The sequence below is a fragment of the Electrophorus electricus genome, chromosome 2 (genome assembly GCF_041902795.1).
Source record: "Electrophorus electricus isolate QZ-2024a chromosome 2, ASM4190279v1, whole genome shotgun sequence".
In the NCBI taxonomy this organism is placed as follows: Eukaryota; Metazoa; Chordata; class Actinopteri; order Gymnotiformes; family Gymnotidae; genus Electrophorus; species Electrophorus electricus.
In genome coordinates, this window is record NC_137498.1 from 2,352,501 (window position 1) to 2,485,000 (window position 132,500).

The window sequence follows — 132,500 nt, forward strand, 5'->3', positions numbered from 1 at the left end:
TAGTGTCTGTGTTTGTGGCCTGTTTACTTCCATACTTTATTTGTGCTACAGTAAGTAATGCTATTGAATCACAGTCATTTCCTAATTTTGTGATCCTTTTATATCTCAATTCTACTATTAATCCATTGAGTTATGCTTTGTTTTACCCATGGTTTAGAAGGTGTATTAAAATAATTTTTACTCTTCAGATGCTCAGACCTGAATCTGCATTGATAAATGTGCATTAATGAATTAAATGGCATTAAGGGTCTTTAGAAGCACTTGCAGAACCTGTTTTCAGCAGATCAGGAGTGACTTTCCCAAAAGTGTCATCACACTTAAGTTTTAATATTATTCATTAAAACATGAGCACTTATGAATGCCTTTTATACATAATGCATAAACTGTATAGATAACTGTATATTTATACATAAATTTTAATTTAGCAAGCCAGCCAACCCAGTTGTTAATCATTAAACTGAGGAAGAATCCATGAGACTATCATGTGATATGTGATGGTGCAGAAAGTTTAAGATTCAGCTGAAAATAACAAGTTCATCAAGATCAAAATGTTTAAAAAGTCTCATCACTCCTTGTATTCAATAAGTGTAGTCAATAATATAATATCATAACATAGGTTTATCCTCTATGAACAGTTTTAGGAATGTTTGCGCTGCAGGTACTGATAGTGTTCTAACAAAGTCAAGCTTAAGTTTATTTATTTAGTTGTAGAAATGTGTGGGTCCAAATCCCTAATCAGCAAGCCAAGGGCAACAGAGGCAAAAAGAAAAGTCGAGAGGCAGGGATAAGGAAGAAACCTTGGGAGGACCAAGATTTAAGAGGGAACCCATCCTCCATTTGGTGGCCCAGTTAGTAACCAGTCCATTCTTTATTACATTATATTTAGTCTGAGTAGCCAATTCAGTGTACATGTGGAGCCTCCGTTACTCTAGTGGGTCTAGGGTGGGTGAGCTGTTTACTCCAGTGGGTGTAGGGTGGGTAGGCTGTTTCTGAGATGGTGGCATGGATGTGTCAGCTGGCAGAATATTTTCGACGTTTTGTTACCGATGCGCATGATTAGTCCACTGTTGGCATTATCTATTGCAGTAGCATGCAAATATAACACAAAGATAGAGGTTAGATACATTTCACACATAAGTCAAGTTTATGTCTAGTAAACATACTACAGACCAGGTTAGCTTCACAGCATATGTTGCTATAGAAACTAACCTACACTAACTCTGACTTTGGTTTTTAGAACAGAAAACCAAAGGTTTACACAAAGGCAGAGATAACAAACGCAGGGATTCGTTTCTAATCCCACTTTCTGGAATATGTCCCAAATCCCAAAATGTGAGTACATATTTACAGGTAAAGTTTAGGGGCAGAACTGGAAGTATATGAGTAGTGTACCATTCTCGGCAGAGCGGTGACACTGACATAGTAGTGGCATGTTAGTAACTTGTGTGCTGGTACCAGGCACAGCGGTGTTTCTGGAGGTTTACATGTCAGTGTTATCTTTGGGCCAAGTGGTCTGCTATCAAACAATATCCTACCTACTGGGGTCCTACGGTAAGACAGCGACTGTTGGATGAAAAGGACAATGCTAGCTAGCAAAGCTTATGGAGAGCAACAGATGGCCTCACAGGCTCTAACTAGACAGCTACAAGGTCTTTCAAATAAATGTATTTTCTAACAAAGCAGCATGTGACAGCATTTATATATAATGCTGGTAGGTCTTGGTCAGTTTTGCCCTCACTGGTGTTCTTCCAGGTCTGGGTCAGTATTGCCCTCACTGGTGAGTTGGTAGGGCTGGGTCCATATTGTCTTCACTGGTGAGCTGGTAGGTCTGGGTCAGTATTGTCCTCACTGGTAGGTCTGGGTCAGTTTTGCCCTCACTGGTGTCCTTCCAGGTCTGGGTCAGTATTGCCCTCACTGCTGAGCTGGTAGGTCTGGATCAGTTTTGCCCTCACTGGTGTCCTTCCAGGTCTGGGTCAGTATTGCCCTCACTGCTGAGCTGGTAGGTCTGGGTCAGTATTGCCCTCACTGGTGTTCTTCCAGGTCTGGGTCAGTATTGCCCTCACTGGTGAGTTGGTAGGTCTGGGTCCATATTGTATTCACTGGTGAGCTGGTAGGTCTGGGTCAGTATTGTCCTCACTGGTGAACTGGTAGGTCTGCGTCAGTATTGCCCTCCCTGGTGAGCTGGTAGGTCTGGTTTAGTATTGCCCTCACTGGTGAGTTGGTAGGTCTGGGTCCATATTGTATTCACTGGTGAGCTGGTAGGTCTGGGTCAGTATTGTCCTCACTGATGAGCTGGTAGGTCTGGGTCAGGATTACCTTGACTGGTGAACTGGTAGGTCTGGGTCAGTATTGCCCTCACTGGTGAGCTGGTAGGTCTGGGTCAGTATTGCCCTCACTGGTGTTCTTCCAGGTCTGTGTTAGTATTTCCCTCACTGGTGAGCTGGTAGGTCTGGGTCAGTATTGCCCTCACTGGTGTTCTTCCAGGTCTGGGTCAGTAGTGATTAACATGCGTTACCTACTTTTGCAGAATCTTTTGCACTTTCTTTCCTCCATTCACCTCTGTGAAAACTTCTAATCTTGTTTTGATTATAATGTTTTCTTCATCGGCACCAAATAATATTACCAAACCTGTTTCTGACTGATGGTCACTGATGAGGTTTATTCATTTTAAGCTATGTATGATTTATTTCATTGGGCATGTAATACCAGAAAGGTCCAGGTGAGGGTGCTGTTGTCATGAGCGATGGGTCATCAGTGAGCTGTGTGATCATCTCTTAGTAAAAAGTGCTTTTCATTGGAGATTTTGTGACATTCAGAAACCATATCATAAAAACATTCAGAAGCAGCATTTAGCAGCAGATTACATATGTGATTTTGGGTCCTATGAATCAAATCTTTTTAAACTTTATTATCATAAACTGTAAATCTACAAAGTAGGTGGGCAAAATAAATGAAACATCACAAAAAAATATTTTGAAGTCACAAAATCTTAAATGCAGAGGCAGTTATTTAGGTGGGTCACTGTAGAGAGCTAGCAGTATTTATGAGTTTTAAAACAAGTTTAACCAGCAGTCTATTCATATATGTGTTTACACAGCAACACAAGGCATAACAGTTATTTCAGGTCTGCTTAGTTGCAACTGGTACCAGTTTACAGAGAAAACCCTATTTATCCCTTATACTCCAAGATAATAAAGCTATAAATAAATTCGTAAACAGTCTCAAGAGATGTTCTCATGACACCAGAAGAGGTCAAACATATACCATGTCCTCCACCCTCCAGATGCAAACATCACCAACATTGGGAGGATGTGGGAAGGCCAGCGTTACACTGCTGACTGCAGATGGGGCTCTCTACACAGTCAGGACAGGGACAATTCATAAACACCGTTCACGGTGCAGCCGTGCTGGAACTGCATACTGCATTAGAAGTAGCTACATTTGACAAATTCACCTCCAGTAACCATAAAGTTAGTTAATAATTAGCATCAAAAGGTTAACTAGCATCACGGTTATGTCACAGGCACAAAGAAAGCCACTGGTGTTTTCAGGTGTCAAAGTAGTATGAAATCACATACCTGAACGTTGGTAGCATGTGGGAACTTTGGGTTTCTGAAGGAAGGCCCTGGTGTTAAAGGGAGATAGTGAGGGCTTGAAACAAGCTTCCAAAGATGATCAGCATTATTTTTAAACATGTCACAAATTCGTTTTGGTTTACGCCATATAAATGTAATCTATTACATTTACTTTGGTGTTAGCGTTGTCTGTAAGAGTACATGTGGAAGGGCCAGTAATGATGTTTAGGAAGTTACTAGTAGTAGTGTTTCATTACTCTTAACAAGCCCTGACTAACTTCCCCACAGCATTTAAAGACACTGAATCTGTCATACAAGGAGGCCCTTGTAGTAAAACAAAAGGAAGGGTATTCTCATTATTTTGAATTTGTTTCTCACAAAGACAAAATCATTACTTTGAAGCAACTTCCTACTGCTGCAAAGAGTTTTATTGCACTATATATATTTCTCTTCCATACGTAGAGGCAGGCCTTCACCGTGCTCAGGAGCAAAGACATGTTCTGTGGCAGTTTATTTACAGGACGATCCTTACCTTAAATGTCCTGGGACGGCACCCTTCAGACCTGTGTCCCTAACATCATTCTGCAGCATGCAGTGTTTGGATCAGCAGGGGTTTACCAGGCCCTGTGCTGAGCTGCTTTCTTGCTCTGGATGCCATTTTCCACAATCTCAGCCCACCACACCTGCTCTGTCACTCCCTCAGCTGCTAAAGAGCAGAAGTAAAGGGCAAATCGACAGTGGTAACACAGACCGATAGGCAGAGGCCAGTGGAACCAGTCATGTATCCATCCAATGGTATTCTGATAGGTGGCCATCCAAGATAGAGGAGCCCATCACAGTGGTGGAACAGTGTTTTAGCCTGCAGCTGCTCTCAAGCAAAACCATCTACTCTTTAAATGTTTAGAAATGATTGCAGAGAGCACCTTGGAGTGAAGATGGATTTCCTCAGCAGCACATTAAAACCCAGGAAGTGCTGGCCCAATAGCCCAGAAGTGCTGGCCCAAGAGCCGGGACACAGGAAGGTGCATTAAGCACTACAAGCATAAGGGGCCGGCCACCATGTGTCTCCAGGGGGAGTGTCACAGTCTTTTTTTTTTACCACGAAGGAGGTGAAGGTGCTGATCGTGACCCTCCACAACCTCTTTCACCAGCAGGAAGGAGGCGACGTCGGCCTCTGAGGAAGCATAAAGGTAAACATAAACACACAACACAGTCCCTTAAAAAAAAAAAAACCGCATGATACCTCAAAATGGATCTCTTCAATGTTGTATTAACCCTGCTTCTTTTACTTTTCCTTTACTGTGATGACGAGCGAGGCTATGCTAAGCAAGTAATGCACTGAGGAGGACAGCTTCCCTACTCGAACCACAATGGTTTTTACTCTCTGAATTGTCCTTTGTCTTTTGAGACAATTACATCACATGTATCAGGTGGGTGTGAGCAGGTTCTACTTCATATAAAGGTCAGAGCCTTATGCTCAGTCCCATAGTTCCTTCCTGTGAAGCTCAACTGTTACAATTGAAATTGCTGCATATCAGGAATCTGGCTCATTTATTTGAGGACATTTTAATGTTGGATTCAAGAATCTGATGGAGGTTAACCAAAGCGATCGCTGCCTGCAGTTTTCCTGTCCACAGAGATCTGTGTCTCCTTTCTATGTGTTGCTTTATTTGTGTGTAGCAGCTGTAGTTCTGCTAACAGTATGCGGGAATCTACTCATCATCATCTCTGTGTGTCACTTCAAGCAGCTCCACACACCAACTAACATGCTCATCCTCTCTCTGGCTGTGTCCGACTTTCTGGTTGGACTGTTTGTAATGCCGTTCCATTTAAGTCGGATGATTGAATCCTGCTGGATTTTTGGAATATCTGTCTGTCTGTTTTATTATTTGATCTCCTTTTTTGTCACAAGCATATCAATATATAATGTTGCTCTTATAGCTGTTGATCGCTATTTTGCCATCTCTAACCCTTTTCTCTACATAGAAAAAGTATCTGTAAGTAAAATGTGCATTGTGATTTTGTCTATGTGGATTTTCTTAATGTCTTATAACTCTACACTGCTTTACTTTAATGGAACTTCGACTGGTCTCATAATGTGTCCTGAGCAGTGCCTCTTTGTCTTACATGAGGTTTGCTCTCTGATTGATCTTGTACTTGTTTTTGTTGTTCCCTGTTCTGCTATAATCTTATTTTATGCTTTGGTTTTTGTCATTGCCAGGAAACACGCCACTGCTATTAGAGAGATTAATGTTCAGAGTAAAGGCTCGAAGAGCATGGCAGACTCAATGAAAACTGAGAGAAAAGCAGCAAAAGTTCTCAGCATTTTAGTGGCTGTGTTTCTGGCCTGTTTATTTCCATACTTTGTTTGTGCTACAGTAAGTAATGCTATTGAATCACAGTCATTTCCTAATTTTGTGATCCTTTTATATCTTAATTCTACTATTAATCCAATGATTTATGCTTTGTTTTACCCATGGTTTAGAAAGTGTATTAAAATTATTTTTACTCTTCAAATATTCAAAACAGGTTCTGCATTGATCAATGTCCACCAATAAATTAAATGGCATTAAGTGTCTTTAGAAGAACTTGCAGAACCTCTTTTGAGTAGCTCAGGACTGTAATGCATGCTGTTGCCATTGACTTTAGTGAGTTTTCCAGTCTCACCATAGCTGCCCTGTATATAGGCTAATGTATAATTTTCTGATGGTTTACAAAGTTACTTAGCGTTTTATCAGTGGACCTTCACAGTACAACAGCAGGTAAAATACATCAAACTGGAACTATACCCCCCCCCCCCCCCCCAATAAGATAAAAATATTGGATATTTTAATGATATATTGACCACCAAATTGGAAATTTCCCCAGTTTTCATTTCAGAAATCTGTTCACCTTAGTGTAGAGCTAATGATTAAAATCTTAAAAGGGCTACTATGGATTATTAATGTAAAGTAGTCATGTGCATATTACTTTTACACACACACAAAAAAAAAATAATAATAATAATAATTTCTAAAGTTAACAGAATTTTTAGTATACGTAACCATCTCAGTATTTAAATGTCCACCTCACAAATGAGGCACAAATGTCAGCAGTTTTGTTTGACTTATTTTGATCATGACATGACCTTTTTTTGGCAACTTAAGTGAGTCATCCTATAATCCATGAACTCATGGTGATGATTCATCTCTGACCATGACAACATCTCCAAGGACCAGATTTTTCTAAAACTGGAACAGAATGGGCAAGACACAGAGCAGGAACAGGACCCAGACGAGACACAAGAACAGACAGGCCAGAAATGGGAGGTGAATACAGGACACGACAAGGAGCAGGCGAGACCGAAGACACAGAAACTGGGGGAAACAGATGCAGATAGAACAGCACAAGAACCAGGAACATCCGTGGGAACAGACAAGGAACCAGAGCAAGAGGAGTAGACAACAGAACAAGAAACAGGAACAGAACCCACAACAGAAACAGACCGAGGACAGCAAAAGGTCTGGGCGGGAGGACGAGGAGACACAACAAATGACAAACAATGAGGGACGAGTGGAGGCTGGAGGCACAAAAGGATGAGGAAATGCAACACAGACCAGGCCAGGGACAGAAACAAAAAACACACAGGCACTGGAACAGAATCATGGATGGGCACAGGGAACTAGAACTAGGAACTAGAACGGGCACAGAGACAGGCACAGAGACAGACAACAGGGGCAAAAACAAAACCAGGCACAGGAGAAGGCAAAAAGAACAGAAGCAAGCAAGCAACAAAGGAGGCACAGGAGGTCCACGGTGAACAGGAGACACAGGCTAGGTGGGACGGGCAGGAACCACGGGCTGGAGGCCCCAGGAGACAAAGGCCGGGGCAGGACAGGCGGGAATCCAGGGGTGGAGGCAGCAGGAGACACAGGCCAGGGCAGGGCAGGCAGGGAACATGAAGTCTGGAGGCAGGTCTGTGGACACAGGGGAGACCAGCAATGAATACAGGGTGTCCAGAAGTGTGGTAGAAGCATTTCAGTGGTGGATCCTTGAGGTCCAGGGGCACGGCTGTGGTATTTAGCAGGAGGTTCAGGGTCCTTGTTAGTCTGCTCATTCTGTAACAGTGAGCAGTAAGGAGACGGATGCATATGTGGAGAAGAGCGAGATTTATTAGGGGCAAATCCAGACTCAGGGTACCTGTAACAGGCCTGGGTCAATTTACCAATATGGAGTTTGAGAAGACAAACTAAACAAAAGCATGCCAAGATGAATAGGGGATGCAGGCTATAACAAAGAAGCTGGGAAATGCAAACAACTAGAAATAACAAACAAGGTTTGAAACAGTTCACATTCTCCTATTCCATAGTTATTCCATAGTTACGTTCTGCCGGTGATAAATTATGGGAGAAATAAGACACTGGGTGTAATTTGGACTTATCGTATCAGTGTGAAAGTAAAGCTCCTGCCCTGATGTTAGAAGCATCAACTTCCACAAAAAATGGAAAGGAAGCATCAGGATGTGAAAGTATGGGAGCCATGGTTAAAACTGCAGTTTCCTGAATGCTTGATCAGCTTCCTGATTCCAGAGTAGCCTGGTCAGTGCACCTTTCAGGAGGGCTGTGAGACGAGTCGCAATGCTGCTAAAATTCCATATGAAGCGTCAGTAAAAGTTTGCAAATCCCAGGAAGCCCTGGAATTTAACGGTAACAGGAATGGGCCACTGGACGATGACTTCACTCTTCTCATCATCCATAGTGATTCCACCGAGGCTGATCACGTATCCTAGAAAAGTAGTTTCTCTCCCTTTACATATAACCCATTATCCAGAAGAGTCTTCAATACCACTCGTACATGTTGCACGTGGATTTCAATGTCGGGGGAATAGATGAGGATGTCTTCAATATAAGCAATAACGAATTTTCCAGTGTATTCACTAAGGATATCATTGATGAAGGCCTGAAAGACAGATGGCATCACACTGAGACCGTATGGCATGACTTTGTACTCATAGTGACCTCTGGTGGTAATAAAGGTGGTTTTCCATTCATCACCTTTCTTTATCTTTATCAAATTATAAGCCCTACAGAGGTCTAATTTAGTGAAGATCTTAGCTTCCCATACTTGTTCTAGAGCAATGGGAATAAGAGGTAGCAGGTATGCATACTTCTTGGATATTTGAGATTTTGGTAATCAATACAGGGGCGAAGATGTCTGTGGATGGCTGAATAAAGCCTTGGATCAGTGTGTGTGATATATATATATATATACACACACACACACTTCCATGTTCCTCTCTTCTTGGGAGAGAGGATAAATACAAGCGTTAGGGAATACGGCTCCCTCCGGGAGCTCAATGGAACAGTCATAAGGATGATGGGGAGATAACTGGCTAGCTTTCCTCTTACTAAAGACCATAGAGAGATCTTGGTATTCAAGAGGGAGGGAAAAGGCTTGGTTGTCAGCAGGAATCTCTATAGTGGTGGAACATAACTGAACAACAGGTAATGTCAAACAATTCCTAAGACATTGAGATGACCACTGAGTGATTTCCTTTTGGGGCCATGATATGCTTGGGTTATGTTGTTCTAACCAAGGTAGACCTAAAATGTCTGGAAATGAGGCTTCCATGACAAGAAATGAGATGAATTCTGAATGGGGTGCACTTGTGGTGAGTTTTACAGGTGTAGTGCAGCATGATATGGAACCAGCTCCTACTGGTGATCCATCCAGAGCAGCCAAGCGAAGAATCTTGTGTATGGTTCTACTGGGATGTCCAATTCCTGTACAAGACGGGCATGTATGAAGTTTCCCTTGGCTCCTGAATCAACTAATTCTGTAAACATAGAGGATGGTGTATGAGGCCCAAGATAGACAGTTAACAAAAACGACTTAGTGATCATCCTTCTCGGGGGCAGGAGCAGTACCTCATTTTGTGATGTGGGTTGCATGCTTCTTCTGTGGCTTAGAGATGAGGCTTGATTGGGTCCAAGACGACAGTCCCAGAGAACATATCCTGAGGATTCGCAGTAAAGACAGTGACCCTCCTGGAATCGGCGCCTCCTCTCCTCTTCGGTTAAGCATGAGGAATTGCATTGCATAGGTTCCACTGTATGCTCTCGCCTAAGCTCTGGATATAACTGGATGAGGGACAGGTAAAGCGAGAATTATTAGCTCTACATGGTTTTCGTTCTTGAATAAAATTATCCAGACAGATAGAGCTATAAGCTTATTCAAATCTAACTTATCAGCTCGGCAAGCAAGTTCATGTAAGACCTTATTCCATCCACTACCTGCAGCGACAGTACGGAACTCTCGCACATAATCAGCCACAGAACAATTGCCTTGACGCAACTTGGTTAGCATCTCCCCGCAGGCTCTTCCTATATGAGGGTGATCAAACACTGCCTTGGATTGAGTGATAAAATCATAAGATGATTTCATACATTATCCCAGATGGCAGTTACCCAATCTACAGCTTTGTCAGATAGACGAGAGGTAATGAATGAAATCTTAGCTTGATTGGAACAGGGTGGAAGGCTATTGCAGTATAAAGAACATTGTAACAGGAAACCACAACACTTGTCTGGGGAGCTATCATATTTTTCGAGTTTACTCACGGGGAAGGTCAGTTGAATACTGATCGCAGTGGTACTAGGTGCCGGCGTGGGAATGAACTGAGAAGGAGTAGTCATCATTTGCAGCCGGGAGGTGAGTTCTCTGAGACATTGTCCTAGTTCCGACATTGGTGTTTGTTGGTCCGCTTGTTTGGCGATTGTATTCATTGACCGTATGAAACCCTCAAGCACCTGTTGGTGTTGGTTGATTAGCTGACCCTGGTTGGTCAAAGCTTCCTCCAAGGAATCCAAATCTGCCATCTGTATGGAGGCAAAGTATTCTGTAACAGGCCAGGCAAAAATCAGACGCTTGCAGATAAAAGACAGGGCTTATATTGTAGTTCCACATAGTGGAAAAAGGTCTAAACAAAGTGGGCAAGGTTGGGAGTAGCTTGAACAGTGGGAAAACAGTCCATATCAAAACCGGAAAGACAATCAAAAAATCTAGGCAGAAGAATCCAAAAGGGGCAGGCAAAAATCAGAAACGAGAAACAGTAAATCCAAGGTACAATACACAGTAGTAGAATCAGAGAAATTAATGCTCTGTAGGCAATACTTTGCACATGATGAACTTTCAGATAAGTTTATATACATGTTTCTAAATGACACACAGGTGAATTCAATATTCGGGTGATGATGATCTGATATGACTTTCTTGACTGGTTGAGTCCTGGGTTGGGTGATGAACAGCCTGCTGGGTATTGTAGTGTGCTAAGGAATTGGGCGATATGACACCTATAGTTCAAGTTCAAGTTCAAGTTTGGTTTATTCATCACATACATAGTCATACACAGTATAACTCGCAGTGAAATGGTGGAGAGTGCTCTGTCCAAACTGAGGAAAAGAAAACAGGGGTGCATAGAGAAATATAGATATTCTATATATGTGAAATATATATATGCAAAGAGAAATATATATATATTCTATGTATGTACAAAATATATTAACAATGTATGTACAATATATGTATATTATGATTATATACACAATGTACAATGTATATGGTTGTGTATATATGTACACAATCTACAGAATGTACAGATCCATTTCGTATAATAACATATCTACAGTTGTTGTGTTACAAGGTAATTGAATATAAATATATATATACAGATATACAGTTATGTTACATGGTGGTGGTGGTCCCCACAGTTTATCAGTTTCCCTGATTCAGGGCCCGAATGGCCTGTGGGAAGAAGCTCCTCTTCAGTCTCTCTGTCTTGGTCTTCAGGGAGCGAAAGCCCCTCCCTGACCTCAACAGAGAGAAGAGTCTATTGTTGGGATGGGTGGGGTCCTTCACAATCCTCCTGGCCTTGGTCTGGCACCGCTTGTAGTAGATGGTCTGCAGGTCAGGAAGTTCCGTGTGAGTGATGCGCTCTGCTGAACACACTACCCTTTGGAGTGCTTGTCTGTCCTGCTTGGTGCTATGACCATTTATTTACCATTTAGTGAATCAAACCTAAAAATTATGTAGGAAGAAAATAATATTCACATTATCAGACAGCACCTTTCCATGGTGATGAAGTAGGCCTTGTTACAGTGGTGATAATCACAATTTTCAGAAAATCTGGAAAGGGTGGAGCACATCTTAAAACCTTTGGGTTAGCTCAATGTAAGTTAGCACGGTGTCTCCAAAAATGTGTCTACTTCAACTATGTTGATAGCAATAAAGCCTTTTAAACCCTTCAGACTTAGTGACCCACATGATTCACATGTTAGTAAACCCCAAACGACACTTTTAATTTAAAAAAATGCACATATATGAGTAAACACAGAAATTAGCCAACATAACAATCAGTAATAAATGGTCAATACAATTAATACAAACATGAACCAGTATGTATAACTATGTCCAGTTTAGCAAGTGGATGTTCACAAATGTCTGTTACAAATCGCCCAATCATTGGTGCGCATTTGTATACAGTTATGTTACATGGTGGTGGTGGTCCCCACAGTTTATCAGTTTCCCTGATTCAGGGCCCGAATAGCCTGTGGGAAGAAGCTCCTCTTCAGTCTCTCTGTCTTGGTCTTCAGGGAGCGAAAGCGCCTCCCTGACCTCAACAGAGAGAAGAGTCTGTTGTTGGGATGGATGTTCACAAATGTCTGTTACAAATCGCTCAATCATTGGTGTGCATTTGTAGAATGCCGGATGAAGTGTTTGAGACACACGGAGCTCGTTGGTCCGATTCTCATGAGTCCCTGACACATATAGAGATGAGACCGCAGTTTTCACAAGGAGCAGCTACCCGGGTCTCCTCTCAGTTTCTCACACAACAAAAGTGCAATGATTTTTGTTAAGACTTTGATCCTCCTTGTCTATCCACATGAGCAGTAGCATGGAGAATTCAGTCCTCTTCACTGAGAAGCAGCCAGTTCAGTGGTATAGCCTGGAGCTGTAGTTCTTCAACCGAATATGGCTAACTCTCGTCACAGAACTGAAACAAACAGACAATGCCTACAGCAGAGAGAATATACTTTTACACTAACAAGCCTATCGGGCTACGGCCCCGAAGCCGACACCAAATTGCAAAGCCGGAGGACCAAGCAACCCGACACGGGCCAGCGTGAGCAGGACAGAGGGGGAGAAGGACAGGGACCAGGATGACAACAGACACAGGAATGGACACAGTGACAGGCACAGGCACAGACTCAAAGGGGGACAGAGCAACTGGGACGGACACAGTGATGGAGACGGACACAGTGATGGGGACGGACACAGTGATGGGGACGGACACAGTGATGGGGACGGACACAGTGATGGAAACGGACACAGTGATGGAGACGGACACAGTGATGGGGACGGACACAGTGATGGAGACGGGCACAGTGATGGAGACGGACACAGTGATGGGGACAGACATAGTGACAGGAACGGGTACAAAATTACATAAAGGACAGGTAAAGAGTCCCGGCAAGCCGGCAGGAGCCCCAATCTGTCCCCCAGTCGTTGGCAGGGCTTGAGTCCTACCCGACTGTGGGAGCTCGCCCCTCGCCGATTTGGGGGGCAGTGACTTCCGCGCACCCATTTCAGGAGGCACACCAGTTACTTTGCCATTCTCTGGGGTGGGCACTGGTGTCGCCTCACCTTTTCCTCTATGAGGCTTAGGTACACGTACACGAGTTGCAGGGTTGTATACCCTGGTACAGGGAGTCTCCTCCTCCTGGGTGCAGCCTTGGGCAGTGTCGTACGTGCAGGACGCTCATCGATCCTGGAGATAACAGAATGAATGTCACTGTCCACGAGAGAATCCCCATGGAGGGCCTCCTCCACTTCCATCGGTGGATCCTCCCCATAATCAGGCCCCAAGTCCAATCGCAGACTGACATCGCTGTACTCCCCTCTCTCTCCATACTCAGCATAGCTCTCAGAATAGTCCAAGTAGGGGTCATAGGACCCAGCAGATTCCACTTCCGAGTGCCAGTTATCATAGTCCAGCTGGTCTCTGTAGGACTCAGCAGAGGGCCATACATAGGGCCCCGCCAAAATCCTCCAGTGGGTTCTTCCCCCATTGTGGGCCCATGGAGCGAGGCCAGGATGAGTGAAGGTCTCTCCGGAGTCTGACTCAGAGGACTGGAACTCATTATACCAGTCCCGGTAGCCAGACGTGGTTCCGGATGACTCCTACGCTTCCGCACCTGGGCCACACTCACCTGGACCACACTCATCTGGACCACGCTCACCTGGACCACGCTCACCTGGACCACTCTCACCTAGACCACTCTCCCCTATTGTGGGAGTCAGGAGGGTGTCCAAGAACATGGGGAGCTTCCCTGCAAGGGCTGTAGGAGGGCGTTTACTTTCCCTTCCTCTTTTTATCTTTCCCAGGCATCCTTCATCGGTCGGTGTTTCTGTAAGGAGTGGAGGCTAAGCAGGATGCGGGGACGAGGCACTTTGAACAAACACGTTTATTCACACAGAAATAAGTACTACGTAACAATAAAGCTAATGTAACATCAAACACCAACAACAGACAACAGATCCATAAGGGTTCATATACATATGTAAATGACAGGCAATTACAAACAGGTGTGACACATGGGGGACGTGGCCACACAGATGAATACACACACACAAACACGGGGAGACACTTCGGAGGAGGGGCCTTACTGTGACAAACCTTCCCAAACATCCCAGTCTAGTCCCTCTTCCTAATCATGGATAGGTCAGCAAAAAGGTCGCTTAATCCTAGCAGCCATCTGGTTGCTCACCTTGCTGAGAGACAGGCCATGCCAGCAAGAAAACTGGCATGAAACTCGAAAAGAGTTCTGGGAAGTAGAGTATTTAACACTCAGTACAGCAATAATAAACAAATACAGAATAAACAATTTGTCTACACACACACATATATATATATATATATATATATATATATATATATATATATATATATATATATATATGGAAACAAGCCATGACCCTACCTTAGACGGTAAAAAAAACCAGCAAGATGTACTACTCAACTGGTCTGCCTAACCATAACCCTAACTAACCCTAACCATAACTAACCTTAATCCTAACCTAACCCTACTCAACTGGTCTGCCTATATGAGCTGAATCACACATGTGAAAATGCCATTATGGTGTTCTCTTACATCTATTGCACGTGATTTAACTATTATTCAGCTGAGGGACATGAGCTGAATCAGATGCTTGAAAAAATTAAAAGTGAATAATTCACTGAGGAGGACAGCCTCCCTGCTCGACCACAATTTGGTTTTTACTCTAAATTGTCTTGCCTTTTGAGACAATTATATCATATGTACCAGGTGGGTGTGAGCAGGTTCTACTTCATATAAATGTCAGAGCCTTATGTTCAATCCCACAGTTCCTTCCTGTGAAGCTCAACTGTTACAATTGAAATTGCTGCATATCAGGAATCGACTCATTTATTTGAGGGAACTTTAATGTTGGATTCAAGAATCTGATGGAGGTTAACCAAAGCGATCGCTGCCTGCAGTTTTCCTGTCCACAGAGATCTGAGTCTCCTTTCTATGGGTTGCTTTATTTGTGTGTAGCAGCTGTAGTTCTGCTAACAGTATGTGGGAATCTACTCATCATCATCTTTGTGTGTCACTTCAAGCAGCTCCAAACACCAACTAACATGTTCATCCTCCCTCTGGCTGTGTCGGACTGTCTGGTCGGAGTTTTTGTGATGCCTGTCCAATTAAGTTGGATGATTGAATCCTGCTGGATTTTTGGAACAACTGTCTGTCTCTTTTATATGTTCATATCCTTTTATGTCACAATCATATCAATATATAATTTTGCTCTTATTGCTGTTGATCGGTATATTGCCATCTCTAACCCTTTTCTATACATTGAAAAAGTATCTGTAAGTAATATTTGTGTTGTGATTTTGGCTATGTGGTTTTTATCATTGTCCTATAACTCTACACTGCTTTACTTTAATGGAACTTCGACTGGTCTCATAATGTGTCCTGAGCAGTGCCTCTTTGTCTTACATGAGGTTTGCTCTCTGATTGATCTTGTATTTGTTTTTGTTGTTCCATTTTCTGCTATAATCTTATTTTATGCTTTGGTTTTTATTATTGCCCGGAAACACGCCACTGCTATTAGAGAGATTAATGTTCAGAGTAAAGACTCGAAGAGCATTTCAGACTCAATGAAATCTGAGAGAAAAGCAGCAAAAGTTCTCAGCATTTTAGTGTCTGTGTTTGTGGCCTGTTTACTTCCATACTTTATTTGTGCTACAGTAAGTAATGCTATTGAATCACAGTCATTTCCTAATTTTGTGATCCTTTTATATCTCAATTCTACTATTAATCCATTGAGTTATGCTTTGTTTTACCCATGGTTTAGAAGGTGTATTAAAATAATTTTTACTCTTCAGATGCTCAGACCTGAATCTGCATTGATAAATGTGCATTAATGAATTAAATGGCATTAAGGGTCTTTAGAAGCACTTGCAGAACCTGTTTTCAGCAGATCAGGAGTGACTTTCCCAAAAGTGTCATCACACTTAAGTTTTAATATTATTCATTAAAACATGAGCACTTATGAATGCCTTTTATACATAATGCATAAACTGTATAGATAACTGTATATTTATACATAAATTGTAATTTAGCAAGCCAGCCAACCCAGTTGTTAATCATTAAACTGAGGAAGAATCCATGAGACTATCATGTGATATGTGATGGTGCAGAAAGTTTAAGATTCAGCTGAAAATAACAAGTTCATCAAGATCAAAATGTTTAAAAAGTCTCATCACTCCTTGTATTCAATAAGTGTAGTCAATAATATAATATCATAACATAGGTTTATCCTCTATTAACAGTTTTAGGAATGTTTGCGCTGCAGGTACTGATAGTGTTCTAACAAAGTCAAGCTTAAGTTTATTTATTTAGTTGTAGAAATGTGTGGGTCCAAATCCCTAATCAGCAAGCCAAGGGCAACAGAGGCAAAAAGAAAAGTCGAGAGGCAGGGATAAGGAAGAAACCTTGGGAGGACCAAGATTTAAGAGGGAACCCATCCTCCATTTGGTGGCCCAGTTAGTAACCAGTCCATTCTTTATTACATTATATTTAGTCTGAGTAGCCAATTCAGTGTACATGTGGAGCCTCCGTTACTCTAGTGGGTCTAGGGTGGGTGAGCTGTTTACTCCAGTGGGTGTAGGGTGGGTAGGCTGTTTCTGAGATGGTGGCATGGATGTGTCAGCTGGCAGAATATTTTCCACGTTTTGTTACCGATGCGCATGATTAGTCCACTGTTGGCATTATCTATTGCAGTAGCATGCAAATATAACACAAAGATAGAGGTTAGATACATTTCACACATAAGTCAAGTTTATGTCTAGTAAACATACTACAGACCAGGTTAGCTTCACAGCATATGTTGCTATAGAAACTAACCTACACTAACTCTGACTTTGGTTTTTAGAACAGAAAACCAAAGGTTTACACAAAGGCAGAGATAACAAACGCAGGGATTCGTTTCTAATCCCACTTTCTGGAATATGTCCCAAATCCCAAAATGTGAGTACATATTTACAGGTAAAGTTTAGGGGCAGAACTGGAAGTATATGAGTAGTGTACCATTCTCGGCAGAGCGGTGACACTGACATAGTAGTGGCATGTTAGTAACTTGTGTGCTGGTACCAGGCACAGCAGTGTTTCTGGAGGTTTACATGTCAGTGTTATCTTTGGGCCAAGTGGTCTGCTATCAAACAATATCCTACCTACTGGGGTCCTACGGTAAGACAGCGACTGTTGGATGAAAAGGACAATGCTAGCTAGCAAAGCTTATGGAGAGCAACAGATGGCCTCACAGGCTCTAACTAGACAGCTACAAGGTCTTTCAAATAAATGTATTTTCTAACAAAGCAGCATGTGACAGCATTTATATATAATGCTGGTAGGTCTTGGTCAGTTTTGCCCTCACTGGTGTTCTTCCAGGTCTGGGTCAGTATTGCCCTCACTGGTGAGTTGGTAGGGCTGGGTCCATATTGTCTTCACTGGTGAGCTGGTAGGTCTGGGTCAGTATTGTCCTCACTGGTAGGTCTGGGTCAGTTTTGCCCTCACTGGTGTCCTTCCAGGTCTGGGTCAGTATTGCCCTCACTGCTGAGCTGGTAGGTCTGGATCAGTTTTGCCCTCACTGGTGTCCTTCCAGGTCTGGGTCAGTATTGCCCTCACTGCTGAGCTGGTAGGTCTGGGTTAGTATTGCCCTCACTGGTGTTCTTCCAGGTCTGGGTCAGTATTGCCCTCACTGGTGAGTTGGTAGGTCTGGGTCCATATTGTATTCACTGGTGAGCTGGTAGGTCTGGGTCAGTATTGTCCTCACTGGTGAACTGGTAGGTCTGCGTCAGTATTGCCCTCCCTGGTGAGCTGGTAGGTCTGGTTTAGTATTGCCCTCACTGGTGAGTTGGTAGGTCTGGGTCCATATTGTATTCACTGGTGAGCTGGTAGGTCTGGGTCAGTATTGTCCTCACTGATGAGCTGGTAGGTCTGGGTCAGGATTACCTTGACTGGTGAACTGGTAGGTCTGGGTCAGTATTGCCCTCACTGGTGAGCTGGTAGGTCTGGGTCAGTATTGCCCTCACTGGTGTTCTTCCAGGTCTGTGTTAGTATTTCCCTCACTGGTGAGCTGGTAGGTCTGGGTCAGTATTGCCCTCACTGGTGTTCTTCCAGGTCTGGGTCAGTAGTGATTAACATGCGTTACCTACTTTTGCAGAATCTTTTGCACTTTCTTTCCTCCATTCACCTCTGTGAAAACTTCTAATCTTGTTTTGATTATAATGTTTTCTTCATCGGCACCAAATAATATTACCAAACCTGTTTCTGACTGATGGTCACTGATGAGGTTTATTCATTTTAAGCTATGTATGATTTATTTCATTGGGCATGTAATACCAGAAAGGTCCAGGTGAGGGTGCTGTTGTCATGAGCGATGGGTCATCAGTGAGCTGTGTGATCATCTCTTAGTAAAAAGTGCTTTTCATTGGAGATTTTGTGACATTCAGAAACCATATCATAAAAACATTCAGAAGCAGCATTTAGCAGCAGATTACATATGTGATTTTGGGTCCTATGAATCAAATCTTTTTAAACTTTATTATCATAAACTGTAAATCTACAAAGTAGGTGGGCAAAATAAATGAAACATCACAAAAAAATATTTTGAAGTCACAAAATCTTAAATGCAGAGGCAGTTATTTAGGTGGGTCACTGTAGAGAGCTAGCAGTATTTATGAGTTTTAAAACAAGTTTAACCAGCAGTCTATTCATATATGTGTTTACACAGCAACACAAGGCATAACAGTTATTTCAGGTCTGCTTAGTTGCAACTGGTACCAGTTTACAGAGAAAACCCTATTTATCCCTTATACTCCAAGATAATAAAGCTATAAATAAATTCGTAAACAGTCTCAAGAGATGTTCTCATGACACCAGAAGAGGTCAAACATATACCATGTCCTCCACCCTCCAGATGCAAACATCACCAACATTGGGAGGATGTGGGAAGGCCAGCGTTACACTGCTGACTGCAGATGGGGCTCTCTACACAGTCAGGACAGGGACAATTCATAAACACCGTTCACGGTGCAGCCGTGCTGGAACTGCATACTGCATTAGAAGTAGCTACATTTGACAAATGCACCTCCAGTAACCATAAAGTTAGTTAATAATTAGCATCAAAAGGTTAACTAGCATCACGGTTATGTCACAGGCACAAAGAAAGCCACTGGTGTTTTCAGGTGTCAAAGTAGTATGAAATCACATACCTGAACGTTGGTAGCATGTGGGAACTTTGGGTTTCTGAAGGAAGGCCCTGGTGTTAAAGGGAGATAGTGAGGGCTTGAAACAAGCTTCCAAAGATGATCAGCATTATTTTTAAACATGTCACAAATTCGTTTTGGTTTACGCCATATAAATGTAATCTATTACATTTACTTTGGTGTTAGCGTTGTCTGTAAGAGTACATGTGGAAGGGCCAGTAATGATGTTTAGGAAGTTACTAGTAGTAGTGTTTCATTACTCTTAACAAGCCCTGACTAACTTCCCCACAGCATTTAAAGACACTGAATCTGTCATACAAGGAGGCCCTTGTAGTAAAACAAAAGGAAGGGTATTCTCATTATTTTGAATTTGTTTCTCACAAAGACAAAATCATTACTTTGAAGCAACTTCCTACTGCTGCAAAGAGTTTTATTGCACTATATATATTTCTCTTCCATACGTAGAGGCAGGCCTTCACCGTGCTCAGGAGCAAAGACATGTTCTGTGGCAGTTTATTTACAGGACGATCCTTACCTTAAATGTCCTGGGACGGCACCCTTCAGACCTGTGTCCCTAACATCATTCTGCAGCATGCAGTGTTTGGATCAGCAGGGGTTTACCAGGCCCTGTGCTGAGCTGCTTTCTTGCTCTGGATGCCATTTTCCACAATCTCAGCCCACCACACCTGCTCTGTCACTCCCTCAGCTGCTAAAGAGCAGAAGTAAAGGGCAAATCGACAGTGGTAACACAGACCGATAGGCAGAGGCCAGTGGAACCAGTCATGTATCCATCCAATGGTATTCTGATAGGTGGCCATCCAAGATAGAGGAGCCCATCACAGTGGTGGAACAGTGTTTTAGCCTGCAGCTGCTCTCAAGCAAAACCATCTACTCTTTAAATGTTTAGAAATGATTGCAGAGAGCACCTTGGAGTGAAGATGGATTTCCTCAGCAGCACATTAAAACCCAGGAAGTGCTGGCCCAATAGCCCAGAAGTGCTGGCCCAAGAGCCGGGACACAGGAAGGTGCATTAAGCACTACAAGCATAAGGGGCCGGCCACCATGTGTCTCCAGGGGGAGTGTCACAGTCTTTTTTTTTTACCACGAAGGAGGTGAAGGTGCTGATCGTGACCCTCCACAACCTCTTTCACCAGCAGGAAGGAGGCGACGTCGGCCTCTGAGGAAGCAGAAAGGTAAACATAAACACACAACACAGTCCCTTAAAAAAAAAAAAACCGCATGATACCTCAAAATGGATCTCTTCAATGTTGTATTAACCCTGCTTCTTTTACTTTTCCTTTACTGTGATGACGAGCGAGGCTTCTTACTCTCTTAATTGTCCTTTGTCTTTTGAGACAATTACATCACGTGTATCAGGTGGGTGTGAGCAGGTTCTACTTCATATAAAGGTCAGAGCCTTATGCTCAGTCCCACAGTTCCTTCCTGTGAAGCTCAACTGTTACAATTGAAATTGCTGCATATCAGGAATCTGACTCATTTATTTGAGGGAACTTTAATGTTGGATTCAAGAATCTGATGGAGGTTAACCAAAGCGATCACTGCCTGCAGTTTTCCTGTCCACAGAGATCCGTGTCTCCTTTCTATGTGTTGCTTTATTTGTGTGTAGCAGCTGTAGTTCTGCTAACAGTATGCGGGAATCTACTCATCATCATCTCTGTGTGTCACTTTAAGCAGCTCCACACACCAACTAACATGCTCATCCTCTCTCTGGCTATGTCCGACTTTCTGGTTGGACTATTTGTAATGCCGTTCCGTTTAAGTCGGATGATTGAATCCTGCTGGATTTTTGGAATATCTGTCTGTCTGTTTTATTACTTGATCTGCTTTTATGCCACAAGCATATCAATATATAATGTTGCTTTTATCGCCATTGATCGCTATTTTGCCATCTCTAACCCTTTTCTCTACATAGAAAAAGTATCTGTAAGTAAAATGTGCATTGTGATTTTGTCTATGTGGATTTTCTTAATGTCCTATAACTCTGTACTGCTTTACTTTAATGGAAACTCCAGCGGTCTCATAATGTGTCCTGAGCAGTGCCTCATTGCCTTATATGAGATTTGCTCTCTGGTTGATCTTGTATTTGTTTTTGTTGTTCCGTTTTCTGCTATAATCTTATTTTATGCTTTGGTTTTTGTTATTGCCAGGAAACACGCCACTGCTATTAGAGAGATTAATGTTCAGAGTAAAGGCTCGAAGAGCATGTCAGACTCAATGAAATCTGAGAGAAAAGCAGCAAAGGTTCTTGGCATTTTAGTGTCTGTGTTTGTAGCCTGTTTACTTCCATACTTTGTTTATGCTACAATGAGTAATGCTGTAGAATCACAGTCATTTCATAATTTTGTAATCCTTTTATATCTCAATTCTACTTTTAATCCATTGATTTATGCTTTGTTTTACCCATGGTTTAGAAGGTGTATTAAAATAATTTTTACTCTTCAGATATTGAGACCTGAATCCGCATTGATAAATGTGCATTAATGAATTAAATGGCATTATGTGTCTTTAGAAGCACTTGCAGAACCTGTTTTCAGCAGATCAGGAGTGACTTTCCCAAAAGTGTCATCACACTTAAGTTTTAATATTATTCATTAAAACATGAGCACTTATGAATGCCTTTTATACATAATGCATAAACTGTATAGATAACTGTATATTTATACATAAATTGTAATTTAGCAAGCCAGCCAACCCAGTTGTTAATCATTAAACTAAGGAGGAATCCATGGGACTATCATGTGATATGTGATGGTGCAGAAAGTTTAAGATTCAGCTGAAAATAACAAGTTCATCAAGATCAAAATGTTTAAAAAGTCTAATCACTCCTTGTATTCAATAAGTGTAGTCAATAATATAATATCATAACATGGGTTTATCCTCTATGAACAGTTTTAGGAATGTTTGCACTGCAGGTACTGATAGTGTTCTAACAAGGTCAAGCTTAAGTTTATTTATTTAGTTGTAGAAATGTGTGGGTCCAAATCCCTAATCAGCAAGCCAAGGGCAACAGAGGCAAAAAGAAAACTCGAGAGGCAGGGATAAGGAAGAAACCTTGGGAGGACCAAGATTTAAGAGGGAACCCATCCTCCATTTGGTGGCCCAGTTAGTAACCAGTCCATTCTTTATTACATTATATTTAGTCTGAGTAGCCAATTCAGTGTACATGTGGAGCCTCCATTACTCTAGTGGGTCTAGGGTGGGTGAGCTGTTTACTCCAGTGGGTGTAGGGTGGGTAGGCTGTTTCTGAGATGGTGGCATGGATGTGTCAGCTGGCAGAATATTTTCCACGTTTTGTTACCGATGCGCATGACTAGTCCACTGTTGGCATTATCTATTGCAGTAGCATGCAAATATAACACAAAGATAGAGGTTAGATACATTTCACACATAAGTCAAGTTTATGTCTAGTAAACATACTACAGACCAGGTTAGCTTCACAGCATATGTTGCTATAGAAACTAACCTACACTAACTCTGACTTTGGTTTTTAGAACAGAAAACCAAAGGTTTACACAAAGGCAGAGATAACAAACGCAGGGATTCGTTTCTAATCCCACTTTCTGGAATATGTCCCAAATCCCAAAATGTGAGTACATATTTACAGGTAAAGTTTAGGGGCAGAACTGGAAGTATATGAGTAGTGTACCATTCTCGGCAGAGCGGTGACACTGACATAGTAGTGGCATGTTAGTAACTTGTGTGCTGGTACCAGGCACAGCAGTGTTTCTGGAGGTTTACATGTCAGTGTTATCTTTGGGCCAAGTGGTCTGCTATCAAACAATATCCTACCTACTGGGGTCCTACGGTAAGACAGCGACTGTTGGATGAAAAGGACAATGCTAGCTAGCAAAGCTTATGGAGAGCAACAGATGGCCTCACAGGCTCTAACTAGACAGCTACAAGGTCTTTCAAATAAATGTATTTTCTAACAAAGCAGCATGTGACAGCATTTATATATAATGCTGGTAGGTCTTGGTCAGTTTTGCCCTCACTGGTGTTCTTCCAGGTCTGGGTCAGTATTGCCCTCACTGGTGAGTTGGTAGGGCTGGGTCCATATTGTCTTCACTGGTGAGCTGGTAGGTCTGGGTCAGTATTGTCCTCACTGGTGAGCTGGTAGGTCTGGGTCAGTTTTGCCCTCACTGGTGTCCTTCCAGGTCTGGGTCAGTATTGCCCTCACTGCTGAGCTGGTAGGTCTGGGTCAGTTTTGCCCTCACTGGTGTCCTTCCAGGTCTGGGTCAGTATTGCCCTCACTGCTGAGCTGGTAGGTCTGGGTCAGTATTGCCCTCACTGGTGAGTTGGTAGGTCTGGGTCCATATTGTATTCACTGGTGAGCTGGTAGGTCTGGGTCAGTATTGTCCTCACTGGTGAACTGGTAGGTCTGCGTCAGTATTGCCCTCCCTGGTGAGCTGGTAGGTCTGGTTTAGTATTGCCCTCACTGGTGAGCTGGTAGGTCTGGGTCAGTATTGCCCTCACTGGTGAGCTGGAAGGTCTGGGTCAGTAAAGCCCTCACTGGTGTTCTTCCAGGTCTGGGTCAGTATTACCTTGACTGGTGAACTGGTAGGTCTGCGTCAGTATTGCCCTCCCTGGTGAGCTGGTAGGTCTGGTTTAGTATTGCCCTCACTGGTGAGTTGGTAGGTCTGGGTCCATATTGTATTCACTGGTGAGCTGGTAGGTCTGGGTCAGTATTGTCCTCACTGATGAGCTGGTAGGTCTGGGTCAGGATTACCTTGACTGGTGAACTGGTAGGTCTGCGTCAGTATTGCCCTCCCTGGTGAGCTGGTAGGTCTGGTTTAGTATTGCCCTCACTGGTGAGCTGGTAGGTCTGGGTCAGTATTGCCCTCACTGGTGTTCTTCCAGGTCTGTGTTAGTATTTCCCTCACTGGTGAGCTGGTAGGTCTGGGTCAGTATTGCCCTCACTGGTGTTCTTCCAGGTCTGTGTTAGTATTTCCCTCACTGGTGAGCTGGTAGGTCTGGGTCAGTATTGCCCTCACTGGTGTTCTTCCAGGTCTGGGTCAGTAGTGATTAACATGTGTTACCTACTTTTGCAGAATCTTTTGCACTTTCTTTCCTCCATTCACCTCTGTGAAAACTTCTAATCTTGTTTTGATTATAATGTTTTCTTCATCGGCACCAAATAATATTACCAAACCTGTTTCTGACTGATGGTCACTGATGAGGTTTATTCATTTTAAGCTATGTATGATTTATTTCATTGGGCATGTAATACCAGAAAGGTCCAGGTGAGGGTGCTGTTGTCATGAGCGATGGGTCATCAGTGAGCTGTGTGATCATCTCTTAGTAAAAAGTGCTTTTCATTAGAGATTTTGTGACATTCAGAAAACATAGCATAAATTATTCAGAAGCAGCATTTAGCAGCAGATTACATATGTGATTTTGGGTCCTATGAATCAGATCTTTTTAAACTTTATTATCATAAACTGTAAATCTACAAAGAAGGTGGGAAAAATAAATGAAACACAGGGAAGTGCAAACAGATTGCTCAGCTGGCAAACGTCTTATTAAAGTTTCAAGTCCTGACTATGTCCGTATCAACAGAGTTGTAGCACAATACAGCATCTCGCAGCGACATCAGTCTGATTACACACCCAAGTGAGGGAGATCTTCATTTTGACACATTGAACAATGTCAGCCTGTTTTAAAACAAACAAACAAACAAACAAACAAACAATCTTTAAGCCATTTTTTAAAATCTTGTTTTTTTTTAATCTTGTTTTTGTAATTATGTAGATAACAGTCCGCTGCAAAGCCTCATGTCCCAGAAACACTAGTTTGCGTAAACTCTATATTTTCAAAAATCATATTTTTGTGGGGTTTTTATATATATATATATATATATATATATATATATATATATATATATATATATATATATATATATATATATATATATATATATATAAATAAGTGTAGTATATAGTAAAAATAGCTGACTTTTTTTGCATTAGATTGACTAATAGTTTCTATATTCGTTTCTTTTGTTTGTTTTTCATTCTGTTTATACCACAATTTTCGCGCTGGCTTTTATTTTGACGGAACACTCAGCGTTTCCCAGCAACTGTGGCTCACGTCGTAGAGCAAGTCATCCAGGCGCGGACTGTAGCGTGGTCGGCACGCTGGAGGCGTAGCTTCCATGGAGCCTCCCCTACGGCTTCGAGTCAACTTTTGATCAAGGTTTGAAGTTCGCAAACGGGAAGTTTTCCTCACAAGTTTCGTGTAAATATCGCCTGTTTTTGTCAACGACTTTCAAAATTCTGTGACACAACAAACGTCCGCGCGACCTGGCACTTTTAGTTTGTATATAACTAGTCGGCTAACTAACGTTACAATTGTAGTTTTTGGACGATTTGATCAGACTCAAATTTAGTCAACGTTAAAACTGTTAAATATAATGAAAGATAGCTGTACTATGTTTCTGTATTCCGATTTATCTGAGTTAGCTGTATCTAACCATGCCGGTAAGACCTAACTATCTAGCTTCCATCGTTCGTTAAAAGGTGATGTACTTGTGTTCAATGAATTTCTAGACATAGCCAGCTAGACGTTTGAGGTAAACTATCTAGCCGATCTAACAAACCTAAGTAAGTTCAAGAAATCGTGGTGTTCTGTAGTTTGCCATGCTTTACTTGTAATTTTAATACTACTGTTACAAGACGTGGTTATTGCGAGCACTGCGAGATTAAATTAGTGGCACTGAAAATTTGAGTTGACTCCTTCACTAGACGGAAGTCTGTTAGTGCACCAGCAAAGACACACAGTGATTATGGATGAGAAGGACGTGAGCGATCAGTATCACGTGTTTGGTCATCCAAAGACCCCCAAGCCGATTGACAGCGACGTACGCGTCGAGCCTAACGCGCCGCTGCAGCCAGAAAACCCCGTGAGCACTCACTTGTATAAGAGGAGATGGCTCGTGGTGATGCTTTTCAGTTCTTATTCGCTCTGCAACTCCTATCAGTGGATCCAGTATGGGATCATCAACAACATTTTCATGCGATTCTACAACGTGACCTCGTTCACGGTAGACTGGTTGTCCATGGTGTACATGCTGATGTACATTCCGCTCATCTTCCCCGTGACGTGGCTGCTGGACAAGAAAGGGCTGCGCGTGATTGCGCTCGCGGCGACGGCTTTGAACTGCGCGGGCACGTGGATCAAGGTGGCCAGCGTGAGACCGGACCTGTTCCCCGTGACGTTCTTGGGGCAGGCCACGAGCTCGGTGGCGCAGGTGTTCATCCTCGGAATGCCCTCGCGCATCGCGTCGGTTTGGTTCGGGACAAAGGAAGTGTCCACCGCGTGCGCCATCGGCGTGTTTGGAAATCAGGTGGGTTGAAAATATTGGTTTTGAAAACCCTTCATTCAGGATGCAGTTGGATGGCTGGGGTTGGTGGTTTCATATGAAAAACAATTAAACGGTATTCAACATTCATGCAGTTATGGTTTTCACAAACTTTACATTATATAAAAGCTTAAGTTCCTGAAGAAAGCTCTGATGGCCTGCAATTGTGGTAACAGCCATTACTGCCCCGTGATGAAAACCCAAAAGTTAACTTCAGAAAGCCAGTATTTACACCGAAATCTGGTAGGAGCTGTTTTGCCATGTCGGTGAAATTCTCACTGATCTGTCTACCTTAGTTATTTGTGGCATTTGTGCCTGAAAGAATGACGGGACGAAGTCATCTGAAAAGGTCATCCCATAAGCCTCTTGAGGTCACACATTCTGGCAGCAGCTCTCAGGAATTGTGAACTCTAGGACAATCTGACATCATGTATATGTTTTGCGTCTAGACATAATTTACACTGGGGACTGGGTACATGTCTTCACTTTGTGTGCAAAAGAGACTCCAGTCAGTTTCAACGTTAAATGGCAGTTTCACATTTTCTTACACTGAGAGTGAGAGTCACACAATTTGATATCGACAGAACTTGGTGTAACACTGGTAACTCTCCACACGCTTTTCTTTTTTTTTCCCACATTTTGTCAATAACTCCTGAACAAAATCCTTCTTTGTCTGAATTTGTTGCGTAAAGACACAATTTGGCCTTTTAAACAGTTCAGCTCTGTCCACTTTGATTTTGATCTGATTTTATTTTATTTGTTTGTTCAAAAAGCTGCACATTTATCTTTGCACACACATGCATGCATGTAACAACTGGTTAGTATTACCTAACCATACACTGTAGGGTAAATGCTTTCTTGGGTTTCTAAATGTTATTGTGAAAGCTCTGTTAATCTGTGCCATACACTTAAGTTGCATTCTAATGCTTTAACCCAAAAGGACATGGTATATGATTGCTCTTGTCTCTAGACTCTCCAGCCTTTAAAGACATTACAGTAACTTATCACTCTTCTTGGCTGTTGGAGACATATGCTTCACTTTATTGAGTCAATATGTAATTTTTTTTTTTTTTCTCATAGAGAAGAGGTGCAATTATGGAGCATCCAATTGTATTGGTGCTTATACAGGCAGCCATATAATTAAACACACCACATTAGGATAATAACATCAGTGTGCTGTTTAGCTTAATTGGTTTTCATGTCATCACTGCTTTGAGCAGTAGGCACAAGTGCAGGTGGACATTGTTTCTTTGGAGTAGGACTACAAGAGTTCCTTGTAATATTTGTTGGTGGAGATGCACCCCTCAAGATGGTGATGCTATTGTGAGGGATCCAGAAGGTTAAACAGGTACTGCTAGATGAGGGTGATGGTTGGACGTGGCCTTCATAAGGATTTGTGTATTTACACCCCAGGATCTCTCTCATTATACCAATGCTATGATGCACATCTAAACAGCAGCCAATGGGAGCACAGCATTGATAGCATAAAATACATGCCTCTTCTTGAAAGGCTTTTGATGCTTTTAATGATCAGTATTGATAATGTGCAGAAAAAGGACTAAATGTGAAATGTAAACAAAGTGTGTACGTGCATACATGCGTGCATACATCTGTGTGTGTGTATGCTTGAGGTACTGGTCTTCAATCCCATCTGAGCAAGTGCATCATACTATACCTTCCAAAATGTCGGCATGCTTTGAAGTTAACCTGTTTTCATACACGGCTTACCACACGCACCTTTTCTGAAACTTCAAAATTCTTAACGAATATTGTTGTAAATGTGTTAATAACACAGAAATATATTTTAATACTATAATAATATTAATGTATTTGATTACATATTCAATAATGTTTGTCCCTTATCCATTGGTGGTGTGGCATCGAAAGAGCAAATATATTGGCATCTGCCAGAATTAGTAAATGGTTAATTTGTGTAAAATGGAATATGAGTTTCTTGAGCGTAGCTAAGCAATATGTTCTGTAAAGACGAGTGTTGTCCAGCTTAGCTGGAGAGCTGAAATGGAGAGAGTGGGTTTCGGTTAGGGTTAAGGTTAAGGTTAGGGATAGAGTTTTCCCATAAAGCTGTGGCTTATGGCCCCAACATCCTGCCTCCAGACCGCATGATTTTAAGGATATGGACCACTACATCCAGTTTGGTTTGGTTTGTTTGTGTAAACCCGACTGGTTGTACCTACTTCGGCATTCCTGCAGACTGTCTAAGGGTTAATTGCACTCGGCACAGTTCAGTGTTGGAGCGTATTGCAGTGGACAGAACTAAAAAGAACCCAAAGACAAGCTGGCTTGACCAGGGAAGACATACTCCCTGATCGTGTTCGATTCAGTCCTTTTCAGAACATTTCTTTCTTGTTTATTTTGTGGAAATCATATACCTGCGGAAGGCAAAACTGAGAGATTTTCCAAGTCCCACCGTCTTTTCCTTAGAGGTCTCAAGTGATAGAGTTTGCGCTGATATATATCCAAGCGACCATAAGGGCCTGATCAGGAGCGGTGTACCTCAGCCCAGCTTCCGCTCCCTGGGCCCCAAAGCAGGGGTGCTGCTGAGCTGTGTAGGCTCCACTAGATCATGCTGCTCGGCCAGTGGTGTGCTCATGTGGTGGCAGTACAACATTGTAGGAAACATCTTGGCACGGTTCTACGGCAGTGGTGTGCTGGTCGTTGACTGGCTAGCCATGATGCACTTGCTCACTATTATGCAACTGCCCTCAGTCCGTGACTGCAACTCCTGTTTTCCCTGGCACAACCTCAGCAGAGCCTCATCACCAGTTTACTAGTGTCACCTGTGTCCTTTCTGTGCTATGCTATATATTCTCTCCGGTTCTGTTCATTCCCTGCGAAGTATTATCGCTGTTCTATAGCGTGTACTTAGCAATCCCCTGGTGTGTATATCTGGCTGTTACCCTCGCCTGTTTCGCGTTTGCAACTGTTGATTATTCCGTTATAAATAAAAATCGGCTACCCGCAAGCGTCTGGCCTGTTCTAAGATGTCACACTCACCTGCATTGTGCTCGTGTTGCCGAGGGTGTGTCTGGACATCTGAGGTCTGCGCGAGTCTCTTCTCATTGGTGGCACATTCAGCAGCATCGGTGCGTGCATTGAGCTCAGAGGGGTCTGGGCTGGACCTGTTCACTGTCACTATGTTCGGTCAGTATGTCTGTTCAGGTTTTTGTGTTTATAGTACTGTACCTTCTGGCGTTGCTGGGGTCCGGAGAAAAGGAAGCCTCCACCACCTGCTCCAGTGGCATACTGGGGAAAACAGGTGTGTACACTGGACACCTCAGTGAGTAGGACAGAAGGTTCTGGACCATCATCTCAAGGTGCCTCAGGTGTTGACTGCAGTTACCATCGTCGTATCCAAGTTGTTTTTCAGGCATCCTGTTTATTAGGTTTTCAGTATGTTTGTTTATTATGATCATTATGATCAATAGATGTCAAAAGTTCATTTGACCAGTTTACCAGAAAAGCCTGTGAGACATTTCTAAATGCAGCTGTGCGGTTTTCTGTTTCCTGTTGTAATTAACGGGTACAGAACTAAAAGTGGACAGAACTAAAAAGAACCCAAAGACAAGCTGGCTTGACCAGGGAAGACATACTCCCTGATGTGAGAATGTGAGACATTTCTAAATGCAGCTGTGTGGTTTTCTGTTTCCTGTTGTAATTAACGAGTGCGAGAAATATCCGGCGAAGCATTTGTTTGCTGCTGTATCATGATTAACCCTTCCCTCACAGAGTGTACCCCCAGCACCTGCTGCGCTGCTGCACTGTCCAGGAGACAAAGCAGCGTTCACTTCCTTATCCGCGTTCCTGTTTATAAGTCAAACGACACATCACTTTATTGATTTACACCTGATGCTGAGATCTTATCCATGTTAATAACTCAGTTGGAGTATCTATTTAGTGATTACATCTGACCCCTCGCACCCCCACCACCCAGCTTGGGATTGCCATTGGTTTTCTGGTCCCACCAATCCTGGTTCCAAATGTGGAAGACATGGACGAGCTGGCCAATCACATCAGAGTTATGTTCTACATCACGGCGGGCGTGTCCACGGTCCTCTTCATCCTGGTGATCACTGGTAAGGAGCAGTCACGTCTAAGCATGTGTAAAGTGGGTGGGGTCATGGTTCAGGGCTTTGGGTCATATTCGTATCATTTCACTTTTAATGCTAGACTGTCTTTACCTGGCTGCCTGACTAACACACAGGCCTCCACACATGCTGAGTAACTGTGTCTCTCTATACTAGTCATGTACATTGTAACAGATCTGAAGTTGAAAGATGTGGCTCAAATGGTTAATTGTTGTTGTTTAATAAAGAGAGACTTTTTGTCTTGTTTCACCTCCTCATAAAGTGCAGGCGAGTTTACCTTTACAGTGAGCCTGGATGGGTAGATCGAGTGTAAGATGCTAGCTGAACATGTGGACAGCACTAATATGGGGAGCAGAGAATGTTAAATGACACGGGAGTAAACGTATCAGACCCGCTTTTAGAAATGTGTGTAAGGGGTCATGGCTGAGATTAGGCACTCCTCTTGTTCTATCCTCTGTCTCTCTATCTCTCTGTCTATAATTCTGTTCCTCTCTGTTTGTCTGACAGTCAGCTGTTCCTCTCTCTTCCTACCTAACCCCAGTTGTTGGAGAGCGCTGATAAGTGCACTTTACATACGTTACATTTCTGCAGATCCGACAGCAGCAGACACCACACGGGCCTTGCGAAACTGCTGAGTCTCATCTCCAGGCAGAGGCGCATGCCCACAGAGCTGTTGTATCCATAAACAGTGGTGTAATTGCCTTTGCTGCCTCAGGACAATCTGGGATTTGGAAGGCATTCCACATTTCACTGCGAGTTATACTGTGTATGACTATGTATGTGACGAATAAACCGAACTTGAACATCAGAGGACAGCGTATGCACCCAGTCTCCTAACGAAGCATACCGAACACATCTGTGCTCAGGCAAAGACGAACCTCGGCGATTATTTCCCGAATAGCAAGCTGCCTTCAACGTTCGCTAAGCACCTACCCGAGCACTAATTCTGCACTTTAAGGAATATAATATAGCAGTAAACCTCAACAGACATATTCTACAGCAGGCAGGCTAACTTAAAATGATTTAAAGTTGATATTTGTCAGGTGCTTGGTTTAGATAGTTATATACTTAGAACCTCTCTTAGACTTTCACATACACAGTTCTCGATTCATGAAACGATATCTGGTTATATTGTTAATTACTAACAGCAATTTATAACACAGCTATTATACTAACAGCTTTTATTTAATGTAGCTCTAGATACAATTTTGAAGTGACTTTGACATCTCGTGGCCTAGCTTTAGTTACCTGCAGTCTTACATCGATGATATACTCAGTACAGGTTTAATTTTATATAAACATGTTTTACAATTAGGCAAAAATGTTTGACTTGGCAGAAACTTTTCCATATGAGGCAAATATGTATTTATTTGAACTAGAACTCATATAAAGAGCGTGTGTAGATGGAAACTGTCCCGGAGAGACAAATGGCTACTCACTGTTCACGGAGAATGTGTAAAGATGTATAGAGGTGAATCATTACAACATTCATGGAGAAAGTGTGAGGACATACAGAAATGAATCGCAACTCTCAACAGTCAGCAGTCCAGTTGTTATGATCAGTCCCTTCCATCTTCCGTGTTTTCTTCAGTTTTCTTCAGTTTAGTTCTGTTCCATAGTTTCGTTTTGTCCTCACAGTGATTGCGTACACCTGTCCCTCGTTTCTAGTTCATGTATTTAAACCCTGTCGTGTGCCTTGGTCGTGGCTGTTCATTGTTTGAATGTTTGAATTATTGAATTTGTGAATGTGTTTCATTATGGTTGTTTCTTTGTACTCTGTGTCTTTGTGTTCATCTTAGCCTTCGAGCTTCCGCGTTTGCCTTCGTGTGTGCGTGTTTGTTTTGTTAAGTCATGTATCCTCATACACTTCGTGTCGGCTCTATGACTCTGGATTGCCTAAGACTCCAATTTTGGATTTGCCCATAATAAATCTCGCTCCTCTCCGCACATGCGTCCGCCTCTTTACCGCTCACCGTTACACCAGTGATCTCCGGTGGGCCTAAATTGTGGGATATTAATTAAGAATTCTGTTCTGTGCCCAATCTCACTATAAAAAAAAAGATTTAAAAACACACCTGGTATTAATATATGTCCCATGGAAATGTGTAGTAGGTCTGTCTATTTGTATGATTTTGTTTGGTTAAGAAATGTAAGAATTTAAGTAAAATGAAAGAAACCTTGTACTCTCTACTGACTCCTGTCTTTGTAAAAGCTTTAGTTTCATTAAGTCCTTAGACCCCAGCTTCTTTTAAGGATGTGTGTTCCACACAGGTAGCAGAGATACTTCTCTAGGTCACTGGTGTTTGTAGTATATTCATTCAGCTATCTTCTAAACTGCTCAGTCCAGCTCACGGCCTATCCCAGCAGCACAAGGCACAAGATGGGAACCAACCGTGGACAGGGCATGCTACCCACCATGGTGTGAACCGATTAGGTGCCTGTGCATTGGGGGGGTTTGTACACGGATTGCCACGCGTATGTAGCAGGTGCACATTTTGGAAGGTGTCAGACCAAGTCAGAGAATCTTATCCTTCATGTGGTGTGTGATTAGTGATCATGCCTGACCCTTTGACACGGGTTTGAGTATAGAGAGGGGAACGTTTGACTGTGGAAGGTTGCGACTATGCAGGACTGGACTTTAGGACCCAAGCTTGGGCTTTTGTGTGTTCGTGTTTTTGATTTTTGGTGACCTATGGAAAGGTTTAGTGCTTTGGCAAGCCACGCTGTGGCCCACAGGTTTGGGCTTAAAAGGGCATTTGTTTAGATTGGGTGTGAGTGCTGTAGACTGAGGGTTTGTCTGTGTCTGTCTCTCTCTCTCTCTCTCCCCCCCTCCCTCCTCCCAGTATTCCAGGAACAGCCAGATATCCCCCCGACCCAGGCTCAAGCTGCTGCTCGTCTGATCCCGGCGGAGAGCTCCTCCTACATGAAATCCATCCTTTGCCTCCTGCGTAACAGAGCCTTCGTCCTCCTCATCCTCAGTTACGGTGCGTCCCTGGTGCCTAGCCACAAGGGTTCTGACCCTTACCACAGGCTTCAGAGTGATGAACATAGATCCCTGCTGTAATTCAGTAATCTTCTAACCTCGCCTAAATCTTAAAGAATGCGGTTAAGGGGTGTGTTCTTTTTAAAATACACAGCATTCCTCGTTAGTTGTGATGTCCTTCAAAAATAGCCCTGAAGTTTTAGCCCTGTTTTTTTAATTATTAGTATTATTATTATTGGTGTTATTATTATTATTGGTGTTATTATTACTCCTACTACTACTACTACCTGGAATGGTACTCAAAGGTTGTTATTACTCCTTGTGTATTTTATTGCTGATCAGGGGAAGGAATGTGTTTTGAGAGAGTCCTGTAGTTCCTGCACCCTGTAGGTCACGTTTAGTGACACAGCTGCAGCTGCACACATCTCGCAGAATAACTTTTGTGCATTACTTAAGATCCCCGTTGAGTCCCGTTCTGTCAGCCCTGGTCTCTGATTGGCTCCTTCTCGTGTCTGTTGTGCACTCAGGGTTGAATGTTGGCTCTTTCTACGCTGTCAGTACACTCCTCAACAGGATGATCATTATGTGCTACCCAGTAAGTCCCACCCCCATCGTCCGCTCCCCACGCTGCATTCAAGTCAATCATTTACAGTTGCTTTATTTAAAAAAAAAATTAACTTCCAGTATTTTCTACAAACAGACCTACGGTATAACATGAACAGGTATAGCAGGCCATAATCAGTGAAAGGATAATCATGTGTCACCTTTTAAACTTGACACACATGTGTATCTGGCTACGGCCTTGAGGTTTTGGCAGGCAGGAATGTTTTGCTAGTTATTTTTCTTGGGCAAGTCTCCTCTACACACAGCTGCACACTCGCAGTCTCACACTGTCATTTGTTTGGGGTCATTCTGAACCACACATATGTGTGAAAACCTGTTGCCGTTCAAAGAAATGCGCTGTTTTAAATGTAAAATATGCCATTTGTGTGAAGTGTGTAAGTGCATAGATTTGAGGGGGGGAGGTTGTTATTCTGCTGCCAGCAAGAACAGTGCATGGTGCCTGGTCCCTAGTTCTGTTTCTTACTGTTTATGAGCAGCTGATGAGATTAAATTAGATTAGACTAAACCAGACTACATACTGAGAAAGCTCAGAAGGTCTTCAAAAGTGTTGGTAATATGTATGCCTGTTTGGGTGATTTTCCTGTCCCAGCTACAAACGGGGGAAAGGTAGTAGTATAGAACGCCAGCCGCTGGACTCAGGTGTACTGTCAAATGCCAGCCGCTGGCTCAGGTGTACTGTCAAATGCCAGCCGCTGGGCTCAGGTGTACTGTCAAATGCCAGCCGCTGGGCTCAGGTGTACTGTCAAATGCCAGCCGCTGGGCTCAGGCGTACTTGGACTAGGTGAAGGACTTAAAATTGGGTTTTCAAAATTGAGTAAGTTCACTTTTAGAGAATTAGAGTAAATTAACTTAAAAAAAAAAATAACAACCTAGGGTTGGGTGTATGGGTTAGGGTTAGAGGTTGGCTTTAGGGGTTAGGGTAAGGGTGGATTATGCCGGTATTTTAGTGGGGGCAAGGTGTGTTTTGGACGTGAAGGAAACACGTGTGTTTGTAGGGTCAAGAGGTGGCTGCTGGGAGAATCGGCCTCACCATCGTTATCGCCGGAATGGTTGGCTCACTCATCTGTGGAGTCTGGCTGGACAGATCCAAAACATACAAGTAAACTGTGAAACACACTGCAGCATTGTGTGTGTGTGTGTGTGTGTGTGTGTGTCTGTGCTTGCACATATGTGATTATCTGCGACTGTGTGCTTGTGTGCCCATGTCTCCATGTGGCTTGACTCTGTTTTATTTGTTGGCTAAATATAAATTTGTGTTTTCTTTCTTCTTATGCCAGTCTTGCTTTTCTAGGCACAGTGTGTGCGATGATTAAAACATCAAAGTGAAAATGCCACGTTTGCCATTTCATTTTCCGCCTGTTTCCTAGTTTCCTGTCGGAATAAAAACGGAAATGACTGCTACATTTGCATTTTTGTTTTCCACAAAAGCATGATTCATTTGTGTAGTATATAAAAATATGGCAAAGAGTTTTTTGTCGTTTCAATTTTCTTCATCATCATGGGCATGTCATGGCCATAACTGAGATGAAACTGCTGGTCAGGGAAAAATAAAAAAAAGTCTGCAGCGTAGCTTTGCCAACTCTCCATAAAATGCATCACAAGTATGAATCAAAACACAATGCTTGTTTTGTCTTTTCCTTAACAGAGCAGTAGGTAGCATTTCTGATCAAATTCAAACGAAAAACAAGTGGCTAAATGAGTAGCAGACTGATGGCTAACGATTCAGTTTTCCCCATGGACATGCCTGCGATTTCAAAAAGGTCAGTGAGGATGAGGGAGACGATCGGCGCTGGTTCCATGTGCTGTCGGTTTACCTGTCCCATCATGCTTTGCTGTTTTGTGTACCTACAGGTAAATTATGTTAATATACAGTCGGTGGGGTTTATACCACATAACATTACACTTACGATTAGTAAGATGGCCATCAACCCCCCACACATCGCCTGGACATAACGCCACCGGACGAGGCTGTGAATCAAATGTCGCCTTTGTTCGCTTGGCGAGGTTTGGCTCTGGCTGCTTGGCATGTTGTAAGCACTGCATTTTGATTTGGGTTTGGTGCACTTCCTGAAGAAAGAACAAAGATAAACAGATTTTTTGTTCATTTGTCAGATTTTTCATGTCAGTTAAAGCCATGAAATCCCCATAATGGTGATGAAAATGAAATGGCAAAAACCTGTTTTCATTTCCATTTTTATATTTGTTGCAAATTACATGCTTGTAGGGAAAATTAAACTAACTGCAAATGTAGCTATTTCAATTTCCATTCTAGCAGGGTATTTGCATGGATATATGGAAAAAGAAATGGCAAATGCAGCAAATTTGCATTTTCATTTTATTGTTCTTTTATCTTTTTTGGCTGAATTTGCCTTGCATACACAATGTACTTTTTGTGGGGAAATGTACTGTTTTGACCTTTTGCCTGAAGCCTGAATTTGTATCCTTTTGAATAGCTATCTTTCTTAGAAAGAATAACTAAATCATAAACAGGTTCTTGGAAGAGATTAGCCGTTGTTGTAGAGCGGGTTACAAATCCGCAAAGAGTTCTCGGCTTTCTCCCCCTACGATATCTAGCGTGAAGTAACGTCTCACCCTTCCCATGTCGCACATACACATCTCCTCCCAGACAAACGACATTGTTGGTGTATGTGATGTCCCTGGCGGGCATGCTGATATATGCCTTCACCCTGGACCGCGTCCATTTGTGGCTGGTTTTCATCACTGCTGGGACACTTGGGTAAAGCAGTCACAGCTTCCTCGTGTTGATGGATGGTGTTGTAATGCGTTTTTGTTTTGTATAAGTGTGTATATGGAAATGCCTGAGTGGGCACAGCTCAGATCACTGAATCTTTCAAACATCTCTACCTAGTCTTTAGGGAACCACTCTGGTTTCCTGAAAGGAAATATTTATTAGTGTTAATTTACTAATGGTGGTTATTTATTAATGATATGTATTTATTAATATGGTTCCTAGGTTTTTCATGACTGGTTATCTGCCTCTGGGATTTGAGTTTGCAGTGGAACTCACCTATCCAGAATCTGAAGGAACATCCTCTGGCCTGCTAAACTGCTCTGCTCAGGTATGTGCTCAGTCTTGTGCATGTGTATGTGTGTGCGCAACGTGTGTGTGTGTGTTTGGGGGGGGTGGGGGGGTTACAGTGGTCCTTTGGCTTAGTCCCATTTCCTAGGCCTCAAAATTGACCTTTAACCTGGTCTTTATTTCAATCTGAGCAAGATACTTGTCATTCTGCAGATGTACCTCTTGACCAATCAGGTATGCTTAGAATGTGTCATTTTCCTTATTTGTGTGTATAGCATGGGGTATCTAGATGTGCCACCCTTCAGTCAAGCTCCATCCCTAACTTAACACATCTTATACACTTAATCAAAGCCTTGGGTCTAGCCTTAAAAGCTGTGATGGGTGCCGGTAATTATAGTTCTGTCATTACATTTTACGTTTATGGCATTTGGCTGACGCTTTTATGCAAAGCAACCTACAATTATTACTGAGTACAACTTGAGCAATTGAAGGTTAAGGGGCTTGCCCAGTGGCCCAACAGTGGCTGCTTGGCAGTGGTGGGACTTGAACCTTCCTACTACAATTATGAAGGAAGTCAGCATGATTTAAACTATCTGCATCTTCATCTGGGGATCTGCGAAGAGTAGTGGTGTCTTTTATAGGAGACCGAGAGCACCATGTGCTGGTCACAGACCAACTGGCCATGCAAGAACATAAGTCTGTTTGTTAATTTATTTATTAGCATGGGAATGAAGACTCGCTTGTTCATGTGCATGGCGTCTCATTTACAGGTGTTTGGGATCATCTTCACCATCTGCCAGGGGAAGATCATTGATGATTTCGGCACACTGGCTGGAAACCTTTTTCTCTGTGCCTTCCTCCTCCTCGGGACGATTATAACGGGTACAACTTTCCTCTTAGCCCAGCCACCTGCCGTCTGTCCGTGTGTCTGTCTGTCTGTATTAAACACTGTTACTGCTTACCAGTAAACAGGAAGCAAGTTCCTCTTTTTTTTTTTTTTTTTTTTGTAATTACTAATCAGTTTCAGTTGTCTGTGTTTTTATTAAGTGAAAGTCTCCTTCTCTGATCTGACTGATGCAGTGACCTCTCTTAATTTCAGCACTTATCAAATCTGATTTACGCAGGCAGAGGGCTAACCAGTTAGCCAACACAGCTGTGAGTATTGAGCACATTTTAAAATGAGTAAAGCTATGAAGTAATTTGAGTCCATTTGACTGTACACTGATGATTGAAAAACACTGAGAGAGAGAGAGAGAGAGAGAGAGAGAGAGAGAGAGAGAGAGAGAGAGAGAGAGAGCAGTTTGTCCTAGGATTCAGTGATGGCATGGTGTTTGTGTATGCGTGTGATGCCCAAGTGTGTCCGTATTTACAGCTCTGCAGCTCCCTCTGCTGTCTGTATGTGTCCTGTGCAGCTCTTCTTACTGTGTGCTGTGGGTGCCCTCTTAACTCTCTCTCTTGTCTATGTAAATCTCTCCAATTGTATTTCCTTCACTTGCTTCACATGCTCAGTGTCTGTTACCTCCCTCCTTACATCCCTCACATTGGAACCCCCTCACCTTGCCCCACCCCCTGCCCCGCCCTACACCAGGCTTCAGCCAATCATCATCAGGACTACGGTGCCGTGGCTCCTATTATCTCCTCCCGGTTCTGATCAAGTAATAACTGCTCAGCCTGCTTTTGCTGCATTGTGACCAGGGACAGGTGCACCACGCTTCATACCCGCTCACACACCCGTGCACCACGCTTCATACCCGCTCACACACCCGTGCACCACGCTTCATACCTGCTCACACACCCGTGCACCACGCTTCATACCTGCTCACACACCCGTGCACCACGTTTCATACCCATGCACCACGTTTCATACCCGCTCACACACCCGTGCACCACGTTTCATACCCGTGCACCACGCTTCATACCCGCTCACACACCAACGGTACTCCACGCTTCATACCCGCTCACACACCAACGGTACTCCACGCTTCATACCCGCTCACACACCAACGGTACTCCACGCTTCATACCCGCTCACACACCAACGGTACTCCACGCTTCATACCCGCTCACACACCAACGGTACTCCACGCTTCATACCCGCTCACACACCAACGGTACTCCACGCTTCATACCCGCTCACACACCAACGGTACTCCACGCTTCATACCCGCTCACACACCAACGGTACTCCACGCTTCATAACCTCTCACACAGCAACGGTACTCCTCGCTTCATAACCGCTCGCACATCCCCACCCATATAGTTCATATCAGACAAGCACATGCTTTGACATGCATGTTTGAAATTCACTGAGCACTTTGCACTGGGCTGACTAATCACACCAGTGTGTTTGTTTGGTTTGGTTTTTATTTCATTTTTTGTTTCAGATTTCTAGAGAGAAATATTATCATTATTCATTTTGATACTGTACTTAGTATAATATAATTTGTCTGTGTTTTACAGGAAAATGTGAATGGATCAGTTGCGAGTTCTCCCATTGTGCCTGCGACCAAGCTGGCACACACATACACAAACTGGACCCACACACAAACACAAACTGGACATACACACATAGGTGCTAATGGAATGCACACTTTTGCTCTCACACACTCATAACCATTCAACTTCTTGACAATGTGAATTTGTGTGTGTGTGTGTGTGTGTTGTGTGCACGTGTTGTTCAGGCAGTTTGCTATATCTCAGATGCCTCTTTTAACAGTTTAACAAATTATCCAGCACAAATCATATATAAATGCACAGTTTTATCCTGTGTAACTACTGGAAAACAGGCTGAACTCCTGAAAAGCTTTGATCCCGTGCATGTGTGTTGTGTGCTGGGATGGAGCTGAGATGTGAATCGTCTGGGAGGCTTTGAGGGTTTGGCTGGGAACAGACTCAAACCAAACCATGTGTTTCACAGGTGCTGTGTCTCCAAAGACAAAGAAATGTCTCCACTGAAACATGAAATGTTTACAGGCTTTGGTGACGCTCACCACCTACTCACTTGCCTTAAATTAGTTTTCAGTGTTTTAATCTGTGCTATATCTAGAGGAGGTCTACTGTATATATCTTATATAAGATACTGTAGGTGTTTAATGTCGCCTGTCGGAAGACGTGCCATTACACTTAATGAACAGTTAGATGTTTGTAGTCCCTTTTCTGACCTGTGGCCCATGTGTCAAAGAGCCAGTGAGCCAGACAGGGGGTGCCGTTTCACCAGAGGCCAGCTTCTCATGGACATTTTCCCAGAAACCCAGAACCCAGAGATCTCCTGTATGAGGTATGGACCAGACCTCCTTGGTCTGTGGGCACTTCCATCATGTCAGGGAGGTATGCAGGCCAGCTTCTCATTACCTTCCAGGTCATGACCTTGCTGATACCTACATATCATGGAACAACACTATGCAGATGAGTAAGGTATCTACAGAGTGCCTAATCTGGAACTCAGGAATTTGTTCTCCTATAGTTGCACTGTTCTAATTGTTGTGCTTCCCATTTTGTAAAGATCATTATCTTTGTTTGTTTGGTTTTCTCTTTTTTCTCTTTTTGTTTTTTATGAAACAAAAATCTCAGCCAAGTGGTTATTTTGTCTGTCTTTCAGCAGTATATTATACTATATACAGTACTAAAATTTTGTTTTATTTTTACAATTGCAAGTGAGTTTTCATTTCTAAATTCACACACATTTAGGACAGCAGCACAATTAATTTTTTTTTTTTTTTCCGCTACTATGAGTCATAAGGAAAACGATTAAAACACACGCATGCTTTTTTGTTGTTGTTGTTGGTTTTTTATTTATTTTATTTTTTTGCTCAAGTTACAAACAGGAAGATATCAGTCGCAGAGAAAATGCTGGCAGTCTAGCCATAAGTGCTGTCTGGGTTCTGGTCCAGATCATCAGTGTGTGGGAGCAGTGTACCAGTGTACCCATGTTCCAGCCTGGCTCTGGGGGGTTGCCAGGGTCCAGGCTGTTTGTTGTGAGACTCACATTTTCAACAGTTCTGAAGAAAAGTGTGGTATGCCAGTACTCTTGGCCGAATTTCCTGTGGTCTGAGAGTGTTGTCAGAGACGGTTGCATTCACGATTACCTTTTTTTCCCTGTCCAATACTAAAGATCATTCCTTCTCCCCAAGTTGGCGCAGATTTGAACTCGGATAGGTCTCTCGTAATGACTGGCTGTAATTTAAGACTGTCTATTATAGTGAGTCACTAATGCAGAACACTTTTGTTATGTTTAGTGGATGCCATTTACATCTAAAAGAAAGGGGGGAAAAAAAATGTATCCACGTAGTGCTGTTGTGTGAAGTGTTTTGAAAACGTGAACTCAGAATTGAAAAAGTGATTTTTCAGTGGGAATAATTTCTAAACTGGTGAAGCCTGATATTGATAAGATAATATTGATATTGATATTGATATGGTAATATTGGTATTGATTTTTTTTTAATAACCTTGTAAATTGTATTATCTGTGTACCCGTGTACATTTTTGCAATTTGTACACAAGGCTTTTATAGGCACTTTGGAAACAACTGGACACACTGAAACACTCAGTCAAGGAATCATCAGGTCCATAGCTATGATCTTATTTCACTGAAATCATTTAATATCCTGTGAATGAGCTTAATCAGGGCACCTTGATGTGCTTAAAGAGCTGTGATTGAGTGAGACTTTTCATTAATACGTTACATGAACGAAGAACAGTACAAAATGGACCCTTCGCAGACTCGAGTTAGGGTTAGGTAACTCTAGGGTTGGGCTTAATACATGTACAATGGGCTGTATTCATACTGTCTTACGTTTAAACAGGAATCGCATTATTGATATAAGACTAATTACCTTACTGAATGTCCATATTTTTAAAGATCCTTTTTCTGCTTCAGCTGATTTTGAATATCAAGAAAAGTATCAGAAAATGTTCATAAAATGTTCCAGTGAATCAGTCCTTGCAACTGTACTAGAATGTGAATAACAAATTGATGTTTTCTAGCGAATTATTTTTGCTATTCTTAATGTCTACTTAATATCTCTTGACATATTTTTATTGTAAACAAATTTGTAGAGGGTTACAAAATGTGTTGGTATATGCATTTTGAGTGAAAATGATTTGTGTTTAAATCATTTAATGAAACGTGAAGTTTTTCCTAATATGGACAGAGCTATTAGTTTTCTGTAACCTCTGTACAGAGTCTACCAGTTTAAATAAAGTAAAACAACTTGCAATAAATTTGTTACTATCAGATTTTTCTGGTATGTTAATCTGGGTTTTTACATATGTTGTGACTTATCAATCTATTGATGAAAATATATTAATTAGTAAATGCTGAATTTGTGATTTTCCTGCAGTTGTTTGCTTAAGTAGAGTCAGTGTATGAAAACACTTTACTGGTTTGAAGCAGCACTGTAGGTACAAGTACTTATCACTTCATTAGGTATTTCTACTCTGTACTTGTACAAACTAGTTGTATAAACTACTCTTTGTACACTGTAGCTGTGTAAACTACATACCTAAATGCATTATTCACATTTTGTGATAACACGTGTTGCCTAGTGCAGATACCAATAACCTGTTTATAACTAGAAATATGTTAAATGTAAGTCTTTTGTGATTATATACCAAGAAAAAGTAAATATCACGTACGAACACAAAATTTGCATTCAAAAGATAATGCAGGTGCCATCCACCTGATTTTCCCTTGATTCAGCTTTTTTATATTAATCTACATTTTTAATATTAATTATTCATTCACCTTTTAGAACTTAAACTTTTTTCCTTTTTTTAACAATCATGAAAGTTTAGTTGTAGCCAGTTCTCAAACATAGTGTATTAAAATCTACTATCTATATGGAAACTGCCAATCTTGCAACTGGACTTTGAGTGGTGTCCTAAAGTTATGTAGAATTCTACCCTGAGTTAGTGAACACAATAAGTTTCATTACATCTTTAATGAGTTCATTACATCTTTAATGCACTGAGCCTTATAGAAAAGATTGACAGCATTTGTGATCGATATGACAGCATTTATGATAGCATATAATCTATAAAAAAAGAACATCTTATTCACATTTTAATAGCAGGGTTTGCCCATAAGAATTTTATAATTATATTATTATAATTTTTTTTTACATTTTTTTATTTATTTTTTAAAGCAATTTTAAAAGGCAGAGGGATATCGTGGATATTTTAACTCCTATATAACACATTCAAAAAGAAAACAAAAATGGGTTTTATACACCTGATGAAACGCTTCTTCCCCAAATCTTTTCTTTAAGAGTGCATTTAAAAGGGCATCAAAACATAAACAGACACAGGCAGCCCCGGTCCAAGCAAAACACTGGATTCAATTTTACTACTATAGGTTAATTTACAGTAGATCAACTTGGCCAGAGATGAGGCTCAACTAGAGTAGGCGGAGTTATGCCTCACAATGCCTGCACTGAGCAAAAAAATGTAGCCACAACTAACTTGTGATTCATGCCACAGGCAGAAAGGTGTCAAGTTGTTTTCAAATACATTAGGCTTATGTGTATTATCACGGTTTCTTAATTAATTTTCCATTCTGAATTCTTGTAACTGATTTATGTGAGATTATTATTATGTGTTTTTATTAAGTTTGGGTTTCAAGATGTTAAAACTGCAAGGTGACAATTTCTTCCCGTCTGGATAATTAAAATTGTGATTATTTGTTCAGGATGTAACGTGTAACTAGGCACAGTGAGCTAGCCTTTTGCTTGGACTCCAGAGCACTGATCTGTGGCAAACAAGCATGTGCATGTGCTTAAAGCTGACATCAAAGGCTGTTGTGATTCTTATTTTCATCTTTCGGCATGTTTGCCTGTTTGCGTCGCTGGTGTGCTTGCCCTAAGGCACACGTAGAGGTCTGATTGTCTGCACAGCATCATGGAGAGCGATTCACGGGTAAAAGAGGCACACCTAATGCAAGCTTGGCTAGTGGAAAAACAGCAATGCAGCATAGCACTGTAGGTTAGTCGTACGGAGCAAGGGTATGAATCGCAGGGTGGAAATGGAAATCCCATTTTGTTCAAGCAAGGGACATTTTGGCACCAGTCCTGTTGGACCCAATGCCCCCTCTCTGATCGAATACACTTGAACAAAAAGGCCTTGGGAATGAACTGACGTGAAGATCAACAGGCTGTTCAGAGCCGTGGAGAGGTCCAGGGCAGAGCCAAATGCCCACCAATTTAGAAGAACAGGGAAGAATGGTGAAGATTATAGTTTGTTCAGGACTGTGTTCCAGGACCAGCGTGTGAGTCTTGGTCAGCATCTAATGCAAAGCTCCTGATTGGTGCTCTCCAAGGTCTTAACACACCTGATTTGAAACTCCAGGGAATTTCATAAACAGCTGTTGGTTTGACTCAAAGTCAAGGAAACACTAGAACTGTGATACAGCTTCAAAACAAACTCTTAGCACCAGCCGTACTTCGCAATGGCTAAGATGTAACATATTTCTTTTAAAAGTGCACAAGGATATTGGTTAGTAACAATTGTGAATGGTAAAAATGGTACAAATACCAGGTTGCGTTGTGTGAAACCTTTTTGGTCTCCTCAATGTGGAATGCTGCTGTATTTAGATTTCACCTGCATCTGTCATTATTCAGAATTTACCTAAATCAATTCATATTCCTTTCATTTTACAAAGTTATATATGGAAAATAAATAAATACTATTAATCTATTACAGCCCCTTCCTTCACACCCATCCTTCTTACTAAAGATAAATAAAAACAAATCAGTTCCAAGTCATGAGCCAGTCGTGTGAAACCTTCTGGCCTGCTCATTGGATGCTGATCAAATCCGAGCCACACCCTGAAAGAATTTATAAATATTCAAATTTCACACTGGTGAGGTCACAAAGAGCCTGTTGTTCCATCACAATAGATAAAAGCACATGGTGAGGTGTGGGCTGTTGGGAAGATTTTATATATATATATATATATATATATATATATATATATATATATATATATATATATATATATATATATATATATATATATATATATTCATATTCACAGCTAAATATCAATAATGTCAATCTTAAGGGAAGGGGGAGGTCAGGATACACAATTTCCAATCAATTCTGTTAAAAGCAGTGGTGTTACACCAAATATACCAAAGTACAGTTCCTCCAACTTATTCAACCGAGTTGTCATGAGAACCACGGGCTTGGGGAGTTGAACGTGTAATGGTAGGTATTATTAATTCTGAGAGATTTTACAGTAATTTCCTACCAGCGACTGCCTATCTCGCATGTATTGGGTGTTATAGGCCGTAGATTTTTATAGATCTTCCGTAGGTGCTGGTTCCTGCCTGTTATTGTGCAACAGTATTGCTTTTACAGCACAGTTGCTTTCATAAGACCAGCTCAAGCAACTACAATGATTGTAATAATTAAATGTTCTCCAAAATCTGATAACATCTCAGCACCTGAAAGCAAAGTTTACATATCACTCTTTTTGTTAGTCGTGTGTGTGTGTGTGTGCGTATATATATATATACACGCACATACACACATACACTAGATTTGTCATCATTACAGGGGTTAGTGATCATTTATCCAAAATAGCCACATCAACCAAGTATTTTATTAGAAGTATTTTTTATGTGTAAACTTTACATTCCAAATGATATATTGGATGTTTGTAAAACAAATTTTGCACTATTTTTGTTCCTCAGTTAAAATAGGACCATGTGCTACATTTTTGTTTCATGCTTTTATGATCAAATACTTGCTAAATGTGGCCATGATAGGTTAGTCTTTTACAACTCAGCACCGTTTAAACAGTCTCAGGTCATCTCAGGTCATCTAACCACCAGAACTTCAAGAAAGACTGAACGTGATCTCATTACAAAATTGATCCAATCCAAGATAACTCCACGAAGAAATTAAAAAAAACCATTACTTTTAAAAATCTTGCAGCTTAGACTGAGAAACAGTTCAAAGGCAAAACTCCTCAGTAAACCACGCAGATATTTGACTTCACTTTGTACTGAACTGGGGAGATCGAAACCAGAGTCTGATCTCTAGGACACAACAGAGTCTGATCTCTAGGACACAACGGATCTTAAAGGCTTCTGGTCAGTCACGATGGCACGTTAAGGTGACACTCCTCTGTCGATTACGTTTGGGTCTGTCATTTACAGAGAGCAGTTGTCTACTGCTTCTCTGTCTATAATCACAGAAACACATGATTGTTCAATTGAATCTCCTTCTGGCACTGTTCTGTGCTCTGGGTGTGTACTGCCTCAGAGACACAACGAAGCAATCTGGACCACCAAAGAACCGAGAGAGAATGGAGCCAAGGGAACACGGCAGAATGGACCGCAGGAACAAAAGAGGGTTCAGGTTTTGTTGAGTTTTTTTGTTGTTGTTGTTGTTGTTCTTTAAGAATGAACCCAACACAATACACTGAGCAGTCCAGGTGCTTTCTGCATGGTTGTCGTAGTAACAGGTGCTTCTGCATGGCTGTCGTAGTAACAGGCTCCACCGCACGGGTGTGGTGGCAACAGGCTCTTGTGCACAGGTGTCATGGTAACAGGCTCTTCTGTCAGCCTCTTCTCTCTACAAATCACTTTACTGGTGCTGCTGGCTCTAGTAAGGCATTCACTGAGCTTAGACGAGGTCTAGCAATTTGTAAAGTGAAAACAAATGAATTTTAAAAACTAAAGTTAACAAAGATAAGAAATCTAGAGACACTGCCTTATTTGGGCTCTATTCAGAGGATGGCTTCTTTAAAGAGGAGGGGGTAGGTCTCCGGCCAGCGGTGACTCTCTCGTGTTCTCTTTTTCGTTTTTTGATTGTTTTAGACTTCCCATGAGTCCACATTCTTTTAACCGCACTCTATAGAGACCACAACATGTGATGAGCACTAGTGCCTAGGGCAGAAGGGCTTCTTCACCTTTGACCCCCACCAGGTCCAATCTCTTCCACTGGAAACAGGAAATTGTAGAGTGTCATTGCTATGTGCCACCAACCCGGCAACTGGGCCCTCTGATACTGCAGGAACTGCCAAAAAGGGAAAAGAAAAATCATTCATACATCTTCATTCATCATAAAAATACTGCTGGTTCTCTCACATCAGAAATATCATATTACTGGTAGCACCAGTTATCTTTTCCATTTGTTTATCTCAGATAAATAAGTCGTATTACTTTTTGTGTGATGTTAAGTGTTTCATACTATAACCTTTCTGGGGAAGTGGGGCAACTCGGTGACGGTTGAGATGCAAAAAAAGAACTGGCCACTAGATGGTGCTGTTCCCCCACTATTTCCACTCTCCATATAATTCTCCCTAAAAGTCTCTTGATATGTGCTTGTCCACTGGGCTTGTGGGTGGAGATTATAGGTCACGCGATCTCCCTATAGCAGATATTAATGCACCGCAAGCCTGTCCAATAAGACACATGGCCACTAAGCTTTTGAGGGGGCGGGGATTATATGTCAGTAGATCAGTGCATTGCCATGGAGGGGAAGTATTGCCGTGTGTTGCGTAAGCCACCTTCTCCCTGACATATCACACACAGTCAGCTGCTTTCATCTTACTGTGTCTTACAAACAGCATTACAGTGAAAAACACTGCAAAGCAACACTGCTATTTACCATTCCTACATTCTACAAAAACCTATTAGTTTATCACGAAAGGATTTCTTTGTCACAGTAACATACGCACACGAACACACACAGAGAGTTATGTTAGCCTACATTTAAGGCAGCAGTCATGTTACCAGTGACGTTGTGGATGACTCATGTTCTATATTTAGCCCACAGTATAAACACCCAGACTTGGCTTCACTTCCTCAGTGTTTGTGCGCCTGCTGCATGTGGAAACTGCCAGTCCTAACCTCACCCAGACCAGGCTAACACAGACTCTATAGTCCTAACCTCACCCAGACCAGGCTAACACAGACTCTACAGTCCTAACCTCACCCAGACCAGGCTGACACAGACTCTACAGTCCTAACCTCACCCAGACCAGGCTAACACAGACTCTACATTCCTAACCTCACCCAGACCAGGCTAACACAGACTCTATAGTCCTAACCTCACCCAGACCAGGGTAACACGGACTCTATAGTCCTAACCTCACCCAGACCAGGCTAACACGGACTCTATAGTCCTAACCTCACCCAGACCAGGCTAACACAGACTCTACAGTCCTAACCTCACCCAGACCAGGCTAACACAGACTCTACAGTCCTAACCTCACCCAGACCAGGCTAACATAGACTCTATAGTCCTAACCTCACCCAGACCAGGCTAACACAGACTCTACAGTCCTAACCTCACCCAGACCAGGCTGACACAGACTCTATAGTCCTAACCTCACCCAGACCAGGCTAACACAGACTCTATAGTCCTAACCTCACCCAGACCAGGCTAACACAGACTCTACAGTCCTAACCTCACCCAGACCAGGCTGACACAGACTCTACAGTCCTAACCTCACCCAGACCAGGCTAACACAGACTCTACAGTCCTAACCTCACCCAGACCAGGCTAACATAGACTCTATAGTCCTAACCTCACCCAGACCAGGCTAACACAGACTCTACAGTCCTAACCTCACCCAGACCAGGCTAACACACACTCTACAGTCCTAACCTCACCCAGACCAGGCTGACACAGACTCTATAGTCCTAACCTCACCCAGACCAGGCTAACACAGACTCTATAGTCCTAACCTCACCCAGACCAGGCTAACACAGACTCTACAGTCCTAACCTCACCCAGACCAGGCTGACACAGACTCTACAGTCCTAACCTCACCCAGACCAGGCTAACACAGACTCTATAGTCCTAATCTCACTCAGACCAGACTAACCCCGACTCTACCACCTTCCCTTACACACAGCCTTGTTTAAGGACACCAACTTCATTTCATTATTAATTGGCCATTTGTTTCTTTAACAGCAAATTACCCCTCAGAGCAGTTCTCAATGTTTTTTTACAACACTTACTCCAAATCCCTAAGATATTATTCAAATCACTTCACTCTCTTTCATCTGTACAATTCTAAGACCTAACCATTAATAATAACCCTAATTCTCAGGTCCATTAACATGTGTTATCTGAGTGCTCACTACAGGTCCATCGTACCCACTCTACCTTTCTGAGCCTGCTCTGATCCACCACTCTGCTCACCACTTCATCACCAAACCAGTCATCGACTGGGTCAAGGGTGCTGGAGCAAGGAAATTCAAAAAAGTGTGCTGGAGTTGTGACCTGCAGGGCAGGGTTTAAGAACCCCACCTTAACCCTGCCTCGTCTCATTCCGAAGCAGTGAACACTCAAACGCAGCCAGTGAGAGGAAAGATGCTGTGTTTGTTCTTAACACTCCCTGAAGACAACGGATCCTGGAAACCCCCTTCTTTAATGAGTACACGAACAGCCTGCATGTTAACATATGGATGAGCCGTTCATCTTTTACGTCCTCCACACACCTGCTAAGTTAGCGTGAAAGCGCACGGAGGGCAGCACACCCCTTTTAAGCACAAATCTGTGCTTGCTGTGTTCTTTTATGTTATTGTGTGGTGTTTTTGTTTCTGATGTACAAGCTCCACCTGCCTATAACATAAACAAGACTCAGCTGGGCTTCCTGCACAAATAATGTTTCAAGTAACTAAACACAAATAAAATCATAACCTGTCATCAGAGTAACCTGTTACCCATAAGTGGGTCCTAGCCTGGTTACTCAGCACATGCTAACACACACGCGCATGCGTGCACACACACACACACGCACGCGCACACACACAGACACGTGACTCATCAGTCACACTGATCTGAAAGTGAACTTGCACACTTTGCTGGGTTTGTGGCTTTTCTTTGTATATGGGATGTTTGTGTATTTACACTTCACTTCTCTTTTTACATATGATTTTAAAAAGAAAGCAATAAACAAGCAGGACTTCAATGACAAGGTGACGGTACACAGTATCCTGATGTTATTTGAATGTACACCCGGCCTATTATTGCCTGCGTTTTAATGTAAATTATATTTACACTTTCATAAATATCCTTCAAATGACAAAAGGTGCTGTGTAATTTAGCGTGATTACACTTTCTTAAAAACACCATCCAGTACTGGGCAGGCTAACACTGATCTCCTGAGTTGGACTGAGGTCACTCAGTGCGATCCCTAGAGCATACAGCGCAGAGCACCCAGCTATTCTGGGGACATCTGAACTGCTCTACCATACCATTCCACGTCAAAGGATCAGGCAGAGAACGGGCTCTTGGCACTCTGATTTCAAACCCTCATTATTCGGACTATCAGACTTCTGAAGCACCAAATACAACCTGAAATTGAAAGCAGGACAAACTGTCTCTAACAGAAGTTAAAAACCCAACACCTGCAGTGGTAAAGAAATATCCCAGTGCTGATTTTTTCTTCGGCATACAGTGTACAAAAAAAAACCAAGCAAACTTGCAAAACTGTTTTACCCTGAACTCAAAAATAAGCACCGGAACATGCCTTTAAACCCAGTGTCATAAAATCACTGCTTGGTTTATTAGTACTATAGGAATGATCACAGTCTGATAATCAGACAGTCAGATATGAATCAGTCTGTTGGCTGTGCTGAGTAAACATGACCTCTGTACTGGAGCCCGTGAGGCCTCACAAAGCCTAGTAAAGATGTTAAGAAGTTTTATCGCCATGTGGTGGACATGGTGATGGTGTTAGATGATGTTCTCTGTTGCTCCAATCTCAAAAAACAACCGTGCCACTTATATAGATTCCTGTTAGTTAACTTAAGAAAAGCGTGGGGCATAACCACATGCTGATGTTCTGATAAGCCAGTGGGCACATCTCTGACATGTAGCCTTACCCAGAAGAGGTTTCACTTCAAACTAACAAACCCACTCACTCACTTCTGCATATCCTTACTTTGAGTGTGACCCCATTATCAAGAAATCTCTTAAGATCATATTAATTCATTAATCTGTTCTCTCTCCAACCCAAACACCCCCCACCTCTCTCTCTCTCTCTCTCTCTCTCTCTCTGCCACCCTTTCTCCCTTTCTCTCTCTCTCTCTCTCTCTCTGCAACCCTTTCTCCCTTTCTCTCTCTCTCTCTGACACCCTTTCTCCCTCTCTCCTTCTCCTCCTCTCTCTCACCAACTGTAGATGCTCCTCGTGAAACTGATCGCCGATCTCACGCAGCTTCCGTCCGATCTGCACCTCCACACTCGCTCCTGGCCGCGCTTCTTCATCTCTCTCCTCGGGCATTCCCACTTCTTCCTCCTCCTCATCCTCCTCTGCTGTGGCATGTGGTGGTTCCGACACAGTCAGGAAGTGCGCACCAAACTCAGGGTCACCTTCAGGGAAGAAAATCAAACCTGTGCACATGTTAAACCCATCCACTCTCTGGCAAATCCACTTCATGTTTAATATTGCAGGTGTTGTGCATTTGGCTGTATTTAGTCATGCGATTGTCAGTATAACATCTGCGCTATGAGCTCATTTTTTTTGCACACGGATTAACCTTTGCCCTAAATGACATCCACTGGGAGTCTCTACTTTAAGTCTTTCTTTATACCACATACGTTACTGATTGTCCTTACTGTGCAGCAATGCTCTCGTCTCTTCCGTGGTTGTAGTAGGCGTGGACACTAACCCCAACCCCACGGCTCCATGTAGGGACCGCTGAAGTGGCCTGGCCCTGCCACTAGGGGGAGCTGCGTCTGGCCCAGAGGCCATGACCCTGCAGCGCGGCGTGGTCTGTAGCAGGGGCATGCCTGCTACGACAGCAGAGCTCTGCACTGCACTGTCAGTAGGGGGTCCTGTCGTTCGGTCCAGAGTAGTTCTGTCCTCAACAGGCGTGGTAGTGAGTGACCTTCCATGGAAAAGGGACAGCAGAGACAAGCCTTCCTCCTCATCCTCCATCAGAGGACACTGCCCTGGAGATCAGAGTAGACCAGAGCTGCGGTCAGAACACAGCCACAACACAGCCACTACACCACTCACTGGACACATCCACAGATTCAGCTCAACTGCCCTTTATTGCCATTATTATATATAAGTTATAACACTTATGTAACACAAATGCAGAAAGCTCATTATCTCTTAAGGTAGAGTTTTGTCAAAACATTCAAACTTGCGAATAATAAAGGAGTCCTTATGCAAACTGCTTGCAAGTAGCTGTCATTCACACTTAGTGACGTTACTGGCCATGGTTAAAGAAAAAAAAAAGGGTATTTTAAAACTGGTCTGAGATCAGCCCCACACATCAACCAAACCACAACAACATCACAGTTTCACTGAAGTTATATTTAAATGAGGGAGAGTTTCAGCATTTCCCAGAAAACAAAGCAGAGCGAATCCGGTCTATTCATAACAAAGTCAGAAACAGGTGGCAAAACAACAAACAGGAATGTGTGAACATTCAGTGAAATATCTGCACATCCAAACAAGTACCAGATTTTGTTAGTTCTAGAGCCGTCATCTGAGGACTGGTAAGAGGAGCACAACAGAGGTGGAAAAACCTTCATTCAAAAACATTGCATGAGACAGGAAAGCTGAACCCACAGCAGGACGTGCTGAATGGGCGTGCGAGAATGAATGCACGAGAAAGCAACGTGACTGCTCCTTTCGCTGTCTCGTGCTTCGCACGAATATCTACAGAACATCTACATCTACAGTGTAACATCTACAGAACATCTTCATCTACAGTGCAACATCTACATCTACAGTGTAACATCTACAGATGTGAGATTTCCCGAAGCGTACCCCCGTCACCATCAACGTGACAGGCCAGTATTTAGCACGGATAACAAGGAGTAGCCCTACTTACAATAAAACAACATGCAAAAGCAATTTAAATAGGGCGACATTCTCACATAATTACAACAACGTGCAACCATATTTGCATGTTGATTAACACCTCTAACTGTTAAACTGGTGTTTTTCCACCCTCCTTTATCCAAATACCTTTGTGAAGAGGGTGCTCGAGCTAGTGCACCTGCTGCGCGATCGCTGCGCGATCACACGTCGAGTTTCGGCTGGCAGTCTAACGCGTCGATGCGCACCAAAGGTCAAAAACAATTTCGCACTGATTTAGTAACTTACGTGACGGACTGTGCATGCAAAGTTTTCTAGATGGCGGTCTATGTCAGATCATATATCGGTTTGCGATATATGGTCTGACATATATCGGGAAACTGGGCTGGAATATTTCCTACAATTAGGTTGCTGCGAAAAAACAAAAAGAATTACGCTCGTGCTATAACATTGTCGCTCTTTTTCTTGCCGAGGTCGTTGTATTTGTTTGATGACTTTAGTCCGTTCCTTGTCAATTTCATTTTAACTAGTGTTAATTGAATCATTTGACGGAACGCCATGAGGCTGTCTCGTGTGATGTTTACTACTTGTATGAATGTTTATTGGGGTTTTTCTCGCCATGGGAACCTTTACGATGCAGCAGTTTGATCGCTAAATGAAATCGCTTCAGCTAAATGTACATGTGCGGACTGACGCGTCCTTGCTTCGGTAAAGCGCGACCAACGTTATGGTTGACATGAGACATTAGTGCTTGTTTTATAGTAGCTACTTCCATTTATGTTTTGGATGCAATATCTGAGTCGTCGTATGTAGTGCATCTTCACTTTAACTTTTCACGAAGCGTCAAAGCATCGTTATGGATACCGCCACTTTACGTCCTCCCAAATCAAGATGATAATGAATGATTTATGTGTAGGCTACAAGTACATTCGTTTCAATTTCCATAACATACTACACTCGGAAGCTTACATTTTGTTGTCCTGCTGTAAAAAAAAAAAAAAAAAAATGACCACAATTTCTGAGACAACAGAGGACAGTAGCACTTACCGCCAGTTTTTATGTTTTCTTTTTATGCCTCTATTCAGTGGTAGGCCTTATTATCGAGTGTTGCGCGTAATTACTAATCCACATTCAGAAACCGCGCCACTTGGCTTTGTTGTTGTTCTCGCCGCTGCGTTGAGTCTGTGTGTAAGAGTCCGCAGTGTTTTGCCCGGACACGAGCTCGGCGGACGCCACGCCCTCTAGCGAAACGTCACAATGGCGCGTTCGCTGTGTTTTGCCCGGACACGAGCTCGGCGGACGCCACGCCCTCTCGCCAATACGTCACAGTGTATGTTAATTTTACTTAAAGGAGAGGTACGTTCACCAGCCTGCGCTGGTGAAGTAACCCGGTCCCGTAAGGGCAGGGTCAGCATTGGATTGCGTACATGATCACAAAAAGAGAGAAAAAAAGGCAATGGATCACAGATTCTATATTTAAGCCTTTTGCACATGTCGCCAGTTGATTACAGATTTGACATCACTTCCTCTTATTCTTGTTTTTTTAATGGCTAACCCATCCGATGAAGGTCTAGATAAGAAGCTGCTAAGTTCAGTAAGGTTTGTTAGATGAGAAAATACGCAAAAAATAAAAATAAAAAATGTGTAGCGTGTGGGGTTAGTAGCAGGTTAATTCAACATGGCTTAAAATTGTCTTCTTGTCTAAAAAATGGTTTATCAGCTGTCCACATATTAGCAACCTATGGCATCAGCTTCTGCTGTGAGTAAAGAGGATTAAAGATACGTCTATTTATAATAGTGTAGCATGTCTTGGTAACTCTTAACTAAACATTGCAGCTGTTACATAAGTTGGCCATGTTATTTGGTTCTGAACTGGAAGTGGTCTCGCTGAATGCTTGCACTGGCTTCTGTAGTCTTTCTGAATTCAGTTCCTTCCCCAGTACTGGTTAATAACATTGCGTATGATGGTGACCTTATCTACAATATGTGAGTGTGAAGATTTGTGGACTATTTGAGAAATCACATGATAAGACCCATGGGAACTGAAGACCTCATTGCAAGTTTTGACAGCCATAATCATGATTCTGTAAATAGAGCAAGGGGTTATCCTTCAGACCTCCTGGTGTATAAGTGCAGGTTTTTTAAACAGTACCGAATATAATGAAGACAAGTTCTATAGCAATGCTTTGAGACGTTTCAGTGCACGTTTAAGGTACTCAACATAGACTGGAATTAGCACTGAACATATTGATTTCTGAATGGACTGGGACAGCCGTGCAGCTGTGTGGGTCCTGACAGCAGCATTCAGCTTGAAAACAGAGAACAATTTGGATGGGAGAACGAACAGTGTAGTCTCCTGTTTTGTTTCTGCCTGCTGTTTGTGTTTTTATGTTTATGTTTTACCTGTATTACCCAAAGCCAAACAAAGCTCTTTCCTCTTGCGACTGTCTTAGCTGAATGAGTTAAGGAAGAGTTCTGTTTACAAATACCTAAACAGCTGCAGAGGTCCTGTGTTACATAACCCAGCCAGTGTCTCAGAGTTCATGAAAAGGTGAAGCAACCCTGTCTGTGATTCCCTCCATGCAAAAATGATAAATCACATTTGAAAGGCTTTCATTGTAAATGTGACGTGTTTAGAGATGATCTCTGATTGCAAATGGGATTTGTTGCAGGCACAGAGAAATCTTGCATCCCCTCTCACTTATTAGCCATCTCAAACCATCCAAATCTGCTTTGAGAAAAGAGATTCGACAACCTCCCAAACCACCCCACTCTACTTTCTTTTCTGCCTAAGTTATGCTGTAAAGGACAAAAATTGTGCACTCAGTGTTCAACACTGGGTAAGAATCAGAGACAGACCGAGATTAGGTCACCTTCCAAAGCACAATTGTGGTGTTGACTCCAGATATATGAACATCACAGTGAATACAATATTGCAGGGCATGTCAGCTATCAGATGTTCAGTGTTTGTCTTCAGTGTGTGTTTATTTCTATAAGTGAACTCATCCACCCTCATTACCTGAGTGGTACACACATCATTTTCATCTTTCCAACACTTCAGTGATGACATCATCTTTTTAGATGACCAGCATTCCAGTACACACACACACACACTCTCTCTCTCTCTCTCTCTCTCTCTCTCTCTCTCTCTCTCTCTCTCTCACCCTGTGGTTTAGCATTCGTAACCTTTTTTGAACAGAGCTTATTGGTTCTGATGACCATGATAAAATTTGATACAAATTCTACAGTTTTTAGTGAGGTGGTTCAAAGTTCAAAGTTTATTTGTCATGTACATAGTCTTACATGGTATAACTGGCAGTAAAATGCTTTTTGTAACTGCTCTGTCCGTGGCCGAGGAGAGATACAGGTTGATGTCGACCTGATGTACGTTATTACTTCTGGCTATGTTTGAGATGATAGAAGCTGTAAAGGTTTGCCTTGATTATCTCAAAGCTACAGCAGGTTAATTGGGTTACATGTAGACCCCAGACTAGCAGTTCTACTACACTGGAGGGAGGTTTAGTGCTGTGGTGATTTCAGCAAAGGCTAAGAGAGATAGAGAGAGAGAGAGAGAGAGAAGCAAGAAGATAGATTGAAATAGATTCAGCGTGACTCTGTTTCTACGGTAACTAAGGATGGATAGGAACACGAGACAAGAGTGGAGGCAAAACAAACCCTGGCACTGCTTCCGTGGCAACAGCTACAGGATTGGCTCTTGTAAGGTCCTAAAAAAAAGAAAACCATAACAAGCAGCCTAGGAGATGCAAGACCCCCCCACCACCCACCACCCTATCACCCCACCTCCCTCCACCGCCCCACCCCCAGCACAACACTATGCGTTGCATCAGAAAGATCGAACAAGGGGAAGAGCTAAGTACACAAACAAGCATGGTCACACACTTACACACACATTCACACACATTTATACACAGACACACACAGACACACACATCACATGCTCCACTTCACTCTGCAGCCCCTCCTCCTCTTTGCTGACAGCAATCTCCCGCCAAAACATCTCAGCATGTGAATCCTGCCTAGAAACCAAGCAAGCCTACTTCCGCCTCGCTCTGATTGGTCCAGCCCCCTAGCAACGGCATGTGCTTACTCAGCCAGTTAAGCACAGGGCACTCGTCACTCTTGACCAATCAGAGCTAGACCTGTCAGAATGAGGCAGTAACAGTGACCTGGTAACTGCCCGGCAGATCCTGGAGCCTCCTCTGATTGGATAAAGTCTGTTCTCTCCTTCTATTGGCTAATCATTACAAAATCCTGGTCATTCATATATTTTGCTACTCTTCTCTCTAAGGACTAACTCAGTGCCTACAGGGACACACCCACCACACAAGGTCAACAGCCTCTCAATCTGATTGGTTGAGAAGCTGTGTGTACTCCTAGTAACAAACCAAAGCTGCCAAGATTGGGTGGGGTCAGGTGATGTCCATCATGTTGAACCTAGCCAAACATGGAGTTGTTCCTGCACTTTCACACACAGTTAAAGGCACAGTATTTGAAAAGAAGGCTGTTTTGTTTGTTTTGGGGTTTTGTTTTGTTTTTTTGTAACAAAGAGGGCAAGAGGAATAGAAGATTAAAAGAAGGTGTTTGCTATTCTTTATTGAATCATACACTTATGAACCTCTGGTGCAACAGCTAAAAATAAAGTAAAAATGATGTGTACACTGCAAAGCTGCCTACATTTGATTCAGAATAGTATATGTATGTGAGAAATTACAATAAAAGTCATGGGGAAGTCTACCAACAGCATTTAAGCATAAAACATAGCAGAATTTAGTATTACTTTGAGGAAAGTGTAATTCACACAGAGGAGTTCTTCATCACTGCCTGATGGAGGGAATATTAAAAGGGTAGAGAAACTCCAAAATGTCTATTTTAAAAAAAGCAGAGAGCAAACACACCCTTTAGAATCAACATTCAGAATGTGATGGTTATTCCCCTTCACAGGCTGCACATACCCAGGAGCAGGTGATAGAGGTCCAGGAGCAGGGTTTGAACTAAACTAAGACAGGCAATAGATATCCAGGAGCAGGGTTTGAACTAAACTATGACAAGCGATTGATGTCCGGGAGCAGGGTTTGAACTAAACTAAGACAGGTGACAGATGTCCAAGAGCAGGGTTTGAACTAAACTAAGACAAGTGCTTGATGTCCAGGAGCAGGGTTTGAACTAAACTAAGACAGGCAATAGATGTCCAGGAGCAGGGTTTGAACTAAATTAAGACAGGCAATAGATGTCCAGGAGCAGGGTTTGAACTAAACTATGACAAGTGATTGATGTCCAGGAGCAGGGTTTGAACTAAACTAAGACAGGCAATAGATGTCCAGGAGCAGGGTTTGAACTAAACTAAGACAAGTGATTGATGTCCAGGAGCAATGTTTGAACTAAACTAAGACAGGTGATAGATCTCCAGGAGCAGGGTTTGAATTAAATTAAAACAAGCTTTAGATCTCCAGGAGCAAATTTGGAGCTAATTCTGCAGTATGGTAGTACAATAATAATAATAATAATAATAATAAACAATGTTGAATTAGTACATACTGTATATTGTTTATGTAATAGAACTCATGCTAAATATATCACACTGTAAATTTTATCCAGAGCAACTTACATTTATGACTGAATACAAGTTGAGCAATTGAGGGCTAATGGCTTTGCTTACTTACATAAACTTACATCCACTGATTGAGTTACATTATACACAGTGCAATCCAACTGGCATATATCTCACTGCATAACCACAGACACCCACATTACTACAGACACCTGCAATACTACAGACACCTGTATTACTACAGACACTTGCAATACTACAGACACCTGTATTACTACAGACACCTGCAATTCTATGATACCTGCATGTCTACATATCCGTGTATGCCCAAATAATCAAGCTAATACCTCCTTTTAATAGTTAAACACAGAATCATACCAATATAGTTCCTGCAATTCTAAGATAATAGCTCAGTAAGTTCATTCACTATAACAGAGGTATTCTAGTAAGATTGTGACTGAAATTTGACATACAGGAACTCATTTATTAGTATACAGCTGACTAGATGAATTACTCAGTAGAGGAATGAGTCCCCAGATTAATGACTGACAGATATGAATGCACACACACACACACACACACACACACACACACACACACACACACACACACACACACACACAAATCACAAGAGACAGAGGTTACATCATTATTTGAGACAGTATGACATCATTCTTCAGTGAATTTACATGTCATTTAGAATCCCCAGGTATTGTCATAGTAACGAGTCTTGGTGCTATGCATCATTGCACTACCTCTCTACAGAAGAAAAAAGGGAAAACTGCTCATTTTGGGTAGAAAGAGGGCTACGTAGAAACTCTGGGCAGCAGTATCTCTTCCAATATGAGATTAAAAATTGTACTACCTATCTGTCTTTCAGTTTAGATGGTACAATTTTGAATTCATGTGTGTTATTTTTACAGGACCTGGACAGAACAAGACCTGCCCACTTTGTTTCTATTAGGTGTTTACTAATTTTTGGCAAAAAGAGTTTGCTGTTCAGTGGTTTGAGTGAACAAGATAATTCTGGTTCAGATTAAGACTTAGTCCCGGGACTGATCTGAACTCTAATTTAGCGTTTGTGTAAACCAAACTGCTTCGCTCTCTGAATCCAGTGCTCCTTCCTTAGTAGGCACACCTATCTCACCCAAACCCCAGCATTCCTATGGGAAGTTGTCATGGTAACCACACATACCTGCCCCAGGTCTGGTTAGTGGATTACAGGAATAGTGGCAAACATCCTCAGCAAACATCCCATAATTAGACCCCTGATTCCAGAAAGTTCCCTGCCCTGTCAGCAAGTAAATCACCTAGACAGACTCATCTTTCCCACATAGCCAGAAGAAATGAGGAGATGAAAAAGAATGATGAGAGAGAAATAAAAAACCTCAGGACTGACCTGGGTCAAATTGTCTAGTACTGGCAAATCCCCACTATCTGCAAATACAGAGGGACCCATTCTTGATCCATAGACCAATTCTAGATCTATTCTAGACCCATTCTCTCCAGGATGGCTCCTGCACCACTAATTGTAACATTGTCTAGGTTCAAGGAGATGTGACGTTTACAACTATCACTGTAAACAAAGTAGCAAAGAACTGCTGGTGTAAAAGGGAACGGTCATTGAACTGTGCCAGTGTCACATTGGTTTCAGTGGCAAAAAGTTCCTTTGCACATCTGTACTCTTGTTCATCCATACAGCTAAGAGCCAGGTAACAGCAAGTAGAACACTGGTTGGCCTTACTGGTTTGCTGGTTTAAGGCTATGTGTTCATTTTTAATGAACTGTCAGTGTGTTTTGTGTTTAATGTGTTCCGGTCTTGTTTGACTTATTTTTGTTGTGTTGCAACTGAGGAGACAGCATCATTCTTGCTTGTTTGCAGGTTTGACTTTCTTCTTGGTCAGATATGCATCTGATCATAAGACTCATTTGCATTTGCATGGGGGAGTAACCATGCTGAAGCCATGTGTGTGGTGGTGTTTCAGTTCACTCACAAGAACGATGATCTCATTTCCTGTTTGGAGACAGAGGGAAATTTAGGGGATGTCACTGACATCATTGCGGTACAGTAGCAAACAGTTACAATCATATTACTGCATAGAGTGCTGTTTGCTATGCATAGACTTCAGCACAAACCATACAAACAACAGAATACAGAGTGAATATGTAATAATGTGGCACATGTCACACAGCAGACAGTAAGAGCATGGGCTCGATTTGGGTTGGTGTGTGACCGTTCAGCAAAGGTCATACAACACAAACTGGTGTTGATGTGTGGAATCAGTGTAGAAAAACATAGCTGGGATGGCTGAAGGCATCTGGACTGGTTCCTTTTCAAGGTGCTTGTGAGGAGTATGAAGATGCAGCTGACAGCAGCACACTGTAGTACACACCATATGGGAAGCTGCTGTATGTTGGTTTAGAACAGTGTGTTCTTTTTCCACTGATCTTTGATAACATCAGTTCTCACAACTTCTCAGTTGCTAGAGCAGAAAATCTAAGCATGATGTAATGTTTATTCAACTCAGTGAAGTACAAGAATTATCACTAACAGGAAGAAAATACTAGTTTTTAATACATTTTCTCATTTTAGTGCATACTGATATTTAATGTGAACGTGTGTGTGTTTGTGTATGTGTTTGTCTGTGTGTCTATGTGTGTGAATGTTTGTATGTGTGCGAGTGGGTTTCTGTGAATGTTTGAATGTTTGTGCGTTTGTGTGAAGATGCATGAATGTTTGAATGTCTGTGTGTGTGTGTCTGTGTGAATATGTGAATGTTTTAATGTCTGTATGTGTGTGTCTGCGTGATTGTGTGAATGTTTGAATGTCTGTGTTTGTGAGTGTCTGTGTGAATGTGTAAATGTGAATGTGTGAATGCTTGAATGAATATCTGTGTGTGTTTGTGTGTGTGTGTGTGTGTGTGAATGTTTGAATGTCTGTGTGTGTGTGTGTGTGTGTGTGTGTGTGTGTGTGTGTGCACGCATGCGTGAATGTTTGTATATGTGACCCTGAGAGAGAGAGAGAGAGAGAGAGAGAGAGAGAGTAGGTGTGACTATTAGCACTCTTGGGCTTTTTCCCAGGCCTCTTAAAGCTGGTTCCTAAGTACTGAAGTGTACTGGTTAGAATTATTTAAAATGTCCCTTTGTAACGTTTATTTTCTGAAAAACCCAAAGGTGGATGCTGCTGTTATGTCACGTCATTTCTTTGCCAAGGCATAAAGCAGACATCAGTTGCTAGTGCTTCTCCACAGTGTGAACCAGCTGACCTGATACTGGAGGTGTCACATAGATGAAAGCTGACCTTCAAACTGCCTTTTGATCTTCCTGGACCTCTTAGCAGGACATCAGCTGCTGCAGTTTATGCTTTCAGGTGGAAATCTTTTTATGTCCAAGACGGAGACAATCAGGAGTCTGGGATGCTGAAAGATGGTTTATCGTAGTGCGCTCATAGTCTAGTCCTTGCCCAGTTTAATGCTGACAACCAAACTTTACACTACCACAAAAAAAAAAAAAAAAAAAATCCTGAATGCGCATGCTTCTGCATGACAGTCTTCTCACACACACTGCTGCGACCAGCCTCAGAACTGATGATCTGCTACAAAACCAAACAGAGACTCCAGATAGCTGCATGTTCAACCATGATTCTCACATGGAGAAGTGTAATCATGCTTTCTCTCTGTGTGTGGAGGGTTAGTTTGAGTGATGTGGCACTCCAAAAATAGCTTCTAAGTCCTCCCTTCTCCACTTGCTTTTAGTCTGCTTCCAGTGGGCTAAGAGGAACGCAGGAAACCCCAAGAGCTGGCAGCACACACAGCTAAGATCTGTGAGTGTCTGTGTGCGTGCGTGTGTGTGTGTGTGTGTGTGTGTGTGTGTGTGTGTGTGAGTGTGAGTGTGTGTGTATGTGAGAGAGAGAGCGAGAGAGAGAGAGAGAGAGAGAGAGAGAGAGAGAGAGAGAGAGAGAGAGAGAGAGAGAGAGTGTGTGTGTGTGTGTGTGTGTGGATCAAATGAAATTCTTTCAGCTTTCTTACCCATAGTCCACATGGGGGAGAGACAGTGCTGATGTCACCACATTGGTTTCCAATAATGTACTCCTGGGATCCCACCCTAGGACACTTGCCTTCTAAACCACCAGGGCGTGCAAGCATGTAAGCGTGCATCTCTGCCCACCACTTCAGCTCCTACCAGCCCACCAAATTAGCTCAGAATCCATGATGTCATACATTCCAGGGGTGAGACCCATGTCTATATCAGGAGGCTGGAACCATATTAGGACTCCTCTTGAATACCTACTCACATTTTGATTAGAAAGTTTACATTTTGCAATGTTATCATTGTTAATCTATAAACATTTAAAAAATAAATTGTATGTTTAATAAACTGGTGTTTGAAACACACAGAAATTAAGTAATTTTTGAATGTCTGCTCACAAACACACCTTTCATTTTATAAATCTTTAAAAGTACAAATTGACATTTTGATAAATGAGTAAAGCACAAGGAAAATGAAAAGGTTTAATGAAGAACAAAACAAAGATGAGGACAAAGGACAAAATGTAACTAAAAAAGTGAACAGATGTGCTAGGGTTTCACAAGTCTTTTAGGTGTGGCTGGCATGATCTCAGCAATGAGAAGGCCAATGCGTAGACTGGAGGTACCTGTGGGCCTAAATAGGGAAGCCTAAACAACATGTATCTGAACATAAGGATCAAAAGGAGGGTTACTGGGAACATGGAAGTGACTGAGTGATGTGATTGTTAGAAGGCCTGGTGATGGAGGTTGTCTGATTGATTGGAGATGTCTGACTGACTGGGTGCTGGAGATTGGCTATGTGTGGGTAATTGGCTTTGTGTGAGTGTTTGGCTGAGCGTAAACTGGAACATTAAACAAATCTTTAAATATGCCATGACTGTGTGTTTAAGTAAAGATCTATAGAAGTATTGGGACCTGCAGATTTCACTTGCAGTGAAAAGCCGTGGCTTTGACCCCTGACCCCATAGTCCAGTCTTGACCATTAAAATAGTGGGGAATAAATGATAACACAACAAAAAACCCAGAGCACATTTATTACCCACAATGCTCCAGTTACTGTGAAGGTGATGGAAGGGCTTTTGACAACCTTTGAACAGTGACGTGTAAGACAGTGATGTGCATTTTTGTCTCTGGCAATTTGTTTCTTACTGAACTGGCTAATGCTGATGCTAGCTGCTATGCCCAAATACACCTTCTGTTTGTGTTTGCATGATGGACCTTCACGTGTAGAGTGTAGTGAAAGTAAAGTTGCTTAACTTAAATTGACTAAGCTAAATTTATCATGAAGTGAGAGAGGGAAACTGTTCTTCACTTCTCTTAAAAATGAAAGCTGGTGTCTCTTCAACTTACTAAACTTATAAGAAAACAGGAGCACAGTCAACAAACCCAAGCATTGCCATACACACTACAAATGCACTGCCCAAGAGCTCCTGGTCTGACCTCAAGGAACCTTCAGCTATATATGAGTTTTACTTTATACACATTGACGTATACACTGCGAATGTACTGTACTATACTGTGTGTTTGCATTATACTGTAGCTGCCACTGCTGGGCCCCTGGGCAAGGCCCTTAACCCTCAATTGCTCAAGTTATACTCAGTCATAATTGTAAGTCGCTTTGGATAAAAGCGTCAGGTAAATTTATTTGCTCAAATTGTATTCAAATCAGTTTTTCTGTATTGCAATGAACTGAAAAGACTTAACATGCCACCCCCTATAGTATAAAAACAAACACACCTGCCTTGTGCGACATGATCTTCACTCTGATGTGTCAGTATTATCTCTTCCCTCAGACCCCAACAGGGTGACAGCAGTGAGATTATCCCTCAGCCCCTCCCCCTCTACCACAGGCTCCGTGTGATTGGCTGCCTGGGCATATTTGCTCTAGCCTTTTGCCACACTGCTGGGAGACTGAGAGGTTGTTAACATTACAATGTCTATCAGATACATAGTCACAGGAAGGCTCTTAACCATGTCATCAGAACAGAAGCTCTCCCGATGCTACACAGGGGTGACTCTCTCACTGTACACTGTATGTTTGTAATAAAATACAGGGTCCCTAAAGAGACAAAATGCTACATGTATTTACCATAAAGGACAAAAGCCCTACTATGAAATTAGTGATTGCTATGCTGTTCCGCTGTCGCCATCTAGTGGTCATTTTTGTGATATTGCAGCTTAATATTTTTTGTACGTCTGTATGATTCACATTTGTTGTAACTCACATACTTCATTTATCACAGGTGAGCCCAACTCTTCCTCTCCAAATTAATTGTGATTAGAAAAAAGTGATATCGCTTAACTTAATCTTGTCACTAATATACTGTTCCTGGTTTGTTTGTTTTGTTTTTTTTTTTTACTGAAAATGATTCAGGATATTTTAAGTGTGCCTAGGAAGCGAGGAGGAATTCCCCAGAGTAGCACTTATTCATAGTGCTCTGACAGTGTCACATGCTATCACCTGTGATGTCACTACATTTTTTCTCTCCCTGTGAAAGCTGTACCTGGAAAAAATGATGTTTCTTGGTGAAGGGGACATTGCGCAAGTAGTTTATCACTGGAGATTCGCCAACGGATATAGCCCATATCCACATTAACATATGCACTCATATATACACATACATATACACAGACACACATAAATACACACATTCACATACATATATGTACACACACACATGCACATACTTCACTTCAAGAATAAGAGACAAGAGTCACAGTTAAACTCATAGTTAAGTTTTGTAGTCAAACGTCTTGGTAACTCCATAATATTTTGCTTTGAGGGGGTCATGGCTCTCATAACTGTAGTCATGCCCCAGTCTCGCTAGCATGTGAGGCCTGAGTACGGTAATGGCTCACTCTTACTGGTGAAGAAGAGGTGGGCATCTCTCCTACCGAACAAGAGACACCTAGCCAACCAAGGGAATCACTGACTCTGATCATATGGCAGTTACACCTGAAAATGCTATGCAGATGTAATAATGACTTAACACTATATGCTTTAAAATACCAATTATTCAATCAATTAGTTTAAAAAAACCCAACTAAAAGTATGTCAGACGTATGACAGAATGGAGTGTATGTTTTAATATGACTAAACCATAGAGGTGTGTACTGTACAGCTAAAAGGATCAAAAATGGTTGCCCAGCCAGACACCCAGCAGACACCTATAGGAAAAACTACTGACATGGATGGTTTATCCCACACTGCTCCCAGATACAGACAAGCCACATGTTTGGAAACTGGTGTTTCCAGTAAGCTGGTCAGTGACTGCCCACTGGAAAAGTGAATACAAATATACTTTGAGTAATAGAATAATATCCTGAACAGCTCATCTCTGTGATAATTTGCATGAAAGAGAGAATAAACAAATTAGCCAGGCAGTGGATTGGGCTACTGGAGAAAGGTCAGATGTTGGTATCTGCCAACTAAGGTAGAGCACGTAGAATCTACAAACCTGTGCTAGAGTGGGAACAGTAAGCACATCTGATAACTACTCCTGTTGCCAAGTGAACCGACTTCAGATAACCAAGTAAGAGATTGATTCAAATGTAAAAATTTAGCTATATACATCTAGGAACTGGAATGTTTTTTTTATTATTATTATTTAATAGAAGTAAATTAATAAATGTCTTTTTAAAGCAACACTGCGTTCTATTTTCTGAAATAGATATATTTTGATAAATGATTGTCATGTGTTGCTCATTGGCTCATTGGCTTTCTTATTAAGGGTCTTTAGATTCTCACTGGCTTGCTTATTAAGGGTCTAGACCTGGTTGTTGTATAGCTAGTTTATGAAAAACAATCTATTTTATACACTCAATATAAATAAAATGTAATTTAACTGAATGAGTTTTCTGACATTCTATTTTTAAAACAGCCATGTTGGAAATATAGAGTAGAACGTTTTCATTAGTGTCCAGGCCATTGTAGCATATTTCATGCATCTCAATAGGTTAAGTTTGGTTAGACAAAACTGATGTACTGTATAGGCAAATAGCTATGCAAATAAACCTGAGCTGTTGGAAAACAGCAACATTACACTAAAAAATGCAAATAATTACCAGACATATTTCAACACATGACCATATATTGTTAATGTTAGTGTTTATAAAAGAAAGCAAAGTAATTTATTTGTAACATACCAACATGGTGTCTATAAATGTATGAAATATGTGAAAAGCATGTGACACTGGTACAGTAAAAATAAGAACCAATTAAAGCATCAGTTTTGCAAGGTTTCTGTAAAGGAGAGGGCTGGGCTAAACTCAGGAGCAGGGCTGGGCTAAACTCAGGAGCAGGGCTGGGCTAAACTCAGGAGCAGGGCTGGGCTAAACTCAGGAGCAGGGCTGGGCTAAACTCAGGAGCAGGGCTGGGCTAAACTCAGGAGCAGGGCTGGGCTAAACTCAGGAGCAGGGCTGGGCTAAACTCAGGAGCAGGGCTGGGCTAAACTCAGCAGGGCAGATTTAGAGCTAAACTGCTATATGTTTCCAGCATCAGAGTTAGAACTAAAACTATGGTATAGTAGATGTCTGGAAGCAAGAATGGATATCCATGATTGCAGGAGATATGCAAATGATCACACAAGATACGTAAATCTGACAAGCCTGAGACAAAGCCAAAACTTGAACTAAAGCAAAATGACATGACGCTTAGTACACTGGGAACTGCAAAGCTCAAGGGACAAACCATAACACACGTACCTTTTTTCAATAAATTGCTTAATACTATCTTTAAATGTCCTCAAACACTAACATTGAATACAAGTTTCTGTGTATTCCTCCAGTTTTGTTTTATATTAAAATCTACTGTGTGTGTCTGCTGACAACTTGTGGTTGCATATACTTTGCATTTTATCTCTGTAAAGCCAAAAGGTAAACAGAAGTTATATGAAACGAGATTTACTGAACTGAATATAAACTCCAACCCTTAAGGTAGTCTTAAATGATAATTACAGAGTTCTCCCTTTGTCTAGGTATCAGTGAGTGAACTCAAGATGGGCTGGATACCCTCTATAAAGTTTACAACATGCAGTTTTCTGGTGATCATGGCTACCATCTCGATATCTTCTTTAGGTTCGTATTTTTGGGCCCTCTACAGAAGTACATTATTGCACATTATTGTATACAGTACGTTAATGTACAAATTTGTACATTATTCTCATAATGTTTACACAACTGAAGAAATACGGGTCATTATCCATGCAAAGGTGTATTCCTATAAAGTTCCTCTGTAAAATTAGCACTACTGTTTTTAAACAGCAATGTCAAAACAATCTGAGAGTTTAAAGGGGAGCGGGTGTAACCTGTGCAGACTAAAGAACAAACAGTGCTATTCCTCGGATTATTCCAAAGTTTAAATATACAGAAATATAACATTAAAATGTTATCTTGATAATAGCATTAAGCTAACACTTAAATTGTAGTTATAGTCTGTGCTCATATACAGTTACAGTCTGTATATGTTCTATGTAGGTCTTCGTGAGTGTAAAATAAATGGATGTAATAAGATTTTTTTGATCGATGGTGGATATACAGGACGATTGCCTACCAATTGCAGTGGTGAGTCTTTCCATGGAGCTCATTCAGTTTAATGGTGTCTTATGGCTGTGGTGAGCATGAACTGATGTTTCTGTTTATTTTTGTTTTTTTATTTCTGTTGCAACAGGAGCAATTAATAATGACAGCTGCATTTTGGGATTTGATACAAATCAAACAGAAGGAACTACAGGTAGTAATAATAATAATAAAGTTACATATATATAGCACCCTTTCAAACCCAAGGATGCTTTACATTGACGGGGATAAACACGAGGCCGAACGAAGAGCAGAATGAAGGAATACAGAGAAGGACAGTTGTGAAGAGATTGTGGCAGAGAGTTCAAAAGTTTGATAGTAGTAGCACTGAAGGATGTGCGGCCCTTGGATGCGAGTGGAGTCTGTACTAAGAGGACCAGAGCTAGAGGATCTAAGGATGAAGGAGGGACCGTATAAGCGAATGAGCTCAGAGACACAGGCAAGAGCCAGAAAATGAAGTGCTTTAAAGGTTAGAGAAGGTTCTGAAGGTCACTTTGCATTTTACCTATGTCAGGTTTTTCTCTTCACTAAACAGAGAAGGAACACTTCTACTTACAGGAGGCGAGACACCCTAACTAAAAGTGCAATGAGCAATGCGTAGATGAAAGCAGTTCCACAGATTTCCACCACCAAGAGTGTAACATAATGAAAGATCTTCTACTTCTACCTGGTGGAAAAAGATCCCTGAAACCTTTCTGTTTAAATCCATGTTTTTCTAACATAGAATTCCACAGTTTCTCTTCCGTAGTTTTGCATATATGTTGTTGCCTTTGTATTTTAGAGAATGTATTATATTACATTATATTACTGAATATAATGCAGTTAAAAGCATTTTAAAAATCCAGTAAACACTGGTGCTGTGGCCAGAAATCGACCATCAGTAAAGAGCCAGAGGATGTCAACATCAACTATCATAGAACGAGATATCTAACAGTATTCCTGGCTGTTACTCTCAGCCATTCTCAGCTCAGCAGTGAGACAGACATGTGTAAATACTCCATGAACTCTGTCACCTAAAATGGTGCTCCTGCAGTCAGGAGGATCAATTTCAGACTGAAGTTACACTCAGATATATACTGCATTTATGATATGTACCTATTATAGTTGGCAGTGACTTCAGGTGCAAGGTAGGTGTTCCTAATTTAATATCTCTTTAGTGTGTATATTCCTACTTTTGGACAATATCTGACCTGTTTGCTATTATTTTCTCTCAGACTGTAATTATTCCAATATTGGATTGTGGTTGTTAAACAACAGCAGCGTTTACTCAATCAACATAACAAGAAACCAATATCTGAGACCACAGAAAAACATATACTTTTTGAAAGAGAACCAAGACAATTTCACAAGTGCATGCAACAACACCTTGCACGATATACAAGGTACATAACAATATTTCATCATTCTCATAATTTGACTTTTATTATTCCTTAAAGTTGTTTGGATTAAAAACAGTGCCCTGCATGACTACTTGAAAAAACATGCAGGGAGGCAAACGCAGATCTCCAACTGAAGAGGGCTAATGAAAGTAGCAAAACAAAACAGAAACACTAACAGAGAAAAAACAGAAACGCTAACAGAGACAAAACAGAAACGCTAACAAAAACAAAACAGAAACGCTAACAGAGGCAAAACAGAAACGCTAACAGAGACAAAAGAAAGGCAAAGTCTTAGAAACACAAATAAGGCACAGATATAACATATCTGAATGGGGTGCGCTATAAAACCAAAATATAAGCATATGTAACAAAAGACCAGACATAAACAAATATAAAGGACCAAACATAAACAAAATGCCAACAGCAAGGGGCATTGTCACAATTCATTGCTTTCTATATTCAATTTCATAACAAACTATGCAATCTACCTGATATTTCTATATTTATATCAATATTTATAATCTACAATTTCTTCCAAAAAACTTGACTGACTTGACTTTCCAGAACCCTGAAAAGCATGTAGTGCTGAGTTTTGCTTACCCTTACTATGGGTGCCAGAGACCTCACAGAACTCTGCATGTGTCCGGAATGCATGATGACAACAAAACTGGAATACGTAATTACAAAAGAATTCAAAATACAAAAAACTAAACTTCAGGAAAACAAACTAACAGGAAACAGGCAGCAAGGCAATATTTCGAACACAGAAACATAACAAAAAGGTGAGGAACTTAGACATAGGCTTAGTGTTCTGACCAGCGACAAGACAGGGAAAACAGAGCTTAAATACACAAACTAACAAGGACTGATGAGGTACAAGTGAGACCAATACGAAGCAGAGAAAACAAAACAAGAACAGTAACAAATCAAGGGAACACATGGCTAGGAGTTGCCATGGGAACTGCAACACCTGGGAAGAGGGCAGTCGTGACCATTCAAATAACTTTTTTCATGACTAAACATACATGTAATACAACCATATAAATATTCATTCATTCTTTCATTTTCTATATCACTTTAGCCAATTCAAGTCAGTGGAACAGCACAGGAGACTGTAATGTCATGAGAACGTATGGAAATTGTAGTGTGACATGCCTGGATCCCAAATCCATTTGCCGGTCTGACAGTTATAACACAAACTGTACAGGTAAAAACACCTTTTTACAGAGACACTGGGTGGGGCATGGATATTGGGTGGTGTATTGTCTGCCTCAGAATTAGCTAAAAGCCAAATGACTTATACTTTACAGTGGGGTCTCACTAATTCGTGTTTGCATATTTGTGTGAGTGTGCATTACAGATTACAGCAGTAATTATGACAACATCGTGTTAAAAAATGAAACCATAGGTTGCTATAAGTGCGGCTCCGCATTAGAAAAACCAGAGGGACACAGTGATATTCCTTTTCTTCACGACATAAGTACTACTAACTTGGCGTAAGACAATATCAATTATGAAAAGAGAACAATTAAATTCTCTTAGGACTATGAATAATTTTAATTTCAAAATTATAACTAATAATTATAACTCTCTCTCTTTCTGTTACTTCAGTTCTGTTATGACGGCTCTGACCTCCCATGTTCTCAAATTAATGGAGAACAAGTCAACAATGTCCGTGTCTTATGGAGACGTGCAGGGTATTTTTGTGAAACAGAAAGACCCAGTTACCCCAGACACTGTCACTTTTGCCTACTCCAGTGGCACCAACCTTGGGGTAGGTACAGGAGAGTAGGTACAGTTTAGAAAAATAAAGTCTTTGTAAAATGGTGTACGTGCGTGTAAAAAAAGTAACCACGTGATAAAACCCCACATTCCATAGCTCATGTGCACTCTTCACTGCCTTACTCTATTAGAAAACGGGCTTCTTACAACCGTATGGTGAAGATAGAAGCTTCTGAAAAAGCTGCAACATCCTTTATGTAATCCTTACATTCTCACCACCCACCCATTCAAAACATGCATTTATTGCATGCTTGTTCTCCCAATCCTTCAAGGTTCAGTTTCTGGCTTCAGGTCCATTGTTGGCCAGATATTTTTGGATTGCCCACCACTCTAACAGTGACACTGATGTGTAAAAACATCAGTGCCTGTTACTCTTATGCCAACACATCCTCCTCTACACGCCTGTGTCACATCCTCCTGTAAGGGTTGGCACCAGGCCAAGTCAACCACACTACTAATCAGGCTTGATGCCCAACAGCTGGGCTAGACCTTATATAAGCCCAGTGACCCAGTCACTCAGTGCTGGGTCTTTGCTAAAGTTCTGAGCCAAGTTCCTAGCCGGTAACTTCGGGTATTGAGGTCTGTGAGCCCTTGTGCTACACCTCATTTCTTCCCTGCGAGGGTGTCCGTGTTTTGACACGTCCCCTCCCCTCTCCAGTTTTCCCCTCTCGAGTCTGTCTCTCTCCTGAGGGTTCCCTTAGCCATTCAAGTTCTTCCTCGTTTTCTGGTTTTGTCTGGGAAGTTTTAGTTTGAGTTTTCCTCAGTGCATCGGGGTTGCCATCTCTTCCCGTGGCGTCCTTTGTTCTCCCTTTTTCCAAGCTCGGCGTGGTGGTTAGTTTTTACTTTTGTTTTACCTGTTCCAAGATCTAACGGTTCTGCACACGGTTCTCTCATCATTAGAGCGTGGTTGCTCACCCAGCAGGCTGTCTGTGTCATCACCTAGCTGACCTGGGTTTGAGCCCACCTTACACCTTCTGAACCATGCCTGTGTTGCTGCTAGGCTGAAAATTCTGTTATCCAAATCATATCTGGTTATTAGTGAGCCTGTGGACCAAATCTAAGCAGGGGTGAACTGTGATGAGACTGGCTGACAATTTCTGCAATATAACAGATGGCCTGCAGCCTTTAATTGTGCACATAGAAAGTTCTAGTTCAAGGTCAGTGTTTCCTGTTAGAGGGAATACACTCTAAGAAAGTACATTCAGTTTTTTATGTAGAGAGGTAAGTAATTTGTTTTACATTAAAAAAAACAATTTTGAACAAGAAGAAGAGAGAAAAGGAAAAGTTTGGCAGTTTTGTCAACTACTAAAAAGCCTGAAACACTGTCATTTCCGCAGCGCCTCGAAGATAGCACTCAGCTCTGGACTTTTCCCAGGACGATCTCAATACCGAGGGAGGCTTTTGAGGAAGCTTTTAAACAAAACATCACCGTTGTGTTTGCTGCTGTGTTCCGATTTCCAAATTTTAGCAAGGTACATTGGTATTTTTCCATTCAGTTATCAGATAAGGATGTCAAATATGTAGAATATTTTTGAATTAATTAATTAATTAACAAACAAACCATTAGCTAAAGCAGTCACTTAGAGAGAATTTTGCTGGCCAAATTATAAAAATGAAGAGATTCTTACTAACACCAAACTATTTACTAAAAATCATATCTGGGAAAACATTCCCACCTCTCTTTCTCCCTCTTTCTCTCTTTCTCCCCCTTTCTCTGTCTTTCACTCTTTCTCTCTTTCTTCCTGTTTCTCTCTTTCTCTCTCTCTCCCTCTATAGATAGATAGTGTCATTTTAAATAATGAAGTGTATTCCATTGAGATGGGAGCAAACATAACCAACCTCAAGAACACAATTAACCTAACCTTCAGGAATTTTGACCCGGTAATTCAATACACTCAACACAACAAAACTATTATATCCACCCAAATATAACACACAGGACTCTCAGTTATAACAAACAGGACTGTCAGTCATAACACGCAGGACTGTCAGTAATAACATGCAGGACTTTAGTTATAACACACAGGACTCTCAATTATAACAAGCAGGACTCTCAGTAATAACACGCAAGACTGTCAGAAATAACATGCAGGACTTTAGTTATGGCACGCAGGACTCTCAGTTATAACAAGCAGGACTGTCAGTAATAACATGCAGGGCTTTAGTTATGGCATGCAGGACTCTCAGTTATAACATGCAGTTACCTATTGAAAACAATTTGTTTATTATAACATTATCTAAGATTTGACTTTTTTTTTCTGCAGAATGATGGTGTTCCTTCTTGTCACTCTTGGAACGGAAAAGGTTATTATACGTGCTTTAGATTATCTGCTGTGTGCCACTCTTGTGACCAACAGGCTAACTATGAATGACTTCTGTGATAAAAATAATAATAACAATCTCTGATTATATAACATTTTTCAATGTTGTTCCAAAATCTCAAAATTATTTAGATTGGAAAGATGAAATATTTATAAATATTAAAATCATACTTTTTATGATAGTAATAATATAAAATAAGATAAAAAAATAACAAACGCATAACTCTATACCTTATAAAATGTTTAACTAACTATGTTTAACTAAGTTTAAACCTAAACAAGCGTGTTTTTAGTCTGGATTTTAAAACTCCAGACAGCTGACATCCCTAATATTTTTCTAGAACACCATTCAAGAACATTTCTAGAACATTTTCCACTAGCTAAGTGGCGGTTGGTTACTTTTCTAACCAATTGAGGGCTTATGTAACAATGACGCTGCTGTCACTAGGTTCCCAGCAAAACTGGACAACTGAAGGGTGCAATACGACTATTATAAATGCCACTGTAACCTGTGAATGCCAGCACCTGACCTTCTTTGCTTTGCTGATGGTGGTGAGATTCTCTTTCAGTCATGTACCTCAGTGACCACTAACCCCACCTACAGAGATCCTCCTTCAGTTCCAGCCATAGCCTAACACACCTTCTTGAACTGGTCATTCCCCAACACACCTGCTATAACTGATCATAATCCAACACACCTGCTCTATCTAATCATAACCCCACACACCTGCTCAAATGAATCATAACCCACCTGATCGAGGTCTTCAGAAAACCTTGCATTAGTTGGATCAGGTGTGGCACAGTAAGGGTTAGACGTTCTACATGAAGACAGGTTTTTACAGAGGTTTGATTTGACCACAGACCACAATATATATTCACCTGAAAGGTTTAACTGTCTAATGATGCTTGTGCAGTAATGTTACCTTGGCCAAAGTTTATAAAACATTTCTGATTGAGAAACAATAACTTAGATTAGACCTAAGGGAAGCCCGGTCCAGGAGATGTCAAAATGGTTATGGTGTTTCTACAGCCACCTGAAAACATAAGCAGCTCAGACTTGAACAACCTCACCTACATCACCTCCATTGGCTGTGGGCTCGCCCTCTTCTTCCTATGTGTGGCTCTTTTCATGCACTTCTTGATAAGGTACAGTGTGAGCAGAAAGAAAGAATGAAACAAAAAAGATTTAACATTTAACACAAAACAACTAATCTAAGTAGTCATTAAAGGTTCATGCCCTTTCTGGGTTGAGAGGAGCTCGGGTGGAAAAACTGTGCAGTATGTCTCCAGGATGAACTCCAGGATGAACATCTCCAACATCTCTCCACAGGCAGGCGAGAGCCAGCGTTTCGGTTCATATCCTCATAAACCTGTTTGTGGCCCTGTCTCTGTTGAACCTGACCTTTCTGACCAACGGGTCTGTGGCGAACTTGCAGAGCCTGATAGCATGCAAGCTAATGGCAGGCTTCATGCACTACTGCTTGCTGGCCAGCTTCACCTGGTTTGGCCTGGAGGCCCTGCACCTCTGTCTGCAACTGGTCAATAACCCAGCGACTATCAAACACTACCTCACTAAGATCTGCATCACTGGCTGGGGTGAGTGTTGGAATGAAACCCTGATGATCTGTGTTCGCAGGACAATGGCATTGTCCTCTATTACTGCTGTTTGAGGACAGTTGTGGACAGCTGACACAAGTTTTTATAGACAACTCATGTCATTTGACCTTTGACTTATGTTTTCTTTAGTGCCTCCTGCCATTACTGTGGCTGTCCTTTTCTGTGCGGGGAAATACAATAAACTTGTCTTCCACACTGATTCAGGAAATGTGGAAAGAATGTAAGTAAGCACAAAATGCTTTTATACTCAGGTCTTAATTTACACCATAAATGCTCAAATCCTCTGGTACAGGTCTTCTTCTTGTGGTGCTCCATTTTAGTCTGTGTTCAGTTGGTGGCAGGGCGTTTAATCTTACAGCTTCCAAGCCTTGGACCTCAATCTTCAAAGACCTCAAAGACACCCCCATCCACACACACTATTGTTGCTGTATTCTCATTTTTACTATTTTTGCTACTCTATTTGTTTTTGGCTTACTGTTGTTTTGCTCTGGTTTTCTATGTCCTTTTTCTTTACTGTCTGTTCCTCATTTTGTCACATTTTGCTATGTCAGACGTTGATTTTTAGTCTGAAAGTTGCCATGTTTATCTTATTCTCTTGTTGCTGTATTACTCTCATGCTGCTCTATTACCCATCATGCTCTCTGTGATCTGCGCTTACAGGTGCTGGATTGTAGACTCAGTCACCCTATACGTGGTGAACATCGGTTTCTATTCCATCATCTTCCTCTTCACACTGATGACCTTCATCTTCATGCTACGCTGGCTCTACCTAGTGAAGAGGGTGCATGTGGCATGCCTCAGAGACAATGCCAGCTCAGGTCAGAGCACCAACACAGACACCGGCAACATGTTCACTGTGATGGGTCTGTGCAGCATGCTGGGACTCACCTGGGGCTTTGCATTCCTGGCATACGGCGCCATGCGCCTCCCAGCTTACTACATCTTCACTATCCTCAACTCCTTCCAAGGTGGGTCAGAGAAAGAAGTAAAATGGCTATTTCTGCTGGATGTACATGATTTGCAGTGTCTGGGTTAGTTTGATGATATAGTAGTTATGGGGGCAAAGCTCTGTTTACACAGGTGTCGCCATGGCCCCCGTGGCGACAACCAGCAGACAAAAATCACGTGTATCCAGTCATTTGCAGACCATGGTCATCTTCGTTTACAACGTAACAGCCCAGTCCCCAGTGAGTCGCTAGCTCATTCAACCCTTTCCTGTTTCTTCTCAGGATTCATCCTCTTCATATATTATTACAAAACCAGCAAGCTTGTGGGGGAAGTGGACACCCAGTCAGGAGAGCCCACCATTGTGGAAAACCCTTACGACAAACCAAAAATATTTTAAATCCAGCTGGAATTCAGATACTAGGTTAGGCTAGGTATTCATATCAAGTAATATAATGTCTTAAGAAGACAAGACCCAGAAGCTCTGTTGTTGGGGGCTGTACCAGTGCGAAGGACATCTGATAAGTTAGAAAGACCATGTAGGCATGTTGGTGAAGAAAAAGGTCATAGGTTGTTTCCCATCATGCAAGTCTTCAGAAATTTGGACATCAACGAGTTGCACCTCCTGCTGCTTCAGAGCACTTTCCTTACAAAGCTGGCAAAAGGCTTTTATGTGATACATCCTGTCTCTCTGGAAATTGTGTGTAATGCAGTCTTAAATACCTCTACATCCATTACTGAACTACACTGCAGTTACTACTGAATATCGCTTATAATTATATATATATATATTAAGCAAAATATTTTCAGACTGTAAACATTAATGATTTTTGATTCTAAATGAAAGCTTAATGTTTCTTTTTAGCAAAAGTTTTAAATAAAATGCTTCATACTGGCACTAGATTACTGCCGCACCAGTGCATCACTGCTACATCTCCCACCTCGAATAACTGGGCAGATCCTGCCGTCCACAACTCACATTGACATCTTTACGTTGGCATCTTTCAGTACAGGGTGTTTGGATTTCAGAGAATCAGCGTGTTCCTCGAACGCCACCAAAGAATTTAATGAACTTCAATTTCAAGATATTTACGGCATTTTATCCAAACCGTTTTATGACTGAACACAACGTGAGCAATTGAGGGTTAAGCGGCCCAACAGTGGCAACTTAGCGGTGGTGGGGCTTGAACTGACAACCTTCTGATTATTATAACCTTTTAATTATTATATTAAAATATATAAGGGAGGGGGGAAAAATGAGATTATACATGAGGGAGGAGCTAAGAAAAAGTCGTCACCACGTCACCCTACGTAGGCTGCCGGTACGAGCGGGAAAATTCATAGTGTGTCGAGTTGTTTTGGTGGAGGTAAGTGTGATGTTAGCATAGCTAGGCTACTTAGGTTATGTGTGTTGACACAAATCAAATACAAATGGGCACAGTTCAATAGTGGCACGATAAAGCGCCCGAATTGAAATCACCGTGGTATTTTAATTTGCTATGAGTTTACCAGTTTACAGTTATGTCAGTTAACTCGCAACTGCTGATTTCTTGTAAACTAGTTAGCTAGCAGTTATTTATCCGATCTTCGTTTTATTGCCTAGGTAACCAGGTTGGGTTTACTGGATGTAAATGAATTATAGACAAACGAGGTTAATCAGCTAGGGAAACATTCTCTGCATCCAATGTCGCTGCAGTTCATTTGCCGAATCTTACATAAGAAAGTTGGTTTGCGTTAGCCACCTAGCTGTAATGCTAAGACAGGATAACTAGCTGGCCAGTCAAGGTGAAAGAGAGCTAAGAAAAAGTCATAATTCGCCGTGTCCAACTTTTTGCCGATTAACGCTATCTTACGTCTTTTTCTGTCTGATCTGACAGTTCATCACAGTGCATGACCAGCTAAAGTGGCAAGAAAGCAGCCGGATAACTAACCTAGGTAGGTCTGTTGGCTAACGTTAGCTAGCTAGCTGTTTTACTAATTAATCGGACGTTAGCTGTATAACGTTGACGAGCTGGCAGGCTCAACCAAGTTAATTAACTTGACTAACTAGCTATATAAAGTTGATTGCAGATAACGTTACATTTTCCATTACTACTTTAGTTTGGTTTGAAACTTCAGATAGCAACATGGCAATTTCGAACATAATCGTCATAAAATTGCATAATGCTTTAAAGTTTACACTGGCAAAACTTGGCTAGCTTTTAGTCACTCTTGTCTAGAGTTGTGCCTAGCTGGCTAGCTATCTTAGTTGTGTCCATGGAAGAAATCCTTATTCTATCATATTCGGGCCAGAGTCTAAGGTTATCACTAAACAATGAAGTAGGAGTTGCTTGACTGATTGTAAAGGTGCGATGTGTGCCACGTCCAATGGTCCAGGTTGTTGCGATGGCTATGAAAAGTGTGAGCCGAGTGGAGGTAGAGACGGAAGTCGAGGAGGAGAGTTTTGGACCCCAGCCTCTGAGCCGCCTGGAGGTACAGCTACCAATAACACATTTTCCTGTGAAAAGTAGGCTAATATACCGTTTACTTCTGTCACAATGCACAAGTGGCCACCTAGATCTGTTCTGCAGCCCTAAGCTGAAGACTGGTTAGATCATGTGACTGTTGCACTGTGGTTTGTTATTCATTTATGTTCACTTTTTGCTCACTCTGTGGTCACACCTGCTGTTCCTAATGAATGTATCTTAATATATGATTTTTAAAAAATTCTTATATCTGTTAAGGGTGCCTTTCTGCTCACTGTGCCGATCGGAATGGTGTGTGTGTGTGTGTGTGTGTGTTCCCAGCAGTGTGGTATCAGTGGCAGTGACCTGAAGAAGCTGGAGGAGGCAGGCTTCCACACCATTGAGGCCGTGGCCTATGCACCCAGAAAGGAGCTCCTTAACATCAAGGGCATCAGCGAGGCGAAAGCTGATAAAATCCTGGTGAGGATGATCACAATCTCAGACATGCTACCAAGCACTATCTAAACCACCATGTCCAGGTCTTTACCAAAGCCATTGAAAATGTATGCTAGCCACTGGAAAAGTAATGATTATAAATAGTAAAATATTTCTTGCATATATTACAGATGCATGCATGCATGCATGCATGCATACATACATACATTCATATGTATCTGTGAAATAAAGTTTTTGATAGCTTTGAAGCTGGTAGTGTTTTTATAGTTTACCAGATGCTGTCCACTGTGGTGTTGATTCTTTCTCATATTGGCTGTCTCCAGCAGTTTTCAGAGCCCAGTCCTGAGTGTGTGGTCTGAATGAATCTGATATCCGAGTCCTGCAAGTCCTTCAGCTCATTCTCGGTTTCTGTGCAGGGGGAGGCTGCCAAGTTGGTTCCCATGGGGTTCACAACGGCAACAGAGTTCCACCAGCGCAGAGCTGAGATCATCCAGATCACCACGGGCTCCAAAGAGTTGGATAAGCTTCTGCAGGGTGAGAAGTCCACTGACTGAAGGAGCTGGAGTTAGCAGCCTGGCTGGAGCGTTGTACAGTGTGTTGCTTTTGCAGGACTGGCCACAAAGTGGTGGTGCAGGAAGCATCAACAGAATGGATCCCATTCTGGAGTAGGTTTTTGCATATTACTGGGTTTTCTGTGATATAACAGCAAAATGGCACAACTGTAAGGTCGTTCTTTTCAGCACCACAGCTGTAAGTGCCACAGAGTCCTCTAACTGCAACTGAGACCCCCTCCCCACCTTTCTAGGTGGTATTGAGACAGGCTCCATCACAGAGATGTTCGGGGAGTTCCGCACGGGGAAGACGCAGTTGTGCCACACGCTGGCGGTCACCTGTCAGCTGCCCATTGACCAGGGAGGAGGGGAGGGCAAAGCCATGTACATCGACACCGAGGGCACCTTCCGGCCCGAGAGGCTTCTGGCTGTAGCTGAGAGGTGAGAGGTACACAGACAGCAGGGCTGAGACCAGTTCAACTCAACGTGGATGTTGGCAGAGGCTCACTTGAGTCTCACTTTTTTTTTTCTTTTTTCTTTTTTTAAAGATTTTATTATTTTATTATTATTCTTTTTAAATTGAGGAGTCAAAGAAATTGAGACAAATTAACAACAAGGCAGCAAACGATAAAAATGAACGGTGTAGAAAGCCCTAATCTAAATTGGGGTAACAATTGGTAATATCAAAAGCCCTGATTTACAGACATTAGGTTTTGTTTTTATGGTTTTCTTTACCTTGGAATCCTTTCCATAGCACCAAACACAGCTCACATTCACACACGCACCCAAATACACTCTAACACAGTTTAAAGGGGAGGGGCTTAATCTGCCAGCATCATCTGTAATCAAAAACAGCAGTGTTGCCTTTTAAAGCGAATGTTATCTTCTCCAGTCTATGGAAATGGATAATGTCTTGACTGAAGGTGGTTTTGTAGAGTTTCACAGTAAAAAAAAAAAAGTGGCATGTAGCCAATAGATGAAAGCCAGAATATCCAATTGAACTCTTAATAAGGCGAACCAAAGGAGCTACCGAATATAGCAATAGAGGGGCATGTGTTGATGTTAATGCGCAAGACCCTTGACATTCTCCCAAAACAATCAGACCAGAATTTACTTATAGTGGGACAGAAATAAAACGTATGCCAAAGTAAACGCTGAGGTAGTGCATTTATCACAGTGATTACTGATTGTTAGGGTAGAATTTAGATATTTGAGACTTGGACCGGTGAACACTCTAATGCTTTGAACTGGATCATCTGAAGTCTGGCCCAAATGCACTGGATCATGTTGTCCCACTATTGTTCAGTAAAAGCGCTATCTAACTCTCATTCAGTGGCTCTCTTGATCTCATCCAAGGAACATGTATCCAAGACAATAAGTTGTGAATATATCCTGGATATAAGTGATTTTTGGGAGAGGTCTGGTGTCAGATGGTCTTCTCAAAGGAAGACAAAATAAAGCGTCTAACTTCGAACTAACAAAATGGATATGAATAGGGCAGATTTAAAGTCAAACCCCTCTCATTTATAGCAGTTTTATGTTTATACCAATTAATAGCAGTCAAATAGCAGTTAAAAAGCTTCACATTTTAGTAGTGATGGTGGTTTTTGATCCTGTGCGTCCGAGTGCCGGAGGGAAAGGGGAGCTAAGCACATGTGCGTGGGGTGTTCTAGGTACGGGCTGGTGGGCACTGACGTTCTGGATAATGTCGCATATGCTCGCGCCTTCAACACAGACCATCAGACTCAGCTGCTCTACCAGGCGTCGGCTATGATGGCAGAGTCCAGGTAAACCGCACGCACACACACACACACATACACACGCACTGCTGCTGAAAGGGAACTCTGTTTTGATCATTTTCACCCTCCCCTCTCTCAGGTATGCTTTGCTCATAGTGGACAGTGCCACTGCACTGTACAGGACGGATTATTCCGGAAGAGGGGAGCTCTCGGCCCGTCAGTGCCACCTTGGCCGCTTCCTCCGCATGCTGCTGCGTCTTGCTGATGAGGTGAGACCCGCACGCACTGACTGACGTGCCCTAATGCTGGACACAACAGCTAGAGAGACCGGCTAGGTTGTAACTGAACAGAAAAACCACCTGATCTCTTTTTAAAGAAGTGCCCTTGGTATGTAGGAAAATAGTTTGAAAAGATCTTCTGAGATGACCGAGAAAGGGCTATAGGTATGAGAGATTTGAAGCTGAAGGAATATTCCTTTAAGAACACAGTATATATTCTCGTGTCTAGTTTGGCGTGGCTGTCGTCATCACCAATCAGGTTGTAGCTCAGGTGGATGGTGCTGCCATGTTCTCTGCAGACCCCAAGAAACCCATTGGAGGAAACATTTTAGCACACGCCTCCACAACCAGGTAAGATCCTTATAGGAGAGTGATCTCCTAATTATGCAACCATATTTTTTTATTTATATATATATAAAATTTTTAAAGAATTTTAAATGTAACTGTTCTTCAATCCCTCTCTCTCTGAGGCTGTACTTACGGAAGGGCCGAGGTGAGACCAGAATCTGTAAGATCTACGACTCCCCCTGCTTGCCTGAGGCAGAAGCCATGTTCGCCATCAACGCGGATGGAGTTGGAGATGCTAAAGACTGAGAGACACCTAGAAAGGGCGCACACCGTGTGGACTCATAAAGGAGACCCAGTACTACCTACACTAACGCACACGGCCATCAGTACAAACGCCAACGCTATCTCGGGAGGAAGGGGCCCATGTTTGAGAAGAATAGATCCGAGGGTGTGATGGCAGTGTTCTGCTGAACCTGTGGCTGACCTGACTGCTTATAGCACCACTCTGGGGCTATGTCAGGGGCTGTGAAATGCAGCCCGAAAGCTCACAAACTCCTCGATCTTTCCCTTTGTTTCCCTGCGGTTAGAATCAAATGTCAGAATAATGTCAGTGTAATACTGCACACCTTTGTTATTTATTCATTTTCTTTACACCTGTATTCAGTTACATTACATTCAGTGACCCCAGAGCAGCTGGTCTCGAGTTCATATACTCTCTGCGAGATGTCTGATGAACATGTCCGTTGAAACAGATTCCTCTCCCTCTCTCGCTCACGCACACACACACACAGGCATATTCATTTAGTGTGATCTGGACTTGCACTGTTCGTTTCATTTAACATGGAAGCTGGTTCTCAGGTGCCTCGTTCAGATGTGTTTGAGTAGACAGTGGAAACCATGCTGTGGCTCTGGCGCCCCCCACCACCGCAGACTAAACAAATTGTTGTGCTACAGGATTATTGCCCAAGATATTTTATTATTCCTTTTTGGTGTGATGTAATTGGGTTATTAGTGGTGGGGAAAAAAAAGATTATTTTTGTTTTTCCTGTTTGTGTTTGTGTTTTGGTGACCTTGGAACTGTAACCATTTTTGTACAGAGAATACTTTGAATTAAATGTTCTGTTATTGGTCACACTGCTCATTTAATAATTCACCAATTACATTTTTGCTTCTTAAAATTTAAGTCAGAAATATCAGAGTTTGCATCTTTTGTGACTATTAAAAATTAAACTGCTGGAGCATCAGTGTATGTGCAATTAACTGCCAGCTGTCACCTAGTCTACCTACCCCCTTTACATGTGCATTAACATACAATAATAATGCTTTTACAAACCAGAAAAGGACTGGATTCATTTCTGTAAAAATCAGAAAGGTTGGGGCCTTGTAGGAATATATTTGATGCATTTTTATTTTACTATTTGTTGCATTTGGAAAGTTTAAAATGATCTCTTGCCAAGGTTTCAGAGCAACAGCAAACACAAAGGGTTCATTATAATTGTAAGGTTCTGCAAGTCAAAATATTAAGGCCATCATTGTTTGTCAGTTAACAGTGCAATAAAATGCAGCTTTATACACACAGCCATGGGAATGACAGCTAGTTATGACACTGCAGAAGTTACTGTCTGATTAAAAATATTAAACTAAAACAAAAATATTTTGTCTAAACACAGTCAAATAATTTAACTGATACTTCTGTCACTTAACATGGGTAATTACATTTTGAAACCTTATACTTATATAACTACTTATAACAAACTGTCTTTTACATGTCAGTGATGGTCCCGTTTGTGTCTGTAAATTTGGACTGACTTGTGGTGGTGTATTTTCTCACCAGACGACCACACAGGTAGCATATAACAGATGTCCAGCTCTGTCCCAGGAGATAAAGCACAACTGGCTCTAAAATTCAGATGCTACTTAAAGCCTGGGTTACCTGGCTCAGGTGTGTTTGATTAGGAATGGAACTGAACTACAGGGTAGTAGATCTCCAGGAGCAGAGCTGTACTGGCCTGACAGAGCCTGATCTTGATTTCATACACCCCCTCATCGCCATAAGACTGAATGGTTAGTGAATGTGTTTACATTTATATAATACAAACTCTTAAATGAATGCATTTAAGCACACTTAACTCTTCTGGGAGATTCTTCATGTGTGGATCACTCCCCTTACACTTTTTTACTAGTAAGACAGCCTCTCGTCATGTGACGGACAATTTCACCAGACCCCTCCTCAGAGCAACAGGTCTACTGTGCTGTCAATCAAAGCCTGCAACTCCTCCTCCAGCAGAGAGATGCCAGTCTCCTGTGGGTTGATGCAGAGAACTTGAAACTTGGGGTTGCAGGTTATAAAAAGACTATAATATTATAAAAATGTTTGGCACTACATCCCATCTCCAAACCCTCCCAAGCCTGATGTGTGTCAAATCATATACATAAATTGACGAAGCAAAGTATGGAAGTACACAATTTCAGACCCTGTTGTACAGTTTGTACAGGCCCTGTGTGTGAGACAGGTGTTTTTCAAGACGGACTACAAGACGACACTCAAACATCAATAACACAAGAAGAGAAAAAGCCCCTAGTGCCTAGAGACCAGGGTGGGCAGACTGTACCTGGGGGCTGTTGGCAGGCATGGTCAGGGCCAGCTGTGCCCAGCGTCTGGCCTCAGAATGATTTCCCAGCTCTTTATGGCACTGAAAACACACATTCAGCACAGTTAAAGCTGCACTCCAGTATTCTGACTTTTCATCCTCACTTGGAATAATGACTATGATTGGATATGTGCGTTTCAGATTATTCTGAAGGTTTTATCGATTATACCCTGTTGTTAAACTTCACAATGATCTTAGCAAGCAACTTAAATATCTTTTAAAAGGTTAATCTAAGCATAGATTTTTCAACAGTAACTATATGAAGTGATTTTTGCCAAATACATTACCTTGGCGATGTACAGCCTCACAGTCCTGGAGAAGCCTGGCTTGAGCTCTTCAGCCTTAACACATACAAAACACACAAACAGCACATTAAGTATTCACATCAAAGGAACCAGATACCTAGAGCCTTTATGCAACAGCAATACCAGGGGGCTGATCTAGGATCAATTTTGTAACTAAGATCACAATAAAACAATGGCAGCCTCATCTCACACTAGTAATCCAACACAAGGCAAATACCTGTCCAGCATAATAATAAAATGAAAATAATACATAATAAAGTACTAGATCTAAAAGTGAAAAACTAAGTGTGTAATCCAATTGTTATTGCAGCATTAAATTTCATTGGCCAGCTGTGTTGGCTCCTCCCCTCCCATGGAAAAAGGCCTATAGGGAAGCACCTTTAGGAAGTTCTCCAATGCTTCATTTAGAGAAGAGGTGGGAGGGGTCTCGTACAGGGCAGTAGCAGCCTTCTTCTCCACCCAGGTCAGACTGCTCACCTGGATGCAAGAGAGAGAGAGAGAGAGAGAGAGAGAGAGAGAAAGAACAGCGTGAGAAATGATCAAAATACACAGATGACTGAAATTTATCATTTATGCAAAACGTCTTCGTGACTTATTATTGGTACTTTTAAGACTCTAGGTAAGTGTGGGCCGCGTGCTGGTGCTCACCTCAAAGCACCAGCGGCCCAGCAGGTAGAAACAGAGCGGGTCGTCATTCTGGAGGACTAGGGCCCGGTCCAGGTGCTCCTGGAGCAAAATGCCAGGTAAGGTCACACATCACACCCTCCACCAACATAGACGCATAACTGGTGCTTGCAAACACCTCTCCCGGCATGGGTGTGGGTCTCAACGTACAAACACACACATCGGCCGTTCCGTATCCCGTTCTGGAGCGAGGCTCAGTATGCCGTAGAACCTGCCCCGAGCACGTGCTAACCAACATGCTGACGTTGACTTTTCCCGCCGTCATCCTGTCCCTGCTTTTTTGTTTGCTGAACATTTTAAGAAAATAAGAATTCTTGAGGAGTCTTTTAAATAACAATTTATCTTAATTTACCTAATCTGGTCTGGACTGTACAGTCCTGGACTGCACCACTGTCAGTTGTGCTCTGGTCCAAGGCGCTCACAATGACACGTGCATTCTGGAGAGGTGATGTCACTGCGGCGCACATTCTCACCTTTAAGATATGACTGCTCTTTAGTTTACCATGTATGCTCTCAGACTGAGACTGGCCAAGCAGAATGGCGAACCTGTCGCAGATAGACAGCGAGAGAGAGGGAACGTGTGTTATTAGTGCATACTTTACACATTAAAACAAATCCAATTCTTATGTTAGAGTAAAATCACTGTTAGGCTGCAACGGGGAAAAGATCATGTACTTTAGGCACAGACAGGTTCCTTTAATCTTACGATTTAACACTGTTCCTCTGATCACCGGGAGCAGCTAGCTAATCTCCAACTGCTCCTCTTAACGCTTCTGTGACCTTTTCATGCATGCGCACACACACACACACACACACACACACACACACACACACACACACACACACACACACACACACACACACACCCTGCTTCCTCTCCCTGTGCCTCCTCTGTACAAACCCCATAAATACTTTCCCTTTGCTATTAAATTAAGTAAGTAAACCTTCTGACTACAACTGACTCATCTCTTGATTTGGGGCTTGTAGAGAGAGCAGACAGGACGGAGATGGGTACGTTATACTGGGGCTGAACTGCCGGCGTAAACAAGAGGCTTTAGAACTTAACAAAAACCCAACATGTACATGTATTACAGCACACTTACCGACTGAAACAGTCTTTGTAGCTTGAAGCCCTGTGTGTGTGTACGTATGTGTGTATACACGTGTTTGTGTGTGTGTGTGTGTGTGTGTGTACCATTTATGACACTCAGCATTAAGTCCATTCCTGTGAAGTGCCGCCTCTGCCTCATCACGCCCTGCAAAGTCAAAGGTCAGATTTACCAGAACCAAAAGGCTTTACTGAAATGTTACAAAGTATTTTATTAATATCATATTACAATAAGAGATTACAGCTGCCTTGGGTAGTCTGGAGTCTCAGCAGTGTAACAAAGAACTACTTCAAGTGCTATTTGTTATAAATTAATTTGTAGGTGTGCATGCATGTAACATTACTGAAGTTATTAAACTACAGAAATAATCTCTGAATATATGTAGGTGATGTTTTAAATTATCTACATTTAAATGGTGTTCTGTAAAATTAGAAAACAGTGCTGAAATGTCTCTGTAAAGTGTGTAAGTCTGTAGAGTTTATGAAACACGTCTGAATAACGTGTATCTATTAAAACTATATAGTGTTGTTGCTTGAGTCTGTGTGTGTTTACCTTGGTCTGCATAAATCCGCCTCTCTCCCTTATCCTCCACAATGTCACACATATCATTGTAGGCTCGGGCTAGTCTCCAAAGAAACTCCACACTATCACCATACTAAACACACAAACACACACTTATCAAGCACCTGAACAAATGTGAAAGAACAACAACTAAAACAAATGTCTCAGGCAGGAACACAGTACCGTAGATGGATTATGCAACATTAGGTTTTATATGAAACAGTTCACCTTGTATTTATTTCATAAAATCACTTTTACAAGCATCCTACTTTTCAATCTACTTTATTTTAAAAAGACAATTTACATTTTAAATCTAGCTAGTTTAATACAGAATTACAGCTGTGTAAAAGCAACACATTTTTAAAACATGAATTATCCAAAATTCTCACATCAGATTAAAACATGTACAGAAGCTGAAATTGTGTTTATGGAAGCAGTTCAAAATCCTGCAGATTGCTTCTGTGCTGTGTGCTGCCTGTAGCTCTCCCTTTCTGGACCTGTGCTGTGCGCTGCCTGTAGCTCTCCCTCTCTGGACCTGTGCTGTGCGCTGCCTGTAGCTCTCCCTCTCTGGACCTGAGCTGTGCGCTGCCTGTAGCTCTCCCTCTCTGGACCTGAACTGTGCGCTGCCTGTAGCTCTTCCTCTCTGGACCTGAACTGTGCGCTGCCTGTAGCTCTCCCTCTCTGGACCTGAGCTGTGCGCTGCCTGTAGCTCTCCCTCTCTGGACCTGAACTGTGCGCTGCCTGTAGCTCTCCCTCTCTGGACCTGAACTGTGCGCTGCCTGTAGCTCTCCCTCTCTGGACCTGAACTGTGCGCTGCCTGTAGCTCTCCCTCTCTGGACCTGAACTGTGCGCTGCCTGTAGCTCTTCCTCTCTGGACCTGAACTGTGCGCTGCCTGTAGCTCTCCCTCTCTGGACCTGAACTGTGCGCTGCCTGTAGCTCTCCCTCTCTGGACCTGAACTGTGCGCTGCCTGTAGCTCTCCCTCTCTGGACCTGAACTGTGCGCTGCCTGTAGCTCTCCCTCTCTGGACCTGAACTGTGCGCTGCCTGTAGCTCTCCCTCTCTGGACCTGAACTGTGCGCTGCCTGTAGCTCTCCCTCTCTGGACCTGAACTGTGCGCTGCCTGTAGCTCTCCCTCTCTGGACCTGAACTGTGCGCTGCCTGGAGCTCTCCCTCTCTGGACCTGAACTGTGCGCTGCCTGTAGCGCTCCCTCTCTGGACCTGAACTGTGCGCTGCCTGTAGCGCTCCCTCTCTGGACCTGAACTGTGCGCTGCCTGTAGCTCTCCCTCTCTGGACCTGAACTGTGCGCTGCCTGTAGCTCTCCCTCTCTGGACCTGAACTGTGCGCTGCCTGTAGCTCTCCCTCTCTGGACCTGAACTGTGCGCTGCCTGTAGCTCTCCCTCTCTGGACCTGAACTGTGCGCTGCCTGTAGCTCTCCCTCTCTGGACCTGAACTGTGCGCTGCCTGTAGCTCTCCCTCTCTGGACCTGAACTGTGTTCTGTAGTTCTCTTTATACCTACCAGGGGCCTGTTCTCCCTCAGCAGACAGAACCCCTCGGCCTTCTTCGCAGAATCCCCACCGTGTAACAGGTCACTCTGCGTCAGCAGCAGGGCGAGCTCCGGACTCAGCACCTGCATCATGGATGCCGCCATCGCTCCTTCCTCATCTGCATCGTCTTCCTCAGGCTGCGAATCATCCTGTCTGAGTGTGAGCACTGTTGCATTGCTCTGCTCCTCTTCCTCATCTGTGTCTTGGCCATCATCTTCCTCTCTGTCACCCTCTCTATCCGTCTCCCGGTCTGTCTCCCGGTCAGTGTAATCCGATTCAGCGTTGGAGTACGCCGTCAAGTATCTGCAGGGTCAGAGAGCGGAACCGAAATGCACTCACCGCCATGAAAAAAGTGCTATTTTAAATCTCACGTGGTTGTATTCTTCAAACCTTTCAAACTTTCTGAGAAATAGATTTTTAAGTTCTTCATTTGAAAGAACACTGCTAGTTAAAGTGTTACACTGTCAAGATACAGTGTAATCATTGAGACTGTTACCCAATGCTGGCATAGTCCTAGGTGGTATGTATACCACCCCTTGCTGCTAGAGACCTACAGAATTACAATAGCAACACTCACTGTCAATGTCACCACAGAGGCTAACAGTGTTACATACTCTGCTTCACTGTCGCAATAGCGACTGGATGTTCCATTGCTGGCAGTGAAGTAGATAGAACTTGAGCTCATCGAGTCAGAGCGCTCCCTTGGCAGGATATGACGACGTCGGCGAGACCTCTGGCTCTCTTCCACTCCCTTCCTACCCGCAGAGAAAGAGACAGAGAGACGCAGGGGAAGAGTGAAAGGAGGAAAGTGACAGGTGTTTCAATAGTTTAATACATTTTAGTAATTAATGTACACTGCTCAAAAAACTAAGGGAACACTTAAATCAATCATCACAGCACAACACCAAGTCAATTAAACTTCAGGGGTGTCTATAACGGCCCGAGTGCTGCAGGGCGAGGAGCAGGATGCACAGACTCCATCGACGTAGACAGACATTTATTGACAAACGGAGAGGACAACAGCACACACATGTAACACAAGCAGTGAACACCGATACGAATACGCGCAACATTGACGAGCTGAACACGAACAAAAGGCAACACGAAGAATGACCGACAAAATTGCACACACCAGCGGGGCTTTAAATACATACAGACGAACACTAAACCATGTTCAGGTGTGTGCTAACAAGGAGGGTGTGTTTACAAATAAGACAGCAGTGACTTCCCACTGCACGCAGCGGGCCGAACCACGTGTCTAGTGGGAGAGGAGCAGTGCATGACGATATCAGTCTGTCCAGTTAGGAAACATAAGTGATTCTAAATCAGTTTCACCTGTTTTGGTGCACTGGTGCGGTAACAGGAAGACAAACCCCAAAATTGAATTGTTTTGCAGGTTGTGGACAGAGACAGTTACTCTCTCCTTATCCTTCCTGACTGATTCTTCTCTAGAGTACTGCAGTTTTGCATTTTGCTGGTGTCCTTGTGACTGCTGGTAGCATGAGGTGATATGTGATAGTCACAAGAAGGCTTGGTATGTCTCCCAGCACAGTCCCAAGAGCATGGAGGAGATACCTGGACATGAGCCATTTCAAAAGGACAACTGGACAGGGCCGTAGAAGGGCATCAAGCCAGCAGCAGGACCAGAATCTGCTCCTTTGTGTGAGGAGGAAGAAGAGGAGAACTGCTGGAGCCCTACAAAGTGACCTCCACTGGGCTACTGATGCTCATCTTTCCTGACCAAACTATCAGAAACCGTCTCCATGAGGATGGCTTGAGGACCCGACGTCCTCTAATGGGACCTGTGCAGCTCAACTGGCACTGTTGAGAATTGGCAGGTCTGTCTCTGGCGCCCCATTCTCTTCACACTGAACACGTGAAATACGAGAGTCTGAAGACATCGTAGTGAACGTTATGCTGCCTGCAACATCATCTGGCATGAATGGTTTGGAGGTGGGTCAGTGATGGTCTGGGGAGGCACATTCATAGAGCCACACAAACCTCCACAGGACAGACAACGGTACCCTGACTGCTGTTAGGTTCTGATGCTCTGATCCAGGTCTGGGAGGAGATCCCCCAATACAACATCCACCATTTCATCAGGAGCATGCACAGACATTGTTGGGAGTGCATGCAGATACGAGGGGCCATACACACTACTGAGTCACACTGAGTTGCTGTCATGAAGTTCATGTGAATCGGGTCAGTCTGTTGCATTTTTTTTACTTTGATTTAGGGTGTGGTTTTGAACCCAGCCCTCAGTGGGGTGAGGACTGTTTTCCACTGACTAACAAAACACACTTTATATCAATAAGGATTTTCAACTTGAATATTTCGTTCATTGAGATCAGATGTGATTTAAGTGTTCCCTTAATTTTTTTTTGAGCAGTATAATATAAAATGTTTCAATCTGTGAAAGTATTCCGACACACACACGTGCTCACGCACCTGACGTCCTCGATGATGGTGCTGGCGATACCTCTCAGGCCAGTGCGAAGCTCTGCGACTTCGTGACGGAGGCTGGCCACACTCATCATCACCTCATCCAGGGTGTCTGCCAACTCTGTGTGCTGCTCGGGGGTCAGGCCACGCAGTGCAGCTGCCAGGGTCCCGGAGTCTACAAACACACATGCCCTGCAGTGATGGTGGTGTTGTGATGGTGACAGGCTGAAGGCAGTTCTTACCTAGCCCTCACTACAGTGAAAACAATACAGTCTGAATGTGACAGATCGTTCAGACACTGCACATCATCCCCTAGTGAAACTCCACAGCTAGGATGGGCTCAGTACTGCTCTATGTGAGTCAAAGAATGGGCTCAGCTACGGCAGATCCAACATGCCTGTCTTCTGACTGGGACCGAAGGAAGCATGCTTCAGCGTGTCACACTGGCCTTTCACTGAGTTAGCACCAACAACAGTACAGCAATACACATTCAAATATAAGTACTACTGTAAAGTATTAATGAAAAGTAATGCTACTTTTTTATGACTGATAAAATAGTATTTCATAATCAACAATATTTCTGAACTATCAATCATAATAAATAATAAAGCCGTCTACTGCATGCAGTTGTATTTCAGAATAAAAGATCCTTAAATTGATGTCAATACGTTGCTTTGGTGAAAGGAGTTATAACTAATGATGTGGTTACTTCTCAATGCTGACACCACTAATGTACATGTATGCAGAATGGGGCTGATGAGAAGTCACATTGCTACATAATCCGTTTTTCGAAACAGGCTAACGAATGCTCGTGAATGTTGCGATTTTACCCTGATCCGAGTTCAGTTTTTGCGGTATCGAAAACCTGAACCTAACGGGTGCAAACGCATCGCAGCCTGATGTTCTTCATTTTCAGTTTTGCACTTAGCAAGAGCTTGAACACGTTCCCCGAAGCGAAAGTTGCAGGAGAAGCCACGCTGCTCGAGCAAATATGGGTGCACGCGGTACCACTCTTTACCTCGCGCCAAGGGCACGCGTCCGTCCAGAACCGCGCAGCTCGCGCCAAACGAGCCGGGGTTCAGCTCGAGCCGCCGGTTTCGTCTTCTTAGCACCTCTCTGATGATCAGAAACGCGACCAGCCCGGTGCTGACAGTGACCCCGACGCCGAGTCCGATCAGACCGCCTCTACCCAGTGAACTCATCGCTTCGGTTTCAAATGTCTGACTTTGAAAACAAGTAGAAAACTGGCCAACTGCTCATGATCTGGAATGACTGATCACTTTTCGGTCATCGACTTACTGTAGCTACTGTAGCGTCAAATTACGTTTGTATTCTTTCGGATGCTAACCTTGCGAGCTAGCTGGCTAACTAACTGGCGATGTCGCAGCGCTAGCAACGCTTTGATTAAACGTTTGCCAGCTAGGTTAGTGCTCTGTTTAACTCCGGAATAAAGCGAAGACGCGCAAATGTGTTCACGTCTGAAATGCGCTGAGGTTAGCTAGCTAACGCTAGTTATCCCCGGTAATCCGGTTATCTAGTTACCATAACAACTGACGTCGTTCGCTGTCGCGCTGGAACTGATAACTCACGCGGCGCGAACGTCTGAGGAGGCGCGCCTGTGGCGTGGAAACATCAACAAATCACAGCGCCACCTAGCGCACTGGAGGTTGAAGATATCGCGAACAATAACCAAGACGGTTCAGCAGACCTTTTTTACGTCCAAAAAGTATGGTTAGTGGAGGCGGATGGGGGGTTAAAGAAAATGCTTTTAAGTTTAATCGGGGTTCATAAAGATTTTCGGCTGAGGTGACCCAACTGACGTCAGCTATTTGTGTGGCGAGTTGGCCGCGCATGCGCAGTGTCTCGTAAGCCCTAGCGACACACTCCCGAGTCGGAGCGAGCCGAAACCGTGACCGTTGGTACCGTGTGGCGATGTGGAGTGTGTTCGAGCAGTCATTTAGAGCTTGACACTAGTAAGATAGTCAGAATGGAAATCGGGACGGAGATCAGCAAAAAAATACGGGTAATGTGCTTTAATAAGACCCCTAAAGTTCTCAGAACTTGCTAGCTAGCTATCTTAGCTATTGTAGCTAGCTGTGTTAGCACGCGGGCTAACTTAACTTCAGAGATAACCTATCACATTTAGCAAGTAGCTGTTATTCTGTGATTTAGTTGGAATTTACGTTTTAGTTTTTTAGTTTTTGCAATAAATACTATAGTGGTGTTGTTCAGTCATTCATTTTGCAACTTGCGGTGATAGGAAAGCTAGCGCTAACTAACTAGCTAGCTAGCGCGACGTCTTACCCTGCTTGCTAATAAGGGATCCAGACTAGTTAGCTTAGCTCTCTTATCTTTACCTACTTGCTTATTACAGCTTATAGTTTTCAGCAGTGGAACTACATTGCGGAAAATGGCATACCAGATGCCGGGTCGTGGATTTTTTTTTTTGTTTTTTTTGTGCGACACAAAGCATTTCCTGTGGAAATAACCTTGTTGTATGACCGCATATTTCTCACCTGTGACTGTACTGTCACTTTGTTTTTGTTTTAGGCTGCTATCAAAGGGAAACTGCAGGAACTGGGAGCCTACGTGGGTAAGTGTTTCAAGGTCTTAGCAACCATGCAGTTCCACTGCCTTCCCATCCTTTAGCCAACACATCTGAATGCGTTTCCTTAATAGCGCTTAACTATCAAGAACGTTGTTCACAGTTGGATTATCTTACTTTTTTAACCATATCTTACTTTTCCACAACCGGTGTTTTGGGTTTTTTTGTTTGTTCAGTTGGTGTTAATGAGAAACGTCAGTGACTGTTTTTCTCATGACTTGTGGCCTTCATCACACTGTAGAAGTATCTGAGCTTAAGTGTATGTTCTGCCAGATGAGGAGCTCCCGGACTACATCATGGTCATGGTCGCTAATAAGAAGAGTGCACACCAGATGGCAGACGACCTGTCCCTCTTTCTGGGCAACAACACCATCAAGTTCACAGTGTGGTATGAGAGCTATCAGGGCTCAGTCCCATCATGGCAGCAAATTCCTCCTGGTTTATGGCAGGTGGTGTCATTCACAATTCCGAATCCTCTCTTAAGATCCACTGCCAATCGGATGTAGCTACCACTCGGGTCAGACATGCTGTGCTTGTGTGTTTCATGTAATTCTAAATGGTGGAAATGTTTCTTTGTGGCACAGGTTACATGGAGTCTTGGAGAAGCTGAGGTCAGCTGCAGTCGGTATGTTGCACAGACACAGCCATTCTGAGCTGAATTGTTGGTGAAGCCAATTTCCAGATGCTATGGCACAGGGGTTCCCATCTGTTGACCACCCCTGGTAGACGAGCATGCAGAAATGTGTGCAGGCTGGAAAATTGAGCTCAGCCTGGTGCTTAATATGTAAATTCAGAGCACCCAAGATCCAGAATTACGCCAGACGTTTATTAATCTGTGTCTTTAATATAATTAAAGACATAATTTTGAGCATTTGATTTGGCTTTAGTGCATTTCATATACAAAGATTTCTAATTTCACACTTTTAATTTATCCTGCATTTAAATGTATTTATAGATGAACAGTTCAGTAGCTCAGAGCTGAAGTCAGATGATATGAGTTTAAACAGATGTGATCGACTGAATATTTAGATTTCACTGACTGTTGTTTTATTGTAGACAAAAGGTCAGATGTGTACGTACTTTGAATGTCTAAAAAACAACAGTTCATATTTTTGTTCTTGTTCCCTTTGTGATGCGGTTAGAGCCTACATCTCTTCGTCCTAAGACGCTGCACTCCGATACAAGCACATCAACCCGTGATGACCGAAGAGGGGAGGAGTCGCGAGCTCTTGCTGTGTCCAGCTCGCGAGCTGATAGGCTAGAGGGCCGTGTGTCTAGCTCTGCCCATGAACACCACAGCAGGTCTCTTATTACTGAATAAAATGTTCTGTGCACATTATGTTCAATAGAGATGAGAGCGAGAGAGCGCTGTTTTGGGTTTACATTGGGTTATGGAGCTAATCTTATAGTTAATTACATGTTGTTTATTTGGGTAACGTTTTAACTTTTGTCAATGAAGCAAAGATAAGAGTATGTTCCCCCCTCCAGGAGGGGTTCCTCTGATAGAGCTTCCTCCAGACTGACCTCTGCAGTGAAGCCCCTTCTCGAGCCTGCCTCCGCTGAGGTGGTCATCGACATCAAACCTGACCTGGACGATGATCTCATTACTGAAGACCCCATGGAACCGAGCATGACCCCTGGACAGCTACGCTCCTTATCAAGCCGCTCTGTGAACGAGAGGTCACGGCAGGCTGTCGGGTCATCTGCTCGGGGCTCTGGAAGAGCTCCAGACAACTACAGGTCATCGGACGTTCTAAGGGGTCAGGAAAGATCGAGCTCCTCCTATGGACATGGCTACAGGGAGGGGAACAGAAAGGTGAGGAATTCCTGTCACCTTCAGGGGAGTTGGACAATTCCTGTTAGAACTACCTCCCAGACACACAAGAAGGAACCAAGTTTTCCAACTTTTGATGGAATTGTTGGCTTACATGTTCAATTTTCTTGTTTTACTTGTCAATCACACAGTCAACGAGGCTAAAATTCTTCTATAGAGAAAACCTAGTGCTAGCGCTGTCATTTATATAGTGATGACCAGATTGATCCCTGGTGATAACAGAGCTGTTGCTGGCTGGGAGTCCAGCAGAGCATAATTATCCCTGCTCTCTCTGTGGGATGACCCCTCCCTCCCTCCCATGCATCAGCACAGAACTAACCAACATGATGCTCACCAATCCAGGAATGTTCTTGCAGGTGTTGTCGGAGCTGTCAGTTGCTGCTTGCCTCCATGTTTTAAACTGCCCTGTGATGCCGTGCTGGTGGGAGTGGGAAAAGATGTGGTTGGCTTGGTGTTGTGTGATGGCACAGTTTTTGTTCAGAGTGTGGACGCACTGATCTGTTAACAGTCTGTTGTTAAGGCTACAAGACTTCCCTTGGTGCTGAATCATCATCCTATAAATAAAACAGTGGCTGATATCATACTTAAACATTTCCGAATCCTCCAAGATGATGCAGAGACTACATCTCCTTTTAAAGATGCTCCACTAATCTCCTACAGACAAGACAAAAACATTGTAGACATTGTTGTTAAGAATGAGATAAATGACCAGTCAAATAATAACTATGGTACTGTAGCCTACAACTCTAGATGTGCTACATGTAAATTTATCAATACTAAAATAACTGGTACAAAAGGATCATTTTGTCATTTCCAGTGGCAAGACATTTTAATGTCTTGCCACAGCATTAATGACATCTGTATGCATTGCCAGTTGTTGCTACGGAAGCAATGAAATTAGACAACCTAAAGAAAAAGAAATGAAACTTTACAACTACATATGATGTAAACATCTACCTCTTCATATATATATATATATATATATATATATATATATATATATATATATATATAGATATAGATATAGATATATATAGATATAGATATAGATATATAGATAGATATATTCATATATATATATATAGATATAGATATAGATATATAGATATAGATGGATAGATATAGATGGATAGATATAGATGGATAGATATAGATATCTATAGATATCTATATATATAGATATAGATATCTATATATATAGATATAGATAAATATCTATATATATAGATATAGATAGATATCTAGATAGATATATATATATATGAGGGAGAGAGAGTGAGTGAGTAAGTACACACACACTGTTTCCTCCTTATTCAGAAGCACTTTGCTTGCACAGCTGATGAAGGACCTCTGTCTAAAATGGCCTGTTTCTCTGGAAGCGCTCTGTACGATAAAATTAGTTTCTGGTATCTGTTGGAGTCATCCTCCCAGTTTGGGGGTCACAGCCCCTAGTGCCCTGATTACCACGGGCACCACGGTTGCCTTCTCCTTCCACATCTTTTCCAGCTCTTCTCCCAGCCCTTGGTATTTCTCAAGCTTTTTGTTTTCCATTACCTGATTTTGCTATCACCTGGGATCACTACTATATCAGTTGTGTCCCACTGACTTCATAAATTCCAGCCCGTACTCTACACAGATACTATGCCAGGCACTTGGTTATTTCGTTCCATGTACACTGCCTGCTAGCATCTTGCATGCCACTGGTATGTGCTGGATTGTCTCAGGGGCATCTTTGCACAGCCTGCACCTGGGGTCCTGCGTGGTGTGGAAGATCTAAAAGTAAACAGCATAGGACAGTGTGATGAGAGACAGAGGTTTACATGATTATTTACAGAAAAGATATTACAAATATGTATATACATATATATATATAATGATGTATATTACAAATATCACTTTGTTTACATAACCTCTGGTGTTGTCAATGTAGGAGGAGTTGTCACGGAAACGAAAGGCTCCTGTGGCAAGCTCAGTGGTTAGGGTTCACAGGAGTCATGACAGAGGTCAGGAGAGTGATGACCTGGAGGACGATGAAGATGAAGAAGACTATGGCATTCCCAGCCGAGTGTCTCTCCCATCCAAACCAGAGCGCAAGTGTGTTTGGGAGGGTGGGGTTTTTTTCTCCCAGAACTGCTTTTCAAATGTTACACTAAATGCCAGTGATATGGTTTGCCACGGTAGAAATTGGACTTCACTCAGCAAAATGACCGTGTTCGTAGCTTGTAATTATGGACTGAGAGCAGAGAGTCCATCATGTTTATTAATCCTCAGAGGTTTCAGGATTGAAAGGAGCATCCAGTTCTGTTTAACTGCCACGAAACACCCAAATTACACCTGCCACTGGATTTGGGCAGTATCCTAAATATATACAGTACTATAAACACCTTAAATGCATACAGTATCATACAGCAAACACCAAGATGCACAGGACACATTTTTAGTTTAACCATTCAAACCCCTGAATTAAGATGACCACACTGCCTAGTTTGACTCTACTGTATCCCATAGAGGGGTCTGACACATGTCTATGTCCCAGAGAGATGATTGACTCTCTTGTATAGAGGTTTGACTCCACAAGCTCATGTCTGAAGGTTTGACTCCACAAGCTCATGTCTGCACTATAAACACTTCCTGACCCATTAGCCTAAATAAATGAGGCTCCAGTGAAGGTTCCTATGGTCTGCCCAGATCACTGTCCTTTATTCATAGAGCCACTTCACAAGACTGAGTTTCTGGAGTCGGTGGTTGTGTGATGCATCTTGAAATTATTATTTTGTCCCTGTAGACCCACTCTGTGTGTGTGTGTGTGTGTGTGTGTGTGTGTGTGTGTGTGTGTGTGTGTGTGTGTGTGTGTGTGTGTGTGTGTGTTTTGATGTGTTTGTGCTGTCTTGTTTCCTTGCAGACCCACTCTGCCTCCAGCCAAGCAGGCCAATAAGAACCTCATCCTGAAGGCCATCTCAGAGGCCCAGGCATCTATCAGCAAGACCACTGCTGCCTACGCAAGTGAGAGACATGCCCACGCGCACCATATACAGAGCCCCAAAGCCAAAGAGCACTGGAGTGATACACATCTTACATAGCCCATCACCTCTCTTTCTCACTCACTCTCTTACACTCTCACACACACACAGAGTTCAGATTGCACTATAAACATTTTGTATCTCATGTTAGGCAACATGGCTGTGCTGTCACATTCATGTTTTCCATATAGCTAATACTGAGCTGGAATATAAACAGCTGCTTTTGTGCCTTTATTTGTGGGATGTTTCCATGGCAACGCAGCAGTTCCCCAGCGACAGACCGTTCCCGTAGCACCACGGACTCGCTCAGCGAGCGATGAGATGAACAGAGCTGCGATCCGATTGGTCCAGGAGCACCTGCACGCTCTTCTTCCTGAAGAGACATCACACAGCCGTCACGATGGTCAACCTCCGCCTCTTGGTACACCAATAATCCACATCTCCACCTGTCTCTGCCTCTCAAAGGCATGGTACACTAATAATCCCACTCTCACTTTGTGTCTGTCTGTCCTCAGTAGCACAGCCGCGTTCTCTGGCCTCTCGGCTACAGCTGGAGCACCCGGAAGAGGAGAGCAGAGAGCAGAGGACTAATCTGGGTGAGAGAGTGAGCTCCACTGTGCTCTACTGAGATCAGTGTGCCATGGGTTTAGTAAGATGCTCTCGTCACACACACATCTGTGAGTTTTAGACAAGAAGTCACTTAACTGCACCTTCCACCTCGGGCTTGGTGAGTGAACTTCTGTGCTGGACAGGATGCAGTGCTGCTGCAACTCTGCAGCGGCCCAGAGTTTCCTTGGGCCTGACTGGCCAAGGGAGGGAGGGTGTGCATAGGGTTGGGGCTTGAGGTGGGGCCTTAGAATGGAGGGGCCAAGCATCAGGGCGGAAGGCAGATAGGTGGTGCCCAAAAAACCTTTCTTGATCTGTTCCTTTAGCTCTCACTCCAGAAGGATTTTGGTAGCTGACTGGGTGTAACAAAAAAATGAAATGAAAACATTAAAAAATTGTCTCTAGAAAGGAGGAAGTATCATTTGGTTTGTCGTTGCTCTGCAGAGGTGCAGATGTTTGAGGCGCCAGGAATGAAGTCCCTGGACACACGCTCCTTCATCATGAGGAAGCCGGAGCTTGAGCAGACTTCACCAATCAGGAACAGAACAGAGCTTGTCACTCAGGAGGAAGCCCTACCCTCTGTTCCACGCATGGTGCAGGCCAGGTGTGTTTATCAATCAAAAAATACAAAAAAGAAATGTGTTCTGCACCATAGAAACTCACTGGGTCGCTGCTGTGAAGCTTTAGCTTTTATTTATAAATCAACAAATGTGTTTTTCATGTGCTGTCACACTCCTCACACTTTCTAATTTTTTTTTGTCTCTCTCTCTCTCTCAGAGAGAAAACAGAGGTGACTGGCAGCGCCAGTCCTAAGTTCATTGTGACCCTGGATGGTGTTCCGAGTCCTTTGGCCAGTCTAACTGACCAGGAAATGACTGACCCCGATGACACTTCCCCTAACAACACAACCTCTGACCTTTCCACTGAGCACAAACCCAAACCAGTGCACCTCAGTTTGAACTCTGCCCTCTCGCACGACGGTAAGAGCAGCCATAAACCTGATCCGTAACTCCCCAGCATTTATAATGCACAGTAAACCAGGAAAGAGCAAACTTAAATTGGTCACAATGTCCCAAGATCTGCTAAAGTGTCCCACTGTGTAAAATGCTGATTGGTGTCTTGGGTAATGATGGAGCAGTGACGTGACTGCAGGAGCTGCTGTACTGAGCTGGATGTGGAGTCTGGCCAAATAATATCCACGTATTAGTCTCTGCTCTACTCCTACTTGGCTCTGCCATCTCTCCTCTCTCCCTCTCTTCATGTCTTCTTCTCTCCCTCCAAAGATGGGGGGATGGAGGAACAGGACGAGATGGATATGGAGGTAGAGGCGGTTCAGGCAAAGCGGCAGAAAATTCTAGAACGCTGCAAATTTTGGCCAGCATGCAAGAGTGGAGACGAGTGTCCATACCATCACCCCAAAGCCCAGTGCAAGTAAGAACACACCTCACACAACCACCCACCCTATCACCCCATAGCCCAGTAAAAATAACACACACACACACACATCACCCTACAGCCCAGTACAAGTAAAAACACACACCCTAATACCCCACAGTCCAGTGCAACTTGGGAGACACACACTCACCCCTCCTATGCCATACCTGTACATTTTTCAGGTTTAGCAGAAAATAAATGTATTTCTGATTGGTGCATGATGTGTGTCCATCTCTGCTCATCTCATGTAGGACGTTCCCCAGCTGTGTGTTTGGAGACAAGTGCCTGTTCATCCATCCAAACTGCAAATATGACGCCAAGTGCTCGAAGCCAGACTGCCCCTACACACACGTCAGCCGCCGCACGCTCCGCCAGCCAGCGAGACCAGGTGCGTATGCATCTGCGTTCTTTTAGACAGACAACTCCAAGGTCGTGTGTGAAATTTAAAATTTTCATTTGTCTCCCTGCAGTACCGGCGGTGCCCAGCAGTGTGTGCCGTTTCTTCCCCGACTGTAAGAAGGTGGACTGCACATTCTACCATCCTAAGGTTGGCTTCACTGTCTAGGACTGTGGGCTTTAACCACACGTTCAAGAGTTTAGGGTACTTACTGATGTTTGTTGGGTCTGATGTTCTATAGGCCAAATAATTTGACCAGGAGGAACTGACAGTGCAAGACAGTTGCTTAAAGTGTTGCTAATAAGTGATTTGATTGTTTGGTTGTAGCCGTGTCGGTTTGCTGCACACTGTAAACGTGCAGGATGCACCTTCTACCATCCAGCATCATCTGTCCCCCCTAGACATGCCCTGAAGTGGACAAAAACACAGAAGAGGTAACACTCCAAACCAATGTGGATCTCTGAGTTGGGCCCACTAGTTATATCCCATCACAAGTACCACAGTGTGTATATAAAATATATATACACACACATATATACATACACACACCCAGTTAAGACATGTTCATTCACATCCTTGTTCTCTAACACATCATTTACCTTTCTTTTGCTTCTGTGCAGTTGAACATCAGGGTTGGGGGACCCCATCCATCAGTTTTCTCTTTTAACGTGAGATGGAACACAGTCGCAGTCAAGCCTCAGGATCTTGTTTGGGTTTTTTCCCCTCCTGGTTTCAAGTTGTTTTGTTTTTTTTGAATCAGTGGTTTTTTTTTAAGAAACGGGCCTGCCCTTTTGTAACATATTGACTTCTTTACAGAATGACCTTTGTGCATTAAAAAAAAGATTCCATGTATCTCTGCCTACTGTTGCCTTTCTCTGTTAGGTCCCTGGGTCCTATTGTCCCACCGCCAGGGTGAAGACACCAATCACTGCTCTAATTCAGCATTTCACACAAGAGTTGTATGGTATAATGTGGGAGAAGAGAACCTGTCCAGAGGCCATGAGCACAGACTTGTTGAACAGCACCCATTAACCCTCCCAATCACAGGTGTCCAACCCTGCTCTCAGATAACTACTTCCCTACCAGGGTTGGTTCTAGATCACCTGGCTGTACTATTCAAGCAATACTGAAGGTTGTGATTCCCTGCTCAGGTATGTTAGATTAGGGATTGACATGGCATGGGATCTTCATGTGTGGACACCTACTCCAGCCAGATTCGGTGGAGATAACTGGTTCCATAGAGTGTATAACCATTTTGGTGAAAAGCTCAGCTCCAACCTGAAAATGTTTATAGCTCTGCACTGAGCAGAAATCGCCATAACACTGAAAAAACATTTTGGCTTTGGGAGAAATACCATGTTTAGAAAACGGGTTCAATGAACAGTCAGCCTGCGTAAGGAAATAGATTCAAAGCATTTAAAACAACATGAGAGACACGGTGAGGTGGATATTCTCCAGATTTATTCACAGCTCATGGTCTTCGGGGTGGTAAAGTTCACTCATAAGTCGGTAGATGTAGGATGGTGCATTTCCACCGATGTTGGAAATAAAGAGTGTGATGAGCTCTGGAGGAACGTAGTCAAACACTGGACAGTGAGCGTTAACCTTTGACAGGATCTCGCCTGGATGCAGAGAAGCTCAAAGATCAGGGAATATATAGTTCACAATCCTGCCACTGCATAACATCTATGAATGACATTTATAAATTATATAACTACATAAGTTTCATATGAGCCAATTTGTATACTAATTTAGTTATTACCAATTTTAATTAGTTCACCTACTGCTCATTTGGTTAACACCAAATTATATTAACTTACACATTGCCCTTTGGTTACTTGCAGAGTATATCACCAACTCTACTGAAATTTACACAGCTACACCAACTATTAGCCTTATTGATAAACGTTTTGACACCTGAACATTTACTACCTTCAGTAAAGGGAAGAACTTCATGTGGTGAGACAAACTTATGGAATGTGTCCTCTTCATTAGGAAACTGAGAAAGACAAAATCAAACAGAACGTCTATGGCTGCACTTCAATGGAATGCATCCATTCTATTCAGTCTGATTCTATGGTTGCAGTTGCCCTGTAATGTTGCATGCTAAAGCTGGATAAGACCACAGTTTCTTCCCAAAGCCACACTGGGTCACACAAAGTGCCCAGACACCTTCCGACCTTTGGTACTGCTCAAGTGATCGAAGGAGGTGGGTACCTGGGGCGAGAGCTTAAACATGGGCGCGCACACGATGAGCGGCGTGGAGTGGTGCTTGGCGGCGAGTGCTAGTGTATGCGTGCCGTTGACTGCACGCAGCCCACCATTGGCCAAGACAGTCTGTGTGCCGATGATAACCTGCAGGCAGGAAGGCGCCACGAAAACTTCAAAACAAGCCCTCACAAAGCATAGTGCATTTCCTTTTCAACCTAACAGCATGCTCACATATGTTTACATTTAAGATCAGACTCTTGCAGCCTGCTAAGCACTGCTGACTTGCTAAAGCCTTCAGTTTTTTTTTTTAAGGATTATACCAATGTAAATTAGCTTTCCAGTTGAGTCTGACTACAAATGCTCATCTGGTCTGAGGTTTTTTTTCTTCCACATATGAAAAAAAAAAGATTCTCAATTTAATATCTATTTAATTACATGAAAGTGTACATCAACCAATATACCCTTCAGTAAGATGATAACACTGAGGTTCCCAATCTTCCCATGCCCACCTTATTAACCCTTGACATCACAGCGAAAATGGCAGCGTCTGGGATCACAGTGGTCTCGATGCCATCTCTGGAGAGACTGGCGGCCATCTCGTGACCCTGTGGAGGACAGGCAGGACGTGGGAGGCTAATCACACCATTACTGTAACCCGGAGGCTGGTATGGAACAACAGCAGGGGTGCTACCTGACAGAAGGGGGCGCACTCCGCTACGATGACGTGGAATTTGCGTTTGCGCGCGGCATCCTTCAGGAAGGCCTCCACGGTGCGGGAGCGTCCTATGCTCATGATGACCTCGTTGGAGTGGATGTGCTCCAGAGCCTGCATGGCTATGTTGTCTGTGGTGCCCTCTGGTGGTGAAACCGAATGCATGTTAATCCTTTACACACAACATTATGTTCAAAATCGCCGACCACATACAACTTGTGTACTGACTTGGCCCCAAATCAGTATGCGACCAAAATGAATTTTTCTAGTATGCAAAATGTACCCCAAAGATGTACTGCTTCTGCCAACTATTCCAGCACGCGACCAGAGCTATCTTCATGGTGTACTGCATCCGTGTCAAGTAACGGTGGTGGAAAATCTTTCCCAAGTGGGCGCAACTTTCATACCTTCATGTGACCTCGTAGTATGGTTTGCATTTGTTGCATACTGGATACTGTATCCAGTATATACTGAGTGCAGTATGCAGTGTAGTATGTAGTTGGCTATTTCAAACATAGACTTATTTTTTGACTTTGCACCTATTGCACATGCCTCCTGTGATGCAGGGGTTCTGCACTCCAGGCTGGGTCACTCTGCTCTGCACAGTTTTAGGTTCCCTGCTCTGGCACACCATCTGGACTAGATGGTCCAGAGCAGAGGACACTATAAACACTGAGGGGCCCCAGAAACTGAGCTTGAACCCCCTACTCTAATGAACCCCGTCAGCCTGGACCCAGAGCCCAGTCTATAGGGTGTAGGCCTAAAGCAAGCTCCAGGTCTTGGCTGTCCATACCCAGCTCCGTGAGAACCTCGTTGATGGCCTCTATAACGTTGGCTTTGAGAGGAGGGAAGTACTGTCTGAAGTTCTCCTCGCTGGAGTCCCCGGATGTGAGCAGCTTGTGGAGCGACTCCTGCTGTGCTGCTTCCTCGCTGCTCCCCCGTGACCTGCAGGAGCACGACAGGTCTGTGCACTGAGCAGGCCTCCCACTGCGTTTGGGCTTTAAGATCTTGGTATTAAGGCAATTACTGTTTACTCACACTTTAAAATATTTATCTTATAACTATGATTCCTATTTAGAAGCAAAAAAAAAAAAGTCAGGAGGGTTGTGGCTCTGACTCACCTTGCATATTCCTCTCGTATGATTTTCAGCACCCGGCGGACCATGTTACCCACCGTGGTCTCGGAGGGCTGAGCTGCAGTCATTCGCCTGCCTTCTTTTCGTATGATATCCATCAGATCACCTGCACACCATCAAAAAAGGAAGTCCAGGCGTCATACGGTAGAACTTTAGTTATAAGGTGGCAACACGCCTGTCACCATTCTCTCGCAACTGTTCTCCGATACTTTGCAACAGCACATTTTCAGCCGCGCAAGAAAACAGTTGAACGAGCTAGTTGTGTTGTAGTTTAACAAAAGCGTAAGGCAACACCGCTGACACCTAGAAAGCTAAAGCTCCGCGACCGACCTGCGCTGCTCCATCGCGCCTGCGCGGTTATCCGCCGCAGCAGGGCTGTTGTTTCCCGAGCTATTTCGCCCGAACCATGGATGGATCCAGACCCGTTGTCACCTCGCTTCAGCTCCGATAAGAACGCCTCGATACGTTCAGAGAGGTCCGTCTCTTTGTCGGCTCCAGGCATTTTAGTACTGGTTCAGTTATTCAAGCTTCTGCAGCTGACAGCTTGATCGTGGGTAAATGGCTTACTACCCCGGAAGTACTATGTTGTTAGTGGGAATTCTTCCGGATTAACGGTGTACGTCATGGTTTTCGTAAGCAGGTCTGTAGGAACGTTTCTTGATGCAACGACAATTACAAGCTGTCTTTAGCGCTTTGAGTGTCTGTTATTACGTTAGTTGCAAAAGAGCGGGGAGAGGAGTGTGACGAGGATGTTTGTATTACATTTCAAGAACCAAACAGGTAAAACAGGGCAAACAAACAGGTAAAGGAGGGGGGTGGACAACAGAACAAGCAAATACTTCTCTAATTGCTTTGGGATGGGTGTATGTTAAAGGTAGTCAGCCTTTTAAGATCGGACATTCTTTACAACCAATCCTTTGTGCTACAAAACAACAAAAATAATACAGCCCTTCCAAATTCAATAAGACTAAATTGTGCAGTCACTCCAAGTTAGAAAAATTGGAAGACATACTTTCAGTTTTCTTTTACAGAATATTGTGTTATTTTGGTATTTGAAAGATGAAACAATTAAAGATAAGCACCTAGTCCACAAACCATCAGGTCCTCAAAGTTTTACTGTGCATTTGCAGTGGGGCTGGATCATTTACATTTATGGCATTTAGCTGATGCTTTTATCCAAAGCAACTTACAATTATGACTGAATACAACTTGAGCAATTGCAGGTTAAAGGTCTTGCTCAAGGGCCCAACAGTGGGATATCACTGAGAAGTGATATCACTGTATCCACTGAATAGGGAAATGTGTTTTTTTAGTGGGAAGCATTAAGAGATGCTTGATTAAAAATGGCACCACCAAATTAACTAACAAAGTTTATTGAATGACAAACCGATTTTACATGAACTGCCACAAAACCAAACAAACCAATGTCCAGGTGGATCAAGAACATTCACCAAATGCTGGGACTTGAGTGAGAAAAAAAAAAAAGAGAGAAATAAACCATCACAATATAATGAGCTTAGACCCCCAGACAAGCCAAACGTGTCCACTGTTCCTTAATTACATAAAATAAAAAACATTTCACAAATCCATACCCCCCCCAAAAAAATCACTGCTCAGCTCCCTCATTAGTCATAAGAGAACCCACTAAGGGTTAAATCGGAACACAAAGCTATCAGCAGCCATTACTCTGGCAACCAGGCTGAAGACCTTGATGAAAGCCAACCAATTCAGATTTTCACGCAAGCAGCCTACAACGCATTATTGTAGTGTACAGCACCCCAAAAATGCTTTAAATGCCTGCATCTAATGGCGAAAAAGCCGAGGATTTAATGTGCATTTTCACAACACAAAGAAACACTTCTGTAGCATCTGGGTTCGAACTCTGTAGAACGTGTGCAAGTGAACTTCAATCTGTAAATGTGGAGAAAGGGGCATTTTGGACAAAGAGCCCCATAATTTGCTGCACAGTAATCACTCAATTAATTAAACAATGGTAAAAGAAAACAGGAATTTTAACTTCACCTTACAATAACAGAAAAAGCACCTTGCTGATGAAATTATACCATTGACCCACAGGCATTTTAATAATTAACAGTAGAGATGCACTGACACCATTTCTCCATTCTGATTCCAAATACTAGTACCAACAACAGGCATTTATGTTTGACACACAGTTCTATTTTGTACACAAGTCCTGCGTGTGAACGTTCTGTATCCCTGCTGTCCATCTATAATGTTCTCCTGGGCAATATTGAGCTATTAAATAAATGGTCATTCATGATGCCAGTGCTTGAATGAATGACACCAGTAGGCAATATCCAGCAGACACTAATCCTGGTATCAGTGCATCTCTAAATCAGTCACTTTCAGTGGTTGACATTCATTCAAATTGCTGGTCTGCTTTTCACGTTCATATGTGTACTTCTAAACAGGTTATAAAGGATCTGTTTGGCCTGCGTGTAATAAAAATTTAAGCGTGAAACAATGGGTGGTTTGTCCAAATAAAACCGGACAGGCTCGTATCAAAAATGTACACGCTGAATAACTGAATATCGCCACCAACTTCCCAGACGATAACCTAATAGCTGTCCTCTCCTGCTGAGCTTCTGGTTGCCGCCAGCAACCAACAAAAACCTGCTGACATTGGACAACAAAGAAGAGGGCGGGAGAGTCAGAGGTCAAAGAAGGCTTCTGGGTCTCTGATTGGTGGAGCTGGCTCTACTCAATGAGCTTCTTGGCTTTGAAGAAGCGGCGTAGATAAAACACCTGCCAGGTGGCCAGGCCAATCAGACAGCACATGGAGAATATGGAGAAGTAGAGAACGCGCGTGTTGGTGGACTCTGGAGGAGAGACAAGCATACTGTTGTCAAGGGCCACGATGTAAAAAAAAATAGAGCTAAATGATACTGGGGAAAATATTTAATAGCAATGTTTCTGACCAATATTGCAACTGTAATTTATGTTGGTATTATGTCCTATAAGTCAGACTCCAGGTGTGTTTTCATAGTCTACATAGTATCAAACAAGTACTAAACAGTTACAATCTTACATTTCTGCATGAGCGGAATCTGATAAAATAACTCCAGTGCTTCCATTATTTACTTAAATACAATAAATAAAACAAAAAAATTTTAAATCTTGAAAATGTAAAGAATCATGATAAAGTTATTAACAATGTGCAATTGCCACAATTAGAATTTTCATTCTAAACTGTAATCTGTGTAAGAAATCCTTTAGTCATCCAAGGTAAAACTCTCAAACTTCAGTGAACCACACCAGTCAGGATGAACAGTATTTCTCCCATCATACAGCATTCCGTGTGCAACCAATCAGCTGATTGGAAACGACAGCTTAATTTGGAAGCTTAGAGAGAAATGATGACCCTCCCCCAAGCGGTGCGTGTGTGTTTACCATTGGTGTCCCTCATCTCTTCCTCTCTCTTCTTCATGTAGGCGAAATCATTGACAATTGACTCAGACAGGTCCTCCAGACGCCGGAGCTCCACCTCCAGGGGCTTCAGCTTCTCCACCTTTGCAATCTGAGAGAAAAAAAGCACAAAACACACCAATCACGTGAATAAACGCTGACAAACTGGCCAATCAAATGAAGCAACACCAACAGACCTACTAACCAAATGAACAAACAAGAGCAAACTATATTAACAACTACAACCTGACCAAATCAAAATCAACCCAGAACCCCCTTCTAAGTGCAAAATGACCAAAACATGCCTGTGTCAAGTTAAAAAAAAAAAGTGTAGTTGTGTCACCAAGTGCTGAGTACAGTTTGTTTCAAAAACAGCTGGGCAAGGAGCTACAGGCAAAATACCAACAGTACCTACCACATGTCAAACAGTACCAATAATTACAAGAGTAATTATATACAAGAGTAACACAATTAACACGTCAGACAGTAGCAATTACTACATGTCAAATAAGTAAGACTAGTAGAAGAAAGACTACTACCATCTCAAACTAACAATTACATGTCAAATAGTAACATCACTTACCTCTTCATAGTTTTTTGCCTCCACACCATGCTTCATGTCCAGGTTGATCATCTGATCAGGAACCCTCCCAGTTCCTACACAGAATCAAGAAATGAAGTCAGAACAATAATATTATTTATTATAATTAATAATAATAATAAACCCTCCATTTTCCTATGCAGAAATTAAGTCAGAAAAATAATCATTATTTACTAAGTACTCATTTTGGCTTCTGCAATACACACTTGCAGTGGGGAAACAAAACAGGTCTTCATGTTCCCATTCATGCTAATGAATCATTCAGAAGTGCATTTGAAAGTGTATCAAAATGCATCAGCTCTGGTTAATGACCACAACCCCAGCAGCAGTCAGAGCAAGCACTTAATAGTCATTTGTGATAATGGTGCCACCCTACACACCCTGTGATCTCCACATGCCTTATAATCTGCACCACACAGAGTTTGTGTTTTAAAGATGCTGAGAGCTTAGGTGTGATCTACTCAAACATGCCTGATGGTGAATAAGATAATGACACTACATCGTAATTCTTACCTAAAAAAAAAATCTATTTTATTTGTAAAAATGTAGGCAACAAGAATTCAAATTCTGTAAGTGGCCTGTGAATTACTAATTCATATCCTTAAATATTCAATTAATCCAATTAATGTTATCCATATCGATTAACTAGTATAAAGTACAGCACCAGGTGGTTATCAACTGGACAAACAGTACCACAGCTACTGAATTAGTTTAGTTTCCTCAAGTGAGTCTTACAGTACAGTCAAGAGAAGGTGGGTTTTCTATTTGTTCATAGTGTGAATAATAAATGAGATCATATCGGGACTCATCCGTCTTTGATTTCACAGCGCACGTGGATGACCGTATTTTACTTTCTAACATTTAGGGCACTTGGCAGACGATCTTATTCACGGCAATATGCATACTTATCAGTAACGATGGTACGCGCACTCCCTGGGAACTGAACCCATGACCTCTGTGTTGCCAGCACCTACCAGGTGACTACACAAGTTCTTACCCATCTGGGACTTGCTCTCAAAGCATACTTCAAACATGTCATAGTCCTCCGTGGTGAAGGCAAACTTTCCTTTTGTGGCATCCTCTTTAGAGTACAGGATGTGACCGGATGAATCTGTTATCTACAGCAATTTAACAATAAACAGAATGAAGAAGAGGCAGTAACAATGACAACGTTTAATCTTCACCATTAGTCTTTCCAGTAACATCACAACGGAATAAAATCCGATCAGAAAACACTTCTGCGAGTAGCAAAAATGAGACTGAATATAAATCCTGCTATTTAACAGAACAAACGGCAGCCGTATGACTTTATAGATCATGTTTTATCATCATTTAACATTTATAATGTTTATCTTCATTACTGATAATGACATTACGGCATGTTAGTTTTGCACAACAACCTATGCAATTTTACCGGAGTATGAACTAGAACCGTCATTATAATTCAGACGCTAAAACCACTGACCAAGGCGTCACGGATTTATTCCACAGTGAAGGACGAAACAAAAAACAAAACACTAATTCCCAAAACTCACTCTGGTTAACGTTACATCAAATGGGTTTTCTTCCAATCAGTAAGGTTACCTCCAATCAGTCTGCAATATCTGCGACCGGGTAGTTTAGACTGACGTGTTACTGAGCGAGCAGACCAAACCGAGAGACTGTAGTTTCCAGTTGGTAAGTTATATAAACACGGTAGCTAGCTAAATGAATACAAAGATATAACAACTTCGTGTTTTGAGCGCTCTCTTTTTTCGTATATGGTTGGTTTCTAGTACTGACATATGGCTCTCAGCGCATCCAACCAGGAAGCGCCATGTAGCGCACTACCCGGCCTAGCTAGCGTGCGAGACAGCCGCGGAGATGACTAGAAAGAGCCTCTAACGCCGGACATTAACATGTATTAATTCAGATAGCTAAATCGCTAAAACCCGCATTAGCATCCATGCGATTAATTTAATCCCGCATCTGACGCGATAAATTTAGTAAAGATGACGTCGCATCGGATTAGCATTAGCAAGATAGCAAAGATAACTCACCTTCAGGTTAGTTTTGGTGTTGGGCTGCTCACTAATTTCGTATTCCCCTGTAACCAGAACATCTTTGTGTATCTCCTCTTTCAAACATTTCCTCGTCCTGACGGGTAAGAAAAACGAGATGGAAACCACCGATTCAAAAACGACCGGTAACAGTATTAAAACACCAAGGCGAGCCATGGCTGCGTCGGGCCAAGACCTCCCGATATTACCCCGCTTACGAAGTGAGGAAGTATCGGGGGAACCAGCTCAGCTGGTCTGCGTACGGACGACCAGTCAGCTGGTGCCCCCTTCAGGCCAGGAGGTCGCAATGCTCTAACAGGCCTGTGGTGGTGAGAAGAGGATTCTACCATTGTTTTAGCCAAATTACTCTAAAATTACTTTTAGCCAAATTACCTTAAATTGTATGAGTATCTTAAATCGCATATATAGCATAGCCTACTGTGTAGGTATAAGTCTGGTCACTCTGGGTTCTCCACTGTTACGCGTGAGGTTAAAAGATTATCCATGACAGAAAGTCTGATTGTCATGCTGTATATATACATAGTTTTTGTCGGGCTCTGCAAAATCACTGCGCAATGCAGTGTAGCCTACTTCTCAACTGCCCATTTCATATCGCCAAGATTAAGCATGCCTATATATTTCTTTATCATCTACGTAGGCCCACAGAATATAAATTAATATAATTAATATAAATAGACTATACATTTAGTTTAAGGTAACGTCTAAATTACAACTGACAGCAGGTAACCTATTAAACCTCCGTTAAGGTGAGACTTTGCTTGGTGCTGATATTTGTACCAGATGGCAAAAAAAAAAAAAGGTTTAGACTTTTTTTTCACAAGGATAAGATAACTAGGTTTTAAACTGGTTTAGGCTGTTAGTGATAGACTCGGCCAATGTTTTATTTAATATACTGCCCAGTTGCACTAAAATCATCCGTAAATGAATCCAGATGGTTTAGGCTCTTAGACTGTGGCTATTACCTGATAAAAACGACAATAATGTAGAAACGCTGGTTAAAATGAGTTTGTCAGCGAGGGTCAAGGGGCGTTCTATCAATAGGGACTATTAATTTAAATGCATTTGGATGGATAAGTCAAACAGCCGTCCCTAATGCATAATGTAAAAAAGAAAACGCGTCATCCTATTACAAATTACGACGAATTATCTTTTTTTTATGTTATTACATAAAAACTCTTCTAGAGAAGATTAATGTAGTTTGTCGGTTTGGTGCAGCTGTCAGACGAAGCTCAACAAAAATGGCGTCAATCCAAGGAGTTTGGTTATGGTGGGAATGACACAGGTGACGCTGTTTACCTCAGCGCGGTATTCGACTCTATTTTTAGGCTGGATTCTCTGCCGTTATTCGCCTTTTCTCTTTTTTCATCCTTATTTTCCTCGGCCAAGACCCCACCACTACCGCCCCCACCCCACACACGCTCCGCTGTACGGCTGCGCGCCGGTTTCTTCCCCTGGGCTGCAGCAGCGACGCAGGTTGGCGTCACACCGGTCTAATTTTACTGCTGTTGTTGCTGATGTTAAAACGGGCAGCGCGCAAGCACCTGCTATTTCTACCCGCGCTGCCTCTCCCCTGGGTCGACCAGAGGTATTAATAGAGGGAGAATTGTTTCACCCTGCGTGCTGACTTCACTTCAGGACCAACATAGCTCCAAGTTTCTGGTAGTTCTCACTCTCCCTTTCTGTTTGTGTGAGCTTCTCTCTTTCATTTTTGTTTCTCATGTGAACCTCGTTAGTTTTAGTCTCAGTACTCTCTCCGACATTCTCATTCTCTGAGCTCAGTAAAGTGTCATTACCCTCCTCATGATGAAAGCCCCGGTTTCCCCCAACAAACTGATGTTTATATCTGGCTTTCTTCCTGTCTGGTAGAAACAGGTCAACGCAGGACGGCACCAGTTACGCTCTTAGGTAACAGCGGCGTGGCCACGCCTCTGTGCATTGGAAAGGCACGTCTCTACTGTACAACTAGGGAAGGAAGTGTGCGAAATGTAACGGCCACTCAGCATTTCAAGCCACGATTACATCACTGCCTTTCTCTTACGCACATGAACGCATTTCCTCTGCGATACCATTGGGCAATCCACACTCAGAGGAAACACAATGCTGAGAAAGGAAGTGGCCAAGTTGCTCGAGACTAAAGGCTGATCACAGCATGTTGGTGTATTGAGATACATACAGATTGTTGCCAATACTAAGAACACCTGCTGTCAACCAAGAGGAAGCCAAATTGATTGATTTCAATTTGAAGATGATGTTAAACAGAACTTGCACCATGTCTTCTCTGATAAGGCTGATGAAATGAACCACTGGGATTAATTGATCAGGTCTCTTTCCTGCTCTGACAAAACTGTAAGAAATGCATTTGTGTGGCATTCTTTCCACTTGGGAAAATAAAAGTTGATCAGTAGGCTGAATGGGGGAGGGAGGGGAGAGAAGAGAAAGGGGAAAAAAATAAAAAGAGACACAAACCACCCAGGTCACCTAGTAGTTTTTGGGGATATGGTGACCACTGAATTTCACAATACCTCATGAGGGAAGTTCTAGAAAAGTCTAGTTCAGTCATTTTTCCCTCTGGGTTAACTGTCATGTGACATTAGCTCACCATAACAGGCCCTGTGAGACAATGGCTTGTGCCAATAACGTCTGTGGAAAGCGGATACCTTTATCAGACCTGGCAAAAATGGTCCATTTGCAAGAGGGCAGTAGGAAATGTGAATAACCAGGTTATGAGGAAACTAACCAAAGTCTCCATTTTACAAAGAATTGCATACATTTATTATATTTAGTCTTACTACATTTGCAAACAATGTCAAGTTTGCATTTAGTTCACACCTCAGTACAAAAATAAAAATCCATAAGTTAAGACAACGTTTTCACAGAAAACTTCATACTTGAATATTAGACCACTTCAATATAATGGTTAGACATAGCACAACTATTGGACAAGATGCACAGTTCACACATGGGATGATGGTCAAACTACTGCTCAAACCACACAATAGTTAAATAGCACCAGTAACAACTAGTATTCTACTAGATATCTTCATAAAATGTAAGATGACTAGAAACACATTAGTCAAACCATGCTTAACTTGCTACATATGCAACAGGCAAGTAATGGTTCAGATAAATATGCAGTAATATAAAACAATGATTGCTTAGTAGAGACAGTTCCTCAGCCCTGCTTGGTTAAAGTCATTGTAGTAAAGGTCAGAGTGGGTTGAAGGCTCATAACGTGAGCAAGGTGGGGGAGTTGAGGGAGTCCGATTGGTCATTACTGCTGTTGCCATTCCTCTGCAACTGACCAGACACATCACTCTCCGGGTACGTGAACACGAAGGAAGACGTGTAGGTGGTGCAGGTGGGCGTGCAGGTGACGACAGGTGTGCAGAGTGGCTCCAGGTCCATGTTGGCAGGTGTGAAGAGAGGCTCCCAGTCCTGAGAGGCATACAACGAGCCAGCCAGGTCAACATCGGGCACGGAGCGTGCAGTTTCCAGCTCGGCCTTGGTCAGGAGCTCCAGTGACGCCTCCAGAGAAGGGTCCAGATCAGACATCTTCACCGTGGAGCTGCCAAGGTCGATGGAGGGGGTCGGGAAGATTGGAGAAGGGGTAGTGGTCACACCTGCTGTCTTGGTTGGTCTGGAAGCACCAGAGGTGACAGCAATCTGGATCTCGGAGATGGTAGAAGCAGGAGAGGCACAGGGCTCGGTGAAGGTGGCATCCATCTCAGCTGGGATCTTGCAGATAGGCCTGTGAGCTGCCAAGATGAACTCAAGCCTCTCCTTCTCCTTCAGCAGATTAGCAATGTCGTTCTGAAGGGCTGACTTCTCATCCTCCAGCTCATCAGTTTCCTGCCAAAGCAAGAGAAACAGCTCATTAATCCAATTCCTGTCAGCATTCAGTTTCTTGCATGACTGGCTTTGTTGATAAAGCGTGCCTACAGAAATAACGGAATGCTTACAGCTTGCAGAGTGTCTGTCAACTCTCGCCTCCTGTTGCGGCATTTGGCAGCTGCCATCTTGTTTCGTTCACGACGAAGTCTCCTTTTCTCCTCTTCCTCTGGTGGAAGCTGTAAATAGCAAGGCAGATACATTTATATTTAAAAAAAAATTATCCATCCAAAGGAATACAGAGGAAATTAAAAACATGAAGAAGCACTGCTTTTAAGCACAGTTTCTTTAACAAAGTTCTTGTAAATGAGAAACTATTTACCTGATCCATTTTACTCCTCCTGCTGGTGTGACCCCTGCTTCCACTAGTCTTGACCACTTTGGCTTTGGAGAAAGAGGCGTTGGGGTTCGGGTTGTAGGGGTGAATTCTGACGTTAGATGGGGCCACGGAGGATACAGCTGACTGGACCATCCACTGCAAGTCCGGGCAGGAAGAGACAGCTGTGACAGTCGGGACGAAAGAGGCACTTGAAACCGCCAGGTCGGTAAACTCCTAAGGCGCAAACAGAAAGGCATTCAGTTTAGAAACACTTATAGAAATCCATACGCATAAATATTTTGTGCAGACTTTTGTTACAAAATATCTAAATTATTTAAAAACCTGTGGAGTTGGAATATATATTCCTACACTTAAAAGCCTCCAAAAAAAGTACATTACTCATTTGTCTTTTAGTCAAATATAAGCATTCGAGAATAAACCATGTGTGTTAATACTATTAGCTACGTACCTGAGTTTGACTAAGCGGAGAACCCACGCTGGAGTAAACTCCGGCGGGAGACGAGTAGTACGTGAGGCTGTCGCCGTTGGGAGAAGCTGTACTGCAGCGGGAAGACGAGTCGCAATCGGCTACAAGACTGGTAAACATCATCTTTTTTTAAGAAAAGAAGCTTCTACGATCCACTCGGAATGTGCAAAAAACACCGTTAAATATAGCGATAAAACCACTCCTAGACGGCAAAGAAATCGAATTAACTCAGCTCCCCGAAAAACTGCTGTTCTCTACTGTTGCTGCGATCTCTAAAGTTTGACTGTTGGACTGCCGAGCTGCGAGGGTTTTTATAGAGCTTTTGGATGACGCAGGAGAAGGGTGGTGGCTAGCTCGGAACACTCTAGCACAGATTTCATTTAAACTATTAAACAGCAAATACGCTAAAATAATCGGCACTGTATTACTTATATTATTTTACATCGGCGCTCTCGAAAAATCCTTTGCCAAAATAAAAGCGCACCGATATACATAATCGTTTTTAAATGTATCGAGTTGAATCGTTGACGTTCCATAGCAGGGTATCCCACGACGTCATTTTCCTTATATGGAATGCATCCTGAGGAGGTGGAGCAATGATGGGAAACACTGTTCAGAGTGTAACACGTTACGTAAAGACAGAGTATCTGAAGTTTTGTGTGTTTGCAGTGGAGTGTTGTCAATGACAAAACAACAAAATGTTTTCACCGAATTCTTATAAAAAAAAAAAAGTAGGCTAAAGATCTTGTTGGTACTACCATACATGATGATCCGTTTTATGTAGCCTAATGATTAGGCAGTAACTGAAGCTTAATTTATGTATAGGACTTCTTAATTTATGTATAGGACTTGTTGTAGTCTAAACCGTTATTCCTTTTTGATTTTTTATTTACATTTTTAAGCGTTGTGATAGGCTACTGGGAGTTGTAGCTCCTGTCTGTGTGAAATAATTGCTAACATTTTCTGGGGGGTTTTGGGAGAAAGAGGGTTTGTAGGCTACCTGTGGAGAATGTGCAGGTGGGTCCTAAAAGAATCGCACCTAGGTAGGCCTACGTCTTACTCAAATCACTCTTTGACGCCTTTCCGCGTTCAGTCAGGAATCACCTTCTGCAGTAAGGTACAGTGCGACCCACCCTTTGTAATGTGGTTAAGGAAGAACTTTGCCAATAGTTTGAAAGATGAAGCAATGTGAAACGGAAACAAGCGTTAAACCAAGCCGGAAAAAACTGACCGATATAGGATATTATTCGTAGTAGGTAGTTCAGTCCTTTGCTTATTTGTTTTACGTTTTGAAACTGTTGTTTACCTTATTTTGTAACAATAACACAATTCTTTCCATTGCGTTAAATGCAAGGATTGGTGAAATAAATATGTTTTGTTATTTATTAACAAGCGAAAACAGCCATATCAGCGTTCCCATGGGACATACTGCTCTGCCTCGCTGTGCATGTTTTGTTTGACATTCCGTGTTGTCCGGGTAACGCCCCGCCCATTGGAGTCAATGACGCAGTACAGGCTGCTACGCGAAGCTGCAACAAGCACACCTGAGAAAGCAGAGCTTTCGACGAATAATGATGAATAATCTGTGAAATCAGCACTCTATATTATAGTCTAACATTGCCTTTTTGCTCACAGTTTTACTTTCACATGCACACAATTATGCTAAAAAGGCCATTTTCAAACACAAATGTAAAACGTAGTTCATGGAGGTATGAGCAGCTTCCGGTAGTCCAATTCGTTTTCAGGTAACACGACGCAGACGAACTCACGCTGGGTGCGCAGCGCGGGACATGCTTGCCAATTGCCAGAAACCTGCTAAGGGGCTTGCCTGCCGGGAAGCACTTGGACGCCACACAAGGGAGGCCCCACTCTCACGCCGTCCAGTGAAAGCAGTTGGTTACCTCATCCCATTTTGCTAAAGATAGACATGATCACAGTGGTGGTCTCGAGGAACAATAGTCTTCCATCAAACGACCTCCACATGAGAATATGGGCTGCATTCGCGAAACCTTTATTAGTCTAAAATGAAATTAAATCGCCAGTATTGAAATAGAGAGCTTCACTCAAATATATAGCTCACTTTAAAATATATGTGGATATTTGGTGACGATTCTGTCACTTGAATGTCATTTAATTAAGTCAGATAAGACAAAAATAGTCAGCGGGATCTACTGCAATATCGCTGCGGCTGCAGGCGCCTCTCCGGAAATGCCTTATATGGGCAGAAAACTCTGCCCTCTGATTGGTTCCCTTGCGCTAGCGACAGGTCTTGTTGCTGCAGCACTTTTGTGTGGGATATTCATCATTGAGAATGATATGAGCCAAATACCGAAATCCTCGAGCAATATCTGTACCTGCACGACTATGACCTCAGGAGTTACCTGAATAACCTATCCTAGAATATTTTGCATTACCATTTTAAGCACTGTTATACGTAATATTTTGTGTCGGAAGTTTTGCCATTCCTAAGATTGCATTTATATTCTTGCAAAAGCTTTAATGCGGTGATATATGCACACAGGTAAAATAAGTAAATCTAGATTATAAAACAAGATACATAATTATGTAAGAGTCCGTTGGTGTTGATGTTTTTTTCCATGGAAGCCTACATGGCCTGCAGATTAAATTCAGTTTTAGATCCGTTTATTAAACCTCCAGTATCTTATGACAAATGCGAATGCCAATCATTGTTACACAATAAGCGGTCACACTCGGCCACAGTCGGTTATTTGCCCGCATTAAGGAATGCAAAAGACTCGGGCTACAAACAACACGCGTAAAATGACGTAGTCCATTTTATTCACTCTGGAGAGAGCAGTTACATTTCAATATATAGAAGGTACCTGATGAATGATATTTTGTACATTTCTGTTGGAAGATACACCGCCGAACTCCAAACGTGAAATTTTATTTGCACGGGTTTTATTTTAAACACCATTCCCCGACGCATTTAATTAAATTGTATGATTTTTTATTGTTCTACCCCTCCCCACCATATACATGGTACGGTCTCGTCTCATAGATTTCATTCATAAAATTCTCGCTCACTATAAAAGAAGAACGCTGCCGAGATCCTGTGTCTTCAAGTGTAGACTAGTAAATACACTCAATAGCAAACCTGCAAAATACAACCATACATTTAGCTGCAATATTTGAGTGTATTTCGTAGCTTGTAGGTAGCTTTATTTAGTTGCATACATCATTTCGTTGCAGTTTAAGGAGATGCCTAAAAACGTCTCTTCGTCTCGTGCTGCGCTCTGCCAGCTGTCTGCAAAGGAGTCGCTCTCGCGCGCATCAGCGGCAAAGATGAAGAATGCGCAGGTATAAATGATGTGAAAGACGATAAAAGAAGACTGAATAATTAATTTGCTATTCATTTGCTATAGAAATTCAAATTAAAAGACTTAAGGTAAAGAGGCAAAATAAAAGACAAGGTAAAAAGGAAACAAATGTTTACTAGTAGGTTATTTATCGTGTATTAAATGCTTAATTACTAATTATATGTTTAAATCTTTATTAACTGTAGTGTGAGTGAAGATTTGCAAAAGCAGCTTTGCACGTCCAGTGACGGTGTGTTTTGTGCATGTTCAGGGCCAGCGATTTGAGAGCAATGCAGCCAGCAGTCCCTTTGTCCCGACGGTCACCGCTGTCGCCACGGCACCAAGTCTTAAGTGGATGGTCCTGTCCACTGACATTTCTTCAGTCAGCCCCAGCAGTGGTGTGAAGCAGAGGACAGCACAAACCCCTGAGAAAGAAGCCCAACCTTCTTCTCCCAAGTTGGGCCCCAGGGCCCCTACAGGCAGGCGAAAGGGACAGAAAGATCAGGTATTTTTCAACTGGATCTGGAGTTGGGTTCAGTTCAAATGTGCAACATATCATTTGAAGCAAGCAAATTCTTCTTATTTTTTATTTACAAAATCTGTCTGTTGTGGACTCTAAGATGTACAATAATATGACATTGTCTGAATTCTTCTCATAGACATAGCGATGTCTAACTGTGCCAAACAGTGTGATTTATGTATTTATTCATTCATTTGATACAAAGCTCACCCCAGAGGAAGAGGAGAGGCGAAGGGTTCGCAGAGAGAGGAACAAACTTGCTGCAGCCAAGTGCCGGAGTCGACGTCGTGAGCTCACTGACAGTCTGCAGGCTGTACGTATTCATCTGTACGCATATGACGTTTACTCAGGTGCCAGCAAGTATTTATGTAAAGGATTAGAGATTAACAGAACAAGGTCTGATGCAAGTGCAGTTGATAAAAGCTGAGAAAAGAGATGAGCACAAATAGCACTGGTGCAGATTCTCTGAGCATATTTGCACGGCATGTATTTAAGTGTTTATTTTGCATGTATTTAGGATGTGGTGTTTTTACATGGTCAGACCCACACACTCCCTCTGGCTGCTTTGCAGGAGACTGACAGTCTAGAGGAGGAGAAGGCAGCTCTGCAGGCAGAGATCAGCAGCCTGCTAAAGGAGAAGGAGCAGCTCGAGCTCCTCCTGACTGCCCACAAACCTCAGTGCAAAATCCCAGTCGAGACTGAGCAGGAGGAGACAGCAAGGGAAGAGGAAGAGGTCTCCGAAGAGCCTCCCACACAACAGGCCCCCATCCTGCTGGAAGATCAGACCTCTGAGCAGGCACCTTCCACCCCAGCTAACTTGGACAAGACGCTTCTCCACCAGGAGGACACCTGCTCCCAGGAGCTGGAGCCCACTTGCCCCATCATCTCAGGAGACTCCAATGTGCTGCTGTGCTCCAGTGCCGGGCAGGAACCCTACACCGACCTGAAAGATGTGCGCATGGTCGACCTCAGCTCCAAGATGGACGGAGATGACGATATGGACCTGCTGGTGCCTGATATTGACCTCAGTGCCTCCTTGGGCCTGACTGAGTGGGAGACTTTATACATGACAATGGGTGGTAGTCTGGACCCCCTCAGAACACCAGTGCTAAGTCCGGACTGCAGCAGCAGTACTGTGCCTGTGTTCGACTTTCCTGGCAGGTGCGAGGATAGCAAAGGGGGGGCCCGTGGAGCCAGTGGGAGCAGTGATAACTCCAACCTGCTGGCTTTATGAAGGCCAGAGCAGAGACTGGTGGGGTGTGCGTCCAGTATATGGGACGATTCTACACTGATCTGCTGCTGCATGCCTGTCTTGATGTGATGCACTTTTGGAAATGGAATGGGGTCATTGAAACACTATTTTGTCCCTCTAAGATGAACCAGATTACCCTGATAGCAAAGTGTCTGGAGAAGAATCAAGAGAGTTTCTTCGACAGGGACAACAGGTTTGTTGAGGTCCATTTGTAGGTCTGCATAGATGTTGTACACATCATATGTGCTACACTCACATACTGTGACAAAATCATTTCTTCCAGATGGTGATGTGTGGAAAATATTAATATTCATCCTTTAGGTGGAAGTGTTTTTGATGGGATCATTTATGCACTTTGTATCATGTGGACTCAACCGTGTCAGGTCCTATTTTGTTGTTGATGTAAATCTTGTGCTTTACCGTACAGTATGTTGCCAGGGCCAATACATACTGGTTATTGCAATATGAGGTTATGATCTTTGATCTTTGACAACACATTGCATTATACTGACCAAATTTCCAATACAGCACTAACCAGATTTTAAATGTATTGGTCATTAGTTAAAGAATGAAGAGCACAATAATTCTTTGACGATCTTGCTAATTAAAGCCAATGTGAAGTTCTTGTGTTCACATTTATTTTCATAGTATTATGTACGTTGTGATGAATATTGTTATTGTCAAAATCTGATGAATGTTGAGACCATTATATCACTCACCCTATTCAGCTGCAGTGTCTTAGTGTGTATGTTGAAATACTCTATCTGGAAGTGCTGTTTTTAAAATGGAGCGTGACTTTGGTTTCCTGTGAGAATTGTGCCATATGTAAAGATTACAATTTTGTGTTTTATATTTTTATTACCTTCAATATATGCCATGTTTACAAATGTGCAAAAAATAAACAAATAGGTAAAATATGAAAAATGAGTATAATGGCTGTAAAGAGTATTATTTGGCTATTATAGTTGTTGCTATTATTAGTAGTGGTAGTAGGTAGCAACGGTAGCAGTAGTAGTACCATTATTATGTCAGCTTGGTGTTAATTTTCTCCAAAACAGAAACTGTACAATACCCTACAATAACCTCTCGCTGAAACTGTCATTTGGAGCAGCCTTGTCTGGTATCAAAGTGGAACATACCAAGTCAGATAAGCTATTTGTGGTAACGTCGCTTCCTCGCTATAAAGGCAGGATCGCAGTGTGATAAGCACAAATCTAATGTTAAATAATGCATTCCTTGTAAAACATTAGGTGCATTTAAGCGCTTTCTGGATATAAAACGTATCGATCCACACTCCTTACGGTCGGAACAATCTTGTGCAGGGCACGCAACGTAAATGTTATTACGTCAGAGCGTATTTGCGCGATACATTTTTTTTTCTATTTCCATGCCCATATTTAGAAAACGACTTGGTGTTTTGTTTCCATGGTGACGGGGCTCACTGAGCTATTTGTTTCACCATGGCAGACCTTTCCGGAAAACATAAAGAGCAGGCAGAGAAAGGCCGGACTGTGCAGGTTACGGGAACCAACAGTGCGAAACTGATATTGGTTGGCATCTTCATGCATCGATGCAACCGTGGTGCCCCTATTTTGTCGATCTGCAGTGATTTGCAGACGTTTTCTCCTGATTGACTTTTTTGGCATTAGCTTGCTAGGTTACATAATTGTATGTAAAGGCGACGATGTTATTTCCTCGACGAAATGAACAGATCTTATTTACAGCTTGTACACAGATTTAAGTTTACATTTGAAAGAGTAGCCAATGCAGTTCATTTATTATGATTTAAATATTTTAATTCCACGGTTTTCGATTCTTTAATCGCATGGTGGCTATAACAGGGCGAATGAGTCTGCAGATATTTTAAATAGGATAACCAAGTTAGCCTCATTATGAATGCGAAAGATAACGGCGTTTGCGGGTGTGAATCAGATCATCTGACAACGAGGAGAAGAACATGCGGAGGAAAGACAGTTTTTAAGCAGTCAAAACGCAGAATCTAATTATTGGCGCTCGATTTGATTTCATTTTCGCGTAACTAGCAGTCACACTGTAAGAGGATATTACATACGAATTTGATTCGTTTTAGTCTTTGTTAACGAGAAGGTTATTTACTTACAACATAGCAAGCGATTTGAAACGCTCATTGCTACGGTCAAAACAGCAAACTGGATTGTCCAATTTCTCATCATCTGACTGGCAAATGCGGGGTTTAGCCTACGCTGATTGTCAGCAAGTGAGAACTGAGAAAACGGTTAAAGGCCTGCGTGTCTGAGGTTCAAGTGGTGTCTGGTAACTTTTTATTTTTTAGCTGACCCTGTAGATTCAACAGAGTAAGCCCAGTCTCACGTCTGGTTAAAAAACAACACTTTAGCCTTGGTGTGGACTGGCTGCTTCTGGAAGGATACATATGTTGACAATGAACACTAAAAGTTTAGATTACAAAGGGCATGTTGCAAGATTGCGTTCAGAACATTTTACAAAATAATCACCTGATCTTAAATGTAACCTGCATTACGGCTGGCAGTGTTATACAGACATGTGTACACATGTGGAGTGTTCTGGTTGCTTTGTAAAGGCTTTGTGTGAATGTGTAACATGAAAGCCACTGTTGTATGTTTACACTTTCTTTACATTTTTTCTTTTGCTTTGTGTTTTAGTTTTCTTGCACTAATGTTGCCGTGATCATTAGAATTTTGTAGTTTCCTCAGAGCAACCATTTCTGCAGCAATACCAAATATTTAACTAAAAGTTGCATGTCATCACACACTCTGTGCCTCAAAACCTTGCACCTGGAGTTGAAACCTGCTGCTGTTTTGTTAGCACATGTACTGCAATACAAAAACTAGGATTACCAGACTGTGGGCTTGGTTTTAGCAAACAAAAGACGGCTCATGCAGAAGCGTGAGACTCTCCTCGAGAGATCGCTCACACTCCTGCTGTGAATGTCTGTCATGGTGGAGTTTGCACTGACCAACTGTCTCACTGTTTGTCCAGGTCCCTGAAGAGGGCTGGGCCGAGAAGGGGAGAAGCTTGTGCAGGGAGGGGCGGGGCTTGGGCAGGGGAGAGCCAGTGCTCCATCTTTTGAGGTTCCATCAGAGTGGGCACAGGTGGAGTCTGTAACGCCCTTGCTCTGCTCCTTCAGCTCATCAGGTGGAGTAAAGTACCACGGCTAGTACCACCAAGATCATGGGTTTGATCCCTAGGGAGCTTGTGTACTGATAATGGCAGCTATATTTTTCAAGCATTGCATGGTTGACTTGAAGATGTGGAGAAGACTATGCCTAAATACAAATGAGGTCTAGTTCAAGTCCGGACAGGCAAAGGCCATTCAGGTTTTGTTCTTAAGCAACATTGCAGGTAATACATGAGCCAAAATGTCTTCAGTGCTGAAATAAGTTCTGTGTGAAATGTGATTGGTTGTTTACATGGCTGTTGGTGGACCTTCACTCTAAAACTGTATATATCAGCAATGGTTGAGAGAAAAGGTCTTTAAACATTACAGCATGTAGTTTCAGTATTAGAAGTTAAATGTGCACTGTCCACCTGTGCAGTGACCTGCCCAGTGTTTGTGTTTGCACTTCAGATTCTGTGCCTGTGACACTGTTTGTTACACAATGTGTCAAAAGGACAAAGTCAGGCATGCCCACTCAGGTGAAACAGGCTACCTCCTACACAAACACTCTCTCCCTTGCCCTCTCTCTCCTGAGAGACTAGATCCTGGAAAAAGCCCTTTTATACACAGCTACTGCCACCCACTGACCAAGCAGTGACATGTCCAGTACCAGAACTGGCTCAACTTTGAGATTTTGACTTGATAAAATCTGGCTTGGATATCCAAATCTTAAATTCCCAGTTTGAATCTAATGGAACACACTTATAGCCACACAAATCATATGTGACTCCCAGTTCTGAGAGTATTGCTAGGCTTTAGTGAATGCACTGCAACAAAAAATGGTAAAATCTTTAATATGATCTGCACAGTGAATCTACATACAGCAGAGTGCTCATAGAAGAGAAGAGGCAGCTCCACATTTTATTGAGAGATCTGCAGCATTTTTAGTAACTTAATAACTGGAAGAACCACAATGAAACATGCCAACATTCTCCAGCAGCCAGATTAAATCCTACCTGAAACCTGTTCATTCATCATCAGTGTCTAACACAACCTGACCCTTATATTCCCACACGTGCCATGATCTTTTTCAACAGTGTTTTTTTCAATGTGCTTGTCCTTGTCTTTTGATCTTGTCTCTTTTTGAGTTAAGAACAGAAATGCTCCAATAATACTCAAATCTAGTGCCCATTTAGAAAGGGGTTGAAAGAGTCAATGAAAAGACAAGACAAGGACAATTATTCACCGGTCCATTCATGTCTGTTAATATTTTCAGGCTGCATGGATGAAATGACTCATTATTAGTAATTTTCCCAAGTTCAGACCAATATGTGTCTGCTCACCCTTTGTCTGAGTGAAGCAACAGGGGAGTAACAGGCTTTTTAAAGAACAACTCCTGGTGGGGATTTGTAATGTGTTCCAGTGTTGAACTATGCAAAGCCATCAGAGTGTGACCCTACAGGTGTGAAGAAAGGTGTTTACATTCCGCAACTATGTCAGCGTGCCTTTCTCAAAAGAACTACGATGAGAACCAAGCCTGTAGACACGGTTCCTGGCTCTCATTTCACTAATATCCTTGTGCAGTTCCACAAGGCTTGCAAGATGTTCTTAAATGGTGCACAACTGTTACCAGAATGTAGTTTTCTGTTTAGCACACCTCGTAAAACTTATCAGCTACTCAAACCATCAGGGCAGCAAAACATCATTTTAGATCAAAGCAAAGCAAAACCATCCCATGCGGGGTTATAAATGTGAATGTGAATTCTTGTGTAATGAATTTTAGTAAAGTGGTTCTGTTGTAATATGTAGTTAATCTTGTGTATAGGTTAAACCTCTTTTTTTTGGAAGTATATTTAAAATCAGACAGAATGGGAAATTCCACCATTTGTATGAGTCTTAGTGACTATAATAAAGTACATGATTAAGGCTTGCTGAAGTTATTTTGGAGGCAGGTCAAGAGGAAGTCGTCTGTGCTTGTGTGTGTGTGTGTGTGTGTGTGTGTGTGTGTGTGTGTGCTAGCTCTATCTGCATGTACGTTTTGGGATAGTTCTGCTTGCATATTTTTGCATTAATGGATGAATTGTCTTAACTTGTTATTTTTGTCTTCACCATACTTTATCTTGTCTATAAATTGTTAATATATTGCATTGTATATAGTTGTTGTATTAATTGTTTCAGCGTAACTATTTTGTCCTAGGCTATTTCTATCAGTTCTTCTGTTTTGTAAAGTATAACTGATGATGATGATGATGATGATGATGACGACGACGACGAAGATATTGCAGTGTAATGATTGCTGGTCTCGATTTTACATGCCCTATATGCTTGTAAATTCAAGATTTTGTTGTAGTGAAGGACTAGTACGCCTTATGTTAGAACTCAAGTGTTATCGTTAAACACTCCGCTTACACATATTGCTTATTGACTGATTAATGCGCCTGAATTCAACACGATCCTGCTTGATGAAAAATAATTGATTTACTCGGTCTTGTTTCTTAGATTCCCAGCATATTTTAAAAGCCCATGCTCGTCTCTTCGGTCTTACCTTTCACTTTTAATCGTAAAAATAAAAATAAAAAATTAAGCGGAATGTTTATATTAAGTGGGATGTTCCTGAAAGAGTTAACCATTGTTTATATCAAGTGAGAGTTTACTGAACGGGTTAACCATTGACACGTTGTAAACCTCAGGCAACGCTAAACAGAAAATAACGAGTGGGCTTAGTTGTGTTTACAGTCCATTCGTGGACACAAAACAGTTTCAAGAAACCTCCCGTCTGTTCTATTATGTGATGGGATATCCCGCCCGCTACGTGCGTGGGCTGCCCGGGAGCCTTACTGAGAGCAGAAACTCTCTGTTGTGTGTTTGGTTGCTAGGGGGCGGAGCCTAAAGCCTTTTTCGCTCCGCACAGCTTTTTATTTTTACACCGCTGCTTACGTCTGGAACGAGCCAGTTCCGCATTCCCTACAGCGAGTATTTAAACGCGCTGATGCAACGAGCGTCTGGCGCATTTAGCAGGCGGACGTCGAGCTGTTGACACGGGTTTCTCACAGAAAGTAGGTGAGTAATTTTAAGCAGGATTTTAAAAGCCGACAGATTGTTTTATGCAAAACAAAACATAAACTTCTAATCCAACTTGAGGAACTTTGTTCTTAAGGCTATGTAAAAACAGAACGACGAAACATGTAGGCCTATATATCATGCCTAATTGAATGTATACATGTATGTTTACTTTCGATTGATCTACTAATCGTTTAGAGAAATACTTATTTTGACAGCATCGGTATGTCCTACCTATGAAGTGGTCCGGGTGAATGAAGTGCTTAATTTACGGTTTACTGCAGGCTACATGTAAAAGCGAACAAATAACTTTTGTGAACTTAAGTTTTAAGCCAACCACCCCGAATTCCCACGCTTACTACCATTACGAAATTGTTATGCTTTGTGGCCCATTTTGTTAAATAGATGTGACATGTTTGCGTGTTGGACTGCAGGCTCGTCTTATAAAATAGACCGTTAGTCCGGGTCATTTTACAGCACTATCTCTCATTTGATTCTGGCCTTTATGCTCGTTGTGTAACCTATTGGACGGAAGAGCACCGGGGGTACTCTCTTGCTAAAGGTTACCCGTGTGAATTTGCAGGTCAAGTCAGGGGGTGTTCGGAGTACGACTGTTGCAGGCAGTCGCAGGCCATTTGCAGAAATGCTTGGTTTTAACATGCAGTCTTTAAGTAGAAAGTTCTGGGTCGCTCTAGTCAAACTCAGAGGTAGATGGTGACAGAGCTTTGAGCTGGAGGGAGTCACCTTCTGCCAGTGCAGGGTCCTGACCTGTGTTCTGTGATGTCTGATCCAAACTTCTAAACCTGATTAGCCATCCAAACAGCTACAATCATAAAATGATCCCCTGGGCATGGCCGGGACAGATGTGGTGGAGAAGTGTGACTACATGCATATTTTAATAATGGCAGTAAGAGACTTCTGCTGTACTCACACCTCTGTCTCTGGGAAGCTTATAAAGCAAGAGTGATTTTTAAAAGATACACGAAGACTTAAGATATCAGTCTGTGGTGTGTTATAAGATGCTGTGTGGTGTTCAGGGAAGGGAATGAAATCTAAAACAGTGTCAGGGAGAGCGAGAGACACATGCATACACAGATGTGTGTGTGTGTGTGTGTGTGTACACACACGCATGCAAAAGGGAGGGAGCAGACAGAGATGCAGAAGTCCAAAAAGAGGAGGTGAAAAGGGCTGAATCACACATACATGCACATATACACAATCTCGCATGCACACACAATCAACAAAAAAAAAGTGCATTGAGAAGACACATTCGGGGAGCGAGATGACGTGACTGAACTCTGGCCAGCCTGATGATGAAACCTCTGCTGTATATTTCGTGCAGGGAAGCAGTCATAGTGGCACGTTTTCCCGCTGCGCTGAGCCAGCCAGGCTGTGTTTCCATCGCAGTGCCCTGGCGGCAGCGCGATTCTGCAGTAGACATGTATGCCCCTCTCCTGCGCTACCTCGACGCCGGGCTTCAGGGGGTCAGGTGCTTCGGGATGGAGGGGGGGAAAGGGAAACTCTTCCAGGGCCAAAGTTCCCTAATGGCTGCGGAGTAACCAGCTGCAGGGGGTTTATGTTGACATGAAGAGAAGAAAGGAGGAGATTTAGACAAGCGTACAACCCCCAGATGTCTCAGTATGAACTCTGTTTGATTTTGATCTGACATACCCAAACAAACAAAACCCTGAACACTGGTTGGGGGGGACGACTGATGTCCAGAAAATCTCCATCTTCCTTTCACACTGGATCATTTGGGTTCTCAGTTTTCCTTTTCTTTCCACGAAGACTCCAGACAACTTGGGAGTTAGTAGCTGAATCATCTGATCTCATGTTTTACTCAGTTCCCAAATGCTTGTGCAGCAATGTACAGGCCGGATTGAGTGGATGTGTCACATGCACACTCTCTCTCCCTCCCAGCCAATCAGAGACTCCACTATACCTGTGAGGTTTTCAGGAAATGAGATTATGCATGCCCGTGGGGAAGGCAGGACTGTCATATACCCACACTTGCACGTCTGTCATCGTTACAGCAGGGAGGCTGAGAAAACGAGGTTCAGTTCAAACGCACAACCTGGAAGAAAAGAGTGTACATTTCTTATTTTCTTCTTTTTCTTTCCCCTCTCTTGCTCTCTCTCTGTGTGTGTTTTTATATTCCTCGCTGTCTCTCAGCAGGACGCCAGCAATGATGCCTGAACAGGTTCCCGACCCCGTAATGTCTGCTGCTTCATTGCCTAGCCTGGTTCCTTTGGCTGGAGTTCCCACCTCCACACTGACGGAGCAGCTTCGACTAGCAGAGATGTACAGTCTCCGTGGGGCCATATCTCCCATCGAACTCCTACACGCTGGCAAAAGACCACTCAGCCTCCTGCAGAGCGAGGTCAGAAACACACACGTAGAGCATGTATTGCAATGTGCTGGAAACACCAAGGTCATGCGTTTGATTTCTGAGGGATACATTTCTTGTCATACTAATGCATATTTTAAGTCCTTCTGGATTATAGCTTTAGTCAAATTTGGCAAACGTAAGTGTTTGAGACATCGGCTATAGCTCTGAAATCAGTAGCACAGTAGCAGAGTGCCGTGTCTTTATATCAAAGTCTCCAGCGGTGAAGTGCGTTTCTTCGAGTAACTTTATCCAGCCACGGTCGCCATCTAGTGTCTAAAGGCAAAGACGCCCACAGATGTTTACATAAAGCACTTACATAAAACCGCAGAAAGCAACGTCCTGATTTAAAGACGCTCTAAAAATGCAGTTTTCGTTCACATTTTTAGACTGAAAAATTACCAAAAATGGGCATATGTTTTTCGGCTTTTTCTGTGATATCTTGTAAAACCCCTGAATGTCACAATTAAAGAGAACTGAGTGTCAGTGGGTGGTTGTTTGTGGTATGACCGGACTGATATCTGGCCTTTCTCTGCTAGATGGCTGATGAGGATGAGAGGAGGAAGAGGAGGAGGGAAAAAAACAAAGTTGCAGCAGCACGCTGTCGGAACAAGAAAAAGGAGAGAACAGATTTCCTTCAAAAAGTGAGTGAGCAAATTTGAGTTTCAGCAAAATGTTACTGTCTGGTTTTTGAAGGAGAAATGTTTCAGGAAGCTCTGAATATGAAAAATTATGCCATGCTTAAAAAAGACACCTTAAATGTATGTGTGTCTCTCTAGGAGTCAGAGCGTTTGGAGGTGCTGAATGCTGAGCTGAAGTCTCAGATCGAGGACCTGAAGCAGGAGCGTCAGCACCTCGTCCTGATGCTCAACCTGCACCGTCCCACCTGCATTGTGCGCACCGACAGCATCCACCAGCCCCATGACGAGCACCACTCACTTCTCCAGCAGCTCTCGGCTGAGTGAGATGCTCGTAAGACCTCACGGAGACCCTGAGAAGATGCCAGGAGTCAGGGATGCTCTCAGGATGACTATCCACAGTTGGTGCTCGAAGAGTAACTCTTTTCTACCAAAGCTCAGACCGACTCCTCCCTCCTGTTCAATCTGGGCCCAGATGCTGACTGGGCTCAGTGACTATTTCCTGGTTCTGTGGGTCTTTTCCCAACCCCCAAGACACTTCTTGTTTTGAGAAGCAGGATGTTTGGAGAAGCGGCATGTCACTGAAGTGTCAGGAAGTTGTTCTTAATATTATGGAACTAAATGGAGATTTTGCGGACACGTGTTTGATGTCGAACATCCAAAGACTCCGTGCTAATGGTCCTTTTGGTACAGTGCGGATCAGTGGGATATTGTGGCATCAGTGGGATTATAGTCACAACTCTTACTGCAAAATCAGTTGGATTCACTACACCTTCCACTCAAACATGGGCAAGGCATTTGTCTTGTCAAACAGCCACTGGCTCAGCAGTTAAATTACTGGCCTAGTAGTCAGAAGGTTGCAGGTTCAAGCCCTATTACTATTGCAATGTTCCCACTATTGGGCCCCTGAGCAATGCCCTTAACCCTCAATTCCTCAGATTGCACTTGGTCACAATTGTAAGTCACTTTAGATATAAGCGTCTGCTAAATGCCATAAATGTAAACTAAGAAAGGATTGTTTTTTTTATTTATTCCTGATCGTGTTTAAATGATGTCCACGTGGACATGCCACCACTGCCCAAAGAACACAGTACCTGGTTCAGTGTACAGGACATGTAACGCTACACAGAACAGACTCCTTCAGTGTTAAGTCAATGGTATGGGTCTAAAAGCACTTCTCTATTTATACTAGTTTGATGCAAAATACTTTGAATAGCCACCAGATGGCGACTTTGATAGCCTCTTGTGTGTACTAACGCTGGCGTTTCTTTAACACATGCTGTATATTAACTGGTATGTTTGTTTGTTTGTTTTTTTACTTTGTGCATGCACTTGTATCTGCACTCTATATATTATATAATGTATTATTTTTTTTTTTAACTGTTATCAAGTGATGTGCTGAAATGCTTCTCTCTTATTTTGTATGATCTTTGTTGTTGACTGACTGAAGGGCTGTACCGATATCTGCAGTGCGGAGTCGCTGAACTCTTCTGTTTTCACAATGATGCCATTTGTTGCATAGTAGAAATAAACTGTGAAGACATGTGGTGTGCCCGCTCTGGGGCAAGGGGTAGCCGGGGGAGCGCCGCTATCCAGGGACAGTGCCGTCGTATGGACTTTTCTATGTCACGGATTCATTTGACAGATTTTTCTTGATGTTTGAGAGTCTTCTGGCTCTGTCTTGGACTAGAGCTTCTTTTGCCACCCTGGAGTCTTCGGGGTCATCAGGTTTGTTGGGTTACATCTGGAATGTGTAGTCTAAGGACTGGACTCCTCCCATCCAATAGCAATAACCACTACCTGAATGAGCTTACAGGGAGAGAACGGAGTACTCGTATGGGCCACTAGGTGGCACTACATAAGCCCAA

At 42.6% G+C, this 132,500-nt stretch overlaps 15 protein-coding genes across 32 annotated transcripts in view; 10 read left to right on the forward strand and 5 right to left on the reverse strand.

The window, feature by feature from the left end:
* LOC145643386 (trace amine-associated receptor 13c-like) overlaps positions 1 to 227 on the forward strand; it is a 1,133-nt gene extending 906 nt beyond the window's left edge. The window contains exon 2 of the mRNA XM_081694463.1: positions 1 to 227. This exon is cut by the window's left edge and continues 745 nt beyond it. Within this exon, the coding sequence (XP_081550589.1) occupies positions 1 to 227 (227 nt within the window).
* Positions 228 to 5,085: 4,858 nt separating this feature from the next.
* Positions 5,086 to 9,079, forward strand: LOC118241835 (trace amine-associated receptor 13c-like). The gene is made up of 2 exons (XM_081723738.1): positions 5,086 to 6,121; positions 9,059 to 9,079. Exons 1-2 carry the CDS (start codon positions 5,165 to 5,167, stop codon positions 9,077 to 9,079), a joined length of 978 nt encoding a protein of 325 aa, XP_081579864.1. The 5' UTR covers positions 5,086 to 5,164.
* Positions 9,080 to 14,929: 5,850 nt separating this feature from the next.
* LOC118241834 (trace amine-associated receptor 13c-like) lies at positions 14,930 to 16,062 on the forward strand. The gene is made up of 2 exons (XM_035529143.2): positions 14,930 to 14,938; positions 15,091 to 16,062. The coding sequence occupies exons 1-2, from the start codon at positions 14,930 to 14,932 to the stop codon at positions 16,060 to 16,062; spliced, it is 981 nt and encodes a 326-aa protein (XP_035385036.2).
* A 4,797-nt stretch (positions 16,063 to 20,859) lies between these two features.
* Positions 20,860 to 22,024, forward strand: LOC118241837 (trace amine-associated receptor 13c-like). Its single transcript, XM_081723745.1, has one exon. It carries the CDS (start codon positions 20,944 to 20,946, stop codon positions 21,907 to 21,909), a length of 966 nt encoding a protein of 321 aa, XP_081579871.1. The 5' UTR covers positions 20,860 to 20,943; the 3' UTR covers positions 21,910 to 22,024.
* Positions 22,025 to 25,529: 3,505 nt separating this feature from the next.
* Positions 25,530 to 42,749, forward strand: flvcr2b (FLVCR choline and putative heme transporter 2b). Of its 4 annotated transcripts, none has more exons than XR_014116113.1 (11): positions 25,530 to 26,770; positions 30,738 to 30,879; positions 33,735 to 33,875; positions 34,402 to 34,469; positions 35,494 to 35,597; positions 37,125 to 37,235; positions 37,473 to 37,578; positions 38,309 to 38,420; positions 38,638 to 38,693; positions 39,127 to 39,239; positions 39,999 to 40,135. XR_014116113.1 is itself a non-coding variant. In XM_081695348.1 (11 exons), the coding sequence occupies exons 1-10, from the start codon at positions 26,210 to 26,212 to the stop codon at positions 39,187 to 39,189; spliced, it is 1,464 nt and encodes a 487-aa protein (XP_081551474.1). In that variant the 5' UTR covers positions 25,530 to 26,209; the 3' UTR covers positions 39,190 to 39,193; positions 39,999 to 40,136. The 4 variants fall into 4 exon arrangements, 3 of the variants coding, with proteins under 3 accessions (XP_081551474.1, XP_026885938.2, XP_035384916.1); XM_081695348.1 differs by having other exon boundaries at positions 39,127 to 39,193; positions 39,999 to 40,136; XM_027030137.3 differs by lacking the exon at positions 39,127 to 39,239 and having other exon boundaries at positions 25,531 to 26,770; positions 39,999 to 42,749.
* Positions 42,750 to 45,490: 2,741 nt separating this feature from the next.
* bmf2 (BCL2 modifying factor 2) lies at positions 45,491 to 54,534 on the reverse strand. Of its 2 annotated transcripts, none has more exons than XM_027030134.3 (4): positions 54,380 to 54,534; positions 52,117 to 52,452; positions 51,671 to 51,870; positions 45,491 to 47,558 (listed from the first exon to the last, which is right to left on the reverse strand). In XM_027030134.3, the coding sequence occupies exons 2-4, from the start codon at positions 52,436 to 52,438 to the stop codon at positions 47,448 to 47,450; spliced, it is 633 nt and encodes a 210-aa protein (XP_026885935.2). In that variant the 5' UTR covers positions 52,439 to 52,452; positions 54,380 to 54,534; the 3' UTR covers positions 45,491 to 47,447. The 2 variants fall into 2 exon arrangements, with proteins under 2 accessions (XP_026885935.2, XP_026885934.2); XM_027030133.3 differs by having other exon boundaries at positions 51,671 to 51,891.
* Positions 54,535 to 63,184: 8,650 nt separating this feature from the next.
* adgrg11 (adhesion G protein-coupled receptor G11) lies at positions 63,185 to 76,961 on the forward strand. Its single transcript, XM_081695349.1, has 16 exons — positions 63,185 to 66,462; positions 67,906 to 68,005; positions 68,405 to 68,491; positions 68,598 to 68,660; positions 69,721 to 69,888; positions 70,967 to 71,092; positions 71,246 to 71,381; positions 71,497 to 71,659; positions 73,005 to 73,139; positions 73,444 to 73,548; positions 73,932 to 73,971; positions 74,437 to 74,540; positions 75,019 to 75,134; positions 75,319 to 75,584; positions 75,735 to 75,825; positions 76,266 to 76,961. The coding sequence occupies exons 2-16, from the start codon at positions 67,927 to 67,929 to the stop codon at positions 76,639 to 76,641; spliced, it is 2,055 nt and encodes a 684-aa protein (XP_081551475.1). The 5' UTR covers positions 63,185 to 66,462; positions 67,906 to 67,926; the 3' UTR covers positions 76,642 to 76,961.
* Positions 76,959 to 83,544, forward strand: rad51 (RAD51 recombinase). Of its 8 annotated transcripts, none has more exons than XM_027030130.3 (10): positions 77,473 to 77,917; positions 78,428 to 78,485; positions 78,927 to 79,022; positions 79,340 to 79,474; positions 79,867 to 79,984; positions 80,256 to 80,442; positions 81,675 to 81,788; positions 81,880 to 82,009; positions 82,248 to 82,369; positions 82,489 to 83,544. In XM_027030130.3, the coding sequence occupies exons 3-10, from the start codon at positions 78,936 to 78,938 to the stop codon at positions 82,610 to 82,612; spliced, it is 1,017 nt and encodes a 338-aa protein (XP_026885931.1). In that variant the 5' UTR covers positions 77,473 to 77,917; positions 78,428 to 78,485; positions 78,927 to 78,935; the 3' UTR covers positions 82,613 to 83,544. The 8 variants fall into 8 exon arrangements, with proteins under 8 accessions (XP_081551481.1, XP_081551479.1, XP_081551477.1 ...); XM_027030128.3 differs by having other exon boundaries at positions 77,480 to 77,917; positions 79,337 to 79,474; XM_081695353.1 differs by lacking the exon at positions 78,428 to 78,485 and having other exon boundaries at positions 77,471 to 77,917; positions 79,337 to 79,474; positions 82,318 to 82,369; positions 82,489 to 82,627.
* Positions 83,545 to 83,696: 152 nt separating this feature from the next.
* On the reverse strand, positions 83,697 to 93,202 carry rmdn3 (regulator of microtubule dynamics 3). Its single transcript, XM_027030131.3, has 12 exons — positions 92,624 to 93,202; positions 91,612 to 91,780; positions 89,778 to 89,918; positions 89,136 to 89,466; positions 87,608 to 87,710; positions 87,142 to 87,202; positions 86,420 to 86,492; positions 85,911 to 85,988; positions 85,641 to 85,739; positions 85,245 to 85,298; positions 84,919 to 84,999; positions 83,697 to 84,608 (listed from the first exon to the last, which is right to left on the reverse strand). Exons 1-12 carry the CDS (start codon positions 92,805 to 92,807, stop codon positions 84,537 to 84,539), a joined length of 1,446 nt encoding a protein of 481 aa, XP_026885932.2. The 5' UTR covers positions 92,808 to 93,202; the 3' UTR covers positions 83,697 to 84,536.
* Positions 93,203 to 93,452: 250 nt separating this feature from the next.
* On the forward strand, positions 93,453 to 102,353 carry zc3h14 (zinc finger CCCH-type containing 14). 3 transcript variants are annotated; one of them, XM_027030126.3, is made up of 17 exons: positions 93,453 to 93,628; positions 94,156 to 94,198; positions 94,484 to 94,598; positions 94,795 to 94,835; positions 95,353 to 95,512; positions 95,699 to 96,026; positions 97,975 to 98,138; positions 98,947 to 99,047; positions 99,330 to 99,485; positions 99,580 to 99,660; positions 100,115 to 100,274; positions 100,448 to 100,650; positions 100,954 to 101,101; positions 101,356 to 101,492; positions 101,575 to 101,651; positions 101,829 to 101,935; positions 102,122 to 102,353. In XM_027030126.3, exons 1-17 carry the CDS (start codon positions 93,593 to 93,595, stop codon positions 102,123 to 102,125), a joined length of 2,061 nt encoding a protein of 686 aa, XP_026885927.2. In that variant the 5' UTR covers positions 93,453 to 93,592; the 3' UTR covers positions 102,126 to 102,353. The 3 variants fall into 3 exon arrangements, with proteins under 3 accessions (XP_026885927.2, XP_026885925.2, XP_026885926.2); XM_027030124.3 differs by having other exon boundaries at positions 93,454 to 93,628; positions 99,327 to 99,485; XM_027030125.3 differs by having other exon boundaries at positions 93,454 to 93,628; positions 99,327 to 99,485; positions 99,583 to 99,660.
* A 587-nt stretch (positions 102,354 to 102,940) lies between these two features.
* Positions 102,941 to 106,154, reverse strand: eif2b2 (eukaryotic translation initiation factor 2B, subunit 2 beta). The gene is made up of 8 exons (XM_027030119.3): positions 105,891 to 106,154; positions 105,546 to 105,666; positions 105,218 to 105,369; positions 104,404 to 104,567; positions 104,222 to 104,317; positions 103,719 to 103,856; positions 103,434 to 103,500; positions 102,941 to 103,123 (listed from the first exon to the last, which is right to left on the reverse strand). The coding sequence occupies exons 1-8, from the start codon at positions 106,060 to 106,062 to the stop codon at positions 102,966 to 102,968; spliced, it is 1,068 nt and encodes a 355-aa protein (XP_026885920.1). The 5' UTR covers positions 106,063 to 106,154; the 3' UTR covers positions 102,941 to 102,965.
* Positions 106,155 to 106,917: 763 nt separating this feature from the next.
* On the reverse strand, positions 106,918 to 111,856 carry tmed10 (transmembrane p24 trafficking protein 10). The gene is made up of 5 exons (XM_027030139.3): positions 111,627 to 111,856; positions 110,585 to 110,705; positions 109,570 to 109,643; positions 108,972 to 109,098; positions 106,918 to 108,400 (listed from the first exon to the last, which is right to left on the reverse strand). The coding sequence occupies exons 1-5, from the start codon at positions 111,801 to 111,803 to the stop codon at positions 108,279 to 108,281; spliced, it is 621 nt and encodes a 206-aa protein (XP_026885940.1). The 5' UTR covers positions 111,804 to 111,856; the 3' UTR covers positions 106,918 to 108,278.
* Positions 111,857 to 114,391: 2,535 nt separating this feature from the next.
* On the reverse strand, positions 114,392 to 116,621 carry fosab (Fos proto-oncogene, AP-1 transcription factor subunit b). Its single transcript, XM_027030118.3, has 4 exons — positions 116,324 to 116,621; positions 115,858 to 116,088; positions 115,607 to 115,714; positions 114,392 to 115,496 (listed from the first exon to the last, which is right to left on the reverse strand). The coding sequence occupies exons 1-4, from the start codon at positions 116,462 to 116,464 to the stop codon at positions 114,873 to 114,875; spliced, it is 1,104 nt and encodes a 367-aa protein (XP_026885919.2). The 5' UTR covers positions 116,465 to 116,621; the 3' UTR covers positions 114,392 to 114,872.
* Positions 116,622 to 119,178: 2,557 nt separating this feature from the next.
* si:ch211-153j24.3 (protein c-Fos) lies at positions 119,179 to 122,341 on the forward strand. 2 transcript variants are annotated; one of them, XM_081695356.1, is made up of 4 exons: positions 119,179 to 119,775; positions 119,933 to 120,166; positions 120,387 to 120,494; positions 120,753 to 122,341. In XM_081695356.1, exons 2-4 carry the CDS (start codon positions 120,017 to 120,019, stop codon positions 121,413 to 121,415), a joined length of 921 nt encoding a protein of 306 aa, XP_081551482.1. In that variant the 5' UTR covers positions 119,179 to 119,775; positions 119,933 to 120,016; the 3' UTR covers positions 121,416 to 122,341. The 2 variants fall into 2 exon arrangements, with proteins under 2 accessions (XP_081551482.1, XP_026885936.2); XM_027030135.3 differs by having other exon boundaries at positions 119,180 to 119,662.
* Positions 122,342 to 127,488: 5,147 nt separating this feature from the next.
* The window catches only part of jdp2b (Jun dimerization protein 2b), a 5,285-nt gene continuing 273 nt past the window's right edge, over positions 127,489 to 132,500 (forward strand). Inside the window, exons 1-4 of one of the 4 annotated variants that reach the window (XM_027030122.3) lie at positions 127,489 to 127,608; positions 129,784 to 129,988; positions 130,534 to 130,638; positions 130,774 to 132,500. The exon at positions 130,774 to 132,500 is cut by the window's right edge and continues 273 nt beyond it. In XM_027030122.3, coding sequence (XP_026885923.2) covers positions 129,794 to 129,988; positions 130,534 to 130,638; positions 130,774 to 130,959 — 486 coding nt within the window. In that variant the 5' untranslated portion in view covers positions 127,489 to 127,608; positions 129,784 to 129,793 and the 3' untranslated portion in view covers positions 130,960 to 132,500. Of the gene's footprint in view, positions 127,609 to 129,780; positions 129,989 to 130,533; positions 130,639 to 130,773 lie in introns of all 4 variants that reach the window. The other 3 variants (XM_027030123.3, XM_027030121.3, XM_035529052.2) reach the window with 3 other exon arrangements.

What these genes read in the sequence shown, in the direction of transcription:
- LOC118241835 (XM_081723738.1), top strand. Translation starts at nt 5,165, where the DNA reads ATGGAGGTTAACCAAAGCGATCGCTGCCTGCAGTTTTCCTGTCCACAG. An exon ending in CAGGTTCTGCATTGATCAAT is followed by an intron (nt 6,122 to 9,058) that starts GTCCACCAATAA and finishes ACTGAACAACAG; the next exon opens with GTAATGTCAAACAATTCCTA.
- LOC118241837 (XM_081723745.1), top strand. Translation starts at nt 20,944, where the DNA reads ATGGAGGTTAACCAAAGCGATCACTGCCTGCAGTTTTCCTGTCCACAG.
- flvcr2b (XM_027030137.3), top strand. Translation starts at nt 26,210, where the DNA reads ATGGATGAGAAGGACGTGAGCGATCAGTATCACGTGTTTGGTCATCCA. An exon ending in TGATCATTATGTGCTACCCA is followed by an intron (nt 34,470 to 35,493) that starts GTAAGTCCCACC and finishes GTGTGTTTGTAG; the next exon opens with GGTCAAGAGGTGGCTGCTGG. An exon ending in GACAGATCCAAAACATACAA is followed by an intron (nt 35,598 to 37,124) that starts GTAAACTGTGAA and finishes ATCTCCTCCCAG; the next exon opens with ACAAACGACATTGTTGGTGT.
- bmf2 (XM_027030133.3), bottom strand. Translation starts at nt 52,438, where the DNA reads ATGGAGGATGAGGAGGAAGGCTTGTCTCTGCTGTCCCTTTTCCATGGA. An exon ending in GACGAGAGCATTGCTGCACA is followed by an intron (nt 51,892 to 52,116) that starts GTAAGGACAATC and finishes ACATGTGCACAG; the next exon opens with GTTTGATTTTCTTCCCTGAA. An exon ending in ACGAGGAGCATCTACAGTTG is followed by an intron (nt 47,559 to 51,670) that starts GTGAGAGAGAGG and finishes CCTTTTTGGCAG; the next exon opens with TTCCTGCAGTATCAGAGGGC.
- adgrg11 (XM_081695349.1), top strand. Translation starts at nt 67,927, where the DNA reads ATGGGCTGGATACCCTCTATAAAGTTTACAACATGCAGTTTTCTGGTG. An exon ending in CATCTCGATATCTTCTTTAG is followed by an intron (nt 68,006 to 68,404) that starts GTTCGTATTTTT and finishes TGTTCTATGTAG; the next exon opens with GTCTTCGTGAGTGTAAAATA. An exon ending in CCAGTGGCACCAACCTTGGG is followed by an intron (nt 71,660 to 73,004) that starts GTAGGTACAGGA and finishes TCATTTCCGCAG; the next exon opens with CGCCTCGAAGATAGCACTCA.
- rad51 (XM_081695350.1), top strand. Translation starts at nt 77,807, where the DNA reads ATGAGATTATACATGAGGGAGGAGCTAAGAAAAAGTCGTCACCACGTC. An exon ending in AGCCTCTGAGCCGCCTGGAG is followed by an intron (nt 79,023 to 79,336) that starts GTACAGCTACCA and finishes GTGTGTTCCCAG; the next exon opens with CAGTGTGGTATCAGTGGCAG. An exon ending in GCTATGATGGCAGAGTCCAG is followed by an intron (nt 81,789 to 81,879) that starts GTAAACCGCACG and finishes CCCCTCTCTCAG; the next exon opens with GTATGCTTTGCTCATAGTGG.
- rmdn3 (XM_027030131.3), bottom strand. Translation starts at nt 92,807, where the DNA reads ATGAGTTCACTGGGTAGAGGCGGTCTGATCGGACTCGGCGTCGGGGTC. An exon ending in TGAGGGAGAACAGGCCCCTG is followed by an intron (nt 87,711 to 89,135) that starts GTAGGTATAAAG and finishes TTGTGTGTTTAG; the next exon opens with TATGGTGATAGTGTGGAGTT. An exon ending in TGCCTGCCAACAGCCCCCAG is followed by an intron (nt 84,609 to 84,918) that starts GTACAGTCTGCC and finishes ATCAACCCACAG; the next exon opens with GAGACTGGCATCTCTCTGCT.
- zc3h14 (XM_027030124.3), top strand. Translation starts at nt 93,593, where the DNA reads ATGGAAATCGGGACGGAGATCAGCAAAAAAATACGG. An exon ending in GCCCATGAACACCACAGCAG is followed by an intron (nt 95,513 to 95,698) that starts GTCTCTTATTAC and finishes TCCCCCCTCCAG; the next exon opens with GAGGGGTTCCTCTGATAGAG. An exon ending in ACAGGGAGGGGAACAGAAAG is followed by an intron (nt 96,027 to 97,974) that starts GTGAGGAATTCC and finishes TTGTCAATGTAG; the next exon opens with GAGGAGTTGTCACGGAAACG.
- eif2b2 (XM_027030119.3), bottom strand. Translation starts at nt 106,062, where the DNA reads ATGCCTGGAGCCGACAAAGAGACGGACCTCTCTGAACGTATCGAGGCG. An exon ending in ATACGAGAGGAATATGCAAG is followed by an intron (nt 105,370 to 105,545) that starts GTGAGTCAGAGC and finishes GTGCTCCTGCAG; the next exon opens with GTCACGGGGGAGCAGCGAGG. An exon ending in TGTTTAAGCTCTCGCCCCAG is followed by an intron (nt 103,501 to 103,718) that starts GTACCCACCTCC and finishes TGTCTTTCTCAG; the next exon opens with TTTCCTAATGAAGAGGACAC.
- tmed10 (XM_027030139.3), bottom strand. Translation starts at nt 111,803, where the DNA reads ATGGCTCGCCTTGGTGTTTTAATACTGTTACCGGTCGTTTTTGAATCG. An exon ending in TGAGAGCAAGTCCCAGATGG is followed by an intron (nt 109,644 to 110,584) that starts GTAAGAACTTGT and finishes GATTCTGTGTAG; the next exon opens with GAACTGGGAGGGTTCCTGAT. An exon ending in AGAGATGAGGGACACCAATG is followed by an intron (nt 108,401 to 108,971) that starts GTAAACACACAC and finishes TCTCTCCTCCAG; the next exon opens with AGTCCACCAACACGCGCGTT.
- fosab (XM_027030118.3), bottom strand. Translation starts at nt 116,464, where the DNA reads ATGATGTTTACCAGTCTTGTAGCCGATTGCGACTCGTCTTCCCGCTGC. An exon ending in CTCCGCTTAGTCAAACTCAG is followed by an intron (nt 116,089 to 116,323) that starts GTACGTAGCTAA and finishes TTTGCGCCTTAG; the next exon opens with GAGTTTACCGACCTGGCGGT. An exon ending in GGAGGAGTAAAATGGATCAG is followed by an intron (nt 115,715 to 115,857) that starts GTAAATAGTTTC and finishes TGCTATTTACAG; the next exon opens with CTTCCACCAGAGGAAGAGGA.
- si:ch211-153j24.3 (XM_027030135.3), top strand. Translation starts at nt 119,564, where the DNA reads ATGCCTAAAAACGTCTCTTCGTCTCGTGCTGCGCTCTGCCAGCTGTCT. An exon ending in GAAAGGGACAGAAAGATCAG is followed by an intron (nt 120,167 to 120,386) that starts GTATTTTTCAAC and finishes TTTGATACAAAG; the next exon opens with CTCACCCCAGAGGAAGAGGA. An exon ending in TCACTGACAGTCTGCAGGCT is followed by an intron (nt 120,495 to 120,752) that starts GTACGTATTCAT and finishes GCTGCTTTGCAG; the next exon opens with GAGACTGACAGTCTAGAGGA.